Raw genomic sequence first — 112,144 nt, forward strand, 5'->3', positions numbered from 1 at the left:
TCATTCATTCTTCTCCGTATCAATACAGAAGGCAGAAGGATTTCACGTCCTATTAGCAATCACGACCTAATCAATGAGCTGTGCCTTAAAACAGCTGACAGCTAATTACGAGGGCAGCTCCGTGCGAGCCATGCCATTCAGGTAACCAGCGGTAATTAAAGAGGAGGAAGAAATATCTGCTGAAGGTTGTTGGCAGCGCCAGCCGGTGCCGAGTGAATAGCAGGGATACTCCGGGGTGAGGCCTAATTTGCACCGAGCAAAATCAATAACCATTTCATCTCCGTTGCTATGGAACAATGTATAGTAAAAACACAATGAGCATTACCTCGGGGAAATTGACACCAGAAATAATCTCAGCACGGCTATTTCGAACAATGTCTCGTTGCTTCATTTGGAGCCGCGTCAAGGATGATATGTTTTTGTTCTGTCCTCAGAGGGGTTTCATCCAGTTTCATTCCTGTAACAACAAGATCCAAAGTCAAATCACCGTCTTCTCTCTGTTGTGAAAAGGATTCTCTCTGCATGACAGCTAACCAAACAGAATCACATGATCTATGAGGCCATCATAAAAAGGAGGCTGGTTTCAGGTCTCTGTGGTTTTAATACCTCTGGGAATCTTCATAACCATATGTGGCTCTGCAGAGAAATGTAATCATAAAAAGAAAATAATTAGCAGGGTCCTCCTGAAGAATAAAAGTCTGCCATGAATCTTTTGATATCCAGAGATCTTTGCACACACACGTGCATAATCCCTCACTTCAGAGCAATATCCAGACCAGAAAGATGTATGAACTTTTACAATTGCACAGTTCAACTTTTGCCCTAGTTTGCCCGTGATCCGTCACTGTCTTTCAAAGCTCATAGAGTTTCAGCAGTCCTGCTCATTAGCGCAGTGGTGAGAGGTCCTGCAGGGTGTGACGAGAGACAGGGAGCGTCTCAGACAGGTCAGAGAGATCAGACTTTAAAGAGAACCAGATGAAAGCTGCAGTTGTGAGCTCAGGCGGCCGAGTGACACCGCTGTCGACATGTGAGCGAGCGGCGGTGGCCGTGTCTCTTGAGCTGCGGACAGGGAACTTTGTGTTGAAGTGTCAGCACATCAGCGGACGAATATGCCGTATCTCACTGTGGGTGTGTTCTGCTGTAAAGTTTTCACTTCCACTGAAACTGTATATCTTCAGCTGTTTTTATGTTGTCTGATGTGGCAAACAGCTTCCACAGGTCAAAAGGATGTTGTAAAATCTGACCTCATTACTTACTTCTACTTATGCAAGACATTTTGAGATCACTTTCTAAGGCCTGAAAACCTGAATCCTCTCAGTGTTCTGCTTCATTGTCTACATGAATACAACACACAATGTTTCTATTTCACCATGATTGCCAGCTTTAATGAAGCACAAACCACACACGAGTAAGAACGATTCAGTCCGTCAGTTATTCAGAGAACAAATTTATTCCCCACCTTCTTTTGGCGGTGAATGAATAACAGTAAAAAGAGAGCGGGGATTGTACCAGCCTGCCAACCTACTCAAATAGGCAAACAGCAGGACGTGCGCTCCCTGCCAGACGAGCCGCCATCACGGCAACTGCTGCCAGCCTACTTTTGATTAGCGGGTGTTTTGGATGTGATTGGCTACAGTATGAATGGTGAGGCAGAGAAAGGTCTTAAATGTTGTGTAATTAACCTCTTCACTTGCACATATTCCACTTCAGACATCACAACTACTGACAGCGTCCTGTCAACAACCTGCACCAATCAGGCTCTAATGTGGGAGACAGAGAAGAAGAACACAAAGACAGTGTTTGGGCTGTCACCACCGCGGTGTGTCTGAAGCTGCCTGATGAGACAATGCTCTGTATCTCAGTGTTGACAATGAACAGGCCCCTCGCTGCTGCTGCTGCTGCTGCTGCTGCAGTGGAAATGAATGAAGGAAAAGCCTCACAGCTATAATCATCCTCTACATGTGTAAATGAAAACAGCACACACAATCAAAAGGTGTGAGTGAAGGGATGATGGACAGATCGAGGCTCTGTCTCATTGGTGGATTAACCCAGAGGTTGGACCATGAAAAGCTGATTATATTGTTTTTAGTCACATTAGAAACAATGCAATGTGAATGCAAAACAAATGAAAGCACAAAATGTATGACAAGAACAGACCAAATTATAGAGCTGTGATTGGGGAAGTCAAGCAGGTGCTATGGACCAAAAACCTTTACATTTTAAAGTGTATTCCTCTGCTGTTTAAAAGTCTGCCATTTCGTTTTAATTTGTGCGCAATGCATCTTGGGATACGGTGGACGCATTTGTCAGCCGCATCTGAAGGAGCCTTCGAATTGGGACAGCCTTCGACGCGCATCTGTGATACAATCGGCCTTTGAAGGCTGCAGGCCGTGAGTCAGGACACAGCTCATATTCTTCTTCGTCCTCATTTCCATCCGCGTTTGGTATCCTCAAACACGTTAGCAATTAGCATTCTCATTAAATCCTCCACTTTGCTTTGTTTTTTTGAGGAAAAAAAAGCAAAGCGGCCCAAAGTCAGCTTATAAGCTTTACCATACTAGAATGCATGAATCCTACCGAGTCAGTTTGAAACTTGTTGCTACTAATAACCTACAGCTTTTGACGAACTACAAAACGTTAACATTATCAGTTAGCACAGCAAGTAGCTAAAGTCCACAGTCATCGTCACTCACTTTGAACGATGACTGCATACATAGATGGACGACACACCTCCATCTGCTCTCATTGTACGAAATTGATGCCAAAATTCCCCCCCGTGACAGCTTCTTGTGTGTGTGTGTGTGTGTGTGTGTGCGCCTCTCACTGTTCCTCCTCTACTCTGTTAATCTGGAACAGATCAGCTGCAGGAGCCTTATTTGTCAGCAGAGCTGTCAATCATCCTTTTTCAAATAACCAATTAAAAACAAACTTGTCGGAAATATGAACACTTGGACCTAAATCAGCATGATAAGAACTAACTATAATGACAGAAACCATGTTTGAGAAACATTTAGTTGACGTGTATTTTATAGTTTGACTCATGTCCCACCTGTTAACATGGAGGAGGCGGGCTTCATGACCTATACTGCAGCCAGTGAGCAGGGGGCGCTCAAAATGTTTTGGCTTCACTTTTAGGGAGCCGTCATGTCGTCCATCTTTTTATACAGTCTACGTCTTGAACATTCATCATTACATACATTATGATCATGACATTATGTTTATAGTTTAGTATTCATAAATACAAGCCAGTTCGATGTCTCCATGTGTATATAACACTTTCAATTTCATAGATACGTTTCATTACAAAATTACTTGTTGGAGAGAAGCTTAGGGGTCAACTTCTTAAGAGGTGGGAGAGGCAAGACCCTGCAAGCCCCTCCTCTGCTGGATCTAATTAGGCTATTTCTTGTTAACATGTAGATAGAAGAAGAAGAGTGCCCCCTCTTATCTGCTGATTTTTCTTTGCCAACTGACACATTTTTTCTTGTATTTCTGAAGCCTGCACACAACCCTATAATTTGGTGTTGCCAATTCCAAAGCAAACAAATCAAAAGAGTATGTTGTGTTACAGTATCACTCTGAAAGGATTTCTCTCACTTGAAGCTCGTTTGTGTGCAGAATGCCAGTTTTAACATAGACGGGCAGATCCATTAAATGCACGAGGGTTTCTGAGAAAGCAATCAAAGCTTCGAAAAATCTAACGCCCCTAATCGACAATATACAAAACAACTGAATGATTTTTCCTGTTAAAAAAGAAGCAGCAACACATGTGATTCTTTTATCAACATGAGGACAAGAAATCAAACTCATCTTAACAGCAGACATGGAACAAAGCCAGAAGAGATTGAAACCACATCAGCCTTCGTATTTCATGAGTCACAGTTCATCCGAGAAAAGCTGGAAAGTGCAATGCTCTTACAATTTTAGGACGGACTGATCTGCCCAACAGAAGAAGCAGGATGTAAAACACCCTGACAACTATCATGTTCTGTCTGACCTGCCTCTACAACATTACATATCTTTGTGTGTAGTTTGTAACTGTGACCCCTGACCCCCACACAGAGCACAAGGGTAACAATTTAAACAGTCTAAATTATTTTCCTTTGGGCTACACGTGTCGGCTCAGTGGAGTAGTGAGCCGCCCAGTCGCCCCGGCTCTTCTGTCCACCAGATGGCTGCTGCTGGGAGCCCGCTAAGACGCTGCCTGGTGGCCGCTGAAACTTAAATGTAGAGGGGGCTGTCGGTTATGAAGAAACGTCTCAGACAGACTAATTAAAAAGGTCTTTTTCTCCATCTGTTACGAGAGCACATCCTGATGGAATGGCTGCCTATTAACAGCAATATAAGTGAGCACTTTTCCTTGAATTGAATTAAACTTCTTCCTTGGGGATAATGAACGTCGTTTAAAAGAGCGGAAACCTTTCAAAATAAAACAAAGACCTACATATAAGACCACCAAGTCATTAACCTGTTCTGCAACCTACCCAACAATTCATACAATCAAGGACTTCACACTGTCTATTTTTTCTGCTCAATTGAGTCGAACCTCTTGTTTTTTAAATCATGAATATTCATTGCGCATTAACTCCTCGCATCAGTATTCTGAGAGCATGTTAAAACAGTGTCTCTAAACAAAGCCTTTATGTAAATCAGCAGTTATCTACAAGCAATCTGGACCAGGGGACGGCGAGAGCGCAGATACAACAAGGTCAGCGCACGTGGTGGAGAAAGTTCTGCTCATCATTCTCTGACAAGGTCAGTGCACCGAGTACTGACCAGACATGATAAACCGGTGACTGTTGCATGAATTACCAGCATTTTAAATCACACACTGTAGTCGAGTCCAGTGCAATGACAGAAAACTACATCAGACAGCAGCAGACACTGGCTATATGCATTTATGTGTGTGTTACAGCGTGTGCATCTTAATCATCTAGCCTTATTAGCATGTTCGTTCGCAGGTCAACACACAACAGGCCGTTTGACCTCATGACCCACACCCTGCTCCTCATTACTGTCCAAACCAGACATGCTAGATGAGGACTCCGGGAGCATTTCCATTCAGTACGCTACATTTTTAATCCAATATCATCTACATGATTACAGCCCCTCCTGCCCCTGGTGCTGGCTAAATTACACGCCGTAAACAGGGTTAAATCTTCAGTGATTTATCCGCTCAAGTCGTTTCCAAAAAGCTAATTAATTCACCTTTACATTATAGACTGCAGCGCTTTGATTTACTGCCTGTTGCTGGACTAGTGCGGCCACCCAACCTGAATTTACAGTACGTGTGGAAAGCCTTCAGGTCTGCATGTTTTAAAGGTTTCTGTCCCGGTGCTAAACTTCACACACGTGCAATCTGTTTTGAGGATGGAGATGTCAATGGTTACGACCCCCCTGAAGCAGGCAGCGAGGGAGAGTAAGACTGTGTGTGCGCGCCTCTGATAATTTAAGGACTTTTTCTCCACGCCAGCTTGTTTTAATTACCGGGAATAAGTGGCAGCATTTGGTCAGGTTTATGGGTCTTCTTCAAAGAGCGAGTTTGGTTTAGACGGACCAATCTGTGGGACTGCAGAGCTGTAAATCCAAAAAGTACCACCGCTAACAAATGCTCGGGGAGGATGCAGGCGGCTTAACAGAGGCGGAGCGGGAGAGAGAAGGTTCAAAAAGCCTTTATATTTTGACACTTATCTAAACATAGACATTAGGTCATCTAAAAGAAAGAATGACAACATTAAAGGAGTTCTCTTTTGGAGATTTTGACAGGCATTTGTAGGATTTAAACATGTTTAACGTGTCAAAAGGGCAGAGAGACCTCAGTTAGAAAAAGCTTTCATTACTATTAAAAATACAGAAGGTAATAATGGAATCAAAGACTTGAAACATGAGAAAGATATCAAATCGACTGTGAATATGAGAGGATTGGGATTGCGTTTGTGAGTAGAGCTCCATCGCAGGAACACGGGGTCAGTGCTGGGTTGGGGTGAAGAGGGTGAGGAGGTTGGGAGCAGGGGGGACTCCTGACTTTTCAGTGAACTCATTTTTATTCTAATACAGCATCCAGCTCCCTGCTAATGATCGGGGCCCTGAGGCAAAGTATGCTGGGATACGCAGGGGCTCAGCAGCCATCACACAGGCCGGGCCAAATGTTTCCACTCAGACACGACTTCCTCACAGCTACCAGGTACATTTTTCACTGTCTGCCAAATTACTACAGCCTGAAGATTAACTGAATACTAATGTAAAAAGAATACATTGTATGTAGTCAGGATGCTAAAGTCATTCAAAGAATTGGATTTGAAACACACTGACCAGCTGGTCTTCTCCCTCAGCCAAATCCACCTCTTATGTTTGTGATCAAAACAGAATTAGCAGGGAGGAGGCAGGATGTTATTGCACAGCAGGGTTGGATTTCTAGCTTAACACGTTCACACACCTACAGTATAACACGCCACAGGACTGCATGTATCACACTGAGCTCAAGGCCCTCCTAAGACACAGAGTAATTAATCAATCTGGACTCGCACCATCTCTTTATCTTATTTCCTACGTATCAAACTTAACAATGTAGCTAATTTGTTGTGTTTAGGTTGTTAGAAACAACTATGTTCTCCAACAAGGAGCAAGCCTCTAATTTGACTTTGTTGAAAGTCAAAGTAAAGTAATTCACAAACAACAAAAAATGTGTTAGATATATACGGTTTTTAAACACTCCTTCAATGACTATCTTTGATGTATTGGTTCAAGCAATCACTGTAATATACAGTAGTTGAGACGTCCGACCACGTTGTTTGTATGGTGCTACCAAGCTAAGGAGACGTGAGTAACGGAGTTAGCTTACCGTTTTCTTGACTGGTACCAGTTATCCAGTCCCTCTGGAGAAGTTTAGCTGTTTTAATCAAAATGTATTAATTCATTTCTGTCCTCTATCGTTTTTTCGACACTATGAACAGAACTTTTCACATCAGCTCACTGGGAAGAGATCGTCTCTAGATAGTCTCCAAAGTGCTCAGGTGCAGCAGGAGAGCCAATCAAGCTCAGTGTGACACGCCCACATGGTCCTGAGAAGAGGTCTAATCAGGCAATAAGTGAAGACACCTGTGCTGGTGTAACATGTGGTGGCAAGTGCCTTCATGCGGGCAGTCTTTTACAGATGTATATGTACTACTGGGTTTTTTAGAAGGAAAATACTCAATATAGGTACATTAATCGTTTAGTCATAATTGCTGCTTATCTTTCTTCCATCTTGCACAATAAAATTAATTCTAAATGTAATTTTAGACTTATTTGTCATGCCTACAGGCCCTTGTAGCTCACTGCATTGTTTTAAATTAAACTAATAAAAAGTTATGGCTTTATAAACTGCATAAAGATGTAAGATTAAGGCAGGCCGGAGTAAATGACATAGTATCGGATATAGTCGTTTTAACATTTAATTTCTTGTCTTGTTGTTACCTGTTGTGTATGACACTAAAAAATGTAGTAGCTACATAGCTACATCAGGTATGTGACTGTGATGTGTAGATGTGAGCATTCAATCAGAGTTTGTTTTGTATGTTTGACTTCCCTTTAGGGCTGCACGGTGGTGCAGTGGTTAGCGCTGTCGCCACACAGCTTGAAGGTTCATACTTCGAATCCCAGTTCAGACCTAGGGGGCCTTTCTGTGTGGAGTTTGCATGTTCTCTCCGGGTACTCCGGCTTCCTCCCACAGTCCAAAGACATGCCTGTGAGGTTCATTGGTGACTCTAAATTGCCCCTAGGTGTGAATGTAAGTGGGAAAGGTTGTCTGTCTCTATGTGTCCCCCGCCTCTCGCCCAATGACAGCTTGGATAAGCTCCAGCCTCCCCTCGACCCTGTACAGCGGTATAGATAATGGATGGATGGACTTCCCTTTAAGATTAGATTATATGATATAATATGATGTTTTCCCTTGTGGCAGTCTTTCTTATTACCAGTAGTGAAAACAAACAAACCAATGAACACAGAATATGTAAACCAAGGAAAAACATTGAACTCTGAATCATCAGTAAGAAGAAACATTTTATTCACAGGTACTGTAAAAGTAAAACACAAGCTGCCGTATCATACATTTATACACAGGGTTTGAAAATCCTATACAAAAACAAAGGTATTCGAAAATATGGGTTTTGATATGAAATATGACCTCACATATAATCATTTCTTGGAAAAAGGTCTTGGTTTGGTAACAGTTATTTAATTCATGAGCCTAACCCCACATTAGCGAAAAAACTGAAGCTATTGTAAAAAATTAGATGGTAAAAATGGGAGTAGAAATCATCCTTAAAAATGATTAAAAAATCTCATGCAGCATCTTCAGAGAGGGCCTGAGAGAGTACATCTTTGTAAAAGAAAAGGAAACAAAGTCATGTTCGTCCTAAATATAGAAATCAAACATACCAAAATACAACAAAGCCAGTTTGTTTTTTCTTCACAATCATTTTCAGCGATCATCTTTGTTCTCTCCGTGTGAGCCGTCTGATTCGTTACAACACATTCTGGCAGCTACAAAGAGCTGATACCATGATTGATCTTCATAAACAATGTCACAATCATGTGCTCTTATTCACAGGGAACTAACAATTCATGAGTCTTTGTTTGGGAAACCGGATCAACTCTGCTAATTTGCTAAAAGAACAGGGGTCAAAAGAAGCCTAAATTCGTTGCTGCGCTTTAATTAGCATTGAGGTTTTTACAGTAGTTGCAGTATTGGAATGCATAGTGCCTAGGCTTGGTAGCGCTTGTGAAAGTATTGTACAAGAGGCTAGTAGACTTGTGCTATCTCAACAGCACCCATTCAAAGCCCAATTTAGGAGACAGTGGGCTCTTGCTATCTCTCAAGTCTCTCGGAAACTGTACTGAGGCACCAGAGAGAATGGCTGCATCACTCACTTTCTATCACAGTGGCCCTCTGATTGATATGTTTTGGCTTAATCTCTCATTTTCAGTGCGACAAACACGGCCGAGCACAGCTTGAACACGTCCTCCTACATGACTGCTGCTCTACCTTAGTGCATCCACTGAGACCCATTTTGATCAAGGCAACTGGAGGGAAAAAACATTCACTCAAGCCCTGCTAGCATTCACAGGCCAGCTGGCAGGCGATGAGTGACAACAGCAAATGTAGTCCTTGATGAGATAACGTAGTCCAGTTTGAGAATCTAGAAAACTACAGAACCAGAGAGTTAAAATAAGGCGCTAGAGGCTGAATGAACATGGTTAAAATGCTGACTGAGGTTTGAAAGAAGAGAAAAGGCAAAGTCTGGGAGCGCAATAACATTAGCTTATTGCTTTTTCTTTTTTTTCCTCTTTATTTTTTTCCCTTAAAAGGATATTTGTACACACCACATAGTCATATAAATACACTATACAATGCAATATAAAATATTTGTCTTAAAAGCAATATGTTCAGGGGTTTGCGTAGGTATGCTGAAGATACCTGCACCGTATGAAAAATAACGACTCAAAACAACACAGTAAAAAAGGCACTTCCAGGTGTTGTTCATTGACTTTTGAGTAAGTGATGGCCACTGCTTTGCCTCGCAGGCATCAGCATTTGTGCTCACGTTTCATTTCTCCGCCAGTAAAACACGTCCTGGACAACGAGGCACTGTTGCTAGGTGGTTAGCATCTCCTCTGTTTTCATGCACATATCCGCTCTCGTCTCATCTCCGTCACGTGCTCTTCTTCATTCCAGCAACGGCTACGCTTCGTCATTCTCCGTTTTCTCACTTCCTCATTTCTCAACCTCGACTTGCTTTTGTCCTCACACTTCCACTTCTCTCACTCCCTCCTGAGCACCAGGTGTCGGCATGCTGATGTCAAAGCAGGTCACCATCATGACGCGGGACTTGCATAGATTGACACAGAACTCCAGCTCCTCCGTGGCCTGGGCCAAGGCCTCCAGGTACTCCGGAGACTCTTTGTCCAAACTCTGGTCCACCTCGACTGTTTGAAAAACAAAATAAAAGTTTGGTTACACAGTTTGTCACCTTAGATCTTTAAAAAAAAACATTTAGCTGTTACTTACACTCTCCTATCCACTTGCTGGGGTCCATCATCAGTCGGGCTTTGGTGTCCTCCAGCTCCTCCAACAACACTTCATGCTTCGCCCTCAGTTCTCTCACTTGCTGTTGCCTTCTCTCCAGCATCTTCAGTTTACTGTTAAAATACTGTAGACCCTGAGAGAACAAAGGGAGAGAGATCATTAAACACAAATTAACTGTGCTTCAGCAACTCAGTTAACTTAAGTTGTTTTACAGTTACTGTAAACTGAAAGTGAAAGAAGAACTGGCAAAGTACTGCCAATAAAAACTCATTCTTTAAATGCTTAACACATTACTCATATGTCATGTTTTATGAGCCTCGCCCCAAAGAGAAGACTAAAAAATGCTACTAAACCAGCCAAGTCTAAGAGGGAGGTTAGAGCAATAACTTTTGGAATTTCTGTGACTTAAGAAATAATTAATCCATTTCAGGTTAAAGCTCCTGTGAGGAACTTTCAATTTGTGTTGATTTTAGCGCCCCCTGTGGACAAATCTGTACCTCTTATCTGTTTGCTGATTTTGTCCTGTACGTGCTTAAGTGGTGGTTTTTAACAAAACATCTCATCTTGCTTTCTTTTAATAGTCATATGTATCACTCACTTTAAGTTTTTGCCCTGGAAAATGTACACAAAGGCAGCGTGCAGTTAATCGCTTCCTACTCCCTACTACTAATCCCCACCAGCGGTTTCAGGCATTAAAAATAACTATATAGAAATAATCAATCTTGTCGCTGATGGTCTGGTTTGGTTTTGTAGGTCATATAGAGTCATCAGACTTATTTTCACTTCATTTCATAACCAGTGAAAAACTCCACACAGGAGCTTTAAACTGAAAGTTAAAGTGAAAATAAAGTAGTTCCTGTAAAAGTCGATCTTTAAATGCTTAACACATTACTCACCCCAGAAAGTAGACCAAAAAAAATGCAACTAAACTAGCCAGTATCCAATAAAATAGAAGTCTAAGTGGGAGGTTGGGTTAGTGTCATAACTTTGGGGATTTCAGGTTAAGTTATGATTATGATCATTAAACTACTAAAACAGCCCGAGATGCTAATAAGGAAACCTCAGCCAGCATAAAGAAATTAGCTCACCTTGTCAACATCCTGGAATGGTTGCTGAGGAAGGAAGGAAAAAGGAAGGACAAAAGTTAGCATGTTAAACAAGACAGAATATTATTTCAATAGAATATAGTTTGATATTAATATGCATGAATACTGTACACAAGCTACTGACACACATGCATGAGACTCTTTGAATGCTAAATTTGAAATAGTGAAGTAAAGTCAGCGACAGTAATTTTGCCATGGAGGCATTGACGGCTATGAGAGACAAATTAAAGATCCTTTTTTCCTAATTGAAAGTAAATCAAACCACCATCTATCTGATTTAATATCTCCTCTTAACAATTCCCTGTCTGGCTGCGCTGAACTTGCGGGAGCAGTTAATGATCCGCAGATGAAGAGTCGGCTATAAAAAGCGATCAGGCGGCCGGTGATGAGTGCTAGCAGTGAGCTGATTTGGGCTGGTGTTGGGCCCGGTTACATTCATCACACATTCCCTCACCAGTCTTCTCATGCCATCTTCTTTTTTTCCATTTATGACACCACCGCCATCGTCAGCAGTAAGGCGAGTCATCACTCATATCCAAACCAATTAACCCTCCTCAGTAATTGCCTCCTGAACTCTTGACATTCCAGAGGATCGCTGCCAAAATAACAAGCTCTGGGGATCTCGACGCAGACGTTTCAACTCCGGGATTTGCCACTGAGCTGACTGAAGGTCAGACGTCTGAGACATATTATCCCTGTCCAGTTCTTTAAAAAGAAACTGGGAAGAAGCGAGCTAAGACATTCCCACAACGCAAGTCAATGTCGCACATGCAAAATATTCCTGAAGCTTAGCGAGTGGGATTCACAAGCCCTTGACCCAGACATTACATTATCTAAAACAAGTCCAACAAGATGAACCAGCGTGTAAAACAAGTCAGGGTGACCCCCCGCTCACCTCTGCGGCTTCCTCCTGACGCCGCCTCTGGAGCCGCTCCACATCGTCGATCTCGTACACCTTGATCTCAAAAGGCTCCTTTAACGGTCCGGCCATAGGAGGCAGGTCCACCCACTGGCCTGCTGTGGCTGCCTTCTTCCCCAATGAGGAATTGTCTGGCAGGGGGGCCGGGATGAGCCGTCTTCTCTGGAAGCCTTGAGATCCATCATATGGTGAGACAGACACTAGTTACAAAGGCAGTACTTGCTAGGATCTATAGGTAAATATGTATGAGTCTCACTCTGAGACGTAAAGGGATGCAAGGCTTTACACAGGTCGACAGAGTTGAAGTGATTGCATATTTATAAGACTTTCATATGTTGCCATTTTGTATAAAACGCACATGAATTCTAATGGTTCTATATACAAGGTTTCAAACACCTGAACCAGGTCACTGCTGTTCATGTTCAATTCATCTTTTTTGATCATCACACTGATCCAAGCAGTCTAGTTTGAAACATTCATTATCATTTCCCCGTATACGTATGAATAATGCATGCTGCTGATTCAGGAGAAGAGGAAGCCAATGAAATACCGATTCGTGAATGTAATAAGAATGGATTCATAAAGTTTGAACTGCTATATGGCTAATTTCCTAGGAGAGAGCACTCATCTCTGGATGCTATTTGTGTCTAACTCGCATACACTGCTATCACCAGAACGATATAAATTCATAATATTTATGTGTATCTGCACTGGGACGTGTAAAACCCCTCAAACTCAAATCAGTTCCTCACCATTCGCTCTTTTCTTGGGATACTTGGAGTTCCTCGTTCTGCCCGAAGACGACATGCCGCTCTCGCTCATGGAGTCGTGGGCGGAGGAAGCACTGCCCGTGGCCTCGCTGTCACGGATCATGCTTTCGTATCCGCTGCTGCCTCCGCTGTGGTAGAACAGAGCCGTGCGGCCCATAGCCGGAGGCAGCTCCCCACTCAACACGCTGCTGTTGTCGCTGCCGTGGCCGCTGCTGTAGCGCTGCGGCCGCCTGGGTGCTGTGATTTTGCTGTACGGAGAGGGCAGCATGGCCACAGGGGATTTGTCATCACTCGCGTTCACCCCGCTGTCGTTCCCGCTGTCTGAATCCCCTGAACCTCTTATGTGTTTGCCTGATATGTTGCCTGTTGCCAGTTCGCTCACACGGCTGTTGGCAGCCCTCATGGCCTGCTTTGTGCCCATGATAGTTCCTCTTCCAGTCTTACTGCTGACGGCAGCAGCAGCGGTTCGAGGAGCTGATGTCCGTCCTGAAGGGGGCAAGTTGGCGTTGGTGTTTCTGGTAACTGGAGCGGCCAAAGATTTGGTGGAGGAGCTCAAGCCCTTGGAGTTGTTGGCTGACAATGAGCGTGCTTTACTTCCATTGACTGCCCCTAGTGCTCTGGGATTAACAGAAGCTTTAACCTGACCCGTCCTGCTAAGACTTCCTCCACTTGGGGATGATGGGCAGGTAGCTATAGGAGAGCTGGAAGAGTTAGGAATACCAAATCTTGGAATGGACTTGTTGGATTTGGTGCTCCCAAGACTTGCCCCGCTATTCTCCCTGCTTAGTGCAGCTCTTGAACCCGATAAAGACAGGCTTTCACACCTTTCCAAGGACATCTGACTTCCATAATGCTGCCCTGACTCTCCTCTAGGACCCCTGGCCTTCAGGCTGGAGGTAACTTTGGCTGTGTTGAGGCTGGAGGTTTTGAAACCGGTCGAGTCTACTCTGTGACGTACCTCAAGCTCGTCCTCTGACACAGCTGCCCTCGCTCCAGAGCCCCTTCCTGCCTCCCCGTATGCTGACTTTAAGGCACTTTGGGGCAGCAGGGTCTTAGTCTTATGGTCCAGACTGGATTTTCTCACTGGAGGAGGGGGTGGAGGTGAGGTGCAACCAGGTCTAGGAAGATTGCTTGCTTTCTGTGAGTTGGCCTTGCTGTTCTTCCCCAGAGAGGAGTACTTAAGGCTCGTGGGAGATGCAGTAACATCTTGGGCTCCCTTGTAGTCCGTGGAGGAATGGATGATGGTAACAGTTCCCAGGGTGGTGGCACCTCGTCTCAGCTGCGGCATTCTGCTGGGTGGATTCTTGCTGGCTGACTTCTCACAGCCGTCGACCACCCTCTGAGACGAGGCAGAGCCCTGCATCTTGGGTGGGCGAGGTACGCTGTTGCTGGATGTTTTGCAGGAAGGGATGCCACTTGGGGGGTTTCTGAGAAATTTGCTGGTGCTGCTGGAGTCAGAAAGCTGAGGTTCTGGGTGGTTGTCACTGCGCTGCCAAGGATCTTCTTGCTTAGCCTCTTGCCTTGGTGGCTCTCTGCTGCTGCTGCTGCTACTGCTGCTACTTTGAGAGATGGATGAGGTAGGTTTGATCTTCCTGGGAAGACTGGAGTGGACTATGGATGGGCCCTGTGGAAGCTGGGAGGAGCTGAGCGAGTGAGCTTTAGTTATTTTCGACGTCATTCTGAGGGAGCCTTTGGCTGATTCCGGAGATGGGGGGCATTTTGTCAAGGATAGTTTGCTCGAGGCAGCGCTGTCACTGTCTAATTCAGAAAAACTAAATCCACTGTCATTTAAGGAGTTCTTGGCGTCTCTAGGAGAGGAAACACAGTGCAACATATCCAGGGAATCGAAGTAAAAGGCAGCCTCTGGTGGCATGTGTTTGGACTGTGGAAGGAAGACGTCTGTAGAATGAGCTCCTTCACTCTCCACGGTGCAGACGCTAACCTCACTCAACCAGGAGCTGATAGATGATCCCCGGCTGTCTATACACTCCTGGAGGGGTGTGACCACTGCGATGTTGACCTCTGAGCCTCCAACGGCTGACGTGTAGGCGTCAAACTCATCATTGATGCTGCTGATGATGCTGACAGGTCGGGACCCAGAGGCCAGCGCCTGAAGGGAGCAGTCACTGTTAAAGCTGATGATGCTGGACGGCCGACCCTGGTCTACAATACTGCCTATAGAAAGCTCCTCCACCACAGTGAACACCAGCTCGTCCTCTCCATTCAGCTCCACAGGCTGCTGCAGGGTAACCGTGGCTCTGAGGATGTCCCGATCCAGACATCTTTCCCGCAAAGTAGATCGAACCTGGCACACTTCCACTGGAGCTCTGAGCAGAGGGGAACTGTAAGGATCCCGTCTTTTCACAGCTTGGTGGCTCATTCCCACGGGAGGCATTCTGGTGCTGGATCTCTCCTCCTTGTCTGTATTTTCTCTCTGCTGTGAAGGAGGTGGGGCTGGTTTGGGCAAAGCTTTCTTGTTGAAGTAGACCTTTTCCCTCACCACGGGCTCTGAAGTAGGCCCTGCAGCAGTTGCTTGTTTGTTCATTTCAACCCTGCTTTCAGAAACCAAGGCTTTCTCTCCATCTGCGCTGGTTCTGCACACATTTTGAACACTGTCTGATGGTGTACTTTCTGCAGATGTGCATTGCGTCTTCGGACTGTCCAGTTTAGATTTACTGTTAGGACTGCAGGATGGTGGTGTGGCAACAGATTTAGGAGATTGTTTGGGTGACCCGCCTTCTTGGGAATACGAAATATTTGCTACAGTCTTTGGTGAAACAGGGCCTTGGCTCTCCTTAGATTTGTCCATTTTGGGGCTGGCCTGGCTTTTTTTGCCCTCTCCGACAAACGCAGTGGGTTCTTCACTACCATCTATACACTCCAGCCTCTCCTGCAGCTCTGCAAATGTGTTGCATTTAAAGAACTGATCTCTGTCCAGAGGGCCGTCTTTTGCAGACCTCTTCTTGTTCAGGGAGGGGATGATTGGAACAAAGGCAGGCGGGCCTTCGTTGTCACTGAGCTCCCTGTCCGAGATAGCAGTCCCCCCGGGGCCTACGTAAATGACAGTATCACAGGATTGTTCACTACTGGAGGAGTAGTCTGGGTCACTGAGCATTAAGGGCAGGTCTGGGTCCAGGGCGACTGTCCGAGGGTGGAACGGCCTGAGGTGGGGCGGCCGACGGATCCTCCCCTCCTCGCAGGAGCTTTCCCCTCCAGATGAGCTGGATGCATACTGCCAAACATAGATGAAGTAAAAGCAAAGTAAGTCTTTTTGGTTTTAAATTATCTCATTAAAAAGGGTGACAGTTATGTGATCTTCTTACAATATTAATGTAATGACCCAGTCATTTAAAAGAAAAATCTAACTCCTTATAATTTAAAGACAATTTCAAAGTGAAATCAATCCCAAATATTAAGTCCTATGACATTACCAGTCGATGTTTATGGAAAGGTTAAAAGTGCACGTCAATAGTCACACAGAAATGAATGTCAATAATACAAACTGCTGTATGTAGGCTGCATTATAATCATGCCTGGGACCCATACTAAATAAATACATGCTGTCATTCCACCTAATTATCTGGAGCATATATTTCCCTAATCCGAGGAGCATTACACACTTCCTTGGGCAGTGGTATTGATTACATGATTATGTGTGGAGGAGCTCTAAGGAACTAGCTATGAGTTACTGCTCTGATAATCTTTCATTTGCAGAAGCAACCACACATTCATTTTCTTAATAGCTCCAAAATTACAGTAGGAAGAAACATTTCAGGGCGTGAAATATGATATGATCAAAGTTAAACACGCACATTAGGGATGTAATTGCTGTAATAGACACACTTAAATTCTGTTTTATGTTGATTAACAATTACTGCATATATCAATTATAAACAATGAACATTAACTGGAGCACAGTTACAGCAGGAATCATTATTTAGTAGTAAAATCGAAATGCTGTGTTGTTGAATTGTACTGCTGTCAGTGGATTGTCATACATTACTATTTATTCATCAGTTTATAACGCATATGTTTAAACAGATTTATCACTGTTAATGAGTTTATCAGTGTACCTTAGATTTCTTCTTCCTCATGCGGTGGATTCGTGATGCCAGCTGGATGGTGGTGAGTGAGTCAGCGTAGTTGGCGGGGGAATCGGAGATGTGGGCGATCATGGTGGTTCTGCAGTTGATGTTGCCAAGAGACTCCCTCAGTAACATCGTCAGTTTGCTGTCCCTATGGGGTGAATTTAGATTGTTATTAGCAAACAGCACGGTTATTTGCTTTTAATACCGGAGTAGTGCAATATAAGCTTGTGCATAACCAGTGAAAGCTGTTTTATGAGGCCAACTAAACAACTAAAGCTACAGTAGAAAACAACAAGACTGACGACACATGCAGAGGCTTGCCTGAGACAATAGTTAACAGATAATAACACAGTGTGAGACGCAGTAAAGCTAACAGTGGTTTTCTTACCTGTAAGGTACATGTTTAGCTCCATTTGCTAACGCCATGATCACATTCCCCAGCGCGTTCAGGGACAGACACAAGCCTCCCCCTCCGTCTCTGCTCTTACTCAGGACCTTCTCGCAGCTACCCAGGTCGATGAGGTGCAGCCTGCTCCGTCCGCCTGACACTGTGCCAACCACAGAGGAAGAAACCAGGTGAGCACTGCGCAGACACTCCCTCTCTGAAGTCACTTCCTCATGCACAGTGCCATGATGACAGGAGTGGCACGGCTCAGCCAAGACTAGATGCGGCACTGTCAGAGCAGTTTGATTTATTTATGAGTAAGGTTCCCACACTGCAGTGATTCAAACCGGTAAACTCCCAACAGATGTGTGATTTGTGGCAACAAAGAGGCTTCGTTAGACGCGTCAAAACGAAAGGAATGCAGTGACAATCATAAACACAAATACAGGCCGAACGTGATGATTTAAAGTGCAGCGAGAGGGAATTGGCTGTCATTGTGACAATCACTGAGCTACGCGCTATTATTTGGGGACAGACGTGATTGAAACAGCACAAACAAAACATTAAACTCTTGTCAGGAAGGCTTCAAATCTTCATTCGGTCTCTCAACACAACAAAGTCATACATAAACATAGCAAATATGGGACTTCAACTCAAACTGTGAACTGTAATAGTGCACATTTCTGCCACCTAGCTCACATAAAACACTTAAAATATGTATAAAAGTACTGTAAAAATTGACCATATTAGTTAATCAGAACATTTAGTCTAAAAGTACTAACTTCCTCCCTTGCCGCTCTTCTCCATACGGTACTGGTAAATGTGTAATGTGAACAGCATGTGGGAGTTGCGTCGATCCTCCTCATCCACATTGGGTCTACTGGTGCTGCGTGCAGCAATGGCGGCGTCCAGGAAGAACGCAGCTTTCTCGGCCGTCGGGGCGCGTAGCTCGCTCTGATTCTGGAGCTGCAAGGGGAGGAGGAGACAGAGGAGACAGGGTTAGGGAGAGCAAAAGGAGACCACATAGGGCTTGAGAAAGAGGATAGATGTCGAAATGATACCGGGGAAGAGAGGGGAGCAAGCTAATTGGACCCCGGCACACATTTCTAGCCCATTAGATTGGGTCTCGGGGGCAATTAAAACAGCAGATATGCACACACAGGGAGGGGGATTAGGAAAGGTAATGGTGGAGCAGGAGGCAAGGGCAATTCCTTCACCGTGGATGTGATGATGGAGGTGGTGAGAGACAGAAAAAGATGAGGAAGAGGTTAGAGGAGGGAGAAAAGGCAGTAGGGGGGGCTTCATGTAGAGAGCCCGCGTGTGGCTGCTGAAAGAAGGAGCAAGAAGGAGCCTCACAGAGCTGCACTGCCTTTGAAGTCAGAGTCCACACAGATCCCCCCAAAAAACAACATCTGACAGCAACACCTGTGAGCGCCATCAAACCTCCACCATCCCCCAATAACAGTGCTATTGTGCTGCAGAGGGCGAGCGCTAACACACGGGTAATAGATGCTGATGGATGCTGACAGGAGAGTCAATACAAAGGTAAGAAGAAAGCCATCAATACCACAGATGGGTTTTTGTGGAAATATAAAGCGAAGATTTCAGAGGCAGCTCGGATAGAGTGGGAAGTCCTGGGAGATAAAAACACACATACACACACAGGCACTCACATGAAAAAGTCAAAAATCTTTTGGAGAGGAAGAGGTAGATCACAGACAGAAAGAGATCAATACTCACACAGACTAATACTGTATAACCCGCAGAGAGAATGAAAGGATGAGCGAACAAAGGAAAAAGCGAAGGGGGTGGAACTCTTCTCACCTGAGTGCCACAGATGGGATCCTCCCTCAGGTGGATTCCCGGGGACTGGCCCTCCTGCAGGCTGCCTGTCGACACTTCAGACAGCAAGTCCTTCAGCTCCTCGTCTTTCCCGAATATTTCCACTGCAGACACTCGGACAGAAAAGCGAGTACCCGTCTTCTCCTTGCGCTCGTTGATGAGCTTGAAGAGCCAGGAGATGGCACAGGGCACAATGCCGAGGCTCTGAGTGGAGCTGTCTTTGCCAATCATGGTGTATGTCTTGCCTGGGGGATGTGTGAAAGGGAGAGAGAGAGGGGGTTGGAAAAGGGAATATTGCCTTGTGAGTGCAAGTTAGCTACACTCACCGTGTTCAAACTAAAATTACTTCTTTTATCAAGCTGTCTGGAAGGGTTGGAGGTTCACAAAGGAAGGTGTCTTATCTCCTTCACTAATTGTTGTGTATTATGTTGAACGTGTGCAATATGGGTATTACGCAATATATGTCTTTTGTGGTTGTTATAGGTGTGTGCTACAATCTTTACATGTTGATTGTTGTTTGTTTTCATAGTTTTTTATTTATCAATATAACTGTGAGGAGAACTAAATGTAGGCATGATTTGTGTGTGACAAATTTTTGGGGACAATAAAGTGTATCATATCGTATCATATCGTACGGTATTGTATCGTATCGTACTGTATCATATCGTACTGTATTGTATCGTATCATACTGTATCATATAGTATTGTACTGTATAGTATCGTACCATATTGTACTGTATCGCATAGTATCGTACTGTATAGTATTGTACTATATTGTACTGTATCGCATAGTATCGTACTGTATAGTATTGTACTATATTGTACTGTATCGCATAGTATCGTCCTGTATCGTATCTTACTGTATCATATTTTATCGTAATGTATCGTATCGTATCGTATCGTATTGTATCGTATCGTACTGTATCATATCGTACTGTATGGTATCATATCGTACTGTATTGTATTGTATCATACTGTATCGTATTGTATCGTACTGTATGGTATCATATCGTACTATATCATATCGTACTGTATAGTACTGTATGGTATCATACCGTACTGTATCGTATCATACTGTATCGTATCATATTATACTGTATTGTATCGTATTCTATCATATCTTATCATACTGTATCATATCCTACTGTATTGTATCGTACTGTATCGCATTGTGTTATACTGCATTGTATGGTATTTTATCATAGAGTGTCACACTGTATCGTAGCGTACTGTATTGTTTCCTATCCTATCATCCAATCACACTCTATCGTATCATATTCTATCATTTTGTATCGTGCTGTATTGTATCGTAGCATACTGCGCTGTATCTTATTATATTATACCGTAAAGTATTGTATTGTATCTTATAAGAGATTGATGGTGGATTATTGTGTTTAACAACTGCTGATGGAAAAATTAATGTTTGATGTGGGGCTTTGGAGGTATTATCCATTACATGCCAAATAAAATGCGCTAATCCAAGGACCCTTTCCAGAAGCATCATTCTGTGGAGAATTACAGGTAGCAGAAGCGGCAGCGTGATGAGAGCAAGCCCGCAGCCTGAGAGCACTGGCCAGGCCAATTACTAAGATTTTAATTACAGACTGGGCCCTGAAGCCTGGATGCAGCACTTTCCCCCTCACCCCCACCCCAGACTCACTACCCATTCCTATCCTCCAGTCTCCCATTCCTCGACTCACCCCAGTGCACTGCTAAGCCAATTGTTGTACATCAAGTGTAGCTAACAAAGAGCAATGAGAATTTCCTTGGCTAACAATGGCTCTTCTCTAATCTCTCGCCAGCGGAGGAGCTTACCGAGTTTCACTTGGCCGAAGCAGAAGATGCAGCCGTCTGCACCGTTCACCACCGACTGGATGACCTCGGCTACTGTCCCTGAGCACACCTCAGCCTGTGGAGAAACACACAGAGCCAAAAAACGGCAATTTACAGTCAATTTACAATTTAGACACATCCAAGAAATAAAACAGGCATACTGAGAAGGATGCATCCAAACTGATATCCAATAAAATAAACGTTTATTCGGCATCCGTTAAACCAAATCCCATTCATGTTTTCAGTATTTTTCATCACTCAGGAGTATGTGTGTTTGTGTGCTGCAACGTGTGGCTCATTTTTGCAATCTGTTTCAGCATGGGTCCTTTGGGGCAGGGCTTCTGCAGCAGAGGCCCCTTTCCCATACATCACCCAGCAAACAAGGCCTCTAACAGCAGAACAGCTTGCTGTTACTGTTAGCCACCAGCAGTGCGGTCCCAGCGGCACAATCTAACAGCCCCGGCTTCGGCTCTGCAGCAGCAACATTTAGACTCCGGCTTTCAGCAGCTTACTTAAGGAAAGACTTGCTCCAAGTAGGTGGTATGATAGAAGATCTGAGGCTTTAACCGCTACTGGAACGATGTCCTACACCAGTGATGACAACATGCTGTGCCCTCATTGCTATTTATTGTTTACTGGACCATGGGGAAATGCAGAAAATACTTGGCCTCACACTTTTAGGGAATTCTGCAGTGAGTGACATATCCAATCATTCCATTAAAAGACTATGGTGTTTGTTTTTAGCTGTGCAGAGTGAAAACTGGTCTGCTGAAAGAGTCAACATATAGTAAACATGTTCCTGACCTTTGTCTTTGATCTCTGTGGGTATGCCTGCTGTGGGCTGCAGAGGGCTGAGGTTAGATATAGCTGTTCTCTGAAAGGAGGTTACATATAACTGGAGTGGATTCACATCATTCCCTCGGGGGCTTAAAAGGCCCAGCTGTTAGGCCCACACTGGTAAGAATGCCCCCTGACCTAAGACAGACATTTTTCCTTTAAGCCCTCTGGCCACACCCTGCCAGCATACAGATGTCCCTGTGCCCTTGAGAGGCTGAATTCCCACTTGGAAAAAAAAAAACACACATATAGTACACATGTCCTACTGGCCCTTACTTGTGAGGCATCCTGGGTAAAAACCGCATCGAAGGCGAAGATCTTTGGGACGGCCACGGTGGCGGATCTCCTGTGTCCTGAGCCGGAGTGCGGACTGGAGGCGGGGTCGTAGAGGGTAAGCTGCTTCTTCCTGCTGTCGACTTTCAGGAAGGACTGAGACTCTGAGGAGTCCGCTGCCTCCAGAGACGGACAGATACGCATCATCACTTTCACCTGAACCACAGAGAAGAAAAAAAGAAAGGCTGGATTACAAGCGAGAAAGCAGAAAAGGAGAGGTGTAAGGTGCATTTTACAGGTTGAGAACAGAGAAAGAAAAACACTATAGGTGACACTCTTTTACTTTAAGTGCACGAGAAGAAGAATGGAAAGAGATGTAACATAAGCCTTCTGAATATAGGTTAGGATCCATACTGAGCCAATGCCCCGGCTTTGTGCATTTATACCACGTCCACTTTGTCAGAGTTGATGGACATTGAAGGTTACCATGGAAACACTCACGTCTCACATCGACTGGCGAACCCAATGGGTCAACACATTGCCTAATGCTTTCAGCTAAAGGCAGCAAGGTGTGTGTTGAAAGTCGTAGCAGAAAATGGTGGAAATTAATGTGTGAAGCGCCACGCTGGGGGATTATCCCTCAGGCGGGGCGGTGTGTTTTTTTTCTGGACCAGGAGCCGCTCACCAGCATGGGAGTGAAGGAGCATATGGCCCCCCTCTTATCCCACCTACACACTCCTCCCTCCTTGCTCCTGGTGCCTGGAAAATGGCAGCTTCACATTAAGAGGCATCCTGTTGCATTCTGGGGCTTGACATTTCATACAGTGAGCTTACAGTCATTCCACAGGTCATGGTATCACGGCGGCTTATATCTAAAGGTGTTGATTTGGCTCTGCTCCAGCAAGCCTGTGCACATCTTATGTTATTGCGTGGTTACAGAATTGAGGTAAATTCTGCACATTGTTACAAATAATAGCAAAGAAATGTCACCATTTCCTGCCTCTGCAATGCCACGCAGATGTGTTTTTTTTGTGGGGGGTGTGGTCTTATCAGGCTACATGACACCCCCATTTAGAACCTCCTTTGAATTTCTGACAACTCCACATCGCCTGGAATACAATGGTCAGAAATACACCTCTATCATATCTCCAATGGGAATGTGTGGAAATATATCTGCGACTGACAGGCGACATAAACAGCTCTACGGATACGTATAGCCACCTTTAGAGTCCCTGTCAACTCTCTGAGTGTTTAGCGTTACGCCCTAGTATTATATCAACCGAGCAGTTTCTATATCGTACCGTATATGTGATAGGGAACTCAATCCTAAACCCCCCAGGCACTGAAATAAAACCCTAAAATAAAGCAAACTTCCTTCCCTGTTCTTGAAAGCGGCCTGCTCCACTCTGGGGGACTCTCCACTGTCTTCACAGCTACACAAAAGGCCCATTCTTCCCCTGACTCGTATATAAATATTGCTACATATCCAGACACCAGCCCTCTGAAACCATGTCAGTAGAAATCCCTTTTCTTTCAGCGAGTGCATTCATCTTGCATTCTGCAGACCAAGTGCGAACTCTGTTTATACTCCACAGGGGGCTGTTATCGTGACTGACGTGTGCATATGTTGAGTAAATTACATTTGCTGTGACATTTAAACCGGGCTTCCAACGTTAAGACTGCTGAGGCTCCGTCTACCAAACAGAGGCTACCTAATGTCTCACTTTTATTTATGTTGGCAGAGATCAGATACTGGAGGCTACAGAGGATTGGCTACAGTATTTTCACACCTCAGAGTCTGTGCTAATGGCCCCTGTTTCTCTGTCCCCTTGATCCCCCCCTACAAAACCCATTAGCGCGGCTCGGCATTCCTCCATCCACTCGACTGTCTGTAGCTGAGAGGACTGTCTCGAGGTCAAACGCAGAGACGTGGAAGTGACCCACATACGGTTGATTGAAACAAGACATTTAACAGAGTCTTTGGTTGAATTAATATGAAACAGATGCAGGCGAAACTGTGCAGGCTCCTGAAAATGTGAGATTAACTGTGATTCCACAAGCGGAAGAGTGAGAGTGCACTGATTTGTTTGCTTTACACAGAGGAAATCTGGCGTAATGGGCTCGAAACAGAGTCATAAATCTTGATTTGCGCAGCCATCTTTAGCAGCACAGATGTACAGTAAACTTCAGGTGTGGGCTTGAGCAGGCTTGTTAATAACATAGTTTGTTTTATAAAGAGATTAACAATATGTACAAAATCTCACCCGCCCTGATACCTGGCAGTAGAACTGAGCACTTCCTATCCAGGTGGGATCTAATCTTGTTAGGGGACTTCTTCTGCTCCATAAATACAGGACGCCAGCTAAGACAAACAATAGCCAATAAACCACAGAGGAAGAGCGATGTGTTTGTACAGCTTTGTTTAATGACCGCCTGACTTTCATCATCACACCCTGCACCTAAAATGGAATTAGACATCCTGCTGTTAACGCAGGCGCAGATCTGTGAATTATAGTTTTCACTGTCTTTCTGTATTCAGCGAGAGGAATGCTGGTCTCTCACAAACTGAGTGAATACGTGACATTCCTGCAGGCTTATCTGACTACATCTGCATGGACTGGAGCAGACGGCACGCTGCCTGTGGACCAGTTTGTCGCCAGCCTGCATTCTCCCCCCGTCAAACAGGGGTCTGTGCGTGTCTAAATGTTTGCGTGAGTGGTTGTGTAGGGGTCGGGCTTACATGTAAAGTATGCAGTCTTTTGTGTGTGCTAATACAGCGCTCTGTTCTCACCTTCCCCATCCCTGGGTTCTCTTTAACTTTGGACACGGCTCGGAGCAGGCATGGCGGGGCCGGGGGCGGCGAGACCTGCAGGATGCCGCTGAAGTTGGTGGGGTAAATGGAGGGCTCCTGTGGGTGGAGCAGGGAGGGCTGGTGCTTCTTCCGCTTGGAGGACAGGTTCAGCTTCTGAGCAGCCCTGGAGAGAGAAAGATTTTAAGGTTGGAGGCAAATCAAAAAAACTATTATTTCATTCATAAGCAAATCATTTTCTGCTCGGGTGAGGAATTCTTCCAGGGCTGTGCAAAGGTTATTGATTTTTAAATGTCTTTCTTGACTTTTTTTAAGGGTGTGCAGCAAAGCGATGGAGAAATCACCCTGAAACTGGAATATAAAAGGTCAACAATCTCCTTTTAGTTTCCCAAAGTAATACAAGTCAGCAGGAGGGCTACACTCTGCCACTACCCCCGACTATTTCCCCACTTTCAAGCTGCTTTTCCTCCAACTCAGACTCCCCTACCAAGAAAGAAAGTGCTTCAGCCGGTACACTTCTATTACACATTGATTTTGAATGAAGAGAAGTGATTACCAGGCTGCCCCCTTGCCTGTCAGGGACCAAACACAGGCTGTCATAGCAGGAATGCACATCACAACTGTCATAGCTAGGACAGGTGAGATGTGCTGAAACACACCCATCATTTAAGTCAAAGGTGGAGCATGAACTATATGTCGGGAGTTTTGATAGTACACATTAGACAAGCTTGTGTTTCTACCTACACAACTCTCTGCTGTAACTCAATCCAGCTTTTGACAGTCATCTAATTAAAACCCACTGTCATGCCGCCCTCTTGTCTTCCACACTCAGTGCCAAGGAGGCATAAACTGGTCACAGGGCCAACAGATATCTGTGCTTGGTCTGCAGGGAATCAGGCCAGACTTAGAGTGCTTCCAGGGATGGCATCCCATCGGCCTGGGATCAGCTAACGCCGCACCGCGGCTGGAAATTCAAGGTCAGGGAGGAAAATGAAAGTAATACTCCGAGGAAATTCAAATGCAATCAACTCGTCAGACTTCTGAGCGTTGCAGGGGATACAGAGAGGTGTTTGTCAGCATGTAGGAAAGAAAACTGGAGCGAGAGATTAAAAGATGAGAAATCTGCAGAGCAAGGGGTTTGAGGAGAAGCAGAGCATGTGTAAAAGAGAAAGAGATCCATGTGCGTCCTGGTGGGCAGAAGCTTCCTAATAGGCCAGCCTGAGCTCATTAGTCCGGCTCTGTTCTCCTCCGGACAGCACTGGGTGGGCTACTGCCAAAAAAACCCACAACCCCCCCTCCCTTATCTCCCTGCGTCCTGGAGTGACAACCAGCCCCCCTTTCACTAGCTCTCCTCCCAACACTCCCCTCTCCACTGTACGCCCCCCTGCAGCGACAGCCCAAGAGCACAATCAGGGAACACACTGCCGGCTGATGGAATAATTATTGCATCCAAGAAGGCTACAGGAGAAGGCGCTCCCCGGGGAGCTGCCTATGTGTGATAGCATGCGAGACGGATCGTGTGACTGAAGAAAAAATGAGATGGAATAGATGAATGTGAGACGGAGGGAAAGAAAGAAAGGGGGAAACTACAGTGGAGTACACGTGGCTGTGTGCGGATACATGTGTGTGTATCTGAAGATAAATGCATCCCGTCTCTCGCTCCCTTTTCCTTACCTCATTCTGTCTCTTTTCTCTCTCACCAAAGAGATAAATCAGGCATCAGGAGTCACCATGAAGGATAGTAAGAGCACTAGACTGATTTATAATTGTCCTGATCTGCGAGGAGCGCTCATGTAACCTTGAGGTTTTATTCAAGCAGCACAATGACGATTGGCGCACCTGTGTTCTTCAATGAAAGGTGAGAAAAAAGGGATGATAGTGCTGTTTTTTCAACCCTCACCACAAGCACACGGGGAAATTAATTGCTTGTCACTTTCCCTCTCCTCCCTCCCTGCTTCTCTCTCTCCCTCTCTTTGCAACTAAATGATCAGTGGAGGGAAAATGGGCGGGTAAGGAGAGGCTCAGATTTCTTCACCCACAACAGCTTGTCCACCTGTTCACTCCCAATCTCCATGCTTAATGAAGACGCTTGGCTACACGTCTTGGCGTAAATGCTCGAAGGAGAAGCTGAGAAAGTTTGTGCAAAACATTCACATCCTGTCAATACTACACAACATGCACCGGTAAGGATTATGCTTCTGTGTTGTACTTACAGCTCTTTCCAATCCATTATCTGCTTTACGCTAATAGTCAAAGAACAGACAACTGACAGAGTTCAACTTTGCGGTCCATGTCTGTTTTGTCACTGCTCTCCATTACTCGCACATTCGAGACGCCGGCACAGTCGCCCGGAGCAAAGCGAGGCGGGGCGACTCGCTAGTTGGGGCACAGGGGTCCTTTTTGCTGCGATCGCAATCATCGAGGTTCCACTTGATTTCACAGAGGTTTGTAAGAAGCCGGGTGGGCGGGGGGGGAAACCAGGAGGAGGAGGAGGGAGGAGGCGTGGGCGCCGTAGTGGCTAATGGGGGGACAGGTAGAGGTGGGCAGGCAGGATGGGTACCTAGTGGAAAAGGGAGTAGGTTCACAGTGAGGGGTGCAGGTAGTCCAGGAAGCTCCTCAAGGAGGAGGTAAGGAGGAGAAGGGGCACCTCCTCTTTTCATACGCCTCCAATGCTCCTCGTACTCTTTCCAAAGTTCAGCGTCAGTTCAGAGATGCAAAATCCCCAGCAGCAACTCCACTCGTTCTTTCACATCCAATTCTGCATCTGTCCCACAGGCTCAGGCTGCAGGGTTTTCTCTTTCCAGTTAATCCACTGAGGTGCGTCTGCAGGTCCTGCTGCCCAGGTCCTTTGCAAGAGTCTCGGCTCCTTACAGGCAGGACGAAGGGCAAAGAATGAGCACGCCTGGCCGGGCTGGAAGATTTCCTTGGGTGGCTGAGAATGAGGAGAATTCCCACTCCTGTTCCGCCTCTCGGTCCTTCTCCTGCTATCGGAGAAATGCTGGCAGCTGTCCTGCCGTGTCTCTCTCTCTCTTTCTCTCTCTCTCTCTCTCTCACACACACCCTCCTCTCTGCCTACTCTCCCTCTCTCTCTCTTTCTCTCCTCAGCCCAGCCCCTTTTCCCTCCGACTGCCAGACGAGGTGTCAGCGCTCGATTGCTGGCTGCTTGCGGCGCAAATTGCGAGTACTCTCTTTCTCTCTGTGTGTCTCACACACACACACTCTGTCTCATACAAACCCCAGCGCACACACACACAAGTGCATGCACCCCACCACACGTCACATGAATACTTAATGCATACAGGAGCCTTCTCTTCTTTTAGGGTCCCTCACTTCAAACAGATTTGGTTAGTATGCCTACAGTGCATGCATGCATGAGCCTGAGTGTGTACGTGTGAGTGTACACTTTGTGTTTTTTTTTGTCTTTGTTGAAAGATGTAATTAGCCAGATGAATGAGAGTGTTATTAATCATAAGGAGTGACGCACAGATAAGGAAGGATATACTTAAGCGCAGAGAGATGGATTGCCTGAATGAGCGATGCTGTGACTCAATTGGAAAGCTGAGAGAGATTTAAAAAAAAGAGTAAAAGCGAGGGAGGGAGAGAGGACGGACAATGAACAGATGACGTCTTAGAAAGGCAGATTTATGCCGGCCAGTGAGGAGAGTGAAGTCAATGGTCAAGGGTAAAAAGGGGAATGAAAGCATGTGAGTGGGCGAGCGCCGGGGTGAGAGTACCCTGTATTCCCCCGGCTGCCAATTTACCAGTAAGCCCTCTCAGCCCCCCCGAACAGCCAGTGTTGTTTGAAAGGCTGCTGCTTTGGCTGCAGAGTGCCTACTACAACATATCGGCAGACAGAGTGGGTGTGAGACTTTCCAGATGAAAGTACATTCAGCACAAACACACAGCGAGCACTCTCTGCCTCTCTGCTTCTGACACAGTGCCCCTCACATGAACTCTGCTGGATTAAATTTGGAGTCAAAAAAAGCAGAAAATAAAACGCACCACTGCCTACCTTTTTGGAGAGCACAGGAGAGTAATAAAGCACTTTGATATATCACATAACCTTTACCTGACTCGCTGCCACGGCGCGCCTACCTCGGCTCTTCTGCCATGTGGCCGAATTAATTCGCCTGAGGTGGGCGTCTTTGAAAGAGCAAAAGCTTCTGAACAGGGGCGTGTCTGGCCTTTTTGGCTGGGGGGCCCGACTAATGCATGTGGGGGGGAGTCATGGGTGCCTCCACTAGATAGATCTGATATCCAACTTTGGAGCATCATACAGTTAAATTCCCCAGTTTTTTTAAACTAATATAACACTTAAAATTACGACATATAAATCTTCCATGCTTAATTCGTTCAGGACTCATGAAGAAAGAACCGACTTGCAGCTTGTTGCAACAAAGACCAATAAATTGGTTTGACCTTAATGCCCGCCTCTGACTCAGCAGACAGCCAATCATATCTGTGAAGAGTCTTAGTCATACGCGGTAATTCGTGGTGTTTCATGGTAATTCTATCTACCAATTCATGATAATTGGTAGATCAGCTCAGGGACTTGGCTTGGGAACCAGAGGGTGGGCGGTTCAAGTCCCGGTATTGGGGCTGGTACCTGAAGAGGTGCCAGATCCTTTCTTGAGCACTGTCAAGGTTACCTTGAGCAAGGCACCAAATCCCCCAAATTCTTCTTCTTCTTCTTCTTCCTCCAAAGGCAACAGGAGTAGGTTGAAGTTCTCATCGCCTTTTGGATTGAACCTTGAAATAGTCATTCATAGTTGAGGGTTATGTATATATGTTTAGGATGACCAGTCAGATTTCAGGGGGCCCATGCCGCCCCACACCACCGCTTGGACACGCCCATGCTTTTTAAAGGCTTTGCCAAGCGTAACTTGTACACTGAATCTCTTTCAATCACGATTGGCATCAGTAACTGAGTGAAAGACAACACTAATGTGGACATTACCCAGGACATTCATGTGGACATTTGGAACCAGTCATTGTTCTCTGGCTCGTAGATGGAGCCCTCATTGTGGTCTCGAGTGTCATACATCAAATTGAGGTAATAGTATGGAGCAGCCACAGTTGGAACTGTCCTGATAGCCTTTCAGCTCCATCACTGTCCCCTTATGAACAGACCTTTGGGACAGATAATGATTGTAATATATATAAATGAGCCAAAGCAAGACAGATGTAAAATCAAGGGTCGTTTGGAATAAAAAGGTCTCCTGGTGCCTTTGTTCGAGAAAGGACATCCAGATTTGGTCCTTAGTGACAGTGAGGGAGGAGGAAAGAGGTCAATGACAGCAGAACAGAGAGAGAGAGGGGAAGCTGTGTTTACCAGCCGCTTTGAAAGCTTCGCTCTGGCCTGCTGTCAATATTCGCTCCAGCCCCCTTTTCAAGCTTTGTCAAATTAACAAGAGGAATTCCTCCGCCCCGGAGAATCATTAGCTGCCGCGCCCATTAGCTTGTTTGTGCAGATTTGTCTCTGCTCTCCGGGCCGGCTATACGGCTCTTTAGGTAGCCCCTCTCTGCGGCTAATTACCATGTAGGCCACATTTGCCATCCTTGACATTTCCTTTTTGTGATTCTCCTTTTTTCTCTCTCCGCAGACAAGATAAGGCTGCTCCGGCCATTCATGCGGGGATCAGATCAGTGAGGCTGATATCAGGCTGCTCTACCCCCCCCTACAGTGAGTCTGCCTCACACTGCTGCTGATTAGCAGGGAAGCACAGCTCTTCATGAATGGAGATGGGAATACTGGGCTCCGGCCAGCCTCAACACCATGCAATAATAATGACTACAACACAATGAGTCAGGCGGAGACATCCACAATTAAGCCGGACTGAAGGTATTTGTGAGGTGTTTTAGATTGGATATAGGTGAATGAAACCTTGTTAGGTGCTGGAGCCCAACATGCTAAATCAGCAGATGGTGATGATTGATTGGGCTGTGTGTGTGTTGGTCTATCAGGTAAGGAGGTCGGTTTTTGAGTCATAAGAAAATCAATCCTAAAGCCCCCCAGAGCTAAAATCAGTACACACTGTCTTATTGATGGGCTGCCCTTGACACGATCAAACAGCCCTCTGCCCCAAAGGTGTGGGGGGATAACATAAATCCACCCACTGAGTGTAACTCTAAAAGAAAAATAGACTTGGTTTAGTTAAAGCAAGAGCAGAAGCCTCAAAAGTGAAGTTCCTGCTCAGTATTCTTTGGCAAATTTGTTGTGGATTAAAACAAATCTGAATTCCCAGGTCAGCCACAGTCTGACCAAGCCGACGCTCAGCTTTAGCGGTGATTAAGCAACCATGACATCAGCTCTTGAACACACAAATTGGTGCACAGACAAGGGGAGATGATGTCATACTTTGCCAAGCAGCACCGGCAGCGAGAAGGCCCACCCAGACGAGATTTACCAGCGAGGTCACGGTGCTGATCATTAAGTACAAGACAAATGTTTCCACTCTGAGTCCACCATTGTTGCTGTATCTAAATGGGTCAAAGTCTATCCTCCGTGAGTGCCAGCATCCCTTAAATGTATGGCCATCCGCTGTCACATAGGGTAGGCTCTTAAAATAACTAAAGAAATATGTGGATTCGGGTTACCATTAGGCACATGTGAGACAGAAACAGAGGAACGGGCTGGTGAATGTAAGACAATGCTGATCCAAGCCTCCTGTGTGGCGCTGAGGTTTTAGTCTGGTACTGAGCCTGTCTCCTTTCTGAAGCCCCCCTGCAATCAAGGGACCACTGGTATAAACATTCATTTCTCACTTCCTCTCCCTTATCCTAAATCACTCAAAACAACTAAAACCCCAAGACTGCGACATCCTGAAAACAAAGTGGTTCGACGAATGTTATTTGCAGCAAAAATGTGCCTCACAGAAGCTCCCACCTGGAGACCGACGAGCAGACGTTCCCTCTGTGCAGTTTGGTTATCTTATAATTTAGATTACTATCAACCAAAATCCAGTTTCTTCTAGTCATTTTGAAAATGTGTTCCCTCTCTCCCAGAGCTGATGCATTAAAATGGAAGAGAGAACCAACAGGCTTATCTGTCTGTCAGCTGAATCTTATCAACTCAAAGCTCTGAAGCTTTAAACCGACAGCCGGCCTGTTTCCCTTCCCGCTCGGCTGTTTTAATGGTAGACCTGAGGTAGAGCTCCTGTCTCCTCTGTGTCGGTTAACACAACAGCAGTTTGCAGGAAGTGGACCAAACACCTCCAGGCTAGGATTTATACACTTCCTATAAATCCTCAGAAATAGATAAAACGGATCCAGGATAAATCCCACAGCAATGAGTGTGATGTCCAGTTAGCTGAGCGATATCCTGCCCGGCACGTTCCAGACACGTCGGGCCGAGGCCTCGAAGAAAAATCCTTTTGTTCCAACAAGGTGTTCAACAGGCCTTTTGTTCCTGCAGAGTCTGGCCTTGGACACAAAATACCAAATGGGGCATTATTTTGTGTGCTGACTGCTGACAGCCCAAGGCTGAACACACATCTTTTCTGCACCAATCCTCAGCCAATTAGCTAAGGCCAAATGCATTCATGTAACACCTGTGAACACAATGTACTGTCATAGAAAAGAGAATCTGTCCTTATGCAGCTAATTTGTCATATTTGTGTCATAACGCAGATTCAGATTTCTTCTGTCAGAACACACAGCTTTCCTTTATTCTACCTGGGAATTGTGAACCTGTTTCGTCATGGTCTCCTCAAAACTCTTTTGAAACGGCGAGTCGACTGAGGTGAAAAAACAGGGGAATTAGGGTATCCTCTGGAGTATATCATGAATAACGGATCATTTGAAGCACAGGGGAAGAAAGAAAAGGAGTGCGAGTGGGGAGCAGGGAAGAAAGCAGAGCAGTGGAAATGATGGCGATGAGAAAATAGAATATGGAAGAAAGAATCTCCAAATACAGTCAGTAAGAGGAAGGAGGAAGGAAGAGAGAAAGAAAGAGGCAGCGAGAGAGGGAGCTGCGGGGTGTAAAACCAAGTCCTCTCTTCGATCAGCGGGCCCTGGCAATGTGCCAGTGAAGGCGCTGTCCATGAAGAGGTAAATCATTTTCTGCCTGAGAAAGAAACAGGAAAAAATGATCGTTGGGGATGTGCCACAGCCAGCTTGGAATTGCTTTATTCCCAAAGATGGGAATCCCCAGTCGGCCAAGAATAAATGGAACAGTTGGCATCAAAAAGTGAAAAAACTCATCAATATTCAAGAAAGCCTGGCTTGGTGCTACAGTGTGGTAGCGACAGTAGAATTAAGCACTGGCTTATATCAACACAGAGGTAGATTGTGTCGTTAAATATCAAAGAAACTACATTAAGCAGGTTTCCTTTGGACAGATGAGGAAGAAAAGACTCGTGCCAACCAATTCCCGGAGGAAGGTTAAAGTCTTAATGATGCAGGAGGAAATATATTTGGTGTGGTAATGCTCCACAAAAATGTGTGACTAACCCGTCCTGTGGTTACACTGACATCCGCTGTTTCTGTGTTTAACGCTCTGCCCATAAAGCATTGCGTCTCCAAACACCCAACACCCTTCTTCTCAGCTAAACACCCACTAATTCCCCCCATCCCCATGTTGAAAGGCAACAAAGCCGCCTTGCTAAATTAGGGGCTTAAGGGGGGCTTAAGACAAGCAAAGGAAGGAAATTTAAGAGTAAAAGTCAGGAGCTATAATTCTACTTTCAGTTCACGTTATTGTTCTTCTAGCATTCAGGCTCACGTCTTGCTAATATGGCCTTAACTAGCCTGAACATTAGGCCATGGGGCAGTGGACAAAGCAGAGGGCATTAGCTCTGCAGGACCCATTTGTAAGTCAATGAGATAAAGGGGCCACTTTAAGACCCCTAGAGGAAAGAATTGGAAATACCTGTAATGAGAGTCAAAAGAAAGAATCTCTGGCATTGACCCTGACTTGTTTAGAGACTTCAAGAAAAGTGCAGCTTTGGGTGCAATCCTGGAAAATGCTCAGCTATTACGCCAAAATTGGTTTGAGCAGAAAAATAAATCTTCCCTCTTCAGAGGATGGGTGACGGATGATAATGAAGACATGTTCGTCTATGCTCTACAGACTGCAGCCTCCACACCTCTGGCACTGCTGACAGAGATTAACAGCTGCTTTCATCTCTTCCAGGGTATTTTCACTCGGCTCCTCAGACGCTGCTCCAGGTATTCTGCAACACTCCTCTCCCAGGCTGCGGAGAATTTGGAATAACTTCCCGACCTGAATACACATGTTGAACTCGGATTCACCCACCATCCCACCCACGTCTTCCCTTGAAAACCTCAGGAAGGCTGTCCTGCTCGGGGAAGACAAAGACAACTCTTGGCACTTGGTTTTCTGTCTTAGAAATCAGTTTAGCAGACAGTGAAGCTGGGTTATTTGATAAACAAGAGACAAATGAGGGCAATCAATAAACATGGAAAGCCTCTCTGATCCTCTCTGGTCCTCTTAGATTAATACATTTTATCAGAATGAAACATAACTTTAGAGAATGATGAGACAGAGAGGAAGAAAGCCAGAGTACTTCTGCTCCACTTCTCTCCTTCATTAATCACTCGCTGCCAGAGTAAGACACCTAGCGATTATTTATTTGCACTTCTCCACACAGAGGCTATCACAACAAACAGGCCCGCAGGCTGCTGAGAACATTTGGGAGTGATTAATCAGTGGGCCGTCCAAAGAGACAGAACACAGGGGGAGGGGAGCTTGTACACGTGTTTCTTAATCTTTCATCTATATTCAAGTCAATAGCGGCTCAAAATACAGGAGGTCCAAGTCAGGTGAAATGAGCTGTACTACGAGGGAGATGGTCATGATCTGGGAAGAGTTGTTCTGATACCAATGGAAGTATTGGAAACACCTCCAATACCGCCTAACAAGCGATATGGGCAAGTCAACGCACCTATCCGATTGCTTAATTCATTAGACCCCACAAAAAATAGACTTGTTTGTTCTTCTACAAAACAGTAGCTTACAAGGCAATGCTATAAAGGCTCAACTAATATCTGCTGTTTTAGAGCAGCAAATAAGAACAGCGCGCTTCTAGCTAACATTAAATGTAACTTTGGACAAAGCTAGCTAAATGTCAGCTATCTGTGTTTCCCAATCACACATTTTAAGGCTTTATTTTGTTTTTTAAACTTCAAGTTAAGATAATTAAAAATGGCATAAAGCATAAATAAAGCAGTTTCATGTTAAAAATCAAGGTTTCTTAGACACAGGATGTCAGGAACTGTTGCTAACGTTAGCATTAGCTTGCTTCAAGGAGCTCAGCTTGTTTGTAGATTATGATTCTTTCACATCACAGCAGTTCAGGGGTTAATAATGTAGCCTTATGCTGTTGATTAACAAAAACTATTATAATACATTTTTAACCCACTAGTATCAGAGGGGTACTGGTATCTGCTAATACTAAGTAGCGGAATCGGTATCAGGAAGGAAGAAATTATATTGGAACATCTTTAGAGTAAAGGATGAAGTGACATTTCTTTAGATGGAAGTTACAGGTTATTATTTATCCCAGATGTATAAAGTAAAAGGAACACTAATCTCACAGCATGCGGAAATGTGATCCCAGTAACAGCCACGAAGACATTAGCGACTACAACCGCATTATTCCAAGTTAAGCATTTTATCCTGTATCACACTCATAAAAGTCAACCATAGAAACATACTCAGCAACACTCACTGGGCCACATAGAGCGTATGGGGATAATGGGATTTTTAGCACACTGCAGCTGGCTCTCACGTGCTGGGTCGTGAACCGATTACAGGCAATAATCCTCCTCATTCAAGACGATGTGCATGCAGGAAGCAGCAAACACAGAGAGGATAAATCCTCCTTGCTACTTTTAGTTTGATACAGCTGTTTGCTCTGACTCAACTAACTGGACAAGAAAAGGTTGAAGACAAATATCCTACGCAACAAGTCTTAAACCTTTCTAATACTCTTCTAAGAAGTACATCGTGGTATAAAATATGTTATATATAATGTTGAATGTGTACTAGAAGCACTATTGCATATACTCTGCATTCCTCTGACATGACGCTAAGGGTGGGACGCTCCAATGCTGTAATAATGTCATACTGCTTACTGTTTCTCTGTCATACTGTAAGAATCTGACAAATTATTATGATTTCAGCATTTCCATATTCATCAGTAACTGAAAAGACAATATACATTGAAAATCTGGAGGGACATCTGTCCATATTTTAGGTTAAAACAACATATTTGTTACCCATAGCTACTGTCAGACAACAGCTAATGTTAGCATTCAGCCACTTCCTAGCTTACATTACTGTTAGCTAAAAAATTTAAATTTACCAATTTAAAAGGCTATAAGATAAGACAGGAAAGGCATAAACATACTTTACTTTGTAAAAAAAACATTTTGATAACCCGTTAGCTATCATAAGAGAACAGCTAACGTTAGCATTCAACCAATTCATTGCTAACATTAGTATTAGTGAATTACGTCTTCCCACAATCAAAACACATTAGCAAACAGCCACTTTCTAGCTAACTGTTATATTACCTAGAAAGTGGCTGAATAATAACGTTACCTTTTTAAAGGGTTATAAGATACGATAGGAAAGGCATAAACATACTTTACCGTAAAACACCTTTTTATTCCCAAAGCACAGCACATTATAAAGCTTCCGACCTAAAAACAAAGCCGTGTCTTAATGTGGCTCATTATGTATTTATTGCAACAGTCTACAGTAAAGCCAAAGGTTAATTTTACACATTTGCAAATAATAGACTGTTAACAATTTACAGTAAGATTCATCAGTCTGATCAGTCCCATTAGGCCTTGTTTGAGGCTGTGGGTGATGAGGTGCACTAAACCACCTGTCCTGACAATGGTCTTATCCTCAGAGGTAATCCAAGCCCCAACTTTAATAGCTTGGTCCTACCCACTGACAATCAGATGGATAGAGGTGCTGTATGTATAGGTTTCTGGAAAAATAAAGCACTCGCGTTTGGGGAAATCAACCTACTACCACTGATTAAGCAGCTATTAGTTATTCATGTTGAATAGAAAGCCAAGCTGAGGCTCAGTGATGCCTGAGTCGCCCCACCAGGAGCCATCTTTGTTCCTCTGAATTGTAAGACATAAAGGCAGCTCATGGGAGCAGAGGCCACGGGCTCTATTCTGCATCTGTACATAATAGGTTATAAAATTCCTCGATGCATATTCACTGCCACCAGCTATTGCAGCTCACCCTTTTTTATTCCATGACACTCACACACAGAAGTGACTGCGGTTGTAATGACAAAGATAATAGACTCCATTTGCATGACACCTTTCACTGAGGGACACTAAAGAGGTTTAGATGGCATCCCTCAGCCCCTACAGGCATGATGCATAATATCCATTCAACAGGAGGGGGGTTAGAGAATTGAGCAAAGTCGAACATGATATAACTTAACACTAATGAGCTGATCATGCAGCCCTGTGGGGAGAGAGTGTTTGTCCAATTGGGGAATGTTGGACGTGGGCCGGAAATGGATTGATGCTAAAAGGGATGACCTCTCCTGCCCACACTCAACTTGTTGCACACAACCTGGCCTTTTTAATCATCGTTACCAACATACTGGGAGACAAAGGCAGCCCTATGTGAGGTGTCGAGCCTACAGGACTGAGGTCTTCACTCCACATCCTCTCATTTCTCTACGTGTGAAAGGAATCTGTCATGAGTGGAAGGCTGCGCTTTCGGCTCTCCCCGTAGGGCTTAGTACACGTGGACCCAGGGTGAGCGCACAGGCTTGAGTCAGCGCTTCAGCTCTTTGTCTGTCGGCCCCCCTCCGCCGGCCCCCTGCAGGCAATGTGAGTGGGCCAGACAGACTTCCTGACTCAGGGATTTATTTGGGGGAACAGGGGGAAAGGGCACTGGGTTATCCCTCACGCAGGCTGTGACAATCCCTCTCCTTTTCTTTGCTCTATCACTGGAGCTGTTTGCCATTCATGATGACAGGCACAAGAGATTCTACACTGCCTGTCACCCCGGGTGCTGCGGGGGCATGGCACTATCACACCATGTTATCGTATCCCAAGGAGGAGACAGACATCCGGAAAGAGGCGAGGGAATCAGCGACAGCAAGAGCGCTACTTCAGCTGAGCAGGAAATTCTTCAAAACACAGATTATGTGAAGGGCAACTCTCAGAATCCAAATTTTCTCATGCAATATTCAGCTTGTGCAGCATGCAATATGTCGGCGTCATCCCGACTGTCTGAACATGCTCTGTTCTGTTGCAATGTGTAATACAGTAAAGATAAATTTGTATCTCTACATCAGAGAACAATAGTGTCTTTTCTGTGAGAATGGAGGATTATGAGTCAGATGAAGGCTGCTGTTGGATGAGAAGGTGCATGAGGGCAGTGGGATGTATCTACCTGCTGTAGATCCCCGAGGCTGCAAGGCCAGGCTGGATCTCCATCAACACCTCAACCTTGACGGCGCCTGACAGGCCTTGGATTGATTCACACCTGGGCTTATCTACAGGCTGCAGCCCCTTCATGGCCTCAGCTGGTGCTGCCACTGTGTCTGCTGCCTCACCGAGACAGCCATTAGTCCCATCAGCCTGATTATGGCAGGAAAATGCCAGCTGGTGTTTTATCCAACAGTAAACAAAGAGAAAATACCACCAAGCAGCTCAACCATCCCGTCTACCACCCACTCAATAGTTGTGATGAGCTATTCGCTGCCCTGGGCATGTGTTGCTCGCATTCAACAGATTGATATGAATCAATTCTCATTTGTCAGGCTCTGGAGGTAGAGGTAGTATTAACATTTCAGCTCCGCTGTGGCTGCTTCCTATACACGGAGCCAGTTTTTTTAGCAGTATGTTTTCCACCAAGCTATACATTCTGCTCACACTCTCGCTTTGGTGGAGGAATCCATCTCGCTGTGGCTTGACAACAAAACCATTAGCCTCTCACCTCCAGGGAGCAGACAGACCAACTCCACATGCACAAAACTGCACATTCCACAGAGCGGAAAAAAAGAGACACAGGGAGAAAGATAGAGAGAGGAAAGAAAGAAAGATAAGAGAAACAAGGCAGAAGCAAAAAAGTGAAAGACAAACAAGAGTGCACAATGTTGTTTGTGTGCAACAAACTTACTTGACTCCCATGGTAGTGAATCCAATATTCTCCACAGGTTCCCACCTCCTGCTTCTTTTTCTGTCAGAACAGAGCATCAGCCCGAGCACGCCTTCTGAATGACAACATTTACAATCAGCCAGCTACTGTCCCGCTCTGTATCTTTATCCATCTGCCAAGTGGGCCAGATCCACTCTGCTCAGTAGATCCTGCTGCTCCACATAATCTGTCCTGCCTATTTGTCAGATCCCGCCTGTCAATCACAGCACAGCCAACCAAACACAGCCCGGTCCTGCTTTGTCTGCTCGGAGCCTCTTTCTCCAGCTAGAATGACTGGATTTCCCCCAGCAACACATGTGAGCATCAACGTCTGGTGGCCAAGTTCTTTATAGAAACTTCATAGAAACAAACTGTACACTGATTGGACAATGAACTTCAGCCATTCATCCAACATGTGTTGTTTGGAACAAGAACAAGCACTTGTGATCATGCAGCTCTCCCACTTAGCAACACACAAGACTCATTATTGAACACATGCCTGTCCCTCCCTCTGACTAAATTACAGTCCAGCAGAGTAGAGAGGGCGATTTCAACTTCCTGATCTCCACTCTGAAAGAAAAATCAGTCACATTTTATTCCCACAAGCTAATGACTTGTTTCTATGGTTACTCAGAGCAGCCTCGGGGATGAAGGACGGCGTTAGTGTTGCAGGGTCTTGTGTGTGCAGGAAAACAGAGGCTAAATGGCCCGGCTGCCACAATTACAGGAGGATTCCTTCTGCACGATCACAGTCATTACGGCATAAACACTCACCTGGGCAGCAGCTGCAGGGCGGCGATGGACGGCCATAAAACCGCTTCCTCCTGACACTCCTCCAGGGCCGCATTCCAGCAAACAGCTGTCCAACCCTGCCCGTGTCATACTGCAGCCCGCCTACCAGCCTGTGTGCCACCTCTCAAGTCTGCCATGCCCCTGAATCTTCTACCGACTTCTACTGACCCGTCTCAGATATTCTTCTCTTTAACTTAAATATGGGCGCACTACAAGATATGAAGATAGTTGTAGATGATTCGCTAGGAGATATTAAGCAGGTACCACCTCACGTGATCTCGCATGATCTCAGGATAAAGACCTAAACAAAGCTGAGACAGACTACGAAACCTGCTGTAGTGATGCTTTGCAGTGAGACAAAACAAAAGAAGAATGCTTAACAAGTCTAAACTAAAGTGAGATTGTACCGGTTTGTTTTCTGTCAACAGTAGCATGCTAGCTAATGTTAGCCTCAGGGCTAGAAGGTTCAGTAGCTAGGAAACCAGCTCTGTGCCTTTTCTTTTTCATTGGCGGTTGTTGTCCCATTCGGAGAGTACTGACTTAACCATCCAGGTTTTAAATCCTACATATTTAAAACGCATTTCGTCCAGGAGGTTTAAGATTGAATCTGTGAAGCCCTCACATTCCAAGATGATATGGGCCGAACTTTGGTCCCGACCAATTATGAGCACAATCGTCCTGGTCTTCCTGTGATTCAAAAGTGTTCTGTACTCTTCGATTCATACCTTAAATGTATCTTTAGAGCGAGTTAATCGTCCCTCCCCTGAGCATGATTAAAGACAGGTAGCAGAACAACACAGGAATGAGGCTTTCTCCCAAAGAAAATAAACAATAGACTAACAATAGACCATGGAAACAGTCTCTTCACGATGCAGAAATGTGCACACTGTGAAAAGTAGCCTGCAAACTGAGCAGTGGCCTACTCCCAGCAGCGGGCACTGAGAAATCCCACAGGCCCGTTGAGTAATAAACACACTATCACAATCAGCAGGTGTTAATGGAACAGAGAGATGGGTAGAAGGATCTGCGAGGCGGCAGTTAGCCGCAGCGGCTAGCCCCCCGCTGTGAGCCCCGCCTGCTTTCATTACACAACGCTGTGTCAATACACTAATCATATGCTCTGTCACAAGGCAATCAGCGCTTAACGTGCGAGTCAGCTGAACACATGGCTCTAAATTCATTACCCCCACCCCCTGTCATACTCTGACACACACATACACACTTAATGATATGCACACACACACCATCCGGTCAGAGTTTGACCCTTGACTCCTCCTGTCTCCCTGTGACTGTATAGCCGGCCTAATTACCAATTGGTCATTACAGACCCCGGGGTCATTAGGTTACTTTTTGCAATTACCAGAGACAGGAAGCAAGTGAAAGAACTGTTTTATAACCAGAAAGCTCAAAAAGCTGAAGGGAGTTTTGTGTGTGAATGAGTAAATTCTTTGCTTGGATTCTTGCTTCGAATGAATCATTGTTCTGACTCGTACTTATAATAAAGCCATACAAAACATATTACCAATCTGTAATTTCATAAAATGTGTTTGAGGGGTGTCAAAGTAAGAAAATGTTGCGTTTAACAGCCATAACTACAAATACACTCAATAGGGATGGGAATCACAGGGTAACTCACAATATGATACAATATGATACGATGCGATATGTTGCGATACAATACGCGATATGTGGTCCACAATAACGATGCGATTCTGTGATAAACTAATATATTGCAACAATCCTATAAAGATACATCACGATGTCTTTGTGATTAACTTCTTTGGCCGATTAATTTCCGTTCTTGTTACCCTCATTCATGTCAAAAGTCATGCTGTAGTGACGCGATGAGTCAAAATCTCCGTTTAGATCGTTGTATATTTGTAAACTTAAATATCGATATATTTGGCACCAGCCTATCGATAATTGTATTGCATGAGTCAGGACAATGATATATTGCCGTCCCACCCCTAATACTCAAATGAATGCTTTTAAGTCGTACTAAAAATCAGAGGCAAGGAAAGTACGTTGTTGCTGAAGCTATTGCTAACAACATGGGAACAAATGTGTGTGATTTTTACGCTATTTTGAAGAAAGAAAATCATTTATGACCCCCGCTATTACTTCGAAGGGGTACATTACTAACTCATGCACATTAACAGTCAATAATGTGACTCTGACCTGCTGGCCTCTTCAGTTATCAAACCATTTATACTGAAATGACTTTTCAACTCAGCAGACATCTTAAATGAAACAAATTGAATTCCTTTTCTGTACCCAGGTGAACGGTTGACTTATTTTGGCAATGAAAAATGAATGAATCTCTTTTGTTCATCACGCTCTTCCTTTCTCTCCGCAGCAGAATGGCTGCGGCAGCTCGACTCGGGCTAATTGCATTCTAATTAAAATTTCATCTCTGAGTGGAACGGTGTTAGTGAATGTCAGACAAGTGTCTAAGGAGCCTTCTCCACTCCGTCGGGGTAGAAGCTGCTGTTTGGTTATTCTGCTCCTACATCCGTGGCTCTCAGGATTTATACATGCATCCCGCTAATTGTATCTTTCGAGAACAAAAAGGAATACTAATCAGATGTGAGTTTTCAATCAAGTCTAAAACATGAAGGGCACTCATTTGCTTGCTTTTGTGTTGTTTTTTTTAACTCTAGATCTCCCAGTGCAACGAGGTAACAAGAAAATCTGTTGATTGTCTCAATTTGCTTTGACTTTCACAGTCGGGACTTTGACTTACATTTCAATCAAAGACAACAACAAGATGATGATGATGTTCCAGCTGCAGATGGTCAGGAAAAGGGAGTGTGCTTCTCCACTGCCCTTTTCTGCGACTGCGGATTGTAATGCTTTTTAAATCCGGCCCGTCATCATTGTGTCTCTCTGCGCCAAGTAAAACATCACATTCCTGGCAGCAAATCATCATCGGGAAGAAATGTAAGGTGGACCCTCTTTACTGTACTTCCACCTACACCCGTTCTGCCCCAGCAGGACCTGCAGCAGGGGAAAAAACAAGTCCACCTCCCTCTTTTTCCCTGCGATTATCACACTCAGGCTGGCTAGACACTGCTGCTCTTTTTGAGCTCCGTTCCAAAGAAAACATGAGAGCTAATAAATCAGTGTCAGGAATTAACCCTGTCTAGCAGAAGGCCGCACCTTGCTGCTGTAAAGGGCTGCAGGAAGCTGCACACACAGGAAGTTGCATATTTAGCGGAGGATCTGGAATGTCCCCTTTACCTCATGGTCCCACTGATACACCCTGTGAGAGCTGGCAAGGCAACCTCAGTTTGGGTTTCTTGGTGAAAAGCTGAGCTCCACAGATCCCCCACGGGCTTCCTGTCACACTCCACAAGTCCCTTCAACCTCCTGTGGTGCGCAGCTTCAATGGTCCTATGCATCATTCTTAGCCAGCTCTCCCTTTCGCCAACATTCATTATGGAACAGCACTCCTCTGAGAGTAGAGGCAGGGGATGTATGCACTGACCGGCCTGCCAGGGCATCTATCAATGACAATTTAGCACATTGCAGCAGGCATCCGCCCGCCTGGAGAGGGTGAGGTATTCTCCGGGGCAACAACAGCGCCAGAGCCAAGAGGAGAAGAAAAACTGTGTTGCAGAGATACACAGGAGCAGTTTCCCTAAACGACAGTCCTGCAAGGGTGCAAAGTCTGAAAAGCTAAAATAACCAAACATTGAATACCTTAGGACAATACTCGGCTTTAACCTAAGCCCCTTCGTGACACGCTCCCTCCTTCATATCAAATTATGCAATTCTATTATCCATTCATGAGCACTGGTGCCTTTAACTTAAGGTTCGTTTAGCCCCATGATGGCGCGTATCCCAAGGCGATGCTATAATTCAGGCATGGCAAGAACAACATCTCTGTAGAATAGGTGCCCCACATGGAAGCTAACACCATGAGGCGAGTCTGTGCATATCTCCTCTTCATGTACACTCACAGGAGACTGAATGCATGCAGGTCTGTATGCACACAAACAGTGAACACTTCATTTAACACCACAGCATCGATGTAATCTCTCGTGACTCGACAGGACGGGGGAGGGGCTTACCTTATGAAAAAGGAGGCTGCTGCAGACGATGACGGGGAGGTGGAGGTGGAGGTGGATGTGTTGGCGACTGTGGGTGCTGGGAGTCCCGCTTGGCTGGAGCTCCTCACTCTGCAGGGCGTCAGGGTGCTGCTGGTGCTGCTGGCGGTCATGGTGGTGGTGACTGAGGCCTCGGACGGTGTAACATCCCTGTCTGCTTCCCCCATCAAACCGTGCGCCTGTTGACACACAGATTCACAGATAAGAACCAAGTTCGTACTGCTCCGGCCCACCTTCCTTCCACTCCATTACTCCCCCTGCGCCGCAGATGGACGGGCAGCTGCTGCAGCCAGAACAGGTTAGCGGGAGTCAGCAGTATCCACAGTGGAGGGCTCCCTGCAGAACAGCGAGGAGGCTAAACCATGCATTGATTCTGGCAACACTCTGGAGGTTGCTCTGGCTGTAGCGTACTGTAATTAAGTGATAACCCACATTTAATTAGTAATTAAATCACGAGCGATTTACTTCACTCTGCTGTTGATTATATCTCCACCTCCATGGCTAATTTGGGTCACCAGCAATGATAAACATGACATCCTGCAGGTTGAGTTATACTTATACTACTATGGAAGTTTCAAAGGGAGCAAACAATCAACAGCAATGCGAGGAATGAGATCTCTTTACGAGGTATCGAAACTGTGCCTGCGTGAGCACTCGCTGCTCTGGCAGCTCGGTAATTGTAAACTGAGGTGAGCTGCATCTGTTTCAGCCCGCGGGCGTTCAAAACTAATGCCAAAGCCACACAGGGTGTACGTCTTTATATTTGTCATTCTGTATGTGCTGCTGCAGGTCATCTAAAGAGAGCTATACCAGGTTCATGAGGAGGTTTAGTGCTCGATAGGAAAACAAGTGCAGACAAGATATTTAGAAGCTTTTTTGCACTGTTTGCATATTATTTTTGTCTTGCTTAGCATCAGTCAGTTTAAGTTCCTGTTTTAGTGTAACAGCAGGTAGTGTTCAAAACGCGTCTGAGCGTTAGTAGCCTACATGACACGTCTGCACATCAACAATGCATTCACGAGGACAGCAAGGTATTCTTTTCCCGTTTCCAACAGCTGCTGTAACTACGACAACCACAGACGCATTCGGCCAAAAGATACCAGTTAACATTGTCACACTGGTCTCTGTTGTTTACTCTTCCACTCAAAACTGCCGCTGCAAGGTAGGTGCTCACGGCATGCCAGCTCCCCCAAAACTGATCAAAAGCCGCCTGGGGGAGTGGCTTGTTTAGGGAGCACTTGATTCTACTGCAGCAGAGTTTTCTGCAGGAGGAGCACACGTTTCAAACGGCAATATCGCCGTCAATCAATATTTTAATTGCGGGAAGACAAAATTGTGATCAGGATTAATATCCGATTAATTGTGCAGCCCTCAGGTTCAGTGTCTCGTTTCCTGGATATTCTCTGCAGTAATAACACCATGTGTCATTGTCATCTTGATAGTAGTTGCGTGAAGATACAAAAAGATGAAAATATCATATAAAGGTAAATTTTTTATATTGCACAAAGTACAACACCCTGAATTAGACTGTTCCTGCAGCTTTGCATTAGTGGTTACTTTTTTTATACGGTATGTATCGGCCATTTTTGTCCTGTTTGACTCTCCTTACTCTTTTTCCCTTCAATGCACAGAGCAAGTTTACAGTATAAATATGCCTAAAAGGTTGTAAATCAGTGAGTCTTGTTGTGAGTCTGTGTCTGTTTCAGGTTGAAGCTAAAGCTGCTGCAGCTAACTGGACACGGAGCATGAAGGTTCAGCTGGAGCCTGCACCGGTTACTGCTTTCTCGTAGTCCAGCCGTAGTAGTGCAGAGAGTTAATTATACAAACCAAAAGGCTACTCTGATACTTCAGCCAGAGTCACCGTCCTGACGAAAGGTTAATCCTCAGCGGAGCCGCTACTTTATCCTGCGAGACAAAGATCAATAGCAGCTGACAAGAACCGGTTCTCTGGCTTTTTTCAGCATCAGAAAATAAATAAATAAAGGCCGAAGTTTTCCTGAAAACATTCATAACTCTGACACATGAACATTGTGTAATCAGCAGCGACCTTGAATGCAGCACAGTGCTGCAGCACCAGTGCCATTTGACAGGATATGTATTATAAACAGAGTTCAGGCCCTGTGCATATTTACCACCTCTGTGTTTGCCATGGATTCATGTTTGGACACTAAAATAACATCCTTTACAATCTTTGCTGTAAAGTGTACGGCCTTCCATTATGTGCCATTTGTCAACGCACGCCGACAGCTGCACTATTTATATGTCGAGTCTGACATGTGAATGCTACACTTCAGGATGTGAGGACATACTCACATTCTGACATTCACATGAGAGGCTTGGCGATTGCGCTGCTAAAATAAAGCAAGGGTGCATTATCCTCTCCTGGAAAAGCTTCACTGACCATTTGTCGAACAGTGCGTGCTCTTTGTGTATTCCCTCTTCTTCCTATGGAGCTTGTTATCAGAGTTAAGGATCGCAGCCTTGTCTTAAAGTCTGCTTTGGCTCTCTCGAGGCTTCATCATGGGGGTTAAGTTAGAGATCAAGCTGCCGTGTGTGAAGTTATGACTCGAGGAGTACACCGTGGAAAAACTGGCTGCAAACTGAAATGAGCCAAATACAGATCCTCGAGCGGAAAGCCTCTCAGCGTGCTGGTGTCGGTGACAGGTTAGGAACTCTGTGCATACCAGAGAGGAAGACCCCGTTACACTTTGGCGTGAAAGACGAGAGCGCTTCACACGTAGCCGTGCAGGAAGCTGAAGTGTGCAGCTCATCAAATCTGTCAGTGATTGAGCTGATTAAGTGTCGCTCTGAAAATCGATTGGCAGCTAATTTTAGTAGCATAGGTGAACTGTAACACACATGTAAGTCCACATGCATAAGATCTCATCACACTGCCTATCAAACGGTATTCCCCGTGGTATTAAAACGGGGGACTTAAGCCGCTCAGCCGAGCCGCTCTCCGCAGCCTTGGACCTGGACTGGCCCTGATTCTGGCTGAAAAGTACAATCTATCCCCTGGTCAGGTAATTAGGCCGTGTCAGTGGAGCCATGTGTGCTCGGCCGTTTGCTCAGAGAGTCAGTAATGAGCTGTCCTTCCACCACTTTAACCCCCCCCCTGATCCTTCGCCTTAGTTTGCTACTGGAAAAGAAAAGAAGGAGGACAAAGGAGGAGAGATTTGGACATAAAGAGTGAAGAAGTGGCGCTTCCTGTAAAGTCTGAAGTGACCTATCAGCAGTCCATCGTCTCCTCAGCTGCTGAGAGAACCAGGACTCCCCTGTGACCTTTGATCCCAGCGGCCAACAGACTATTACTGCCGGAGTGAAGTAGGCCACTGGCTGTCTTGCTTGGCCGGCCTTTGAAACCAAACTGAAACCAGCTGAGGTGAGACTTCTAAAACAGAACTGTACTCCTACCACAGAGAAAACACCCGGACATTTTCACCAAATTCTTCAGTTGTTCCCTAATTTGGCAACACTGGGAATTTCCTTCCCTTTCCTTCCTGTATCCTTTTTTCCCCTCATCTTGTTGTGGCTGTCTGTGGCACACCGCCATGCCAGCCCAGCTGCACCAAAGAATCAGCAGCCAAGATCATCTGCTGGGCTCCAAATTGGTGGCAATGGAGCAGGCCAATGCTGCAGGCAAGCAGCGGGCCAATAACGGAAACCCTCCTGGGTCAAGAGCACTCGGTCTTTGTAGATTACTGCACATGTGGTTTTGGGTTTCATGGAGCAAAGGGAGAATCCCAAATTTGGGTCAATCATTTTACTACAGTTGCATAAAACTGCGTGAAATCTGGGTTTCTCTTCATTCAAACAGCATACAACCCCGGGATTATTTATTTGTGTGCCATGTGCTCAATTCAAGGCAGCTCTGCTCATATGAACCAGACAATTACACAGAGGGAGCCAGACAGCTTCAATTCCAAAGACCACAAACATCATTCCAGATGTTGAGCAGAGATTCAAGGTGCCCTGTAATGGTCTGTGTGTGGGAGCGCCTCAGGCTCCCTGCTTAGCACACTCAGCGTCCATCTCCGCTTCTTTGTCTGAACACTGCATACTTTCCCCACATAGAAACCAACAGGGAATCATGAATTCAATCCTCAAGCGTGTGGGTTTTTTCTGTCATTCTGAAGGATCTGGTTTTAATGAACGCTTGAGAAAATAACACCCATTTCTGCTGTAACTTCATGTCCTGAGGGGACGTTCCTCTCTGTCCGAGGAGGTTCCCAGCCTCGGCTGTGTGGCATTGAGCAACTCATCCCAGCTGTAACAGCCACTAATTGCTTCTAGACACATAGATGGAGAGCACAAGTCGGCCTCTCCCTTCCGTGCCAGGCCGTCTGATTCGCCCTGGATTGCGTACATGCAGTTAAAAGCTTTTGATGGCCGCACATAAAGCATCTCTACAGGCACTTGTTGACATTAAAGGGAGGAGGGAGAATCTGTGTGTAATTGTAATGCAAAGAGAAAAGAGTAAGAGTGCCAAGACATGAAACAGACTGCAGATATTAACACAGAAGAGGCTATAGGTTGATATATCTGAGAGTAAAACAGGGACTAGATTATGTTAGCACAGACAGAAACATAAGACCTTTGTTGAATCAAAACTGTGTAAATGTGCCAATAAATAACTTGAAGTCATAAATAACGTACCCTATGATTAATCCAACGACTCCAAGGCCGAGCCTCCGGCCCGTTTCAAGTCTCCTGGACATCAGATAAAGCACAGACTAATGCTTATCCAACATGAGAGAAGAGTTATGGGAAAGCTGTGGGGTGGTCATTTGAAATGCCCTTGAGGAGGAGGTCAGCAGATTAGTGTTGCAATGACCTCTGACCTCAGATCACTCAGGCTCCTTGACTACTGAGGAATGAGAGGTCAGCAGTCCGGCAGATACGGACTCACAAATTCTCTGCAGGGCTTCAGTTCCTCTAAAAGGTCGGAGATGTAACATTTGTAGCTACAAGACTGAACCTGGCGAGTGCTGCAGCGTGAAGTGAAGACGTTTAGTAGGCCTGAGCTCGACCTTTTCATTATCAGCTGTGTTCTTTCGAAGTTCCTTCGAACGGATAAACACATTAAATTCAACATAATAGGTTTAAAAAGATATATTAAAGGGGGAGTATTGTGCGAATTTCAAGCTTCATATTTCACTCTGTGCTACCTGTGGAGTAGCTTAGCATAATTTACAGTTAAAAAAACTGCCTGAAACGACGAGTCAGCTCTGTCCCTTTAAGAAACCCTGAGAAGCCTGGGGATTACTTAGACATACTTTTACCTACTGATTTGAAACTTCACCCTCATTAGTATGGACATCTAACATTGTAAAATGATGTCTTAAAATGTGAAAGAGTATAATACCCCCTCTTTAAAGACATACCGGTTTAGGCTGAGGGAGGAAGTTGTTGACTCTGGAGATGCTCCACATGCCCTCCAGGTACTGCTGTGCCTGAATGGTAACAGAGCTCAGTGATCCGCTGATCTGCCCTCCTGCCACCGTCACCTGCACGCTCGTCTTCTGCCCCGAGGTAGCCGAAGGGCACTGCGACCAGCCGGGTACCCTGTGCCTCTCCCCCAGGGGCAGGACGGAGTGTGAAGCAGGTTGGCTTTTGGACAGCTGTTTCGCGTGGACACTGGAGGACGACATGGTGAATCTAGTCGGCTGCGGTAGAAAGGATGTAGTGGGCGGGGGCGCCATGTCTGAGCTGATGGTGAGGATGGGAGCGTGGAGCGTCTGTAAGGCCTCCTGCCTCAGTTGGTGGAGAGGCGTGGAGCAAACCTGGCAACAGCCGACACCCGCTTCATGGCTGCCTGGTGTTTGGAGCTGCTCGAAGAGGAAGGTTGCATATCCAGGATCCTGCAGAGACAAGAGAGACACTTTAACTCCACGCACGAAACTACATATCTCCCTATCTGGTTTTCTGAAAGGATTTCCTGCATGTTATACACATTTTCCAGGCGCGACAGTGGTCTGCTAGCAGTGTGGTCCCTCACAGCCCTCTGGGACCCTCGCTTTAACCACTTCCTCTTTCTGGGGACGCTCGTTTGTTTGGACTCAGATGCAACTTAAGACTGCTAATCAGGCTGACCTGGCATGTGCCCATTTCACCAAACCAAACAAGCCAAACGAGAGGAGACAACTCTGAAATGAGGCTCAGAGGGATTACCTGAAGATCCCACAAAGACATTCCTCCAAAGAAAAAACATTCATCTATTTTCTGGAGCTTTTCAAAGAGGAGGGCAGACCAGATTTAAGTGTATTACTGCTTTTAGAGGAGGTTTGTCCTTTCACTTCGTCTCTAAGAAGGCTCCCTGGGGTGTCCGTCTCCGCTTGGGAGGAGTGACAAAGAAAACAACAGCTGAGGCGACTCTTGCCCCCACTACCATTTACATATGATAAGTGTCCCAGCATGAAAACATATGATAAGCCACCAAATGTGAAAATAAATACCTCTTACAGGAAGCTAGAATCATGCTGGGATATCAGCAAACTGTTTAAGTGAAGGTTTCTCTGTGTTTGAGGGAAACACACACACTTGCACACACACTGACAACACAGTCTCTTAAGAGGCATAAAGGGGTTACTAGGCTTCTGCCCAGTGGAGTCGTGGCCTAAGACAGGAGCCCACAGCCCATACATAAATGTTTATGAGGCCTTTGCTCCCTGGTAGCTCGGAGGTGATCAGGAGGAGTGAAGCGGCGGGGAAACAACAATCCTCCGCTCTAATGCAGTGCCACTTAATACAGCGCACCCGATAGAGCTAGAGACCACAGAGGCCGGCCGGGGGACTCTAAATCTCCTCCTCATGAAAGCAGCTCAATACAGAGACTTTTGGTTGACCTTCCTCTGCAAAGAAACACCCCAAAAAATTAATTGTATGACTAATTTCATCCTTACATTTCTCTTGTACAAAGTGGGGGAAAAGTAGTACCAAATATACGCTAACGGATTCGCATAATCTCCATATGTACTTAAAGGACGATGATGCATTTGAGTGTGAGCGGACTGGTTGGTTAACCTCCTGGTTAATGATTTACCATATTGGCTACTTTCTTTACACATGGGTAAGCACGGACAGGACGCACTAAGAAGTACACTCAGGATGTAGAAGCCCATAAATCCCACCACGAATGAGAACGCTAACGACTGGCTAACGGTAGATCAAGTACAGTAGGAATGCATTTAAATGTAAGAAGCTTACAACAGAGATATGATGCTATGATAGAGCTTTAAAAAATGATATCTGCTGCTCCACTTTTACGCTCCGGCGGGATATTTATGTGCGAGACGGGACAGTTCCACTGGAATAAGATGAAACGGCCTATGACAAATTGGAGTGAAAAGCGAGACAGAGCTAAAGGAAACACCCCTGGCTGCTATTTTCACAGTCTAGTCTGGCTTTAACGTACACGCTTCCTCGACAGGAAATTGAAGCCAAGTCATAACCAGTCAACTCCGCCCTTCCATCAAGCATCACCCTTTACCCTCCGACCAACCCCTTGCTTCACCCACCTCGGGGCACCGGCGGATGGAAGAAATCAATTTCCCTCTCTCTCTCCATGCATTGTTAGGTGTTGATTTAGGGGAGCTAATAAAAAGACACACAAAGCTGAGCCCATCTGCTATTCAGTTGGGATTCTGGAGGGTTAGGGAGCGGTCTTCTCCTGTAAAGCTGTCTGCGAGCTTTATGCCCGCTGAAGTGAATAAAGGGTGAGGGCCACGAGGCTGATGAGGGCGATGATGATGTAGGAGGAGAATGATGTCGGTGTGACGGAGCTGAAGGCCACAGAGTCTTCTTTCTAAGAGGTGGAGGAGATGTTTGTGTGTCTGCATTCAAACCAACTGCAGGAGTTTTAACATATAATGTCTGACTACACCCAGCCCTACAGCCATATTGTGTCTTTTACCATCCACATGATCTATTACTGACTGGTGCAAGTGGGTGTGAAGAGTATCTCTAGCTCTGGAGAAGTATGTAACGCACGGCATCGACACAATCCCAATGTTCAAAGCAATGCCAGAGAGGGCTCTGAATCCTCGCTCATTGTTCGGCACAAGTGGGAGACGGTTTTGGTTTCCAACCCGAGGTCTAACCGTGGAGAGAGGAGCGAGGATAAGACAGGCTGAGAGAGGGGGAGAGGGAGGTGGGAGGATGTAGGCCGGGGTTGCGGCCCTTGCCTGGAGGCCTGTGGGTGGTTGTGTTGGTTTACTGCCTGTCAGCGCTGATCTTTATTAAACTCTGGGGACGAATGCAGTCACATGCTATGGCCTTATTATGGAAAGGAGGTGTGCTGTGTACACGGGGGAGAGGAATCCTTGCCTGTGGAATGAGCCCTCTGCAGCCCTTAGAGACCTAAGTTTGTCTCTGTCTCCCACACTAACTGCGATGAAAACCAGGGCATCAGGAGAGAGAGAGAGAGCCACCCGACTAACTGACTGTCTCCTGGTTGATGAAGGGTGTCATCACAGACAGGCCATGCCCAGAGGCTGATGGAAACAAGCTCAGCCGTAACCACTTATGGATGAGGGGACAGGGAGAGAGATGTGCATGATTTCCCTCCTGTGCCTCCTAGGTTTCCCGGCAAAGTCACACATCGAATTTCTCCTCAAATCACACCTCATTTACCTCGCCTCGTCGGTACACCTTTTCTCCGAGCAGACAAAGTGAAACTGCCATCTGACTGTTCCTGCATTCAGCGTGTGATGTGGAGCAGCAGGCCAGATATGCCGCAGCAAACCTGACTCAAATCAGGGGAAGGTCAAAGTGATTTGAAATGCATGAGGCCCCTCGCCAGCCGAGAGACTTTTAGGCACGCACCATTGAAAGTAAAATACTCTGGGAAACCATATTTTCTATTCCAGTTGAGCCCAACAGATATTTTCCCAGACATAAAAGCGCCCCGCGACCCACTGAAGCAGCGGCAGACGGAGCAATGAAGCAAAATTGTATCCACATGCATCCATGATGAGAAAAACAAAGTGAGAAGTTGTGACATGGCGGATTCAGCCCGCAGCTTGCTGGTTTTGAAACTTATTTCTCCAATCAGGGTGAGTGGTGTTCGCCCAGAATCAAAGCAATAAGACCCTCATTATTTCACAATCCAGCGTTCATTGTAACAGTTCAGTAAACGGAAACACAGGCCAGTTTAACTCCTGACTTTTCCTTTCCTTCCTTCCCCTTCCAGGTTTCTCTTTTATTATTCCACACGCATGGAAACATTCCTCAAACGGTCCGTACAACTCTGTACCGCTTTATATCTGTCCTCACTAAGTGTTGTTCTCACCAGCACGAGTCCTGTTTACACATTACCATTCTTAAGTACTTCCTATGACTGCATTTCTTGTAAAATCGGGACCACACAGTGCAGCTTTCCCTTCCTGCGCCATCTCTGTTTACCCGGCCCGAGACGGTGTTGACCCTCGCCACACACCGTCTCCTGAAGTCTCAAAGGGATTGGCCCCCCAATAAACCGCAGGACCCCAATCCAGATCTCAGGCTGGGGACGAGAGCTTCCAGCAGGCCGGCGCTTTCCCACACGGTAGCCTCGTCTCGCTCTGACAGCCAAGTGGGAGAAAAACGAGCGCAGCTGCCGGCCTTGCCCCGGGTGAGCGCAGGGCATTAAGGCAGATTACATTCCCAGGATAAAAGCAACACATCCAGCGGTGTAATCCCCTCTCAAGCCCCCTTGCTCCTTCTCAACTATCCCCGCCACATCCACCTCTCCAAACCAGAGAGCTGCAGGGCCTCTGATTAGATATCAGGTAGAGCTTTTTAGTGCAGCAGCAGATCTGGGATACAGACCATTAAATTTAACCACTGCCTGCTCGGAGGCAGAGACGACAATGACTCAGGATGTCACACTCGCATGCTGTTTAACTCTGTGGGAACGCCACACAAAAAAAAAGGGACGGCTCACCAAATCACATCAAACAGATGTTTGGCCCCCGTCTGCTGACTTGACAAGATTAAACAAACCTGTAATGACACTTAAGCCAAGCAGAGCAGCAGTATCTGCAGAAGCGCACTGTCATTACCTGGCTGATAATACAGCCTCAGACAGACCGCATGCAGGAATGAATTCACTCATGCTCCGTGGAAATCTCTGGCGGCTTCATTTTCCTGTCGCTCTTTGGGGTTTTTATTCATACATAATAAGAATTCATGAAATAATAATGATGAAATATCTGCTGCTTGCACCTTTCTAATGGGAAATTTGGTTTTTAAACCCTTACCCTTTTAGCTTTTGTTCAAGATGTGGTCGCACGCAAAAGCTTTTCATGGCTGCTGTATCACTAATCTTGTGCCTCTCCGCCTATCCTGTGATTTTAATCTCAATTTCTTTTGCAGATTGCAAGAAAATCTCAAAACAAGGCAAAGAAAAGAGCAAGAAAACTATATTAACTTTAAAAAATAAGATTTTCAATATGATTTATGCTTAAAATCATGACCTTTTCTTCTCTAACTTTGCAAATCGGTTTGCATTTCTACATTCCTCCGATAGATAAGCTCCTATTAAAGTTAAACTGCTGACTCACAAAGTCAAACAACACATTACAAAGAGCAAACTTCCCCTCATTCAGATCAAACACACGATTACCTTGTTTAGAGTGCATCAGTATTCCCTTAAATGAACAGCCAAGTGTCCCGACATCGAGCATCTGTTCCCGAGGAGCTTACAGCCACAGATGTCAGTCTGTCTGCCCCCCGCGTGATTTAGCCCTTTTCCTCCCTTTAACTGTCAGCGAACGGCTGACAGAAAATGCAAATAGGCTTTACCCCTTAGTGACACTTTCAACACACGAGAGCCCCACCTGTCCGGAGTATCACCGCGACACATCCTCCGCTGAAAGATCGCAGGGTCGCGCTTTAAATGGACACGCAATATTTACTACGACGTACAGTTGTGCTCTTATTTTCGGATATCTGGATAGGATCTGGTGTGACGTGTAGGTTTGTTTTGGTCTCACACTGCACTGTTACACAGCCGTAAGCTTCTCCTGTCATCCATAACACAGTTGTCACCGTCCATCAAAAATAAAAGGGCCACAGATCCCGCCGGCCCTGAGGTTAAACATAGATAGAGTCAGATGTAATCACTCATGAGTCTTTGCCAAACCACCCTGCAACCATTAACGACCTCCTGTAATGATGTGTCACCACTACAAATGGTCCTCAGAGGGAGTGCTGCTCCTCTAACAGAGGCCTAATATATGTGTTTATAAAGGTGTAATTACATAAAAAGGCTTCTAAACCTTAGGTGAAGCATGTATGTGTGTTTGTGTGTCCGCTTGTGTGGCTGTCTCTTTACACCGCACCCATCCATCACTCCAGCCTTTCGCCACTTGGCCAGTTAATTACCTTTTCCTGTTCGCTCACGCACATAAAGAAAACAAGACTGTTTGGACAGACTTCATTCTCTCTCTCTCTCTGCCTTTTCTGACATCTCTCTCTCTCCTCTGTGGACCCGAGGTGGCCTTTGCTGTCTCAGGCCCAGATCCGTCAAGCTTTCAGCAGCTTCGGACGAGGTCAGTTTGCAGGAGACTCGACGAAAGAGGGAGGAAAGCCACGTCCAGAAAGACGTCTTAATTTGACATCTTCATCAGAAGTAAACAGATTCCAGAGATGAAGCTCTTTGTTGCACAGAAAAAAAACACGGTGAAAAAGAGCCATGCTCAGCTGCCTCACTACACAAACTAGAAGGATGAACATTTTTTTTATCCTGTTCAAATATTTTCCACATCCCTGCCCCCGGCTGCCGTGAAACAAGTCATGCAGCAGCGGCAGCGGCAGGGCTGCTTGCTATGCTGTCCTCACCAGGGACACGCTGGATTGTGTTTATGTACACTTCCACCAACTATTGTGCACTTCTAATTAGAATGGCTGATTTTTGGCTCCGAGACGCTCTCAAGGTAGTTTCTCTCCCCCCCCCCCCCCCACCCGACCAGACTTGCCTGTGGAAACGAAGCAGAATGAGAACGTCATGAAAAATTCAACAGGCAAGCTGGGTATAGGCAGGAGCCAGGTGTTGCAGTAAACTGCAGGTGAAAGCGAGGGCATAGGGGGGAGGGAGAGGTGGAAAGAGGGTTAAAAATCATCTGGAACAAGGAAAAGTAGGGATTGACATTTGGTTTTCTCATTTAAATCTGTGGTTTCATGAGAAAAACACTGCACTTAAAAGCTTAAACCAAACATTTAAAGTCAGAATTAAACACTGATGCATACATCTGAACGTCCTCATTAGTGTGCAAAGTGAAATTCAAACACTTTTCAGCGTTTCCATCCACTGGAGCTCGTTGAGAGATCTATTTTCGTCCGAGAGCCCACTCCAAAACACTCAGAGCCCAGCAGATCCTGATACAACAGTTCCTTCCAACAGCTCAAACCACTACTTCACTTGCATTTCAAACTCCTATTCAGTCTGCACACAGCGATGACAGCCACCTGCTTCTACTCTGTCTGAATTGTCACACCGAGAGAGCTGCAAACACGGCAGCACGCTCTACAGGAGGACTCTTTCACTTTGACTGGGAAACAGAGCACCCCCAGCTCCCCGCAGTTTATTTAGAGAGAAAACAAACTGCTGCTAAAGCTTATGGCAGCTAATCTCCGTCGCAGGACTCCCTCAGCCTCGCGGAGAGGAGAGTGTGACACGGCGGCGTGCGCACAAGGGGTAAATAATCGAAAGGAAAACGCATAAGGAGTTGCTCATGCTCAAACAGAAGTAATTGCATATCTTCATCAGCATTCTCCAGAATGTGTAATGGGAAAAAAGTCACTTTAAACATGATTAGAATTCATCATTTTCAGATCAACATTTAAATACCAAGCAGCACATAAACATATGCATCTACAGGGAGAATATTGGCCTCTTTTTATATGGTTACTGCTATATTTCATCCCAGACAGAAGCCTAATGAAACTCTCTCCTGGTCATGAGAATAAAGAGGTATGAAAGTGATGACAAGGTGAAATGTTGAGTATCCTACAACGATTATTCTCTCCACTTCCCCTCTGGAATGGACGGTGCAGTAATTATGCTGGCAAGCTGCCATATTGTTAAATATTCAAGTTTTCTGTTGCTGCTGGAGTTTCGGCCTCCCTCCCACTCGCTCTCCACACATGGAAACACTCTATAGATTGAGTCTGTGTGCATAATGAGACTCTGAGAGTGGTTATTGTTGAGCAAGGCACCTTTTTATTTGGCGGATATCTCAATTTTCACTTATCGGCCCATGTGTTAGCGCCGATTTGTAAGCAACAGGCTAACTGCTTAGCATCACAAAGCTGCAGGGACTATAGGACGAGCTAAAGGTTAGTCCCCCCATTTTGGCTCCTTAAATGTGTTCATACAGCAAACACAAATCATCCTGAGCCAAGGTGAGCGTCCCTAAACCATCCTCTCCCAGTTTGCCGAGCATTATCTCAGAGAGTGACATGCTTTTGTGTCGCACAAAGATGCTGCGTGTCGGCAGAACAATGGAGCGGCAGAGTTGCGAGCGGCAGAATCAGTCTGGTGCAACAGCCCAGTGTAGGTACGACAGAAAGAGGGGGGAATGCTAATTTATCATGAAAGATGTCATTACCATGCCAATGACTTCTCTGAGGACACAATTATCGCTAATAATAGAAATTTAAACATCATCTCAGGGCTTTCTGCCAGGAAGGGTTACATTAACGGAAGCTGTTGTGTGTTTATGAGAGGTACACATTGGAAAGTACTGATAGAAAATATGCACCGAGATAAGAACTAACCATTATCTGTTTTCTTTTTGTTTTTTTTCCCTGCTAATTGAGACGTCTAGACACATTCATTTGAACATCAGCGAGATAAGGAAGTAGGCTGAACTATCTTGGTGGAGAATAATGCACCCTAATCCACTTACTGAGTCTGAAGGATTTCAATTCACCGTCCTAGAAAATGCTTGGCTTATCAATTTTTTTTCACTGCCACATTTTGGCACAATTGTCTTTTAGGAACAATAGAATCCTACAAACTGCCTCATGGCCCCCAACAAAATCAACTCCAACCATTTCACTTAGTATTCACATGGTTTGGGGAGGATTGGTTGGACAAGTAATATTCACTTTGGGTGAATTTTTCATTTCGGTTTTGTTTCTAAATGTTTTCATTTGGTAATGATTTAAAATGGAACAAATTCTTCTTCAGCCAGCAACTCTCTACAACTAAACGCTAACCTAACCATGCTAACAAGCTCACAATAAAAATGTTGCTTACACGCGAATATGAGGAAGTAAGTTACATATATAGAATATTAACAATGTTCACCAGCTAAATTTAGGATGTTAGCATGCTAGCATTTGCTATAAGTAATAAATATAGTACCAATTAAGACATAGATGAACTTTTAGCACATAAAATAATGGAACAAATCAACATATTCACAACAGACAAGTGGGCTATAGATGAGGCTAATGGAAATCTTTTGGAAGTCATTTTCTCATTAATACAACACGTACTTACAACCATGCAAATGTGGTGCTTACATGCTAATATTACATGAACAGAATATTTACCATGTTCACCTCACCAGCTTATTTTAGGCTGTTAGCATGCTAGCATTTATTAATTAGCACAAAATACTATAAAGTGTCTTTTTAGCAGCCTGGTAGCACATAGAATAAGGTAAAAAATCAAGTGGGCTATAGCCACGGCTAACGGAAATCTCATTAACTTTCTCATTAAGTGTTCTATGCAATGATTTATAATGGAACAAATTCCTCTTACAACACTTACTTCCAGCGATGCTAGCAGCTCTAAATGCTAACCTCAGCATGCTAACAAGCTCACAATAAAAATGTTGCTTACATGCTAATGCTAGGAAGTCACATACAAAATATTAACCGTGTTCACCAGCTGAATTTACGATGTTAGCATGCTAGCATTTGCCAATTAGTATAGGCCTAGTACCATTTAAGATATAGATGTCCTTTTGGCATATAAAATAATTTAACAAATCCACAGAATTAGCACAGACATGTGGGCAATAGCCGAGGCTAATGGATGCAATGATTTAAACTCAATGCAATGATTTAAACTGAAAAAATTCCTCTTAAAACACTTCACGACCTGAAAACAGGCCACAATCTATAGCCATGTTAGCAGCTATGTACAGCTAAATGCTAACGTTGGCACGCTAACATGCTCCTGATAAAAATATGGCCTACATGCTAATGCAACAGAGTAAGTCACTTGAACAGAATATTCACCATGTGCACAAGCTTATTTAAGGCTGTTAGCATGCTAGCATTTTCTAATTAGCACAAATTACAGTACAGAGTCTTTTTAAGACGTACTAGTAACATAACAATTCAACATACTTAGCACAGACAAGACAGCTATAGCCAAGGCTGATAGAAATCTAGTTTTGAAGGTAGGCTATTAAGTGAAGAACAAAGTATTGGACCTACCAACCAACCAGAAGACTTTGATCAGCATCACCCTCTAAAGCAGGCCATTTTGTGAAGGCTTTAACATTTCCACCTGTTAAAACAAGCCTCTACACACTAAGAGGTCAGACAAATCACCTTTGAAGGAGATACAAGATAACTGTGGAGTGAGGCTGCCAATCTTGCCTTTTTCCCAGCACATTCAAACACAAAACACGAACAAGTTACAAAACTGTCTCCATGCTCATGTCACGGACGCCGACGTGGGGGCCGACAAGGACATTGCAGCTGTCACTTCACATCGCGAAATGAAGAGATAACCTTGGATCTGTTGGCAGCTTTGTGTTGAGCTCCGAGTTCTTGTCTTGAATTGTGCTTTTTCACATTCTTCGGGGACCTTTCTTTCTGCCTGCTCATATGAAATGTCACAACAGGAGGAATTCATCTTGTTGGAGAAACACGCAACCCTGAGAGAAACAGAGGGAAGCTGCAGTGCCGCTCTGAATTGCGTGTTCACAGGCGCACAGCCAGGATGGAACACGTCAAACAAAGTGAGAATGGAAAGCTTGAGTCTGCGATGAGATATATACTTTAAGGCTCAAGGGTACAATGGTACTCAAAAGAGTCTGTCTGTTTGCATAAGCCCTGAGTGATGCGCTTTAATTGCACTTAAGAGCATGAGAAACACAGTAAAGAGCAGTTAAATAACACTCAAGGAGCAAAGAGCTGTACAGTCTGCAGACTAATGGATCTTTTATATATTTATGAGTGGAAAATGGAAAGTTGCCAGATTTATCATTAAGTGTTGGTGTAAATTTTTATGCATGGCTCCAAATGCTGTGTTTTAATAACATAAGACGAAGAAGCTCAGAGCTATTAGATCATGTCAGGGTGAATCACATGCTGCATCTGTGCCTCTCTGAGCTGCACACACACACACACACAGACACACACACGCACACACACAGACACTCATATGTAAAATGGGTCTTGGGGATGCAGAAGCATGCCCGCTTCATGCTCAGGGTTTGATTGCAGGACTTAGGGGTCAAAGGGTAACTAATTGTGTGACTCACTGAGGTCAGCGTTGGTGTGGCCTTCTGCCCAAGTGCTGGAACACCACCTGAAGGTCTGTCAGGAAAGACAAATGAACTCCGACCTCCCTGCTGATGACATCGACCCCAGTCAGCGAGCACACGGCCGTATCTTAATCTGGATCACGGAGACAGGAGCAGGCCGCTGCTGCCAGCCTGGACTCTACGTGCTGACGGATCTATCGCTGATGTTTACCTGTCTGATCGCATGTTCAGATACTCATCACATAAAACAAACGGAAGGAATCTCATCGCCTGTGAGGTCAAACTTGTAGTGCAAGCTGTTTATTGCTACTTTTGGACATAAAATAAAAGTTGTGGTCGCTCTAACATCAGTGTGCAGAGTTATTGCAGGGAGAACAAAAGCAGAAAAGCCAGCTTGTTGCAATCTGGTCAATCTAACAAAAGCATTCTTCTTTTTTAAAGACCCCATAAAGCTAAACTTAGCTCTCCCTCAAACTCTTGGAATTCCACAAGAGGGACTCTCAGTTTTTACACAGTGGCTCCCTGAGCAGAGCAGAGCAGGAGATGGTTATCATTTTCAACAGTCAATAATTAGCTGACTCGCTAATCAGCTGTTTGTGCAGCGTGCCTGTCCATGCCTTCTCATTTAGCCCTATCACAGCAGACGGCGGGGCCTTTACCTGCCATGCCATCAGCAGTAATCCACCTCCTGAACCACACTGATATTGACACTACTGTCTGGAATGCACTCGCAGTAAACGAGCATTTAGGAGGTCAACTTTGTGCCATCCAAATATATGATGGATGGATAAAATCACACGACAACTCCTGCCTGGCGGAAAAACTATTGTGATGGAGGTCTTGGGATCATCCAAAGAAAAGGAGTGTCTTGCTTTCATGATTAGCCGAATGTCAAAAAGGACTTCCCTTCCTAAACAGAGACTACAATCGTGCGCCAAAGAGAAGATGGGACGTCTCCCTCGCCTTCTCGGCCTGCTGCTCCTGCCCTCTTTTGGAGGCAAAAACGACCCGGACCTGTGTCAACAGCTGGGAAAAGCATCCCTTGCTGTGCTTTGTGAAAGTGATAAAAATAACGCCGTTCAGTATCCCGCTGTGGGTTACGCCCTGAGCGGGTCTGTTTTTCCTGGCCGGGAGGGTCACTGTCAGGCGGAGCTGGACCTCCAGCCAACACACATCAAGGCAGCACTTTCCTAGCCTCCATTTTCGCCCCTGTCTTTTCCTGTTTTGACAGGAAACAGGAGATGATAACACAGTCGCACAAACAAGCCCAGATTGCCTGCGACCTGCTGCCGTGCTTGTCCCCTTGTGGCGGAGGACGTCTGTTTTCTTTAGCCTGCCTCGTGTGCAAACATACATAAAATAACACACTTGCTGTCCAGTGCAAACACATCACTTACACACCTGTATTCACGCCAAGCCGGGATAACCTCTGCAGAGCCTGGCACCGTCTTCCTTCTGCACTTCCTCACAGGCTCCCAGCAGCGTGCCAGCACAGCATCACACAAAGGAACGGCAATAAAACAGACCACCAAAGTCACGGACACAAGATTGAAAGAGGAGAGATGAAAGGTTCGGTCGCCACGGGGAACCAAACATACACACATTAGGAGGTGAGCCGAGGAGCAATGTCAATATCTAGCAGAGAGAGAGGGGGGGGACAGTGGGGAGGCCGAGGGAGGTGTGGACGGTATCTTCTCTTGTCCAAGGCTCTTTTTTGGAATGTGGGCCTTTTATGTAGCCAGGAAGCACACCACGGTGAGACACAACAAGTGGAGTGACGGGGCCATTAGAGCTGCTTTGTTGACAGTGAGAGAAGCTCAAAGGGAGCGGGACTCTTTGATTGCCCCCTCTGATCCCCCACTAGCCTTTGTTTATGAGCTAATTAAGTATTGTTCAGCTGCTGCAGGAGCCTCGAGTGCATCCATCCCCACAGCGCCACCATGACTTTCAATGGCTACTGTAGAGCTTTTACAGCACGCTTTATAACTTAACAACTCGAGCAGGAATCACTTTCTGAACGGCCTTCAAGCATGGGAGCGAACCTCTGATGAAACAGACTTTAGATGTGTGTGCACTTAAGCCGAGGGAAGAAGAGCATAAAAGGGATGAAAACATCATCACAGGTCAAATTCAGTTCAAATGTGGTCTGCAGCAGGAGTTCAAGTGTGCCAGGGTTTCACCCCTCCATTGAACGCTGCAGCCAAAACAGCCTCTCCCTCACAAAGAGATGAAGACATAAATGCCCAGCGTGGGACGAGGCGAGGCCGAGGGGTCAGTGGACGGACAGAATAGGGAGGAGGGGGGAAAAGTCTGGCGAGATGGATGTGGTAATGACCGTGTCACGGCGGTGGAGGCAGGTCATTGAAGGCGGCTCACATGGACGGGGAGGCAGTTTTATAAAAATGAAACACACATGTGTAGAGATGCATGTTTGGGGTCAGAGGTCAGCAGCAGAACATGGAAAAGGGAAAATCGCAATTTGAGCATTTTACAGCTTAAAGTTGCTACCAAAATAAGAGTTCAACCAAAGATTCTGACGGTATGATTTGTTTCCGGACAAAGGCCAGCATGGCTTTGTATGACTAAGGCCTTCCTTGGAAACCAACAGATCGCTCCAACGTCAAACTTTGGCTGACACAACCTGTAAAACCTGTGTGTAAATATAACCACACATTTCAGTTTGACCACATACCGCGTCTGGACTTGCAGTGGACACCAGAGAATGACCCTTATTTTGTAAGTTTGGCTGCTGCTGCTCTTGGGTAGAGAAGGGGGTTGGTGAGTTAGACACAGCCAAGGGTCAGAGGACCTGAACACAACAGTAGCATCCTGCTCCGTCTGCGAACAGTGAAGCTATGCAGGAATTCACCAAGGCCAGAGTCACAGGTGAGCTCAACAGGAGCTTCCCTCCTTTTCAGCGGGCATCTGAGAGAGGGAAGCAATTCCATGTTGCACAGACACATTCAAAGGCATTCCTGCAATGTTTGTGTTTGATGCATAAATTTAGCGCAGTAAACAACACCTACTATAATTGTGTTGCTTTAAATGCTTCTTTGAAAGCAGTTGAGTACCTTAAACACACCACATGAATGATGGGAATTTCAGAATAAAACACCAGAATGTAGAGACAAAATACAAACTAAAAGCAGGATAAACCTGTAAGTATACACAAACTCTCTTTAATCACACTTAGCATGGGAGTCAGGCACTCAGCTGGGGGTCTGCACACTGAGGCCAAACAGCGACTTTCCCACAACAGCGAGGATAGCCGGGCTTTTATGAATGTTGCCGAGCCGATACTGAGAAGCAAACGCAGAGGATGGAGAGGCAGTTTGGGACTCGTAAACAGAGAGGTTTAAGTTTAAGTGCCCGACACACACGAAGGAGATAAAACAGCCCAGAGCTCTTCAGCGGAGAGAGTGACATCATAAAATAGAGCAGCAGTAACAAGAGAGGAAGCATAAAGGACGGATCTATTAATGGGAGAGGGTTCATGGGAGAGAGGTTTACTCCACATGCATCCACAGGGAGTAATGACAAGCTCAAGATGGCATCGTACATCTCTGCTGATCTGAATATAAATTAATTACCGTCATTTCGCTTTTTTTTTTCACCCACGAGTGACCTCCAAAGTAAATGTGTTTACTGTAAGAGTTCACAAGAGGGAAAAATGGCAGCCAAGTTCATCATTACACAACTTATGAGCGAGTTTTCTGCTGTTTCTCAAAGTTAAAGGCACAATGTCAGGCTTTTATCAACATTGAGGAGACTTAAAAAGCAGGAAGTGCCTCTTTCTCTGTCATCTTTATCACTCTGGTGCTTTTTCTGTGCAACAAACATTGGATGAGTCACAAAATATGAAGAAAAGTTGCAGCAAAGAAGGTATTAATCTGTTTCTATGATACAGTAGGGCAGCGTATCGATGAGGATTTCTCAATTCAATTTGATTCCGATTCACAAGGTCGCGATTCTATTCGATTTCCGATTCTATTCGATGTCGATTTGGTTAGGGGTATTTCAGTTACAATATCAATGCACCTCTAACCTGCGGTATTATCAAAATGTTTAATGTTTACAATAAGAATTGACCCCAAACAGTCAACACAATATTAACAATTTTATGAATTAGACAGCTAATTAACTTTTTTTCCAGTTTCAGATTTTTAGTCTGTACATCTGGCTCATGGTTTTGATTATTGGAGTTGGAGTTCACCTTGCTCAAGATTTGGCCACAAGATCTCATAGCACGAAGAACAAAACCACACAAGACTAAGAGTTATGGGGGAAAGGCATATTATGGCCAAAGCCGACTCTAACAGAGAGTAACATAAACATCAGTGCAAAACTAACTTACATATTCATGGACGCACACACAATAAAAAGAGTCCGTTGGCGATCACTGATGTCTCTGTAGTAGGTGCAGTAAACAAGTCCGGGCATGTCTCCCTCACTGCCGTGTTTTGGGGAGATGGCTGTTGCGTTCAGGAACGCTCAGAAACGTGAGTGATCAGACACGTTTTTACAAATATTTTTAAATATCGATCTCAGGATTTATTAATTGTTATTGGGTCAAATGAGAATCGATTTGAATCGGAAAAAATTGATTTTTTAAACCCAGCCATATGATACAGAGAAGTCAAGCTATACCAAAGTAGCATTACTCACGATGTTTATGAGAGTTCAGAACCTCTAGAAATGTCCCAAATGTTTTTCCTAAGGTGCACAAATGTGAGAAAAAAACAGATCTGCCAATCAAAGACAAACAGCACTGCTTCTATATCGTGATTGACTTCTTACTGGTGAAAATCCATTATGAAAATACATACAGCTGAGGCTGACCTTTTCAGTGTTCCGCATGTTAGGAAATTCAGCAACACAGTTTCAATGGGAATAAAAGCAACTTTGCTGCCATTTGGTAGAATGCAATGCTTTGCTATTTCCTTTATAATGTCAGCAGGCAAATTGCAAAGCCAAGTCATTCAATTATGGAAGAAAAATGTAGACTGAAACACTTCTTTTTCTTTTCCTACGCACATGCTTTGGTGCTAATTTGAGGTTCCAGATGTCTATGAGAGAATGTATACATACAGGCTAATAATTAAGCTAATTAGGGTATGAGGTGTGGCAAACAGCAGGGCTAAAATCAGATCTCATCATATGCACCCTAAAGCCCACTGAGTACCAGAGTAATGGCAGCGTCCAGTCACCTTCTCCATCACCTTCTCCATTAACCAGACCACCACCAGGCCCCTGTGTAGGAATGAGGATAAAACACCGCCTGTAATAATGCAATCATAAATTGGTAGCAGTTAAGTTCAAAAAGATGGACGACTTCTGCAGCAAAGTGGAAAGGATGGAGGGACTCTGAATGTGCTTCATCTCTTTCTTTTTCCTCTGGTACTTACACGCACGCTCACACATCATCAATACACACGCTCGTCCTCGCTCACAGAGCTGGACGCTCAAGCATGAAATGAACATGAGCAGCGTGAACTTTGACTGGCATTTTCACACCGCGCGGAGATTTATAGAGCACTATATACGTATCAGAATGAGCTCCTGACCATAAAGAATAGCCTGACGCATAGCCGGGGAGACCGGTGAGACGACTTAACACAAGGCACCTACCAATCACAACACGAGCCATCACAATCCATCTGCTATTACACAAACACAAATAGAATCACACAGAGATGAATGCATACTGTCAGCCGGGCATATATATAGAAATATGACATGAAAGCACAACGGTGCACTCACACAGCAGCTGCGCAGTTTACTACTGTTGGTCATTGGGGGGGCTCCTCTGCTAATGGACAGGTTAGCTTTGCAGATATATTAAAATCTCCCCAGTAGATATAAACAGAAACGTAACTGCTGGGATTTTTTTAGAGTAAAGAATTACCAACCTGCTCATCAGCTCTAAAAATGACAAGGATAAAGTTAGCAACTTGCTAGTGAGGACAGGTGGAGTATTAAGGCTCTAAAGAAAGCATGCATGTCTCAGGAGTTGGTGGAGACCAAAACAGAGCTAAAGGGAGAGGGTATTTTTGACTTGCATTTGGCATATGGCCAGAAACATGAGACCATATGAATGTTGCCCCATGTCAGCTTGATGTGTAAATGTTTGTGAACATGTTAACAATTTCAAGTTTAGGAGGTGATAAAGTAACAGCGTTGTGTTTACAGTTTTCCTGCGCTAACACCAAGGGTGGCTGTGGCTCAGTGGTAGAGTCAGTCGTATCAGAATCGAAAGGTTGGTAGTTCGATCCCTGACGGCTACAGTCTACATGTCAAGGTAGGCAAGACACTTGCAAGACACTAAACTCCAAATTTCTCCAAGTGAATGAATGTAGTTCGGTCTTATTGGAGATTGGTACTTTGCATAGTAGCCTTTGCCATCAGTGTGTGAATGTGACATGTAGTGGAGGGAAATGAGGAAATAAAATCACAGTTCCTGCCAAAAATAAACAGTTAAAGGGCTTGCTCCTGGCAAACTGACAACAGTTGTTGAAAGAAGGGGTCGCTCATTCCTAGTAAACATTTATCACAGCTTTTATGAACCTGCTTCTCTAACATCAACCTCCAACACTTAACATCTGCCAAAAGAGGAAAGCAAACAAGGCAATGTCAAATCCAACTTAGACACCATACTCCACTGATCCGCTGTTTGCTGAGAGCAAGAGAGCCACGCCCCAAACAGCCCGGAGTTTGCTGTCTGCATATCCATCTTGGCAAGGATACACAGCGCTGGCATTCTCTTTCAGCACTTTGCTATAAGCCAGGCGATTTGTCTGCTACCACAAGGCCTGCTGTCAATTGAGGCGTTTTATGGAGCCAGCAGGAGATTACCTCCAACTCAGTGCTCCTCAGTGTCTGTGTACCCGCTTGAAAATTTATCTCAACTACTATGTTTTTTCCAATAGTCTGAATCAGACTCCATAATGGCCTGCAGTCTGTCTGGATCGAGTACGTCTCACTTCACCGTGACATATGGAGCCAGGCTTTAGGAGCCCATAGATAGCATAAAACAAACATAGACACAGAATCACACACACGGGCGGCTCACCCTAAATTAAAAAGTCAAACTGATTAATTCCCACTGCTTCACTTCTTGTTGCATTTGTGTTCTTTGCTCGTTGACATTTCTGCCTTTGTTGCTCTGTTCTCAAGCTCCGCAGACCTGTGCTGTGCTCTAACACATCGCCCTGTCAGCCCAGACTGCAGATCCATTGTTTCATTTCAGTCTGGCTCATTGTAACACAAAATCCTTCAGTAAACAGCAGTAAACCCATTCAGACAAGTGCTATTATGCATGGCAATCATTTTTCAAATAAACAAACAATGAGAAACAGCTAAAGAATAAAGGTGTTGTCACAATGTCAGCATTTCCTGGAGCTTTAATTCAAAGAATTCAGTAAAAAAATGGTTCTTAAAAAAACATATGGAGTCCAAGGCCTGGGTTTTTAATGTCTGACTACGTCAAGTCTATATTAAAACAAAAGGTGACTGGCTATTAACAGACCCCATGATTAAGATTATACTATCTGAAAACGACCACTCCTACCAAGTCAATGCTAGCTAGCATGTTGCTAATGTTAAAGGAATAGATATTTTGGAAAATTTGGTGATTCACTTTCTTGTCATAAGTTTAGATGAGAAAACGCTCCTTTCATAAATGTCTGTTAAATATGAAGCTACAGACGGGATACAGTTAGCCTAGCTTAACATTAAGATTGAAACAGGGGAAAACAGCTAGCATAGTTTAACATTAAGACTGAAACAGCTAGCCTAGCACTGAAACAGGGGGAACGGCTAGCCTAGCTTAACATAAACACCAAAACAGGGGGAAACGGCTAGCCTAGCTTATCATTATGACTAAAACAGGGGAAACAGCTAGCTTAGCTTAACATTATGACTAAAACAGGGGGAAACAGCTAGTTTAGCTTAACATTAAAACTCAAACTGGGGGAAACAACTAGCCATCATAAAAAGTCTGCCTGTTAGCAAGTTTACAACTTAAAACCACAACTCTGTCTTTACTTCAAATGATTTTTTTTTGTGAGCCTAACAGGTGCTAGTCGTCCCTTTTGGATGGAGCCAGATTAGCTGTTTGCTTTAAGTCTGTGTGTTATGCTAGGGTGCTAACCATCGCCCTGTTGTTATGCTTAACAGACAGCCTTGAGAGTGGTATCAATCTTTTCCAATCTTGGCAAGAAAAATAAAGAAAGAAAACAACATTTTTCTTACTATTTATGCAAAACAAGATATACTTTTACAATCTTACTAAATCACAATATATGGCTACCAGTTCTTTGTTCAGAATACAGATCTTTCTAAATGCGACGGACAATTCCAGACTAACATTTACAGAGATTTAAGAAGGGCTAAGACGTTCAGCCAAGCGTGAAGTTTCATGGCTGGTAGCTTATTGCTTTCTCATCAGCTCATTATAAGGTAATGGTGCAGCTGCTCTCCTAAGTCCCACTCTTTGATTGAATGTCTTTACTGAATAGCGGTTGAGGATAATAGGTTGACTTTACATATTTGACTTTAGTGAATGAGAGAAGAAGTGCTAACTTTACAATAACTTAATGCCGCAGAGTAAATTCCCAGGCCTTAGCAGCTCTAAATAGCGCTTCTCACCTTGACAGGGAACTGAGGGAACATCTGGACGGCTCTCTGTAGACATTAAAGTGGCGTGCAGCCGCACCAGAAAGGGCCAGATGGCCAAAAGAGGACACATTCAGGTAAACTCTGTGCATATGTGCATGTGTGTGAACCCACACAAAGGTTGACCCGATGCACGTGCCTCTGTATGCAGATGATGTATTTGTTTGTGTGTGTGTGTGTGTGTGTGTGTGTGTGTGTGTAAAGGAAATCTGCAACTCAGTAAACTCCTGTTCTATGTTCAGCGCAGTGCAGCCGTAAGGAATGGCAAATATTCCAGGTGGAAAATTCCTCATCCTCCTATAGATTCCTTCACTATCCTACCAAAGAAAGATGATGAGCATCAGGCTCACTACAGCTCAGTTTCCGACCAGACCCATCATCAGCCCCTGCATCTGCGCACCCTGAACCCATTTCCTGCACTCTGCCTCGTAGCAATTTACCCATTCCAATTGCGATAAGTAGTGGACCGGGTAGCCACAATTGGGGTCAATTCACTTCCAGCTCACCAAATTAAAGATGTAAAATGAAACTGCTGATATTGTGAAGATATGGCTTTCATTCCAGAGCTGCCTGAAGGTTAGAAAGTGAAAGCTACCTTTAAAAGCAGGACCAGATGTGACTACCTGGAAATAGGAAAGGGAATGAAAAACATTTTTTTCCAAGCATCCAAGTTATCGATGCAAAAATTAAGATGAGTTAATTGAAGCCTGGTTTCATGTTTTTTTCATGCTTGGTGCTATGGACACGTTTCAGCCACCTTCAACAAACTATTGGTTCAATACCGAGCTTGAACGGTGAGTATAAAAGAAGCGCAGTGAATGCAAATTTGTCACACAAAGTGAAGGCTGTCAGCTACCGAATGAGGGAATGAATGAAGCCGTGGAGACTTGAGGTAAAGTGGCAGTGAACAGCTGCATGCCGCCGAGGCTCACAGATACAGTGCAGCACGGCAGCGCTATGAGTGATGTCTGTGGTCTGTGCACCACTTGACACCAGATTATTACTCGGCGGTTTAATACAGCCACATGCCATAAAGCAGGAGTCACACTGCATGCAGGGATGAAACTCAGCCTCCTGAGTCTCCTCCATTCTTCCGTCTCGTCTCTCATCTCCTCCTGGGCTCTCTGGAGTGCATGCACCGCTGAGCAGACACACAACACACACACACATACCACAGAGAGCCTCAGGGGGCTCAGGTGCTTAGAGGTGAATAGAATAATATGGTCATGCTCTGTTTTAACTCTAGGTTAGCTCAGGTTTCACAACCGGAGGGGCTGTTTTTCACAGTCTTTTTTTCGATCCATCTGCCAGTCACTCCGTCCTGTCGTCTGCCCTCCTACAGCGAAACGGGCAGCATACACCTGTTCCAGCCCAGGTCGGCTCCCTGAAACCCTAACCCACCATAAAGGCTGGGAGAACTGACAGAAAGGTCAGAGGTCAGTCAACAAAGGAGAGGTAACACTCCCTCTGACTAGCCTGGGAAACAGTAGCCGGGGATGTAGACCATGAGCCATTAACCAGGACCTGACTCTCCGTTGTTTCTTATACACAAAACAAAGTCAAACAAACTCACATGGTACAATGTGGCGCAGGAAACATTTGTTAATTCATATCCTTTCTTCTTCAGGGAACAATTTCTAACACTTACATGGATACAACAAAACAATTCAGCTCTCAAAGTGGATCAAGGGTCAAATGAGGAACAAAGCAAAAGCAAATCAAACATGAATCCAAATGAGTCGTTTGTGAGAATTACCAGCCTCATAATTTATGAACTTGGCATGAAAAAACTGGCAAAAGGCCTCATTGTACAAATTAATTCCTGCAGTCACATTCATCACGCACACCATCCATAATAGGCTCGGACACGCTGTGCATACATCAGCAGTGCACGGTATTTAAGATTAACTGGCTGTTTGCTCATTCTCTGTCACAAAGATTGAACTTCATTACACCTTCATCTGCATAGAAACCCAGTTAGGTTGTGGTACTAAATTCAGTTTCCACATTTCCAGAAGCCAAAGATCATAAGAGAGGTAAGACCTGGATGCAACTGACCTCAACCTCATCAGCTCAACTTAATCCAGAGCTTTAAGCCACCACAGCCCTGCAGGAGGTTCTCTGTTAATCAGTCAGTGTACTCACAAGGTCTAAGACTGCTTGTATATTCATAGACTTTAGTATTTATGAGCGTGTGTTACCTCTGCTGACTTTATCACTGACCAGCAGTCTCTTACTAACTTACCAAACCCCACTGTATCCTCTGTAGAAATCGAAAAGAAGCTACCGCTAGCTGTTTTTAGCTTAGCCTAGCACAAAGACGAAGGAAAACTAAATAAAACCGGAAAACTAAATGTCTTCTATGTGTGAGGCTAATCCAGGAAACGACTGCGCCTGAACAAGAAAAAGATAACGCTAACATCTATGGCTGCACATTACTAGATATTTGTAGTCGACTAATAGCAGTTAGTTTTAGCTAGTTGTTAACAGGTTGTTGCATGTTTATTATATTGATTATATAATCTACAGGTACAAATTTTAGGGCATCAGAAAGTGGTACAAGGTCTGTTAAGGAATGTTATAAGTAACATTGTTAACACTGCCTCATCACAGAGGAATACAAAATCGTCACAATTAGCCGTTGAGATATAAGATGTAAACACACAAATTCAGCCGCCTGTTTACAACTATGCTAACATTTAACTTGTCCCTCGCCTGCTTTGGTCCTCTGAACTGTAGTAGAGAGACTTCTGTTTCCTTTGGGCTCATTAAGTTGGCCCTCTAGCTTGTAGCTGCTAACTGGCAAACGTAGTTGGGATAATGCTAGCTTCTGTAGGCTTTTCACAATGACATACAGATGGGGCAGACTTAGAAATATCGTGTTGATTTTATTCTTTGACTTGTTTTTGTCCGGATTAAACAAATAGTTATTTTGTTGGCTTTAACAGTGCTAGTAGGCACTTTTTGCAACTATTTTGTGTTTTTATGCTAATCTAAGCTAGCTGGCTTGTGGCTCCAGCTACATTTACGCGTTTGAAAAATTTTTCCATTTTGGATCTGGCATCTCAGCAAGTATTGTAAACTTTTTTTGTACATTAAGAACTTTTTCCTCAAAGATTCTTTGAACACAGAAACTTTGCACCTCCTTGAATGCTTGGTCTCCATGATCAAGTCTTTTTGTCATCTCACTCACGGATCAGCAAATTCTATTAAGGTAAGTCTATTGAGTGACAGATCTCCTGTCTTAACTGTGACTGGGGGTCTTTAGCTGCTCCAGCCTGACCACGGGCGAGGAATTATAGTCCTTACAGATCACATTGACTCCAGGCTATTGGCTCTTTACAAACCTAAACGCCTATTGTTGTCACTGACACTCTCTTAACTTTTTCATGAGGTGGTTGATGGCCCAGGCACAAAAAGCACTAACACATTTCATCTCCTCAGCACAACAAGCTAAATATTAAGTATCCCCCTCAGGTCAGAGACTTACAAAAGCAGAGACGAGTTAGCATTTAAGAGGTAACGCTGGAGCTAATCCAGCTGCGTGGTCCTTTCTGTCTGTGTTGACAGAGTCTCTGATTAGAGCAATGAGCTAATTAGTGTTTTTGAAGCTGAGGTTTAAGTGATCATCTTTCTTTACATCATACCTCACCTAGCCACTGTGTCCAGCCACAATAAGCACAGTGTGCAATTATTGAATCCAGACTGTCTGCTGTTCACTATTGAAGTCACTCCTCACTGTAGGTTTTAATTATGCAAATTAAGTAGGTGAATTCCCTCGACTATTTCCAGTCTGGAGGTTTTAAGTGTCTCTACTGATTCTGACTGTCCTTTAGGCAAAGGGCATTTTTCCAAGAGCCCTTTTAATGCTGTCTGAATAACATAAATATACAAATTCAGCTGAAACTTGCAGGCTGAAGGAGGTAATTACTGAGAAGTTAATTTGGGTTTTAGCCTTCAAAACAATGTCTTAAAGTATAAGTGTGCAATTTAACTTACAGAAAGTTGTCAAACAAACTTTAAACACACTCGAAATGAAGCAGACAGAAACTTAGGGGCAAGAAGCATGAAGATATTTAGCTTAATTGCTGCCAATGAAGGGGGATGCATGAAAAATAATTTGTCATCTTGAGTTTCCTGATTCTGGCCAAGTAGCTTCTGTGTTGTCAACACCTCTGAGCTACATTTTTAGCAGGAAATAGTGCGAGCAGGTTCCTTTCGACCCAAACAGGAAAACACAAAAGCTGTCTGGGAGGCTTCAGTAACTTTCCCCTTCGCTTTCACGTACAAAAGCACATTCACTCAACCCAAACACTCTTCCTTGATTTTTTTATCCACTCTCTACTACTACTGTATTCAAACAATACGTCTACATGCAGGACGGGGGGGGTGAGGGACGTCTGGGGACCGAGCCGACTTCCTCTTCAAAAAAAAAACGGGACGGCGGGCGGATGGGGAGGGAGGGGAAGTGCGACCTCGGGTAAACAGTCTCGTTTTTTCCCATGACGACCACAGACACAACACGGGCCAAACCAAAGCAGGTAGCGTTATCCCAGACACACCAGAAGTCCACCTGAGTGACCCCTCTGACCTTATTCACTCCTCGGAGGAAGCAATTTGGAAGCGATCATCCATAACTGCAGCCATCCTATGAGGCCTTACAGGTGGGCAAAGACAATGGGTTTATTATCCTTCAGTTAAAGAAGCCCATACCATAACCCTGTCACAATAAGAGCACCCTGCCACCACCGTTTGCCACCCCGGAATTAAGGCCCAATTTAGCTATCAACAAGTGCAAAATAGGAGGGAAAGGGGGCTGCTCTCGTCTCTGAGCACCTGGTGAAGGCCACAAAGTGCTGCTGGAGGGTCCCACAGTAAAAAGGGGAGGTCAGTTCCCATGCCGGATAATAGCAGGTAGGGGTTGGTTTAATGTGTTCACGGGACGGACTCATATGATACCTGAACACAGATCTGATTAGACCACACATGCAGACGTCTCAGAGAGCACCAGGTGCTTCAAAAAATGCCCCCTTGTCCCTCGTCCACCTGAACTACAGCTGATGTGCGATTTGGGGTGAACCTTGAAGAGCCGAAATCCAATCTGACTTTGGAACTCTCAACAAAGGAGAACCGACCTGAGGGGGGCAAACCCCGGCACACCACAACAACGGCAGCAGTCTCAGGGCCTATATTTAACAGCGGTGGGAATTGTGGGAGCAGCCATACAGGAACACTTTCAATGCACAGCGAAGGTCGACTGGGACTTTAACTTCCTCCGCAGTCTCCAACATGAGCCCCCCTCCCCTCCACACACACACACACACACACACACACACACACACACACACACACACACACACACACACACCCAGCAGCAAAATAAAGAGATAAGCATTGTTTAGCCAAACAATGGGCCACTTTCAAAGTCTCAAAAGCGACCGTTTTCACATCCAAGGCCAGTATTTGAAGTCATACATGCAATAAACAACTTTACAAGTGGACGGTGAGAGCTTTCTTGGCATCATTATGAAGCATTGTGAGGATTTAATTTCATTGTCTTTAAATATAAGTGTTAAGAGCAGGTGCAGCTGGACTGGGAAAGCCAAAAGTCAGAAGTACTCTCTGTTTAAACTCTGTGTACAAGAGTGGCCCTAACGACTTAATTTGACTAGAAATCAAAAACGTTTTACATTTTTAAAAGTGTAAGGCCTTAAAAAGTTTTTTCAAACTAACCTTCAATGAGTTCTGGTCTGCCAGGGCCAGCGCTTGCTTCTTCAGCTCTGTAACCTTCTTGTGACATTGCTGGCAGAAGCCTCCCTTCTCCTCCGACTCGGAGATGGAAACCGACCCGGCGCCCTCAGGGGGAGGCCGGCTGCTGCAGCGCGCGTCCTCCGCCGAGTAGAGCCTTTTCCTGGGGGTCACCGGAGACTCTCCACTGGGACATCCCTCCACCTTTAGCATGAGGAAAGTTCTATTGTTAGATTGACAACAAGTGTGAGAGTGAAACGGTGTGTTTGCACCTTGACGACCTGTTTGAACACAGAGCACCTGTCCAAGTGCGCACCTTTGAGCAAGGTGGAACTGATACAACCCGCGTGCAAAACCCTTGTATACACTCAACCATGTGCAGTTAAACACTTACAGTGAACATGCGGTTGTTTTGGTCCCTTCCTTCAGAAGCTGAATTGCCCCCAAATGAGCTCATTCTCCCAGATCAAGTTAACTCCTCCGGGAAAACGTCCGCGTGAAACTTAAAGGACTTTGCCGCCAGAGAGCGCGGGGCAGAGGAGCCATAGGCTGCACTGAAGACCTGCCTGACGGTTACCAGTCATCTGTCAGCTTGTACAGGACCAGTGGCGGCTGATTGAAGGCAACTGGTGAGTGTGTGCCATAAGTTTACAGCGGAGGAGTTTTGGTTGAGGAGGGCGCTCAGCTGTGCGCAGGAGGCGGTGTTACTGCTGGAATGGGAGGGCTGAAGAAAACTTTTCCTGCGCACGGTGGAGGGACTATATGACGGTTTAGAGCTGCTGTGATGCGTTAGACCTCTTTGAATTGTATATGTATTGAACAGGAATAGATTAGACTACTATTTTACCCCTAAAGAATACAACTTTGAAATGCGGTTCAAGTCTTGGACATCGTTTTATCCACATTCCCCCAAAAAACAACCAGAAATCCTTGGAAACTTTGAGATTTTCTTTTAATTATAAGTGCATTGTTGTGGATTACAATACAGGGGGTAAAGGTGGCTGCAAAACATACATTTGTAGCAGGGCTCTGGGTTCTGGTACTGGGGTTTCCATACTGTTTCCTGTCTTGGTTGAATTTCAAATTAAACACATTTTACCAAAGTAAAAGTTGGATTAATTAAGTTCAGATGTTTTACGCTCACTTTATCCTCGCTAGTTAACTGTTGATTAATTGCTCTATCTTTAGACAATATACCACAGTAAATTACAAATAACCATATCTATGATGAGGTTTCAGTGCAGCAGCAACTGTTGCCTCTCCCCTCCAGCCTCAGGTTTGCCTCTGCGTGTTGTTGGTGTCTGGCGCCATCCTCTGGCGAAAGCACACAACAGCGTATCTGGAACTGGCAGGGTGGGGGGTGCTGAGGTTAAATATTTAATTGGTAAACTTTAAATATTTCATGTGGATGATGTAAGCGACAGTGGCCAGATGAGCTGCTGCTCTCTGCGTCTGAAACAGTTTGTCTCTTTTTCCTGCCCTCAAACGACCGCGGCTATTTAGGGAAACGCGGAGTCTTTTGTCCTGTTTTTTTTTGTTGGGTTTTTTTTGTGTGTGTTTTTTTAAATAAAACCAAAATTATGGAAGAAGTAACTGGGTATAAGAAGAATAGAAGGTCAAATAAAATATCTGCCATCATTTAAAGTAGTTTTCCCGTTGGATTGTAAACATTTGTATGCTGAAAAAAGATTTTCTAAGACGCGTAAAGATTTATCGTAGATTATTGAAAGTCAGGTAGTCCAAACAAGCTCCCACTTTAAGTTACGAACCGCCGATCGGAGTGAATAAAAACTATCCTTTTATTTAATCATCAGACCTTTAGTTGAAATAATGGCCACTGGCTCTGCTTGGGGCATTGGTTTTTCAAAATAAAAGTTAATCTCTGGCAAAGTCAATTTGTCGCAGCTAAATTTAGAAAAAGTGTTCAATATAACAAAACTGTTATTAATGATAACTCTACGATGAAGACTGAGCTAAAGATAGGGGATGAGGATGCTGCGGGGTGCTGTTCATGGTCCTGAACACCGGACAGGAGCAGTGATACGCGCATCAACTGTCTGCTCCGTCATCTTTACCGTTACTTTAATAACAGAAAAACATGAAACAGTCCTCTTTTTAAATAACATGTGTTTCAGTTATACCCCCAGGATACACTTACCTTTGTTTTCCTCTTCAGCAGGTGACTTGTAAATCCAAATATGATATCGGAGTCCACGAAGATCGTCCCCAGGTCTATGACGCTGGGGTTGGGCTTCCCGGCTCCAGGAGACCCCGATGAGTTTGGCAGAGCCATGTGGGCTGCGAGTGTAGCCTAAGATATATATTCCACTCCTCGGGAAACCTATTTCATTTGTATATCCATCTAATTCATTTCTGTCATACCCTCCAGAAAGATCCACAAGGTTTGTTAATCCGGACATCCAGTGAGTCACGGTGAGCGCTCGCACGTGTGCGTAAAATCACCTCTCAGATTTCCAGTAGTCCGAGAAGATAATAAAGCGATACAATCCATTAGGCATGCAAAAAGAGAAAAAAGGCTTACATCCAGTGAGATACTTTTGAGGCACCCTGAGGCTGCTCGTGCCCTGATGTTTGAGCGCGAGCAGGTCTGAGAGCGAAGGAGCACCTTGCGCGTCTGCAGCTCTCTGTTTCTCCAGCCTCTCTCTCTCTCTCACTCACTCACTCCCCTCTCCTCACCCCCCTCTCTCTCAGTCACTCACTCACTCATCCTCCCTCTCTCTCTCTCAGACAGCGATGACCTGCTCTCACACCCGATTTGCCCACACGAAGATGTAAAACACAATGACAATCCTGGCCATAACCCTTAACGACGTATTTCCTTTAATATGCCATTATATTCATATAGGGTCTCACAGTGTGGCACGCGGTAATGACCTCATCACAGCTCACCTTATATGTTCTTCCTTCTATATTATAGTCCTGCAGAGTGTGCTGTGTCTATGATTATAGTGTAGCTGTTTAATCCACAAGGGAATATCAAATACACAACATTTAATTACTCACTATGATGATGACGATCAACTGCAGTGATCGATTTTGTTTTTATCGATTTTAATATACTTTATTGCAGGCTATATCAAAATCTATGAATATCTGTTTCAACACTGAATAAAACTCTACTAAGCTACTTGATGATTTCAGCCATCCGCAGCTCCGTCCGATGTCTAAAACCCAGTAAGACCTCATGATTGCTGATCGATATTCAATGAATAGCCTTCACCGTCTCTGGGCTGAGGCTGGTTATCTCACAGATTGAATGGCTGAGGCCAGCAGGTATACAGGGGAGCCATTATGTTGATGTGATTAGACTGACTTCAGTATTAAAGATAGTGTGAGCAATTCTATTAAAGAAACTCATCCTGAAACAGAACCCACAGAGCACTTTGTTTCTCCAGTTTGTCCTGCAGCCACGCTGGAGTGGTGATGTCATCATCCACAGACGGGGAGCAGTGGGAAAGCAACAGCACCCACGGTGATATGACTAAGACGCCAGCATATTTTGTGATTCACAGCAGGAGCCTGTATTCAAAGCAGACTCAGAATTATGGCAACTCAAACAAAAACTCAAAACAAGGATCAGTGTCTGCTTCGGTGTTTTTGGCATAAATCGATCTTCCTGTTATTTGTTTATGCTCTCACGTGATGTTGGAGGACTCTCAGGAAACAGTTTTTATGGAATTGACCAAATCTGAGCAGCAGAGGCTCGGATAGCCCAGATTTGTAGTCACAACAGTGGGTCATTCTCCTAAAACACTGCATTTCCCATGATGCAACAGGACTTAGCGTGTGCCAGTAGAGTTTTCTTGCTTAGATTGATGGTCAAATCTTTCAAATTCCATGCCCTCAGTTTGTAATATTTGTTTGTTGTATGTACTCGTAGTCTTCAAGTCCAATCAGAACAAACCCTGATGACATCACTATGACATCATCAGGGTTAATTTCTCCTTTCTCTCCAGAGTACAGGTTATAAGTTGACTTTCCCCATCATTTAGTTCTGTTTTAACTTAAAAAAATGTGGAAAAACTAAATTGAAATTATATTTAGGGTGGATTTCCCCTCTAATCGTTAGATATTTCTGACTGTTTCCCAAACTAAAAGTTGAAGGTCACTGGGACAAAAGTTTGCTGGCCTTTGACACGTTTTTTGTTTTTGTTTTTTTTCCATCAGGTCAGACATGATTTCAAAATCTCATGCAACAACGAGACTCTGACAGCTGAGCAGAGGGGGGGGGGGGGTAAATAATAAATATTCTAAGGATGAATAAATTATTTTTAATCCCACAAACACCTCGCAAACCACTCAAATCAACACCCCCTGCCCACAAACGCACACACATACACACTCTTTTTGTGATGGGGGAGGCAGAGGTTGTCAGCAAACCGATAATTACAATCCATAGTAAAGATGATTTACCACGTGTGTCACCCAGCCTGCTCTCCCCACCGGAGGAGGTCTGGCTTTGGGTCCTCCCTGGTCGCTGATGAAATTCCGAGGACAGTCGGTGGGGGGTCCCCTGGGACTGCACGTGCTGCTACATCTGCTGCCCTCGCGCACGTACAGAGCAATCGCTCTGGGCATCTCATTAAAGCCTCTCCAATGTCTTCTCCTCTGCCTGTGAGACCTCTGCAGCTTCACGGACAGGCTTTGTGAGAAACGTTTAGCAAATATTGATAGTTCTTGGCGCATGGAGGAGATCAAAGGGAAAGGGGAGAAGGGGGCTGTCTAAGAGGAGAGGGGGAATAATCGGTGCACAGTGCTCTCATGAATGATTTATGCAGTATAAAGTAGCCTTTACCCATTGGGGGGAAGGCGGTCGGATTTTCTTGCTAGAGTTGTGTCAGCTTTTAAATCTGGTTTTCCCACGAAAACAAGAGTGAAAATGTGTTTAGAATTTAATGCATTTGCAGTCTAACTTTAACCGGAAGTTCAGGAAGTTTGGATAAAATTAGGTTAAAAGCAAAGGCAAGTGGCTCAAGACTATTTTGTCTACAGATACCAAAACAAAAGTCTTCCTTTTTGTTTAGTTTGGCAGTTTTAGATGGAAATGAGCAGATTTTTACCTTAGCTGCAACTTTCAGTACTTTGGACAGCGACCATCCATACAACCTCACAGTCCATCATCACCCCACACAGGACTCAACAGAGACACATGATTTTTTTATTGACTTGTTTTAATCAGTACCTCTGAATAGTGGCAACAGTAAAGCAGCAAAAAAAAGACGAGTGTTACTGCCGCAGCAGAGCTGTTAAAAAATCTGTACATGTGCCAGCAGAATGGAATCACTGAAGCCTGCTGATTTTAACAGCCACCCAAATACACCGCTCCCGGGCTGCAGTTGTCATTGTAACACAAGGGGGCACAATGAGAGCAGAAGACAGAAGGAAACATCAGCAGGAAATCACACACTGGCATTGAGCCTTGAGAGGTGGTTGCCTTTTCTTTGTAAAGATCCATACAAGGAAGTTTCTTCTACAGCTGACAGCATTCGCCTGACTGGTCAAGTGGTCCTAAACATTTCACAATTTTCTCAAAGAACTGTTGAACTGTTGAGAACCACTTAATCAGAGAGACCACACACTTGTTCCGGGCAAAAATCTGGCCTTCAAACTGTTGAACCGACTGTTGGAGGGAGAGAACAGCTAACGTTAGTTTCCTGAAATGACTTGTGGGCAGTAAACACGCCACATAAGCAGACTTCAGCTCCTATGCGAGGCCGAACAAATCCACAGCCTCAGTGTCAGAGTGCTTACCTGGAGAAGAAGAGCTCAGATTCCTTGCGATGGTGCTTCCTTGTTGTCATCCCTGTTCAGACTGAGAGACTGCAGTGTTCAGAGCTCTTTATATAGTGTTTTAGGGCTAGGTTCATACAAGTCTCTCATTCAGGGAGGAATGAGGCCCATGCTGGTCCGACCGGATGAGCTGGGTTCCTCCAGTGAGCACGACGGGGCAGCCGCCCTCAAGACACAGATAGCAAATACCAGCAAGTGCAGGCTGGCGAGTCACATGGACTTTTAATTCATATTTGTCTCATGAGTTTGTCTTATTTTTGGTGTGTTTATGTTGTAAAAATGTGGGTTTGATGTTTGATGTCGTAGTCCTCCTTAAGGCCTTCAGCCGTCACAGTGAAACCAATTATTATTCAGGACACATTTCAGACCTCCACCAATTGCTCGGACGTGAGCTAATTCATACAGAAAACCGTGTCGAATCAGAAATTACTCAGGAATCTTTAGCCAGGAGCAGTAAATGCACGTTTCATGTGCGTTACAAGGTTTGGTGCAACACTGGAGCAATCACAGGAGACACTGCTTTGAAACAAAAAGTTTATTTCTGTTGCTTTTTTCCCCCCACAGGAGAGACAGACCACTGAAGAATCCCTTCCACACACACACACACACACACACACACACACACACACAAACACACAGCATTTAAGACAATAACAGCAGCATCATTTCAAATTGGTTTGACGTCTCATGTAATCACAAAAGACTCCTTTAGTTAAGTGTAAAGTTGACCTAGTGTGGTTTGAAAATTACATCAAACAAGAGTCAACACTGTTTCCTCACTGACCAACAAAGACAAGAAAAAGAAGACATTTTAAAATACATAAAAGAACAGAAACTGCAGCAGTTTAGAGCGGATTTTCCATTTCAAAAGGGAGATATGCGACTTTTCAGGCTCGACAACAGCACAAGAAACAGGCTGGATGAGTCTGAGAGGTTACTTGCAGGTTTTTGTTGTACCTGTTTGAGCAGAAGGGATTGAAAGGGGCAGAGCAAAACCGAAGGGAAGTGCTACAGTCGGAAAACATCCAAACTTTAAGTTTAAGTGTTCATAACACTTTCCAGCATTGCACGATAAAAAGCATAACACTAAAACCTGTGAATGTACCCTGTAGTTAAAATTATTGCCATCAAAAGAGACATTACTTGAAACCTCTAACTGCTTTAAGTAATGTTACAGCAGTGAGAGGTTTTTAACTTTTAACATCAAAGAAAATAAAAGATTTACCCACAATCCTTCACTTCTGAAGGAGTAATGGGAGGTTCGAGCCCTCTCTGTGTTAAAACAGCTTAGGTAGAGTTTACCTTTAATTCCCTGATTGAACAACGATCATACGTACATCTAGTGTTGGCGTTTTTGGGGATTTTGCACCAAAAGCCACCAATTAGTTTGGCAGGAAAATAAGCAGTAATGGCTTTAAACAGATCTATAAATTGTGCAGACATTCAAAGCGAAATCCAGCAGAACCCCCTGCTGTGGACGGCGTGTAGAGGACGGCTCAGGAGGTAGCCGACGAACACGGAAGACGATTCCTTTTGGTGACGTCAGCTCACAGTCCTGCCGGGGAGGCAGTGAACTCCATCACTGCACCGTTCTGTCACAGAGACACAAAGAGACAGCATTAGGACAGAGCACTGGGGGTGTAGGTAAAGGGGGGGGCTCAGAGATGCTTCAGTGCCGTTCATGTCTAGTTTGCACACACAAGCAGATACACACACCGGCCTGGTGAAAAGCAGGCTGCACAGGTTTTGCTTATACAGGCATTCGTGGGCAGGCGTTACATGCCGTCTGATTTTATCTGACTGAGCTCAAAGATCTGAGGCATGCTGAGCTTACATTCAAAACTAACAATCTTTTTTTTCCCTCTTGTTTTGATTCGTTGGCTTAAAGAGTCAATCATCTTAAATGTATTAACAGTGTTTACATTTTTAAAAAAGACTGAAAAATTTGAAAATCCTAACAATTAAGAGACTTTGGGGGGAATTCACTTAGAATGAATTGCGGCTGCTGATAGCTCCATAAATAGCTCATCATTTGTACCCACTATCTGCTCCGTCTCCGATTCACAAAGCAAATTGCATTGATGATATTCAAGCGCAAACACGCCTATAAAGTTTCGCAGATCTGTGCAGTTTGCTCTTGTTTTGTGTCCGATTGCGAAGAGGAGCCTCCACTCTCTCTACTCTCAGGCATCATTTGAGCACACACTGACGGATCTCAACTCCACGCACAGATCGATGATGAACAGGGAGAGGAGGGGGCAGATCTTTTAACAGTTTTTTGTAAAGTCCAGACTCAACAGGTGTTACCAGTTTAACTGTCTGTAACGCAGCTTTTTTTAAATGAGAGCGCAGCAGCAGCTCGTCCATATAGTAATCACCATCATGAGTGACGGCTCCAGATCGTCTCCACACATGTGGACAAAGTGTGCCTGTGTGCCGGGGTTGAGCATCGCACAGCCCCGGACTGATTTGTCTCCCGATTATAATAATAATGACAATATATTATTAACAGAATGTATTTACAAATACATTTTTTGATCACACAAAAAGGTGGAATTGTCGCCATGATCACTGGAAACTCAGAGTGACAGCCCTTACGATAAGTGCAGCATAGTTACCACCAGCTCTCTGCAGACGGTAATATACTCACTCTGACTGCGCGGTGCTGTTAGCGCTGGTGTTTGTGAATTCGGTGCTTTTTGCCAGCAGGTTCATTTGCATAGAAAGGGGCAAAATTTGCCCCGGATGTTTGCAAAATGACTCATTAAAATACACGCAAACGGCACCAGAGCACAGAGATGCTGTTTGCTCTGCAGCGCACTTTGGGGTGCATTCAACTCTCTGCGTGTGCTTCGAGAATTAGGCTTTTTGTGTCATTTGCACAGGTTTAGCGAGCACAAAAGCTGCGCAATCCTGTAGTGAATTCCCCCCTTTGTCTTATAAATAGTCTCAGTTCAATTGTCAGTGAATAAACTGATTGATTAACCAAAACAGCCTCTTCAAAAGCAGCTATTATGCACTTCTTAATTCATTTTCAATAACAATTACCATTCTTCCTCTTCCTCTTTCCTTTTGACATTTCTTTTTATCCATTTTTCTATGTACCGTCTATGCGTTATGAAAGTTTTAGACAAGGGCCTCATGGGCACTGTCACTTGCAAGAACGTCCTTGGATTGAACCCCAGCAGGGCCGACAGAACCCTCTCTGTGTGGAGTTTGATGTTCTCACACCGTCTGCGTGGATTTCCTCTGGGTGCCTCATGAATTGGCAGCTCTAGATTCCCTGTCGGTGTGAATGTGTTTGTTGTGTATACATGTGTGCTTTGGTCTTATGACAGACTGTGACCTATCCAAAGGTGTCCCCTGCCTCTTCTACAATGCATGCTGGGATACCAAGTTTATGAAAATAAAGGTATAAGATGAATGGAGGGATTTATAGGAGGCACATGGGGATGTTCACAGATGACGGGGAGTCAAAGTATCATGCTACGAGGGATCTCATCACTACATCTCATTTACCTCATCATCATCATCATCATCATTTTCCTCCGACTCATTAAATTCACCAAATACTGGCTGAAAACAGACAGAGACAGAATATGACATTGAGAGGCAATTACAGCCAGAGAATTATACTATTGTAACACTAAAATGCATTTAGATATTACATTAATGGTTACCTTGGATTTATTGCTCATGAGTTGAACTAAGAATGCCACCACTTCCTTTTTGCCGACAGCTCGCGCCTGTGACAGGAAGAGAATAAGAAACAGAGTGAATAAGGACTATTACACTACGAGTTTAACACTGTCCCTGAAACCCACCACTTGAATAGCGGTCTGTCCATCATAGCCTGGTTTATTCAGATTGGCTCCGGCGAGGTTCCAGATTTCCAGCCCCTCCAGGTCGCCCAAGGCTGCCAGGCTGACACACAGGAAATGAATGAAAATGAATCTGTATTATTAGCACAATCAAATACACACTGGCCGGAGGACAAGTTGTTGCTGAGATTGGGCCAGAACATGGATAATATCGGGCTTTGTGACACACAAGATGTTTTGATTTTGAAGCCGTGCTCGTCGTGCCTCACAAAAAGGCGTGTTTCTGAAACTGTAAATTGGAACTTTCCTGACAAAACCTGTCTCGGTTGGATAAACACCAGGGCCCAGCCGGTGTGTGGCGTATACACACTGACACCAGAGATGCAGAACAGATCTGATGCTATGCTGCCAGGGGGCATTCCTACAGTTTGTGTAACTGTGGAACAACAGGTTGTACCGGTGCTAACTATGTAGGATGGGTCGCTGATGATGGCTGAGACACAGATGTGATGTGTGAAGATGTGCGTCTTACCTGCACAGTTCTGTTCCTGCTTCTTCTATTTCGTCTCTGGAGAAATGAGCCCCCGTCTTCCTCAGCAGCTTCACCACCTCTTTGTGCCTGAGTCAGTCAGAGGACATACAATAGAGCTCTTTATAACTGTACATGTAATGTGTAAACACTGTGAGCATGTCTGATTCTTATTTAGTAGTAAAACTTTGGCTGTCATTGAGTCAGTGTGGCAGTGATTGTTGTTTGACATGTGGGAACAAGTTCCTTATCCCCCGCATCAAACCACCCACACAGGAGTCACCTGCAGTGACATTTACGGCGACAGCAAGTGAACAATAAAACAAAAGGACCCAAACTGTTCAGCACTATGCAGCTGAATGTATAGGTGATAGCAGAGCTTGCTCTTTAAGAAGGTAAGTCACCCAACAGATCAATTTGATGCCTAATTGTTCAGAGGAATGTAGAGCTGCAGCCTTTACTAAAAGAAGACTTCCTGTAGAGCGTTAAGAAGCCAGTATCTCTCATCTGTGAAACTGGGAGCAGGTCGGTAGGACTGGTTCAGGCAACACTCCCTACAATTGTTCTGTAACCCTTCGCTCTCTGTGCTTTCTGCCACTCCCTATATGGGCATTCTGGCTGAAGTGCGCTGTGACATGTTGGTGGCATGACACTCAAAGTGCGCCAGACACGCTGACTTCCGGCTGCGACTCTAAACTCCTGTTCTATTAGTTAGTGTCGTTTCATTAAACACACCGAAGAATGGGGGAAATCAAGCCAAGGTGTGGAGCGCAGGAAGTGGACTGACAGGTGTTTGCGCGAAACTGCATCCCTCTGCCATCACAAAAGGAAACAAGTCCACACTCGCAGTGCCAACCGTTAAAATAGGACAACAGCTATTTGGCAGCGCTTCCACACACACACACAACGTCTTCACCCTGAGGCTCAACATAGCATTAAAACTGAAACATTAAGCGTGCCTGGCTTCTCCCTCGCAGACATTTAGAGCAATGTCAATGAAAGACAGAAATAAAAAAACAAAACAGCTTTGGTAAAAATAAACACCGTCTAAACTGTTGGCTGACAATTAGCCTAATTAGTTTATAATTATTGCCTGGCCTCTAAACTCCATTACGAGCTGCTCCCCTGGTTTCAGCCCCCCCTCTGACAGCCGCTGCTCCCTTCCTGTCGTTTAAGCGAAGCAGCGTTTCCTTCCTTACAGCAGCTCATTTAATGAAGTCCCCTCTACAGCAGCCATTAACAACAGATATTCAGGAATACTCAGCGGTTTCTAACGGCCAAAAGGGGACTTTTAATGTTGTGTTTGCGACTTCATAACTGACATGATTGCTTTAAGAGAGGTAAAAACACGTCAGCCCTTATTGTTCAGAATGAGGCGAGTCTTACCTGAAGCGTACAGCGTTGCACAGGGGTGTGTCGCCATAGCGATCTTTAGCATACACTGTAGCTCCATGACTCAGTAGATACTGCACCAGTTTGAGGTGGCCCTCGGAGGCGGCAATATGTAGGGGTGTTCTTCCGTCATAGTCGCCCAGACACAAGTTACTCCCCTGTGACAAAGACAAACATGAAACCATCATTAACTATCTTACTGTCATCTGAAATGAAAAAAAGATCAATTAATTAACTCTATTAAAAAGTACAAACTGTTGCAGCTCTCTTCCTTTTGGATTTCCATTATAGTCCAAAAACTTGAGAGCAACACAATTGCCCTGGGTGACATCTTTCTTCATTACACTGAATCTGGGCACTGTAACATACAGGGACTCCATCCAACACACACCATCCCACTGCCGTACATACTTACTAGTGTACCAAATCTGCAGCTGAAAATAGTCCCCACCAAGAACAATGATTTCTCCGTGTTAAAGAAGCTACAGTGCTGAGCTGTAAGGGGCCCATCAGACAGAGTGCATTTTAGCAGCTGGGGGCAGCTTTTTTTTCCTGTTGTTAAGGCAACCACCGAATCGTTATCATCAATTTAACAGTAACTGTTCCTATTTATTTTGGCTAGCTAAAATACTTAACTTTGTGTTCAATAGATTACATATATCTCGATAAAATATAGACAGGAGGAGGGCACTTGCTCTGGCTTGATGTTCCAACATACTTAAACACAGGGAAATAGAGATCAGTGTGAGACCCTCAGAAAGAGGACAGATCACAGCGACCACTCCATGTCGTCATCCCCACAGAAGCCTCTCCATTCATCCGATTGGACAATGAGGAAAAAACGTCAATGACGTCGGGCGCTTTTCTGCTTTGAGTTCAAGTTTTTCACCTGGAGGCGCACAGACCGGTAAAAAGCGAGGCGCTCAGCATCGCGAAAGCAGCTCGCAAAAAGCGCCTCTCTCATTAAAAACAACTACAACAAAGCCAGCTGCTACAACGCGTTCTGTCTGATCGAGCCCTGAGGTATTGACTTAGCCTTTTAAAAAATGAACCTGTATGTTTGTGTCCATCCTTAAAGACTCTGTTAATACATCAGCAGAAACACATGGGAGCAGGGCCACAGACGGCGTTTGGAAGTTGTAAAGTATTAATGATCGACTAATACATGCTTGTTTTTTTTAGTGGATCTGTTAGCAAGAACAAAGTCCTGCCTTACCACTCTGACCTCATGTTTTGTTTGGCTGTGTGTTTCCTGCAACGCTCTCTCTCTCTCTCTCTCTACAGGAGGAGTGACCCTAAAATTTTTGTTGTTGACGGAAAACCATTCGTTTGACTGGGTGCGTTGAACCCCGGGAACAAACACAATCCAGATAGCGGCATCAAACACTGCGCTAGTGATGTAAAAGTTTTGGGTCGAGCTGTGTTTTGAGCGAGTTGTAAGGTAGATGCATCTGAGTGGGAGATCAATGCAGAGAGGTTAACAACACTTTCCTGTAAATAGAACATTTCAGGGTTTCTTTATGATAGGGTTTTTACATTCCAGACAATCAAAAAATTCAGGTAATAATTATAAGCCGTACATACAAAACGTGTTGTAGAGATTAAAGTTTGCTTACCATTTCGTTAAGAGCTTCTAAGGCCTCCACGTCTCCAATCTTAGCAGCAGCATTTGCCAGCGGAGGGCTCAGGGCATCGCGGATGGCCTCCAGCTCCTGCATACCCCACAGGCTTTAATCAAAAGACTAACATGTGTTCTAAGCTTCACCTGTTTTTTCACCATTTTGAAATAGTCTTTCAAAATTGCATGCATGTGTCTAATCATGACAACATTGACAGAAGAGTCTGATGAAGTAATGGGACTGTGTAGAGGCAGTGCCCTCACCTCCTTGCAGCTGATGCTCAGACTCTTGGCGATGACCTGGATGAAGCGGCTGTCGCTCAGAACCAGCTTGGCTCCCGCTATGTCAGCATTCATCTCACCTCGCAGGTTCTTGCTCATCAGCTGGACACACAAATACACTTATGCTTCAGTTTTTCTGCTTATGACACCTACTTTTATTACTAGTGTTCCAATCCCTGTATCGGAAATGACTCCCCTACAGCCTAAAATGCAAGATATAGGTGTTAGCGACAACAATAGTCAATGTACCAATCGGATGGGAAAGAATCAACTACTTTCTTCATCTCCAAAACGGTACTCTACATAGCTATAACACATATTATGGCTGACACTAGCAACTACTATGTTAGAAAGGTACGGTAACCAGGGGAGAATGTAATGGTCCATGCAACATGTAATGTAATGTAATGTGTCCACTCACACATTTAAAGGCTGCACTAAAAAAATAAAATATTAAAACAATTAAATAAAGAATTTTATGTTTAAAACCAGGGTTTGTCAACGCTTTTCAGTGGACACAGGATGTCAGCAAAGAAGCAGCTGCTAACGTAAGATCAGCGTGTTTTTAGGTCAGAATTGCTTCAGTGTACCGAGTCAGGCTTTCCAAACTCTGGGCCTTTCTCAGACCACCCCCTACTCCCTCTCCATACACACTCCGTTTGCACGCTCGCGTAAAGGCTCCACCACGATGAGTGCTGTCCAGTTAAACCCTCCACCAGAGAGTCTGCACTGATGCCGACTTACTGACCAGGTGCAACGCCGTGTTATGTTGGTCATGAGATGAGAGTCGTAAAGTTCCGTGTTATTACCTGTACAAACAAGAACTGCTTTAATTAAGATAAACATGAAATAATAAACCTAAAGTTAACTTTATATTCATGAGCTAATAAACTTGTTAAAGTGCTTTATATAAACAGGGACAGCTGTAAAAACTCAGCAGGTCATTAACATCAGATTTAAAAACATATTTACAGATAAGAAAAGCCGCAAAGGAAGTTCAAAGTTTATTTCCTCATGATGTGGAGTGATTTTAACGACTCTGCCTCACTGGTATTTACGTAGCTTTTGTTATTTGTGTGACATGAAACCATGGAAGGGTTTAACCCCTTCACCTTAAAGAAGGATGCGCCGTTCAGCTCCGAGTGTGACATCAAACGGAGTTCACTCCGTGACGGAGTGTGAGTGGGGAGAGTCCGGTTTGGGAAAAGCCCGATGTTAGCAATCGTATATGTGTATTTTTTTTGATAGCACTGGTGTCCTGGGTCATCGGAATGGGCCATTACTTGCATTGTTTTTAGTTTTTTAACTCTGCTGTGTAAGGTGACCTTGAGTGCTTTGAAAGGCGCCTATAAATAAAATGTATTATTATTATTATTTTATTATTTATTCTTATTTAATTTATCATTCACACAAACCTTTTTCTTGGCAGCTAAATCCAGCTCCGTCTTGGCCAAAACGTAGGACAGCTTTGAGAGGGCAGCCTCTGGAGTCATGTCTCCACCAGCTATCAGCCCTGCATCCATCAGCACCTGAGAAGGCACAGGAATATGTGACTCAAGTTAACATGATGTAGTAATTGTAGTGGGTCAGGATTGAATAGTCTGTGTCATGATGTACCTTGCCGGTGGCGTAGGACGCAGACACAGTCCCCCTCAGACATTGTGTGCAGTTGATGATGATGACACCGGAGTCAGTGGCCTTCTTCAGCTCCTCTAAGAGATCAGGACGGTTGTCGGGGGCATTTCCGCTGCCGTACGTCTCCAGGACGACACCCTGCATGGGCGGCTGCAGGAAAGCCCTCACCTGGAAACAGAAGGACTCACATTAAAAAGTCCCCATATTTATAGCCATCTGAACTGGCTGCTCAGCTGTGTAGAATCAAATTGAGGAATTAGTATTCCATGTTATTTTTCCTGCAGCCCCTTTCACAAACGCATGAGTCCATCCACTCTCCTAAAAGCCCATCTGGTGCTTTCTAAGCAACCAGTATCTCAGTCACTGGTTGGCTGGCACCAGGAGGCCCTATACCACATCATTAGCCATGGCATATGACTAGAGAGGCAGATGACTGAAATGGCAGGACGGAGAGCAATTAATCTAAAGGTATTAGCAAGCATAAAGTCACTTGGCAAGACCGAAGCAGTTAGCGTAAAATGTGAGAAGAAGGTGACATTAAAAGTGCAAGGTTCAGTCGGTATTTTTCTGATGCGATAAGCAGAAATGTTTGACGCATATACCAATGAAGCTCTCGTGCGGCAATGGGCGGCGAGCACACGAGAGCCTGGTGCCCAATCAAAGCGATGCCTCATAAATGCAGTTAAAGGCTGTAAGGAAGTGTTGATAGCCGAGCCAGGCAGTGGGAGCAGATTGAGACAGTAAAGTGGCTCTCCCAGCAGCCACTGCAGGGGGAGGTGCAGATAAATGTTACAGTATCTATGCCAATCCTCCCTCTTTACAGGGTGATTGGTCATGGCCCATAACTCCCTTTTCATCTTTCTCCAGGCTGAGCTTTGATGGCAGTTTACATGACCGGGAGAGTAACAGAAGACGGGTAATGGCACAATTAAATTAAAGTTAACTATATTTTATTGCAGTTTGACAAAACAACACTTAGGAGCAGACTGTTATCTTTGAGAAACATATCTTTAATTACATCTCAATACGCTGCGAAGGAAAACACTCAAAAGATTTGGACAAAGTGCAAAAAGCAACTCATGGCCATTAGGTGAGTATGACAGAGATAGATTAAACGTCTCTGGACTAGTTCAGAGGCTGTTTCACCAGCCTAAAGCCTGGATTCCACTGGATCTGTGGGAATGGTCCGTCACACGGCACAGGAGGCATTTCTGGTCCGCAGCGCAGTGGAGCGCTGGCACAAGCAGCTGGATTCGCGAGATCACAAGATCGTAGGAGAACTACGTTATAGAAATGCAAAAATCACGCAATAACATCAATGTTAAAACAGAGCAACACACAAACTACAGTTCAGTTTGCAACTCCGAGGTTGATTATCGGCTCATTTGGATATCATTCCGAGATTTTTGCGCTTCTGCCATGGGTGAGTACACGGTGATACGGTGGGTAAGTACACGGTGATACGGTGATACACGTGCTGTCGAAACACGAGCAGTGACTAGAGTGGACGCAATCAACTCAATCTCGTGCGGCAAGGGGCTGCGGGCACACGAGAGCCTGGTGCCCAATCAAAGCGATGCCTCATAAAGGCAGTTAAAGGCTGTAAGGAAGCGTTGATAGCCGAGCCGGGCAGTGGGAGCAGATTGAGACAGTAAATGGTGGTTTATTTTGAAATGACCGGGTGCTCTATGCTGTTTTCGTGTCTGACGATCTGCTCTGTTGAGCTTGACGCGTGCTTGAAGCGACCTCCGTCAAAAATAGATTCTGACACAGCGCGTGCAACACAAGCATTGAGTGGGCGTGATGAACTCGGGAGGTCGCGGCACACACGGATCCTGTGGAATCCAGGCTTAACAGTGATAGTATTTCACAGAGCGACTCACAGTAGCAGCAGTTATTCCTGGGAACAGCCTGAGCAGGCCAACGTTCCTGTTCAGCTCAGTCCAGACTTGAAACTTTGCTGTGGTGTTTGCCCTCCACACGGTGTCCCAGTTGACTAAAGGACAAGATTTGGAAAACAGATTGCTTTTACAAAAGATTCCTCTGGATGTGAAGCATACTGACATTTATATTCACATGAGACTGACATATTTCTTACTTGTAATATCCACTTCAGCAGTGGCCAGAGGAGCCAAGTTAGGAGAGGAGAATGCATTGAAACTCCCAGCATCCACCTTGGTCACACGGTTTCCTCTGTAGAGTTTATTGTAGAAATACAGGCACACCTGAAGAGTGACAAAGATGCGGTCAATGCTTTTCTACAAAGACCAAATCCCTTTACTGCTGCAGGGTTTTAACATAAACCTGGAAACCTTTGTACACACATTGAAAAAACCTTTTATCAAAACTCGTTACAAAGAACCTGTCAAAGCCAATACTGTACATAGACAGACGTCGAGAACCTGTTGAGTGTTCTTCCTGTTCTGGTTACTGTTGCTCGGTATTGCGAAACACAGTCATTCTCATCAGACAGGTCGTTTAGGAGAGCTTTTGCTCAGCCAACAGTGCTGTCCTCACACAACATGGCGTATTTTCTCTGCATGTAAACGCCAGATTTTATATAATTGTAGGATAGGGTTCATTCAGAACACATTTAAATAATCATTTTATTAACCCAACATATAAATCATGACATAAACAAAAAGGAGTTCACAAAAAAAGGCATCACTGGAGTTGGTCTAGAGTCTCACAGTTCTCTCTCACATTCACAAACGCAGTGATTCCTAACTCTCCTGCTTTGTGGCTGCTTAAACACATTTCTCTAATAATCTAACATCCTGTAGAAAGGAAGCCTGTGTCTGCCGTCTCCATTTCCCTACCTCAGGAATGACAAACTGACCGGCAATCAGCAGCGCCCCCAGCAGGTTGTCTCTGCCATCGTTCCTCATCTCATAGATAGGCACCTGAAGACAGAACACGTCTTATGTAAGAGGCAGTACATACTTTAAATGCTGCTGTCTTCTTGTTGTTAGACCCTGAAAGACAGCAGAGCTCACCTGGGAGCCGGTGAGGATGATCGGTTTGCCCAAATGTTCGCACATGAAGGACAGGGCCGAGGCTGTGTAAGCCATAGTGTCTGTGCCATGGAGGATCACAAAGCCATCGTAGCTTTCGTAGTTTTGCTAGAGTGAAACAAGAAACAAGAGCACAAAGAGACGATCATTTAAAATGGAAACATATAAGATGGCAAATCTTATGAGCAATATTATAGGATTATTTGATGTTTAGCGTTTAAAAGCATAATAATGTGGTGTTTATTTAAAAATAGAGATGATCAAGTACCTCAATGTCTTTACCAATTCTCCTCCAGTCTTCTGTGGTCATATTGGAGGAGTCCAGCAAAGGGCTGTACTCTAAGATATTGTAGATGATCCTCTTATTGTCTTTACTCAGCCTGGAAGAGAGAGAATATTATTTATTAGTTTCAGTAACTTTCTCCATAAATGTAATCAACATACAGAAACAAGTCAAACAGCCCAGTTTCAAACAGAGGGTTAGGTAAGTGCAGAAACTCATTCAAAAAAAAAACACTTGAAGGAAACACGGTTCAACAAATGATTATCTTCCCAGTGACAAACAATTATTTGTCTTCACTGTGCTTAACGAACAAAGTTGGATGAAGTTCTGGTTAAATCTGAGAAGTGAGCTTAAGGAAGGGTAGGGGAATGCTACAAAAAACAAGCTGACTTTATGGAGCGAGACAAAGTCTATTTAGCCGGGCCTTCTGTCTCAGCAGCAGGGTGCCAGAACCTGTTTCACACACACACACACACACACACACACACACACACACACACACACACACACACACACACACACACACACACACACACACACACACACACACACACACACACACAGTGTTTTGGAAGTGTAAAAGGGAGCGGCATGGTAGATATACAGAGCACTCGTACAAAACTTGCCATTTTTTCTTGTTTCATGTTCTGTGGAGCTTTTCCACTGTGTGATGTAAATACAGGCGACGCTGGGGGACATAAAGTGGCTGTTTCATAAATCTTGAGGGTTATTTGGCGAGTAATTTCACTGACCCTCAGCCCCACCTGCGACACACCGTGTAAGGCAGCGTGACTGGCTAAACAGCCATGGAGAGATTTTCTTTTTAATCTCCCTTTTAAAGAAACAGCGTGAGACGCCCCCCACATTACCATAGGACGGCCTTATAACATGAAGATCGGACCTGAATGGAACAGCAGGGGGACGAGCACACGAGGCCCGGTCCACCCAACCAGGGGTCCTACAGACACTCTGCTAATTAGCCTTAAGTCCACACATGACCCTCGAACATATGCTGTTGATAATCTTAAAGCAAAGTGCCACAAAAAAAACACCCCAATTATTCAACTATCTGTATGCAGCAAAGCTACATATTTCCATACCAGTGTCAAGATGCCTCGTAGCTTAAGAATAATGAATGTGAGTGTGTATATTTTGTCTATGTGTGTATGATTGGGGGCTCAGGAAGTGTAAGAAGAAGGTTGGAGGTGGGGGGCGGGCAAACGGCCTTGTGGCGCTGCCTCTCCACCTCACATGAGTAAAGCTTTTCAATAAATCAATAAACTAATTCCCCCCTTCGACATCGGCTGCATGCGATCAACAGTGCTCCCATAAGACTTGCATATGAGCCGATTTCTTCAGTGTATATTTTCACTTCACCGACTCAAGGATGAATTATATTAAAAAGTAAATCAGGCTAAAAACATAACAGGAAATGCTTCAAAAACACGTGCACATATTCATTTGAAATACAATTGTTACTATTTTCTAGGAGCATGAGTCACAGATCAAAAGCTACAATCAACCCGGAAGTTTTCACAAAACAGTCTAGCGAAAATTAGAGCGTAATTCATCCCTCTCCTCCCCGCTGACTCACAGTTTCAGTCAATAAGAAGGGGGTTATGGAAATGACTGAGGAAGGGTGCGTCTCTGGTAAATGCACCCCCACTTTTACTGACAATTAAGACCCTACAGAGGCTGCGGATCAGCGGGTAGGCTCCACTCTCTGTGCTTCACAGCACATGCACCAGACGTCAAGACAACATGGTTCAAACATGCAATGAAGAAGATTAGCCTAACTTTTCCTAACAGGCAAGCACTACTAACTACACCGTAAGGAAACATCAGAGTTTCTCAGCCAGGCTACTTTCCTGCCACACTTCTAAGCAGCTATCCGGTTGGTGACAGAGGAAATATCAGCAAGTGCAGAGTTATGAGACACAAAAATACTTCAGGCAATAATCAGCTCGGTGCTCCTGTATCCTTCCTGTTATTTTCTCCTTTTGACAAAGGCCACGTCAGCATGCACTTCCTGTCAGGCGAGCACACCCTGACAATTGCTTAAAAGGACGGCAGAGACTTAAAATCACTCTCAAGCTCAGTGCGGGGACACACACAATGCTAGCAGTGCTACATCACCCATGATATAAATGGTCCAAGTGGGTCGTTGGCTTCCTTTTAAAGAAACAAAAGCAGTTTAGAGTCATTAAAATATTTGATATTCCCCGAAAGAGAAGGACTTTTTGACATTCAGCCCCTGCTTTCCTTCACAGTATGAAGACATACAAGACCACATTATCAACTGTACTCAAGGTTATAACGTAATACAAGTACAGCCAACAACACTGATTATTGTAATTTATCAAAATATAATTATATCCATGCGCTGAATGAGCATGGAGAAGCTGTGAGTGCGCTTACGGCAGGACCAGGGTGTTCTCAGATCCGTAGTACGCATACAGGCCGGTCTGCTGGGCGTACAGCTCATCGTGCAGGATGGGCAACTTGCGCAGGCTCTTCACAAAGGCATTGGCTTTTGGGGCAAGTACTGTTGGATACCAAAACAGAAAAAAAAGGGTGTTATTGTTTGATTTCCTAGCTTTCTTTCTGTGGGTTTACAGTTACATATTAACAAATAAGAATATTACAGGGGGTTACAATCACCTCAACACCACTCATCAGTCTTATACTGAACCCTAGTGGTGAATGTCAGAAGTGGCTTTAAAGTCCATCTAGGTTCTTGTTAAGTTTTGATGCTATTGAACTAATCAAATCTGTGTTAAAAAGTGGAGAACCTTGAATACAGTGGACAAAGCACCACTGCTGCCGTAAAGGAGGAACTGTTCTGTTCACTCTAAATGAACGACCAGCTGATATTATTCATGTCAGATTAAATAAGTGATGACACATTACTGCTGACAGCCACATGAGCATAAGACCTGAAGATATCAGCAAAGCTACTACAAACTTTGTTAAAGGAAAGAGTGCATGCAAACTTAGTTTAAAGCACACAAAGTAAAAGTAAAGGTCCAATATTGACTCAACTCGACTCAAATTAAATAACCAGATATCCTGGTTATTTAATTTCTGAATTCCATGACAAGCACTCAGCTATACGTTTCACTGTGAACTCAAGTGATTTAACTGAAGTGGTCATCTCTGGCGAAAAACTGATAACATCAATTCTAGCCTTTAAATTAAATAAAGAGACAAGCCTTAATACCATTATAATTTATTATGAAGCACTGTTAAAACAATGTTTTGTATGAGTTTGTATGAGAACAAAGTAGATATGAAAGATGTCCTTTAAGACAGGAAGTAAATGCTTCACAGAGCCAGATTACAACAGCACAGAAGGGTATAAAGAGAGGTGGTGAGCTCTTATACAATAAGTGACGTTGGTCCTAACTTTATCCTGAAGCTGGTAGGACCTTTGAATATTATGATTGCCTCTCTCCATGTTCATGTCAACATCTAGTTATTCATTGAGAGAATCTGTGATGTTGCTCCAACAACATCATGAGGGGCAGTTTACACAGCATTGCCTCCCTCACGGATTCACAAACGTGTTATCATTTTGGCTCCTTTGTAGGCATAGGAAGTAGCTTAGTCTAACTTTCTAGATAAAGCTAAATGTGCTACTGTCATTCACTACCGATATAATCATCTATTTGATATTTGGATTCAGAAGTCAATAAGGATGACATTTTGCTCATTTCTACGCAAACAGCTCGCTAGCCTGGTTTAGTAGTGTCCTTAAGCTGTGTGCAGGACTATTTTAGGATGCACTTTCATGCTGTTGACACGTAACGTTTACTCACAGTAACATGAGAACAACATAGACCAAACCTGCTAACAGCAAGCTACAACTACTCTGCTAGTTGCCACATTGTAGCTGCCTGGGGGCACCTGAGGGAGCAACAACAATGAGTTGAGTTAGCTTGTAGCTACCGTTATCATGAAGTGTCATCCCAATGGTTCCTCCAGTGTTGATAACCATCACGCGCGCCTCGGCGGCGGTGGGTGAAGTCGCGATCTCCACGGACTCTATCGAGTTACAACTCGATAACTTTCTCCTTCGACACGGATGCAGCTGTATGTTTCGCGTAGGGCCAACATCTGTCGAATCTAACAAGTCGGGTTTTGGTTGTGACAAAGCCCTGCCAAGGGATGTCAGGTTGTTTAAACTGGAATCCGCCATGATGACTTACGAGTCAACCTGCGGTTGTGGTCTTCAAGTGTTGAATGAACCCTGAAACACGCCCACCTTACCGTGTCTCCGGCTTTTTAATAGAAAAGCAGCTTCCATAGCAATGACGTGATGTAATAAACAGAAGGTGTATCCATCATTTTCCTTATATCTCAGAGAAACCTACAGTTCTTTACTCTACCTCACTCAGGACCCCTGTCTATTATTTTGCCCTTGAACCGCTGATGGAAGAGTGTCCTCGCTTACGTCATGATGTGGGTGTGGACTAAAAGGTAACTGATGGACAGTGTCGCACTAATGTTCAAAATAGAACTAAACACATATAAAGAATTTAAGTGACATTGTACTTTAACAATATTTAGTAAAATAAAGCACTGTAAATGTTATTTTGTATTAAACATTTCATACATTTTTTTCTTACAACGTATGTAAAGACATGTAAGCAACATTTCAGTGTAAACTTATTCAAGCTAATTTATGAACTCATTCATAAACTTTGGGGTAAAAATGTATAACAGTGTAACATCTTTCATAAACTTTCATAAATATGTATTTTCTTGGTAAATTCAGAATCTGCACACTGTTTATAAAAAAGGCAGTTATAAAGGAAATGTAAATATACAGACATCAAATAGACAACAGAGTTATACAGTATAATGACTTAAGATTAAATAAAAACAATATTTAAAGGTCCTATATGGTTCTCCTGCACAGGTGCTTTTACCTGTTTTGCCTGATAATTACATACAATATTAAACTTCTCTGATTTCCTATCACTGCTTGTACCACAAGGTGATCTACTTACAAGGTTGAATTTAATCCTTTTTTAAAACTAACACGAGTTATACAATAAAAAGTTGCAGCTTAGTGTGTAGTCACCCAAGCAAGACTCTATATTGACATATTTATGTGCAACAGGTTTCTGGGTAAAGGGCCGGTACTTTAGAAGAACAAGAATAGTTTTACTAAAGTAGCAATATTTTCTAGCTCAAGAAAAGCTGATCTGAAAAGACTTTTTACTGTTATCTTCTCTTTAAGTGAATAGTGCCAAGTTTTATGACATAATGATGTGCATGATCTAGTTGATTAGCTCACTAATAAGGACAATTTCACTTGTTTGATTAATTATTTGGTTAAATGTGATTCTGTAGAAGAGATAACAGTGAGATATTTAAAATAAATAATTATAAGGGAAGTAGTTTAGATGAATACGATGAATCTTAATGTAATTTTGCCATGACAAAAGAGAGCATTGTTCATGTGCTTTGAGAGGGGGAAAAGGGAGACCAATGGGAAAGGTGCGCAGGGGTACGGGAAGATACAAAGAAGAAAAAATAAGGATAAAATAAGTTTTAATCAACTAAAACAAATGGGTGTCCAAAGAAACAACGCATAAGCCTTTAGCTCAGACTGTATAATTATAACTCTTGTATTTTATCGCAAGGGGTCGAGCGATCATAATGTTTACCAGTATCATGTTTCTCAGGTAAATAGATGAATAAACATGAAAATAACATAGTCGATTATTGGGTTTAATCTTTAATCAGACTTTATAGTTTAAACAATTTAATAATAATAATAATAATAATACATTTTATTTATATAGAACTTTTCATGGTACTCAAAGTCACTTTACATTATTAAAAACAACTAAAGAAAGAAAATAAGAACAGAAGAAACACAAGAGGAACTATTAAAACGATGAAAAAAATCAGCATCAGAGGTTAAAAGGTGGGTCTTGATCAGAGATTTAAAGGAAGTCAGGTCGGTACAGTCTCGGATGTGTTGGGGTAGAGAGTCCCAGAGGGAGGGGGCAGCTAAGGAGAATGATCTGTCACCCCAGTTTTCACAGAATATGAATCTTCTGGTTATATGAGAGGAAGTAGACTAAACGAAAAGCACACTAGCACACAAGGCTGAGTGACTTTAAATATGTGTCACAAGGTGGCGCTGTTACCCTGCAAGACAGCGAGTACATAGCGCCTTACTTTAATAATCACTTGAAAAGATTACATACAAATTACCCATGTCCTAAATGTAAATCTAATTTAAATAAAAATGCAGTCCCTTGCTATTGTCCCGTTATTCCAAAGAAACAGAAGAAAACGTAGTAGGTGGGTACAGTTTAAAATACAGCGAATTGATTATCTCACATTAATTGCGTGTATGTATAACGTTACCTTATAATGTGACTCAGGGTGAACAAAAAACCCTTTGTACTTTATTTCATGTCAGTTTGGGTGTTTCATTGTTTATCCTGTGTGTTGTGGATGCCCCAGACAGACAGTGAGCCGTAGCGTTACCAGGCAGCAGCAGCAGTTGAATGAAGTCGACGGGAGGAAGTGGCGGTTAATGCAGCTCCACACCTTTCCGGTGTAGCAGCACTGCGACCAGCTCGACTTAAAGGAGAAAGGCAAGAGCTGGGTGTAATTATCGAGGCAGGAGGGGGAGATAGGAGGTAAATAACTCATATTTCAATTAAGTGTTCTACTCAGAAAGATGTGAGATAAATATTTTGTCACTGTCGCACGTATTTTATATCCGGATATGGTGAGTTTGTAACAGCCAACTCCCGTTATCTAGTTAGCTGACGGCTAGCTTGCTAGGTATCAAGCTTGCTAATGTTAGCTTGCTAGCGCTCTTTAGCAGCCATGAGCGGTAGCTTGCTAATTTGGCATGTCTGACCCTCCTCCTAAATCTCTTTTCAGGGGGACAAGAAGTGGAGTTTCATGAGTGGATACATGTGTTGCTGAGTCACAGAGGGGTCCTTCTTCGAAGAAAAATCTTCCACCACGGTGAAGTCACCCGGCGCGACGGTTGATGGACTAACTGTTAGCCGCAGAAAGCTGCTTTTCTCCTCCGTTAGACGTGAAGAGAACAAGGGCGCACCCGATGAGGAGGACCGCCAGACACAAACACCAGGAGGAATTCACAAGTACCGCGGCTTTTTTGGGGCCTTATACACTCATAGTGTTTGGCCAGTGCAGTTTGTAATCGCACCGGCTGGTCTTTGTCACGCAGCTTAACGTTGATTTGGGCAACAAAATGAACGTCCTGCAACAGCTGCTGCCAACTTCTTAGTGTTACCGTGCCATGTTGTGTACAGGCCCCGCATACATTGTGATACTCTGAACATAAATGTCCCTGCACTTCCCAGGACGCACAGACTCTCGAGTCAAAGGTCCATAAGTACTGGTAGTTACATTTAAAATGAGTGAGCATTTTTGACTTTTCTCCACATATGCTCTTCACTGAGTCATGTTTTCACAAGTAAGCCCTTAAGGAGAAGCTATAGTTAAAGTGAGTACTCATCAGCACAGAATCTGACATTTTTCTCGTTAGGAACAACGTATTTATGCACAATAGTTCAAAATGGGGAAAATGCTCTCAAAAATATTTGGCAACAAGGAGATGAGAATATTGATGCTTGGACTTGATGCTGCTGGAAAGACAACAATCCTTTATAAACTGAAACTGGGACAGTCTGTCACAACAATCCCCACAGTCGGCTTCAATGTGGAGACTGTCACCTACAAAAATGTCAAGTTCAACGTCTGGGATGTTGGAGGCCAAGATAAGATTCGTCCTCTGTGGCGACACTACTACACAGGCACCCAAGGGTTGATTTTCGTGGTGGATTGCGCGGACAGGGATCGGATTGACGAGGCCAGACAGGAGCTTCACCGCATCATCAATGATCGGGAGATGAGGGATGCCATCATCTTGATATTCGCCAATAAGCAAGACCTTCCGGATGCCATGAAGCCACATGAAATCCAAGAGAAGCTCGGATTGACCCGCATCAGAGATAGGAATTGGTATGTTCAGCCCTCCTGTGCGACCACAGGTGATGGACTGTATGAGGGCTTGACATGGCTAACCTCAAATTACAAATCTTAATGATTGAGTGCAGACTGTTTTAGGTCAAAACTATAACAACGTTGCAAGTAACAAATAACTTCTCAAAATGAGTATGGTTAAGAAAAAGTTGATTTATCTCCCATTTATTTTTAATACTACGTTTACCCCATGACTAATTTATCTTAAACTGGGTTTGCTGGCTTAAACTTTGCTTGTACTCTGTAGCAGGCCTATATCACATTCATTATTCTGGGGCTTGCTTGATGAATATTGAATTAATTGGTCCCTATGTTAAAGCCACAGAGATCACCATCTTTGCCTATTCTTTTCCCTGTTTTATATAATTTTTCTAATGCAGCTGAAAATTTTTATCTTCCCTCTTGGATTAAAGCTCATTTCAAGGCTTTTCAGACTCTTGCATTGAACTTGGACCCTTTTTTTTTCTCTTAAGATGTTTAATTTCATGTAGCGAAATTGAAGGACTTTGACATCTGTTTTAACACAGTTCTGTGATGAAAAGTATTTCTTCTCAATGGTATCGAACATGTTCATTGTCATCATTCTTGGCATCAGAGAAAAAAAAAATACTCCAGACATGTTTTGTTACCCCTCCAAATCCCCTTATGTGGGCTCTATACTTTACTGATCGACCTATTGTGTCACGTCTTGATACATAATTGTGCTGAATATTCAACAAATAGGCCACCAGTAACTCTTAAAAACATGCTTGTGGGGATGCATTTTTAATTTTGGGGTAACACGCAGTCAATCGACTCAATCTTTCCAAAGGAATGTCATTCAGCTCTGAGCTCTCTCAATCTGATACCACAGTTGATTAGTCTCAGTATTGGGACATTATATGATAGCCTATATCTGTAGCATGAGTACGAAAGTACAGTAACCCTACATCAGAGTCCATCTGTCGTGCAGTCAGAGGGAGCTGTTAACCCGTGAAATGTTGGAGACACCCAGGGGTGCAGCTCTTACTCCTATTTTGACTGGGGGAACCATGTACAGAACAATGTCATTGTAATGTCTTATTAAAAAAGTGATTTTAAATCTGTTATGTCTGCTTTTTTTTCAAGGATTAAAGGTAGTTTGTGTGACTTGGCCTGTTTGATCAAACCATTTTTAAAAGATTTATGTGTAAGTAGCAGAAATTAGTTAAAAAAATATCCATGGGAAAGTCTCAGAGATGAAAATAGAAATCCAAAGTCCTTTTAGGTTTTAGTGCTGTTGGACAGATTCTTCATAAAGGGTTTTATGTCCACCCTCACAACAAGTTGCAGGCCTCTGTGGCCTCGCCAGTAAATGGGGGGGAAAATGTACAAAACAGGAAGTCGGACTGCTGGCCTTTTTGGAACAACAGAGCCACATGATAGTTTGCATGAGAGTCGGAGGGGCTGCGGAGATATACAGCTGAATTGTGAATTCTTTTTGAATGTTGCGTGTTGGTTGTGAGCCATAGTTGAGTTGATGCTGAGCTGTCAGCTGTTACTTCCTGACTTTAAAAAGCGAGTCACAGGGAATAAAAATGTCTTTTCAAGTTGGCCAATGCAGGGCTGGTGTTGAGAAATAAGCAGGACATGTTTAAAGATTAAAAAAACCCTTGTGAGTAATGCAATCCTGTGATTTCTTGAGTGAGATGTTGATTTACCAGGGTATATTAATAACCTGTAAGGACATACCAGGCGCATAATGATTGTGTACTACAGCTATAGACTGTGTGTATTTATGAATGAGGCCCACATCCTTTGGTGTCCCTATTATTCTGCATATTTATTCTTTTTTCCTCCAAGTTAAAGTCTGTAAAGTTGCATCAGTTTGCAAAAAGACAGTTAAGATAATAGAGTAAAATATTCCTTTAAAAGTTGAATTGGTTAGTTCAACTGTATGTTATGATGTATGAAGCCAATGGCACTGAGACAGAGCGAAGGAATGTTTTAGATTCCATTAAAGCTGATTAACCAGAGACAGGACAAAGACGGGATTGATGGTGACAAATGGTCTGACTGCTGTGTTTGGGGCTACAAAAGATTAGTAATATTTAGCAGATTTTTTTAAAGGGTTTTCCACTCTGCAGACTGAAGGGCACTCTGCAAACCGGCACTGTAGAAGTAGTTCAAAAAGCACAGAGCTGGAACCAGAATAGGATGCGCACGCTGTCTCAAGTTTAATTTTTGCAGCGTTCACTGACAATTGCAAACTATATGCTTTAGTATAAATGTGTCTGCATTTCTAAGTTTGTCCATATAATCATGGTGGCACTTGCTGTGTGGAAAAATCTAGTGTTACAGCAAGTTGCTTCAGAGGCCTCAGGATGTTTGCTTTAGTACCACAGAGGTTTCCGTCAGACAAGTCAGGTGACATCGACAGATATGACTCTGCTGCAACAGGAGATGTTTCACACACCTCCTGCAGCCGTGATTTAAATGCTGGAACACAGCAAAAATAAAGGTCGGTAATAAAAATTCTAAGAAAAAACCCTGCAATGTCTAGAAGATATCCTAGCTTCTGAGTGTTTTTGTAAATAGTTTCAGTCAGTCAGGGCTTGGTCAAGGGCCTCCATTAGACCCTGATGGCAGTTTAATTAGGCTGTAATGGCCACTTGTGTTCCCACCACTTCATTACAACCATATGATCCTCACAGCTTTATGGGCAACACTGGGGGCCCCTGGGGGCAAGGACAGACACTGTAAGCAAGGTTTTATGACCTCTCCTCTGTAAAGAGGAGACCTCATGGCCTTTCTGTCAACTCCCTCTGTGCTCGACTGGAATTCCTTACACTTCCTGGGAAGAAAAGGTTAGGAATGGGTTTCAGGTCAGAAAGGAAGCTCATTAATAGGTGTAATGGCTCTCATTATTCTTGCTGGTGAAGTGTTAGACTATAGATCGTGTTCACTCCAACACAGCTACGTTAGCATCTGAACCCAGCAGGATGTTAAGCACTTGATTCATAACTCCATGGTGTTGTAATTTTCTAAATAAGAGGGCCCTCCTGGGTTTCACAAGAATTCAATGACAGATTTGGTTGAGGTGGCCTGTTTGTTTAGGCCGTTCCTCTGACGACGGCCTGATGGGATCTCTGCCAGCGTGGGCCTGGTGGTTTTGGTATCATATAGGTGGCAGACTGTTTAGTAAGTTTCCAGTCAGTTCCTCTATTTTACATGGAAAGAGGAAGAGTGGAAAGAGATAGAAAGAGACCAAAGTTCTGCAACCCACACCTTTTTTCCCCATTGTTTCACTGACAGCTCGCTCTTCATTAGTCAACTCGACAGAGATGTAAGACAGCTCAGGCATAACTGTGGTGAACTGTACAACAGCTGCGCTCCTGCTTACAAACCCAGCCTTGTGGTTTTCAGAGGTGTGGTTTTCATCTGCCTTACTTGTCTTCACTTCCTGTTAACTCCAGCTGCAGAGGAACACTCGAGCAGGTAGCGCTTGTGGTCTGTGGACACAGTCATCACTGGCTTAGCATTGGCCTACAATTCAGCAGCCACACCCAGCTGGATAATCACCGTAGGATTTGTGATGCATGCAGACGCAGATACTCTCGTGCACACAGGCCAACCGTTATTAAAGTGGTTTATTTATCCTCCAAACGATGGGAGGGAACACCTACTGTAAGCCACAGTTCACACAGCTTAGTTGAGTTGCTGCTTGTCCTCAAGGGCATTAAAACAGCCTCTTTGGTTATGAAACCTCTCTCTGTCCTCTGGTTAGGTCCACTGCCCTTTCAGTAGACAGTTCAAACGAGCTCGTGACTAATGAAGTCATACAGAGCTCAGAGAACAGGTCCGGAAGTGGATAGAAGTTGTTAAGGTTTCCTGCTGAGGGGTGACTGTTCTTGTATGCCTTGCTACATGTAACCCCATGCACTCCCTTTTCAGGTTTTCCTGGGAAACAATCTAAAAAAGTGTTGTTGTATTTAACAGAGGCTATGCTGCGCTGCAGGCCTGCTAAATAAGGCTGAAAATGTAAGGCTGCAAAGTCCAAGGTGCACTCTGGGCATCGGTCCAAAATACATTCCATTCATATCTGCAACTGAAGGTTACTTGCTGTGGTGAAATTACAAATGCAGAGAAGCAGAAAATTATTATGAAGTGCTGGAAGTCGAAACGACACAAGCAATTTGGTTTTTAATGAAAGTGCTCATACGAGCATTAACTACATAATTTAATCTACAAACCATACAGTTTCAGCCTGTAATTATGTTTGTTTTTCCACTTTAAACCCCCCCAATCTTAGTGCCATTACATTTTTTCTGAAACCTCAACAATTCTATTTATAATCCATTATGTGAAAACCTGAAATTTGTCCAACGATTCCTCCTGAGAATTGCAGGATGTACAACACAGCTGTGCGAGATCACGGACCCGTCTGTCGCTGGACTCGCGCTCTGTTTTTCCAGCTGTAACACACAGAGTGTAAAGAGGATCATAGCGGAGTGTAACCATCTTGCCTTCAGATGTAAGCAGTGCCACAGTGTATGGGAAAAGGAGGGGGTGCTGCTGCAGTCTCGTAGCTGCAAGGGGCAGAAATCTGAGTGCATCTGTTTTGAAGCAAAATTAAATTAGTTGATACTTTTTAAGACTGCAAAAGGTTTATTTATAGAGTGCGCAGAGCGCTGACCTCTTCATAGTGAAAACAGTCATCGCATTTACAAAACCTCCTCAATACTTACAGGAACAAGTGTACAGTAGCACAGACAGGAGGCTCCACACACTGCCTGACATAATGATGGAAGATCCATGCAAGACAACCTCAAAGGCCTCCGTCACACTCCATGAATGACTACATCTGTATCTCTGACAAGATCTGCTGTAATTACAGAGGAGGCAGTGTTTCGCGTGACAGTGTGTCTGGATTAGACAACGGTTTGGGCTTTGGGAGGGAAAAGGCTCAGATCTTTGGCAAGTCAGGCGCTGCTGCTTCTTACGCACACACCCAGTCCTGATCCAGAGTAGTGAGAGGTAATGACTCAGGGAAACGCTACACACTCACACATACACAAGATACTCCCCTCCCCTCTGCAATTCTCCCCTTGGTGCTGGGCCGCCACACAACCTTATGATGACAAATACATCAGTGCACTAGCATGCTGTAGGGACAGGCAATCAGGTGTCCATAAATACCTGCAAGAGATCAATAAACTATTACATTTTTACTGAGTTAATCCATCATTGAACCTATTTTATATCATTAACCTAATATAACAAGTTATTGTGATAGTTTTAGACGGAACTCTTTAACTTCAGTACAGAGAAACACTAGCAGGTCATTGTGCTGCTAATACAGTATGAACAGGAATGCAAGAAAGGGGGCAAGTGTGCACAATATTCTCACAGTGCTGGATTTGTGTCCCCTCTCAACTGCAGCACAGCTGTCCTAACAGAACCCCCGCCCTCCTCCTGTTCCCCTGCAGGGGGGGGTGGGGTAGTGGTGGTGGAGAGGGGTGGAGTCAGCATTGTGCTTCTATAAGCTAGTTTGCTTCAACAGCATGGTGTCACAAATTATGAGAGTTTCTGCATCTTATTTGTAAGAGACGACAACTCTGCTTTGGAGTGCGCTCAGGCCTGTTGTCTCTCTGTGGAGCAGAAAGGTCAATGAGTTTGTTTTGCATGTAAAAAAGAGAAGGGTGCTCTGTCTGCGTGTGTGTGCAAAGGGTGGGTACAGGTTGCAGTGGGGCACATTTGCATGATCAGAAGAGTCACACATTCATGCAGCCGTCTTTTTCTATTTTTAATCAGCCCAGTTTGATGTCTATTCTCGAGCCACTCCCTGATAGTTAGTGAGAAAATGAGTCTTCCTTTCTGGAACAGTGTCCCTTGGCTCCAGGCAGCGTGATGATGGTGACACAAAGGATCTTCTGTGTCACTTGGCTGTGATGCAGCAGAGCGGAGCGCACCACCACATGGGCCGCATGGAGTCACACTCTCCTCCACCCATCTGGTTTTGGAGGGGGGCTGCGCTGCTCCCTAATGTTGTCTTGTTTGGAAACAAGCAGGGAGGATGCGTGTGGAGGTCCATGCAGATGACTGAAATCTCAAAGATGATCATGCATGAAAAGAAACAACAAATATGATCATCATTCAACAATCGACAGTCAAAGCAGAACACTGTTTTGCATATTCAGCCAATTATGAGGCCTGTGCTGCTTCTCCTGCAGGTTTTCCACACAGGTAAGAAGAGCCATTTCCCCTAACAGCACCATCTGTTGGTAGAAAACGCCCTCATTCTGTCTCGGTGCATGCAGCATGTGTGCCACATGTTCTGTAATGAATGTTTACGTACACCAGAATCAACTTTAATATATACATGATAACAGATTAGAGACACCGCTGCTTCACTGTGGGCTGTCCTCATTTATTGCGAGCCTCCCTGTATTCCCCTGTAGTGCTAGCCTAATTAGCCTACCACAAGAAGCCTATAGCATTACTTTAATTATTTTAGGTTATCATGTAAGGAGGAGAGAATGCCAGAGAGACTGTGAAATAGATTCTAAACGATTTAAGTGAGAAAGATTTGCATGGGTAACAGTGGCGTCCCCTCTACCGCTCTCATCCTCCAAATAACCTCCTCTGGGTCCTGTCCCTGCCTCACTGTGGGGCACTGGCTTTATTCCAGCTGTGAGTCGAATTAATTAGCTGGTCCAAAGGAGACCTCAATTGTAGGATGGTTCTGATTGTACAGGTCCAGCTGTCCCGGGCAGAAGAGAGGGGACAGAGGAGGGCCTCAGGGAGTGATCATATTGTATGATCCCGCTGGAGTTATTTATAGTAACTGTAAAGACGGCAATTAATCTAACTGTATTGCTCCTGTGATCGGCTGTATAATAGACAAAGGCCTACAGGGAGACAGGGGTCAGGCTCAACTCAAACGCACCTCCCTCTTTCCACAGTTTAGATATTGGTTAATAATGAATCTGCTGGTTTGGACAGGAAGGGTTGCATTTGTGGGTGTAAAATTCACACCCAAAGCTAAAGTTTTTGCTGTATTTAGCTCACAAAGAGATACCTGTGTCTGTTTAAATAATAAATCTAAGCATTAAAGTCAGGAATATTCATGCCTGTGGGGCACTGTGCCATAACAGATGCTCCTGCCTTACAGAATCAGCAGATTTTAGGGGAGCAGGTTAGCTCCGCACTCCTGGATCCCCTCAGAGAAATGCTGGGGCAACTTAATAATGCATTATTACATTGTATTCTTCTATAAAATGATTTGATAGGACCTTCAGCGTTAAACCCACCCTATCAACTTCGGCATTAACATTTTTATTCGGTCTGATTGTGGAGGCCACCCTGCTCATTACACTACAGCTCCACTGTGTAAACAGAGAGCAGCATGAAAGGCGGCTAGGGGCCCCTGCAATGCCTGTGGGAGCACTGGGCGTACGTCATGGTTTATGCTCCAAAAAGAGCCATAATCTTCCTGTTAATCTGGGGCCTGGAGTGGAATTTCCCTCGCATGGAGGGCGACTGCTTTTAGGGGAGCCCGAATACACAATGTTGGAATCAGATTTAAACTTGGGTAAGCTGAATAAAAACAAACATGGATTTAGATTTTCAGTCTTGGTTTATTTTCACACCTCTCTCATTGTGGTGCATGTTTGTAATTTAATAACAACATAGTGTTCATTGTTTATAATCTATTTTTATTCCTGATATAACAAAACTGACACTCAGATTACTTATCTGTGAGTCAAAATAAACATTTAAACAGTAAAACACCATTTTTTCTTTTTGGAATTTAAAACATCCATCGCCCCCTAGTGCTCAAAATGGCAGATGACTCTATTTATGTTCCTCGTTCACAATTACTGGAGGAGAAAATGTGTTTTAAAAATTTGATTTAACACATGATTGTGCATATTATCCGTATTTAATACCCTCTACACTGTAGGTTTAATCATCCAAGGCATGGGCAGAGTTAGTCCTTCATGTTTGTAGTTTTTGCACTTTACTGAACGCTGAACTCTGCACTTGTACTGTGACTAGTGACTAGTTCTCCACATTGAGCATCCAAATGAACACACTGAAACAATGGTTCAGTCCCTCCCTTGTCTCTGTTTGTGATCCGCCCAGTTTAAACAACTAATGTTAACATAGCCTGCCATGTCTGAGCTTGCACGTCTGCCATCTACCTTTACAGCCCTACAAATTTCTCGGAACAATATATATTAAACAAACTTGGTTTATAGTATATAAAATCAGGGCAGTGTTTAGGAATATATCAGACCGAATATATTTTTTAATGTTTTTTTTAAAAAGGGACAGAAATAAAGATACATCGAACACTCCACACTTGCCATTACAGACTTTAAATGTTCTATTTTTCATGTGGCTTCAAGATGGAACGCTATTGATGCACAAATGTCACCATACAAACTCAGACTTTTCTTCTGATGTGCAGGATGTGGATGTCCGGACAGCTAAACTCTGGGTCTTGCTTGGTGGCAGGGATCTCCTCACAGGTGAAGTTTTTTTGCAGCAGCTGAAATATAGCACAAAAGACCACATTGATTCACTGAGAGGTGAACTGTAATTTTTCTAGTATTTACAAGTGGAACACAGAAATGGGTTCTCACTTCAAAAAACTGCCTTTCCACTTTAGGGTTGACGCCCTCCGTGCGTTGCTCATAGCAGCAGATGATGCACGTCTCTGGTCCAGAGAGCAGCTTCAAGCTCTCCATGAGAGGAACAAGAGACTGTGTGGAAATGAATCATGAGTCACAAAGAGAAATACTGTGATACACTACATGTTTGTTCTGTTTTGCAATGATGGCGATACAGGTCATTGTAAGACTGAAAAGACCAAGCCGAGAACTTTAGTGAATTACCTGCTCATAATAGATGCAGTCTGCCATCAGGATATAATGAGGGGGAGGAAGGAACTCGGACACATCTTCACCCCTAAACCAAAAGTTAACATTTGAATATTAGACTTGGATATATGACTTAAATCGAATCCAAACATATATAAAGCAAAGAAAATACAAACCATTTCAGTACCTTGGCAGTGATTGATCCACTATTGATAAGTGCCTGGTTTTGCTGAATGTTCACCTTCAGCAGAGTCTGCAAATCCTCCAAGTCTGTCACAGTAACTTGAGCTCTATGGGATTTTAATACACAACAAAGAAAACAAAATCAAAGTGTTTAATTAAGTAAGCTTGTTAGGCCTGTCTACACACTGCAAAAGTAAGGCAGTACTAGCAACCGGCAGTGAGCTAGTCGCTTAACTACAACGCGTTGTTAATAATGGCATTATTAATGTAATAATTAATTAATATTTAAACGAGAAAGTTTGACGTGGACACACAAACTACGCTCACCCCAGTGTTGCTGCCATTAGACCTACAGCTCCTGTCCCAGCTCCTAACTCCAGCATCGTCCTGCCGGCCCACACGTTCACTCCTGAGGACGGATTATAAAACTGTTTCGTCTCTAAATATTTAGACAGAACGATAGCTGCGTCCCAAACAACACAACCAACGTCTCCCAGGTAGCACTGCTTCACCCTCAAGGTACAACCGTCGTTTTTCTCAATTTCTCTCACAAAATAATCACTCTCAACTGTCTCAGCCGCCATGTTGGCCGGCGCAGGAAGAAGTAAAATACTTCCGGTTTTTCAGAATAAAAGAGACATTGAGTACAAAACTTAATTTTTACACGCAAAACAATATTTAGGAGTTACAGTAATTATTTATTTTATTGAAAACCTTATTAAGTAATAATTATGTTATACAATTTATGGCAGACTGTACAATTAGAAATGCAGTTAATTTTTTATTGATTGCAACTTCAGTAGGTAGGTCATCTCAGGGAAATTCAAAAGGGCTCCAACACAAGGCACTTTAACACAAACAAGTACTTTCAGAATATAGTTCAGGATAGCCCATTTGTCACAACATTGCTACCTACATACTTTCATGTTAATTTTATTCTCCTTGCTGTCCCTTGTTTTATCTGATAGATTAGCCACTGTCCAGAGTAGCACCTTCTGCAAGAACTTTCTCACTGCATCCTCTATCATGACATACAGGGCCTCAGGGGAAGGTTGGAACTGAGTGGTATCCACCACCATCCTAGGCTGTGAAATGACAGAGTCAGAGAGACATCTTCCTATTGGCGCCAGGGGAAGCTGATATGTATGACTGGAAATCATATGATCGTAAATTTGGTCAGTCAGTTCCTTTTCAAACGTCTTGATCTTGCCACTGGACATGATGGTCTCCAGGATATTGCAAGCATGTGGCGCAGGTTTCTCTGGTTGGTAAACCTTTCTAAACAAGTGGTCAACCTCTTTTTCAATGGTCTTAAATTTAAGCTGAGAAGATTTCTTTCTAACACCGATCATTGGCGTCTTTTTGGTCGGGCTGCAAACCTCAGTTCTGGGCTTGGGAGGGTCTGGAATAGTTCCGGGTAAAATGTCTTCAGCAGCTTTATCATCCTCGCTGTGCCAAGAGGACTGGCTGAGACTCACAATGAAGTTGCTGTTTTTGGTCTTAAATCCACTCTTCAGGCCTGCCATAGTTTTTTCAAATTGTTTTTTGGCAAACTCAGTTAAGTTGCATTTGTGAAGTTCTTGCTTGGCCTTGGTAGTTTTTTCTGTAGATGCCTGTGATGCAGAAAAGTCTCTCACCTTATTGAATATTGAATGGCTGTTGACATGAGGTCTCTGAGGGGTAATTGTCTCACTGCATCCAGCTACATCTCCAATGTCATGCTCACGCAGCCGACACAATCCCGAGCACTCTGAGTTCAGCTTCATTAAATATCTTCTCAGACATTTAGAAG

At 44.3% G+C, this 112,144-nt stretch overlaps 4 protein-coding genes across 7 annotated transcripts; 1 reads left to right on the forward strand and 3 right to left on the reverse strand.

Annotated features, from left to right (window-relative positions):
- Positions 1 to 8,049: 8,049 nt before the first annotated feature.
- On the reverse strand, positions 8,050 to 75,405 carry kif26ab (kinesin family member 26Ab). Its single transcript, XM_069661658.1, has 16 exons — positions 75,287 to 75,405; positions 74,878 to 75,096; positions 49,363 to 49,839; positions 43,943 to 44,157; positions 24,911 to 25,094; positions 22,123 to 22,335; positions 20,992 to 21,085; positions 19,159 to 19,421; positions 18,117 to 18,300; positions 17,338 to 17,497; positions 16,935 to 17,097; positions 12,844 to 16,093; positions 12,068 to 12,261; positions 11,155 to 11,178; positions 10,049 to 10,199; positions 8,050 to 9,966 (listed from the first exon to the last, which is right to left on the reverse strand). Exons 1-16 carry the CDS (start codon positions 75,347 to 75,349, stop codon positions 9,785 to 9,787), a joined length of 6,036 nt encoding a protein of 2,011 aa, XP_069517759.1. The 5' UTR covers positions 75,350 to 75,405; the 3' UTR covers positions 8,050 to 9,784.
- Positions 75,406 to 81,250: 5,845 nt separating this feature from the next.
- Positions 81,251 to 97,691, reverse strand: aspg (asparaginase homolog (S. cerevisiae)). 4 transcript variants are annotated; one of them, XM_069661218.1, is made up of 18 exons: positions 97,226 to 97,691; positions 95,696 to 95,822; positions 95,414 to 95,449; positions 93,263 to 93,374; positions 92,977 to 93,102; positions 92,800 to 92,883; positions 92,079 to 92,205; positions 91,864 to 91,976; positions 89,963 to 90,148; positions 89,761 to 89,874; positions 88,328 to 88,447; positions 88,062 to 88,157; positions 86,440 to 86,603; positions 85,057 to 85,143; positions 84,528 to 84,627; positions 84,384 to 84,449; positions 84,227 to 84,279; positions 81,251 to 82,296 (listed from the first exon to the last, which is right to left on the reverse strand). In XM_069661218.1, exons 1-18 carry the CDS (start codon positions 97,473 to 97,475, stop codon positions 82,251 to 82,253), a joined length of 2,007 nt encoding a protein of 668 aa, XP_069517319.1. In that variant the 5' UTR covers positions 97,476 to 97,691; the 3' UTR covers positions 81,251 to 82,250. The 4 variants fall into 4 exon arrangements, with proteins under 4 accessions (XP_069517319.1, XP_069517318.1, XP_069517320.1 ...); XM_069661217.1 differs by having other exon boundaries at positions 81,251 to 82,295; positions 84,223 to 84,279; XM_069661219.1 differs by lacking the exon at positions 95,414 to 95,449 and having other exon boundaries at positions 81,251 to 82,295; positions 84,223 to 84,279.
- A 2,134-nt stretch (positions 97,692 to 99,825) lies between these two features.
- arf6b (ADP-ribosylation factor 6b) lies at positions 99,826 to 102,451 on the forward strand. Its single transcript, XM_069661222.1, has 2 exons — positions 99,826 to 99,942; positions 100,193 to 102,451. The coding sequence occupies exon 2, from the start codon at positions 100,857 to 100,859 to the stop codon at positions 101,382 to 101,384; it is 528 nt and encodes a 175-aa protein (XP_069517323.1). The 5' UTR covers positions 99,826 to 99,942; positions 100,193 to 100,856; the 3' UTR covers positions 101,385 to 102,451.
- A 6,263-nt stretch (positions 102,452 to 108,714) lies between these two features.
- vcpkmt (valosin containing protein lysine (K) methyltransferase) lies at positions 108,715 to 110,936 on the reverse strand. Its single transcript, XM_069662105.1, has 5 exons — positions 110,680 to 110,936; positions 110,346 to 110,459; positions 110,185 to 110,257; positions 109,933 to 110,052; positions 108,715 to 109,838 (listed from the first exon to the last, which is right to left on the reverse strand). The coding sequence occupies exons 1-5, from the start codon at positions 110,934 to 110,936 to the stop codon at positions 109,734 to 109,736; spliced, it is 669 nt and encodes a 222-aa protein (XP_069518206.1). The 3' UTR covers positions 108,715 to 109,733.
- Between the last annotated feature and the right edge of the window lie 1,208 nt (positions 110,937 to 112,144).

This window comes from Semicossyphus pulcher, unplaced genomic scaffold (genome assembly GCF_022749685.1).
Source record: "Semicossyphus pulcher isolate SPU_LCO1_2020_fin unplaced genomic scaffold, fSemPul1.0.p SCAF_14, whole genome shotgun sequence".
Lineage (NCBI taxonomy): Eukaryota > Metazoa > Chordata > Actinopteri > Labriformes > Labridae > Semicossyphus > Semicossyphus pulcher.

Bases quoted from the DNA above. Each gene is read 5' to 3' on its own strand.
- vcpkmt (XM_069662105.1), bottom strand. From the start codon at position 110,936: ATGGCGGCTGAGACAGTTGAGAGTGATTATTTTGTGAGAGAAATTGAG. The intron at 110,258-110,345 runs GTTTGTATTTTC...CTTTTGGTTTAG, and splicing joins ACTGCCAAGGTACTGAAATG to GGGTGAAGATGTGTCCGAGT. The intron at 110,053-110,184 runs GTAATTCACTAA...ATTTCCACACAG, and splicing joins ACTGCATCTATTATGAGCAG to TCTCTTGTTCCTCTCATGGA.
- arf6b (XM_069661222.1), top strand. From the start codon at position 100,857: ATGGGGAAAATGCTCTCAAAAATATTTGGCAACAAGGAGATGAGAATA.
- aspg (XM_069661217.1), bottom strand. From the start codon at position 97,475: ATGGCGGATTCCAGTTTAAACAACCTGACATCCCTTGGCAGGGCTTTG. The intron at 95,450-95,695 runs GTAAGCGCACTC...TTTCTTTAAAAG, and splicing joins GAGAACACCCTGGTCCTGCC to GAAGCCAACGACCCACTTGG. The intron at 92,206-92,799 runs GTAGGGAAATGG...GTCACTCTTCAG, and splicing joins GTCAGTTTGTCATTCCTGAG to GTGTGCCTGTATTTCTACAA.
- kif26ab (XM_069661658.1), bottom strand. From the start codon at position 75,349: ATGAGCTCATTTGGGGGCAATTCAGCTTCTGAAGGAAGGGACCAAAAC. The intron at 49,840-74,877 runs GTTAGTTTGAAA...TTGTCTCTGCAG, and splicing joins CAGACCAGAACTCATTGAAG to GATCCTGGATATGCAACCTT. The intron at 10,200-11,154 runs GTGAGCTAATTT...TTGTTCTCTCAG, and splicing joins CATTCCAGGATGTTGACAAG to GGTCTACAGTATTTTAACAG.